This window comes from Triticum aestivum, chromosome 7D (assembly GCF_018294505.1).
Source record: "Triticum aestivum cultivar Chinese Spring chromosome 7D, IWGSC CS RefSeq v2.1, whole genome shotgun sequence".
Taxonomy (NCBI): domain Eukaryota; kingdom Viridiplantae; phylum Streptophyta; class Magnoliopsida; order Poales; family Poaceae; genus Triticum; species Triticum aestivum.
The window spans coordinates 169,479,139-169,623,317 of NC_057814.1; the positions used below are offsets into that span (position 1 = coordinate 169,479,139).

The following is a 144,179-nucleotide window of genomic DNA, read 5'->3' on the forward strand; positions in this document are numbered from 1 at the left end:
ATAAACATGTTAGGTAGCATTCCACATGAAAAATTCTGTTTTTATCATTTACCTACTCGAGGACAAGCAGGAATTAAGCTTGGGGATGCTTGATACGTCTCAAATGTATCTACAATTTTTGGTTGTTCCATGCTATTATATTATCGATCTTGGATGTTTTATATACATTAATATGCTATTTTATATCTTTTTTGGGACTAACCTATTAACCTAGTGCCCAGTGCCAGTTGCTATTTTTTTGTCTTTTACAGAAAATCAATACCAAACGGAACGAAACTTTTTGAGGATTTTTCTTGGACGACAAGATAAGCACGAAGCTTCGGGATGAGGCTAGAGGAGCCACGAGAGGGCCACAAGCCCTAGAGGCGCGCCCTAGGGGTTATCGCCCCTAGGCTTCTGGGCCCCTCGGGACTCCCCTAACCCTAACTCCAGCTCTATAAATACCCAAATATTCCCCGTACACTAAGGGGCACACCAAAAAATACTTTTCCTCCACTGCAAGCTTCTGTTCTCATGAGATCCCATCTTGGGGCCTTTTCCGGTACTCTGCCGGAGGGGGATTCGATCACGGAGGGCCTCTACACCAACCTTGTTGCCCTTCCGATGATGTGTGAGTAGTTTACCATGGACCTAGGATCCATAGCTAGTAGCTAGATGGCTTGTTCTCTCTCTTTGATCTTCAATACAATGTTCTCCTCGATGTTCTTGGAGATATATTTGATGTAATCTTCTTTTGCGGTGCGTTTGTTGAGATTCGATGACTTGTTGATTTATGATCAGATTATCTATGAATATTATTTGAGTCTTCTCTTAACTCCTTTATGCATGATTAAGATAACTTTGTATTTCTCTCCGATCTATTGATTTGGTTTGGCCAACTAGATTGATCTTTCTTGCAATGGGAGAGGTGCTTTGTGATGGGTTCAATCTTGCGGTGTCCTCACCCAGTGACAGAAGGGGTAGCGAGGCACGTATTTTGTTGTTGCCATTAAGGATAAAAAGATGGGTTTTTACCATATTGTTTGGATCTATCCATCTACATCATGTCATCTTGCTTAAAGCGTTACTCCGTTCTTGTTAACTTAATACACTAGATGCATGCTGGATAGTGGTCGATGTGTAGAGTAATAGTAGTAGATGCAGAATCATTTCAATCTACTTGTCACGGACGTGATACCTATATTCATGATCATTGCCTTAGATATCGTCATAACTATGCACTTTTCTATCAATTGCTCAACAATAATTTGTTTACCCACCGTATGTGTAGCGACCAGACCTCAAACAGTTTAGTCTCTGTGCATCAGTGTCATCCGATCGGTAATGCTGACACGCACAGTACTCGAGGATTTATAACAGAGTAGCAATCACACACTTATTACATCGAATGTCTCAAAAGAGAACTTATTACAATAAATATGGCTTAAGGCCATCTAACTAGGATAACAGCGGAAGGCTTGGAAGATAAAGTGAGTCCATCAACTCCAACGGCATACCGAGTGCATTACAAACGACCTAGCGCACCTTACTCTTTGTCTGAAAAGTTTGGAACATGATACGTTGCAGCACGAAACGGGTCAGCACATGGAATATGCTGGCAATATAACACAGTCGAGCAATGAACAGATAAATGCTATCACTACATGCATATATGGTTGGTGAAGGCTCTATGGTTATATAGTTTTTTGCAAAAAAGCCAAATTTTCCCTACAACAAAGGAATATGATTTATTTAACTATCATGGTGGTTGAAACATTGAGAAGGTTCCTCCAACTCAATCCCAATTAAATTAATAATTATCAACCCAACAAATTAACTTAGAGTGATGAGATCAAATCAATAATTCAAGTACCAGATACTCAAGTTGTCCATAACTGGGGACACGGCTAACCATGATTAGTTTGTACACTCTGCAGAGGTTTGCGCACTTTTCCCCACAAGACTCGACCTCCTCCGTTGGATTTCTCGCACTTCATGGTGTTTGAGAAATGGGTGACCGAGACACAGTCTTTCGGAAGCATTAACTCTAACCCTGGGTAGACAGTACCAACCTACATCCCCTACATCTGCTAGCCTACCACTGGAAGAGGTCATGCAACCTACTCAACTATGCTAGAGCCCATAATAGCTTGTGGCTGCACACAGAAGTTTCTAGCATGAATAATCTTATGATCCCTTTGAGCCTGGGTGGCGAGCCGTAGGATGATCACACGGGTCCTCCGGGATATCCTAGGACAACACTGGATTTTCCGGGTGCCCTGACAACCACTGGGTGCTCCAGGGTGCCTCTACCAATCCACCCAGATGTGTATTTAAGTAGCCACCTTATGTTAACCATTAATTAACAATCTCACATCTGTCATGGATACACTCAAACACAATCCACGTCTACGAGCATAGCATGGCATTATAAGCATAACGTAGAAGTAACTCCCAAGGGTTTGATAATAAAACAGGTAATAGGTTCTACCTCATCATCTACTTCCCAATACCCAGAAGTTAATCACATCCTAATCATGCAGTGTTTGAGGATTGCAACTAATGCATAAAAACTGGGTAATGAATGGATATGATTAAAGTGTTACTTGCCTTGCTGATGATCCGCAAAACATAGTGACTCGTACTAGCACGCTTCGCACTCCGGGAATTCTATCGCAAAAAAACAATAGCATACATAAGCACTCAACTAGAAGCATGGATAAAACTCAAATAAGAAGATCTAACCAGAAATTTCAACTGAAGAACTCCGGTTTGCAAAAAGAATCAAATCAAACGGAGCAACGAAACTCAAACTACGAAAGGAACAAAATCGGTTTACTAATCTGGACTAAAGTCAAATGTTACATTACCAAAATCTTGTTCAAGTTGCTTAAACAGAAAGAGGGCTTCGAGGCGAAGATCTAGGCGCATGTTTCACATGATTTGGATAAACGAGCGAAAAGATAAACTAAAACGAAGATCAGGGCAGAAATCGTGATCGAAAATAATTGCGGAAAAACCCTAGAAAATAAAACGAGACGAACAGGCTAACGAACGAACGTTCGCTGTCTGTGGCTAACTGACGAACAGCGTTCGTTAAAACGAACGTACGGACGAACGTCCGCTATTTAACTAAACCAAAAAAACTGAACCAAAACAAAAAAACTAGATCTAGGGTTTCGAAAAAAACTGACGGTTTTCCCGAGAAAACCGAGTCGGCGGCGGCTACCTCGGCAACAGCGGGATCGGTGGCGGCGGGCGGCGGGTCCGGCGGCGGCGGGGACTCCGGCGGCGGCGGGGACTCCGGCGGCGGCGGGGGGAGGGGGGCGGCGGCGTCGCGGCGGCGCTAGTGTTTGCGGGGCGGGGCGGCTGGGCTGGCGGGGCGAGGCCTCGGCCTTTAAAGAGACGGCCGGGGCGAGGTGTCCGGGACGGACACGGCCCGTTAGGTCGGTTCACTTTTTTTCTTAAATAATCCTCACACGGAAAAACGAATAAAAGAAATACTAAATGGAGTCCAAAAATCATGAAATAAATTTTCACGGTCCTCTAATAGTATTGCAGACAAAGTGAACATTTATTTGGGCCTCTAGTGCACTTTTGAAAAACGCATATTTTTCCTAATTCAAATAAATAGCAATAAAAGTCCTAATAAAATACTTATTTGATTTTAATATTTTTCCTCCAATATTTCTTTATTTGGAGAAGTCATTTTATCCCCTCTCTTTTATTTTTCATATTAGAAATATTTGAAGAGAAAATAATTAAAACCAAATGACCCTCTTTTCAAAATTTGAGAAAAACTCAAATATGAAAATAACGAAATTCCCAACTCTCTCCGTGGGTCCTTGAGTTGCTTAGAATTTCTAGGATCAACCAAAATGCAATAAAATATGATATGCAATGATCACCTATGTATAACATTCCAAATTGAAAATTTGGGATGTCACAAACATACCCCCCTTAAGATGAATCTCGTCCTCGAGATTCGGGTTGGCTAGAAAATAGGTGTGGGTGGTCCTTGCGTAGGTCTTTCTCTCGTTCCCAGGTGGCTTCATCCTCGGCATGGTGGCTCCACTAAACTTTGCAAAATTTGATAACCTTGCTGCGTGTAACTCGACTGGCAAACTCGAGAATCTTGACTGGTTTCTCCTCATAAGTCAGATCACTATCCAACTGAATTGCTTCCAGGGGCACTGTGTCTCTCAGAGGGATATTGTCCATATCTGCATGGCACTTCTTCAACTGGGAAACGTGAAACACATCATGAACTCCTGACAGTCCTTCGGGTAACTCCAACTTGTAGGCAACCTCTCCCATACGTTCCGAAACTCGGTATGGTCCTACAAATATCGGGGCTAACTTTCCCCTAACTCCAAAATGTTTGACCCCTCGCAGAGGTGATACTCGAAGATAGGCTCTGTCTCCGATTTCATAGACTACCTCCTTGCGTTTCGAATCTGCATAACTCTTCTGCCTGGACTAAGCTACCTTCAGTCTATCTCGGATCAGCTTAACCTTCTCTTCGGACTCCTTTATTAAATCTGGTCCAAACAACTGACGGTCTCCAACTTCGTCCCACATCAACGGTGTTCAGCATCTTCTTCCATACAATGCTTCAAAAGGTGCCATCTTCAAACTGGTCTGGTATCTGTTGTTGTATGAGAACTACGCGTAGGGCAAGTTATCATCCCAACTAGATCCATAATCTAGCGCACAAGCTCTCAACATGTCCTCCAGAATCTGATTGACTCTCTCGGTCTGTCCATCTATCTGCGGATGAAAAGCTGTACTGAATTCTAGCTTGGTACCCAAAGTCTGGTGCAGTTGGTGCCAAAACTTTGAAGTAAACTGTGTTCCTCTATCTGATACGATGGTCCTCGGAACTCCGTGCAGACATACGATCCTGGTCATATATATCTTGGCCAACTTCGCACTTGTATAGGTGGTCTTCACTGGGATAAAGTGAGCCACTTTAGTCAAACGATCGACTACTACCCAGATAGAATCATATCTCGATCGGGTTCTGGGTAAACCGGTGATAACATCCATGCCAAGCTTGTCCCACTTCCATTCGGGTATCGGCATAGGCTGCAGTAATCCTGCTGGCTTCTAATGTTTCGCCTTCACTCTCTGACATACATCACATACTGCTACATACTCGGCAATATCTTTCTTCATTCCAGTCCACTAGAAACATTCCTTCAAATCCAAATACATCTTGGTGTTTCCGGGGTGTATCGAGTATGGCGACTCATGAGCTTCCTGAAGTATCAACTTCCTGCTCTCCGCATTATTGGGCACATATACACGGTCCTCAAACCACAAGGTGTCATGCTCATCCTCATGAAAACCTTTGGCCTTTCCTTTGCTCTTTCTCTCTTTTATCTCGGCAATTTCTTTTTCATCCTTCAGAGCTTCTCGAATCTTTCCCAATAATGTTAAATGTACCTCCAATGATGCAACAAAACCTCTAGGAACTATCTCCAAACGAAGCTCCCTGAGATCTTCTGCTAACTCCTTTGGTAATCCTCCGCTCACGAGCGTATTGGCATAACCCTTCCGGCTCAAAGCATCTGCTACGACATTGGCCTTGCCTGGATGATAGTGCAACTTCATATCATAATCCTTTATGAGCTCCAACCATCTCCTTTGCCTGAGATTCAGCTCCTTCTGTGTGAAAATGTACTTCAAACTCTTATGATCCGTGTTCACATCACAACGGTTTCCAATGAGAAAATGTCTCCAGGTCTTGAGTGCATGAACTACAGCTGCTAACTCCAAATCATGCGTAGCATAATTCAACTCATGCGGTCGAAGCTGACGTGAGGCATATGAAACAACTCTTCCGTCTTGCATAAGCACTCCTCCAAGTCCTGAGCGAGATGCGTCACAATACACTTGGAAATCCTTGCGTATATCTGGCAAAATCAGCACTGGGGCTGTAGTTAAACGTTTCTTCAACTCCTGGAAACTGGCCTCACATTTTTCGTCCATTTGAACTTAGTGTCCTTCTTCAACAGCTCCGTCATGGGCTTTGCAATCTTAGAGAAATTCTCGATAAACCTCCGATAATATCCCGCGAGTCCAAAAAAATCGCGGATCTCTCCAACTGAGGTGGGTGCCAACCACTCAATAACTGACTTAACCTTGGCGGGGTCTATGGCAATACCTTCTCCTGATATAACATGTCCAAGGAATCCAACTTCCTTCAACCAAAATTCACATTTGCTAAACTTAGCATATAACTGATGTTCCCTGAGCTTCTCAAGAACCAAACGCAAATGCTCCTTATGTTCCTCTTCATTCTTCGAGTATACCAAAATATCATCAATGAACACCACAACAAACTTATCCAAGAACTCCATAAACACCTTATTCATCATACTCATGAAATAGGCAGGGGCATTAGTCAATCCAAATGACATAACCGTGTACTCATATAGCCCGTACCTTGTGGTGAAAGCCGTCTTAGGTATATCCTGTTCTCGAATCTTTAGCTGGTGGTATCCTGATCGCAGATCGATCTTGGAAAATACTTTAGCTCCTTGCAACTGATCAAACAAATCATTGATCATAGGTAGTGGGTACTTGTTCTTGATCGTCACTTCATTCAATGCGCGATAATTAACAACCATCCTCAACGATCCATCCTTCTTCTCAACCAAGAGCACTGGGGCTCCCCATGGTGATGAACTTCGTCGAATGTAACCTTTCTCCAATAACTCCTTGATCTGCTTCTTAATCTCCTCCAGATCATTCGCATGCATCTGGTATGTTCCCTTCAATATCGGTCCGGTGCCTGGCAACAGCTCTATCAAAAACTCAATATCACGATCTGGCGGCATGCCTGGTAATTCCTCTGGAAATACATCCGGGTAATCCTTCACTACAGGCACTTCCTCCTGAACAACTCCCGTGAGAGAATTTACTTGGGCCCTCCTTGGCGCATGCCTAGAAACATACTTGATCCTTTTTCACTCCGGGGTGGTGAGTAAAATGGACCTACTAGCACAGTCAATGTTTCCTCCATACTTCGATAACCAATCCAATCCTAGTATCACATCCAATCCTTGTGACTCCAGAATTATTAGGTCTGAGGGGAAAACATGGCTACCAATGGTTAAGGTTAACCCATCGCACCATCGGCTGGCCATATACTCTACACCGGGTGAGCTCACTAGCAAAGGTGTCCTAAGGGCTAGGGTGGGTAATTTAAACTTGTCCACAAATCCCCTTGAAATGTATGAATGCGATGCACCAGTATCAAAAAGAACGAGAGCGGTAAATGACTTAACCAAAAACTTACTGATGACTGCATCTGGCTGCTCTTCAACCTCCTCCATGTTCACGTGGTTCACTTGTCCCCTGTTGAAAGGGTTGGGCTTCTTCCCAGAGCTTCCGTTTCCATTACCATTATTTGCTTCAGAACATTCAGTGGCGTATTGTCCAGTCTTCCCGCACTTGAAACAAGTAATGTGACTTAGATCCTTCTTGGTGGGCGTTGCTGGGTTAGAGCGGTTCTGATTGCTGCCTGCTCCATTCTCGTTTCCATTCTTGGAGCCACTGTGGTTATGCGAACTTCCTCCATTGTGGGTATGGCCTCCATGGTTATGGGTAAATCCTCCTGAGTTCGGGATGAAACGAGACTTCTGCTGAGCTCCTGAGTTGTACTTCCCCTGTCCATACTTCCTCTTGCGGCTCTCAATCTGCTGCTGCTTCCCTTCAATCATAAGAGCCCTGTCTACCAACTCCTGATAGTTAGCGAATGTCGCTACCATCAACTGCATACTCATCTCATCATTCAGCCCTTCCATAAACTTCTCCTGCTTCGCGGCATCGGTGGCCACATCATCCGGGGCATAGCGGGCTAACTTACTGAACTCATCCACGTACTGCCCCACAGTACGATTTCCTTGGCGCAAGTTGCGAAACTCACGCTTCTTCATGCTCATAGCCCTAGTTGAGACATGTGCAGTGCGAAAAGCTTGTTGAAACTGATCCCAAGTGATATTGGCTATAGGGAAGGTGGTTGTATAATTCTCCCACCATGCGGCTGCGGGTCCATCCAATTGATGTGCGGCAAAACGCACCTTCTCAGCATCTGTGCAACCTGCAGTGGTCAACTCCCTTCCAATCCTGCATAGCCAGTCATCAGCAACTATTGGCTCGGTGCTACTAGAAAACACCGGCGGCGTCAACCTCAAAAAACGGGCTAAGTTGTCAAGTGGAGGAGGTGGCGGTGGGTTTTTGTTGTTGTTGTTGCCTTGGTTCTGGACTAGTTGCTGTATCAAGGCATTCTGCTGCTGGATCAACTGAGTGATCTCCGGTGGGAAGACAAATCCGGTGTCACGTCTCGGAGGCATCTGATGGGTTTAGAGGGGAGAGATTAGAATAGAGTGAGGTCTATCGAGAAAGCACTACCCATATGCACATGAGACAAACACAATCATATCACACCAAATCAATTCAAGCAAGGGCATACAATCGGTCTAGAACTATCGTTACAAAAGTGCTCGGACTACTACTATATACAGGGGGAATACTACTAATAATATGGTGGTCTACTAGAAATTTTGATCGGTGGAAGACTCCATGATATCCGCTCCAGCTTCGTCTTCGTAATCATCATCACTATCGTCGGGGTCGGAGTCGGTGTTGTCGATGATGATGTAGTCTTCGAAACGAATCTCCTTGGGTTCGTCGTCTTCTCCTCCTGGCGTGGGGTCTCCTATGAATACTCCTAGCTTCCTTGTCAGGTCGTCATTCTTCTCCACTAGTATTGCAATTCCCGCCTCGTATCCGTCGCGTGTAGACTTGAGTTCCTCTTCTAGCTCCATGTTCCTGGTTAACGCCTTCTTCAAATCTATCATGCTTGCGCACATCTGATTCTCCTGTCGACGAATGTGCTGGTTTAGCTCCTGGATGAAAGCTGCAATGGACCTGTCCCTCCTGGTGCTGACTATCTCCCATTGCTCATCTCGGCGCCCACATATCTAATAGATGGCGTCCTTAAGCTCCTTGTGGTAAACTTTGCCAATGCGTCCCATGGCGATGTGGGATGCCATGCTCTTTCCTAGACTCCAGGTTGGTGCATCAAAGGAAAACTCTATGGGCTCAGTGACTGGCATGAATGTCCTTCCTGGAACTTGAACTCGAATCAACCATCGCTCCTCTTCTAGTAAAGTGGCAGTGTAGGTCTCGGTGAAGTTTGGTATTCCGATATTCAGGTACCTAGTGACTTCCTTCAAGTGTCGACCAAAAGGCGTGTCTTCATCCGGTTGTGCAAACTTGTTTCTTGAGTCCGCCATCCTAAAGAGTAGAAAATGGAGAGGAGTCAGAAATGAGTAGAGAAGAGTGACCTATGGCTCATCTTAGTGGTCGTGTCCTACATTCAGCGTGTGCTCTGATACCATCTTGTAGCGACCATGTTGGAAATATGCCCTAGAGGCAATAATAAATTGGTTATTATTATATTTCCTTGTTCATGATAATCGTTTATTATCCATGCTAGAATTGTATTGATAGGAAACTCAGATACATGTGTGGATACATAGACAACACCATGTCCCTAGTAAGCCTCTAGTTGACTAGCTCGTTGATCAATAGATGGTTACGGTTTCCTGACCATGGACATTGGATGTCCTTGATAACGGGATCACATCATTAGGAGAATGATGTGATGGACAAGACCCAATCCTAAGCCTAGCACAAGATCGTGTAGTTCGTTTGCTAAGAGCTTTTGTAATGTCAAGTATCATTTCCTTAGACCATGAGATTGTGCAACTCCCGGATACCGTAGGAATGCTTTGGGTGTACCAAACGTCACAACGTAACTGGGTGGCTATAAAGGTCCACTACAGGTATCTCCGAAAGCGTCTGTTGGGTTGGCACGAATCGAGACTGGGATTTGTCACTCCGTGTAAACGGAGAGGTATCTCTGGGCCCACTCGGTAGGACATCATCATAATGTGCACAATGTGACCAAGGAGTTGATCACGGGATGATGTGTTACGGAACGAGTAAAGAGACTTGCCGGTAACGAGATTGAACAAGGTATCGGGATACCGACGATCGAATCTCGGGCAAGTAACATACCGATAGACAAAGGGAATTGTATACGGGATTGATTGAATCCCCGACATCGTGGTTCATCCGATGAGATCATCATGGAACATGTGGGAGCCAGCATGGGTATCCAGATCCCGCTATTGGTTATTGGCCGGAGAACGTCTCGGTCATGTCTGCATGGTTCCCGAACCCGTAGGGTCTACACACTTAAGGTTCGATGACGCTAGGGTTATAGGGAATAGATATACGTGGTTACCGAATGTTGTTCGGAGTCCCGGATGAGATCCCGGACGTCACGAGGAGTTCCGGAATGGTCCGGAGGTAAAGATTTATATATGGGAAGTCCTGTTTTGGTCACCGGAAAAGTTTCGGGTGCTATCGGTAACGTACCGGGACCACCGGGAAGGTCCCGGGGGTCCACCAGGTGGGGCCACCGGCCCCAGTGGGCTGCGTGGGCTAAGTGTGGGAAGGGACCAGCCCCTAGGTGGGCTGGTGTGTCTCCCACAAGGGGCCCAGGGCGTACGGAAGGGGGAAGGGGGGAAACCCTAGGCTCAGATGGGCCTAAGGCCCACCTAGTGGTGCGCCCCCCTCTCTCCCCCCTCTGGCCGCCCCCCTAGATGGATCTAGGGCTGGCCGCACCCCTTGGGGGGGAAACCCTAGATGGCGGCGCAGCCCCTCCCCCTCCCCTATATATAGTGGGGGTTTTGGGGTTGCCATGGACACGAGAACATCTCTCTCTTGGCGCAGCCCTACCCCTCTCCCTCCTCGTCTCTCGTAGTGCTTGGCGAAGCCCTGCTGGAGTACCGCGCTCCTCCACCACCACCACGCTGTCGTGCTGCTGCTGGACGGAGTCTTCCCCAACCTCTCCCTCTCTCCTTGCTGGATCAAGGCGTGGGAGACGTCACCGGGCTGCACGTGTGTTGAACGCGGAGGCGCCGTGGTTCGACGCTTAGATCGGAATCAACCGCGATCTGAATCTCTACGAGTACGACTCCTTCATCCGCGTTCATGCAACGCTTCCGCATCGCGATTTACAAGGGTATGTAGATGCACTCCCCTTCCCCTCGTTGCTAGATTACTCCATAGATTGATCTTGGTGATGCGTAGAAAATTTTGAATTTCTGCTATGTTCCCCAACAGTGGCATCATGAACCAGGTTTATGCGTAGTTTCTATGCACGAGTAGAACACAAAGTAGTTGTGGGCGTCGATTTTGTCAATTTACTTTCCGTTACTAGTCTTATCTTGATTCGGCAGCATCATGGGATGAAGCGGCCCGGACCGACCTTACACGTACACTTACGTGAGACAGGTTCCACCGACTGACATGCACTAGTTGCATAAGGTGGCTAGCGGGTGTCTGTCTCTCCCACTTTAGTCGGATCGGATTCGATGAAAAGGGTCCTTATGAAGGGTAAATAGAAATTGGCATATCACGTTGTGGTTTTTGCGTAGGTAAGAAACGTTCTTGCTAGAAACCTATAGCAGCCACGTAAAACATGCAACAACAATTAGAGGACGTCTAACTTGTTTTTGCAGGGTATGCTATGTGATGTGATATGGCCAAAAGGATGTGATGAATGATATATGTGATGTATATGATTGATCATGTTCTTGTAATAGGAATCACGACTTGCATGTCGATGAGTATGACAACCGGCGGGAGCCATAGGAGTTGTCTTATTTTATTGTATGACCTGCGTGTCAATGAAAACGCCATGTAATTACTTTACTTTATTGCTAACCGTTAGCCATAGTAGTAGAAGTAATAGTTGGCGAGACAACTTCATGAAGACACGATGATGGAGATCATGATGACGGAGATCATGGTGTCATGCCGGTGACGAAGGTGATCATGCCGTGCCTCGAAGATGGAGATCAAAAGGCGCAAGATGACATTGGCCATATCACGTCACTTTATGATTTGCATGTGATGTTTATCATGTTTACATCTTATTTGCTTAGAACGACGGTAGCATAAATAAGATGATCCCTCACTAAAATTTCAAGAGACGTGTTCCCCCTAACTATGCACCGTTGCGAAGGTTCGTTGTTTCGAAGCACCACGTGATGATCGGGTGTGATAGATTCTAACGTTCGAATACAACGGGTGTTGACGAGCCTAGCATGTACAGACATGGCTTCGGAACACATGCAAAACACTTAGGTTGACTTGACGAGCCTAGCATGTACAGACATGGCCTCGGAACATAAGAGACCGAAAGGTCGAACATGAGTCGTATAGTAGATACGATCAACATGGAGATGTTCACCGATGATGACTAGTCCGTCTCACGTGATGATCGGACACGGCCTAGTTTGACTCGGATCATGTATCACTTAGATCACTAGAGGGATGTCCATCTGAGTGGGAGTTCATTAAATAGATGAACTTAATTATCATGAACATAGTCAAAAGGTCTTTGCAAATTATGTCATAGCTTACGCTTTAGTTCTACTGTTTAAGATATGTTCCTAGAGAAAATTTAGTTGAAAGTTGGTAGTAGCAATTATGCGGACTGGGTCCGTGAACTGAGGATTGTCCTCATTGCTGCACAGAAGGCTTATGTCCTTAATGCACCGCTCGGTGTGCTGAACCTCAGCGTCGTCTGTAGATGTTGCGAAACATCTGACATACACGTTTTGATGACTACGTGATAGTTCAGTGCGTAATGCTAACGGTTTAGAATTGTGGCACCAAAGACGTTTTGAAACGTCGCAGAACATATGAGATGTTCCGAAGACTGAAATTGGGATTTCAGACTAGTGCCCACATCAAGAGGTATGAGACCTCTGACAAGTTTCTTAAGCCTGCAGACTAAGGGAAAAAACTCAATCGTTGAGCATGTGCTCAGATTGTCTGAGTGCCACAATCGCTTGAATCGAGTGGGAGTTAATCTTCCAGATGAGATAGTGATGGTTCTCCATAGTCACTGCCACCAAGCTATTAGAGCTTCGTGATGAACTATAACATATCAGGGATAGATACGATGATCCTTGAGCTATTCGCGATGTTTGACACCGCGAAAGTAGAAATCAAATAGGAGCATCAATTGTTGATGGTTAATAAAACCACTAGTTTCAAGAAGGGCAAGGGCAAAAGGGATACTTCATGAAACAGCAAATCATTTGCTGCTCTAGTGAAGAATCCCAAGGTTAAACCCAAACCCGAGACTAAGTGCTCTTGTAATGAGGGGAACGGTCACTGAAGCAGAACTACCCTAGATGCTTGGTAGATGAGAAGGCAGGCAAGGTCGACAGAAGTATATTGGATATACATTATATGAATGTGTACTTTACTAGTACTCCTAGCAGCACCAGGGTATTAGATACCGGTTCGGTTGCTAAGTGTTAGTAACTCGAAATAAAAGCTGCGGAATAAACGGACACTAGCTAAAGGTGAGATGACGATATGTGTTGGAAGTGTTTCCAAGGTTGATGTGATCAAGCGTCGCATGCTCCCTCTACCATCGAGATTGGTGTTAAACCTAAATAATTGTTATTTGGTGTTTGCGTTGAGCATAAACATGATTGGATTATGTTTATCGCAATACGGTTATTCATTTAAGGAGAATAATGGTTACTCTATTTATTTGAATAATATCTTCAATGGTCTTGCACCTAAAATGAATCTCGATCGCAGTGATACACATGTTCGTGCCAAAAGATATAAAATAGTAATGATAGTACCACATACTTGTGGCACTGCCATTTGAGTCATATTGGTATAGAACGCATGAAGAAGCTCCATGTAGATGGATCTTTGGACTCACTCGTTTTTGAAAAGATTGAGACATGCGAACCATGTCTATTGGTATGAAGAAACTCCATGCAGATGGATCGTTTGGACTCACTTGATTTTGAATCACTTGAGACATGCAAATCATACCACATGGGCAAGATGACTGAAAGGCCTCATTTTCAGTAAGATGGAACAAGAGAGCAACTTGTTGGAAGTAATACATTTTGATGTATGCAGTCCAATGAGTGCTGAGGCATGCAGTGGATATCGTTATGTTCTTACTTCACAGATGATTTGAGTAGATGCTGAGTGTATTTACTTGATGAAACACAAGTCTGAATTATTGAAAGGTTCAAGTAATTTCAGAGTGAAGTTGAAGATCGTCGTGACAAGAGGATAAAATGTCTGTGATATGATCATAGAGATGAGTATCTGAGTTACGAGTTTGGCACACAATTAAGACATTGTGGAAAGTGTTTCACAATTAATGCCGCCTGGAACACCATAGTGTGATGGTGTGTCCGAACATCATAACTGCACCCTATTGGATATGGTGCATACCATGATGTCTCTTATAAAATTACCACTATCGTTTATGGGTTAGGCATTAGAGATAACCGCATTCACTTTAAAACGGGCACCACGCAATTCCGTTGAGACGACACCGTTTAGAGAAACCTAAGTTGTTGTTTCTTAAAAGTTTGGGGCTGCGATGCTTATGTGAAAAAGTTTCAGGCTGATAAGCTCGAACCCAAAGCGGATAAATGCATCTTCATAGAATACCCAAAACAGTTGGGTATACCTCCTATTTCAGATCTGGAAGCAAAAGTAATTGCTTCTAGAAACGAGTCCTTTCTCGAGGAAAAGTTTCTCTCGAAAGAATTGAGTGGGAGGATGGTGGAGACTTGATAAGGTTATTGAACCGTCACTTCAACTAGTGTGTAGCAGGGCACAGGAAGTTATTCCTGTGGCACCTACACCAATTGAAGTGGATGCTTATGATAGTGATCATGAAACTTCCGATCAAGTCACTACCAAACCTCGTAGGACGACGAGGCTGCGTGCTACTTCAGAGTGGTACGCGATCCTGTCTTAGATATCATGTTGTTAGACAATACTGAACCTACGAGCTATGGAGAAGCGATGGTGGGCCCATATTCCGACAAATGGTTAGAAGCCATGAAATCCGAGATAGGATCCATGTATCAGAACAAAGCATGGACTTTGGTGAACTTGCCCGATGATCGGCAAGCCATTGAGATAAATGGATCTTTAAGAAGAAGACGGACATGGACGGTAATGTTACCGTCTATGAAGCTCGACTTGTGGCAAAGAGTATTTTCACAAGTTCAAGGAGTTGACTACGATGAGATTTTCTCATCCGTAGCGATGCTTAAGTCCGTCGGAATCATGTTAGCATTAGCTATATTTATGAAATCTGGCAGATGGATGTCAAAACAAGTTTCCTTACCAGTTTTCGTAAGGAAAGGTTGTATGTGATACAGTCAGAAAGGTTTTGTCGATCCTAAGGATGCTAAAAGGTATGCTAGCTCCAGCGATCCTTCCATGGACTAGAGCAAGCATCTCGGAGTCAGAATATACGCTTTGATGGAGTGATCAAAGTTTTTGGGTTTATACAAAGTTTGTTAAAAACTTGTATTTACAATAAAGTGAGTGGGAGCGCTACAACATTTCTGATAAGTATATGTGAATGACATATTGTTGATCCGAATTGATGTAAAATTTCTGGAAAGCATAAAGGGTTGTTTGAAAGGAGTTTTTCAAAGGAAGACCTGGATAAAGCTGCTTACATATTGGGCATCAAGATCTATAGAGATAGATCAAGACGCCTGATGATACTTTCAACGCACACCTTGACATGATTTTGAAAGAGTTCAAAATAGATCAGCAAAGAAGGAGTTCTTGGCTGTGTTACAAGGTGTGAGTATTGAGTAAGCTGGATAAAGCTGCTCACTGGCCCAACCGGCCCCGCACACCTGCTTAACCCCCCCATCGTGGTAAACCCTAGATCGATCCCCACCTCTCCCCTCGTCTCGCTCAACCGCCACCACCACACAACACACACACACACACGCACACAGGAGAGGAGCTCCTCGCCCTGATCCCCACGGCCGCCGACGACCACCTCGGGCCTCCGCGCCCCTGGCCCTGTTCTTCGACTCTCGCTCGGCTCCAACGCCTCGCACGCGACCCCGCACACGTGCTCGACCCCGGTCGCCGGTCGTCACCACCACCACGTCGCCGGACCACTTCGCCGGACCGCCTCCGTCACTCGTCCCCGACCTCCTCCCCACTGGACCACATCGAGCCTCGCCGCCCCGCTCCTCTTCAAACGCCGGTGAGGGCATCGCCCTCCCCCTTCCCTGCCTCCGCTCCGTGCCCGCCACGTCGTTCCCCATGTAGCTCTCGGCGCGCGCCCCAGGCCCTCCCCTGCTCGCCCGCCGCACCGCACGCGCACCCTCTGACCCGATTCGGCCGTGCCCTGGCCGCGCTTGCGCGTGCCCCCGCGCCGGCCCGCGCCCTCTTGGCCTCGCCTCTGCCTCGCCGCGCGAGCACGCGCCGCCCGCGCCAAGCTGCGCCCTGCTGCCGCTCGCCGCGGTCGCCTTGCTCCGCTGCCTGCACGCCGCCCGGCGCCCAGCACCGTCGCCTCTCACTCCCTGCGCCCGGTTCGCGCACCGGCCTCCTCCTGCACATCACTGGCCACGCCCCGACGCCTCCCGTGCTCTCCTGCCATGGCCGCATCTTGGCAGCCCCCTGCCGCCGCTCTCCCTCCGCTGTGTAGCCCCGCTACTGCTACTCCGCTACCGGTGCCGCTCGCCGCGCGTCCGCGTCGTGCCGCCACCGCATCACCGTGCGGCCCCGCACCGGCCCGGCCGCGCCACCACCTCCAGCCTACGCCGCCCCGCTCAGATCCGTCGTGGTGGCCGACGCCCCACTGGGTGGCCACGGGCGCACGCCCGGGCGCCCACTGCCCGCTAGTACCCGCGCCCGATAGGCCCCTCTGGGCCACTGCCAAACGGGGCCCACACCCAGAATGTTAAAAAAAGAATGAAATGAATGAAAAAAAAGAATATAAATAATAAAAATAATTAATTAATTAATTAATTAATTTTGATTAATTAAACTAATTAAACATTAGTTACCTAATTAACCTAATTAGCTAATTAAGTAGTCAATGACAGTGGGGCCCACCCCTAATTAATCCTGATTAGGTTAATTAATAAGTTTAATTAAAATGTGTCACTGACCAGTGGGACCCACTGTTCAGGTTGACCAGTCAACCCCTATTGACTGCTGACGTCAGCATGACATCATGCTGATGTCATAAATCCAGTTTCGAATTAAATTAATTCTGTTAATTCTAAAAATGATTTTAAACTTTGAAAATTAATATAAAATAAACCGTACCTCGGATGAAAAAACTTTGTACATGAAAGTTGCTCAGAACGACGAGACGAATCCGGATACGCAGCCCGTTCGTCCACCACACATCCCTAACCTATCGAACTCGCAACTTTCCCCCTCCGTTTCATCTGTCCGAAAATGCGAAACATCGGGAATACTTTCCCATATGTTCCCCCCCTTCACCGGTACCACCTACTGCCGCGTTAGGACACACCTAGCACCGCTCATTGTCATGTCACGCATCGTCATGCTTATGTTTGTATTGTATTTACTGTTTCTTCCCCCCTCTTCTCTCCGGTAGACTACGAGACCGACACTGCTGCTGCCCAGTTCGACTACGGAGTTGACGACCCCTCCTACTTGCCAGAGCAACCAGGCAAGCCCCCCCCCCCTTGATCACCAGATATCGCCTACTCTACTCTCTATACTCTTCGCCTCCCACTCCCCTCTCGCCCAAATACTATCTCCCAGACCTCCACCTACGCCATGGCGTAGAAGCATCATCTCCCGCTAGTCTTCTGGTTTGGTGAAGTCGACTCTGAGCCAGAGGAGATAGAGAATAAGGAGGAATGGGGCCTCATGGACATGACCATGAACGAGCTGGCCGCGGTGGATGCTACCCCCGCGCCCGCGCCAGCGACCATCGCCGTGGCATTGACGGGCTGGTCGTCGAGCACCATCGCAACACTAGAGGCCGCGAGCGACAGCGAGGTCCCAATGGACCCACGCGAGCTTGTGTACGTGCCAGCGCAAACGCCCCCTGTGCTCGTGCGCGCCATTGCACCAACCGCGGCGTCGGTCCCTGTGCGCTTGCCTGCACCTTTTGCACTCATGCCCATGTGTGTGCCTGCACCCGCTGCCCCCCGTCAGCGTCATGGGACACTGTCGTAGACCACTACCTCGCAGCACCGCGAGTCGTCGTCCCCTGCGCCCGCCCGTTGATCGCGCGATGAATGGCTCTTGGATTTGCAAGTCCAGAACATTTTGGGTTGGCTTGAAGACTTGAACAACGGCATCCCGGAGGACGACAACACTAACTCAGCACGTTGCTGCCATCGCAATTAGTTTTTTTGTTTAATATTGTATCTCGATCGTATGAATGTAAAATCAGAGTGTGACTGAATGAAATCTATGGTTTTGATCAACTAGGCAAATTTTCTCCGAATGTACAGACTTATCAAAGTAAATAAATAAATAAATAAATAACAATAATGTTTTTCTCTGAATAAAACACTCATCGCATTGAACACCCATATGCGAAGCAAGAGCTAGGTTCCTTCGACGCTAAGCCAAGGGAAAATGTGGCGCGCACATTTTGTGCATCTCTTCATCACAAACGATTTTGCATGATGACCCGTGTGCAATCACGTACAAAAAATTTGGTAAGATTTGTATCTGTCATATTGGGTATATTGCCATTTGTCAAATTGGAAAATTTGACATTTGTCAAGCTAGTAACATTGCCATTTGTCAACCTTGTAACACTGCAATTTGTGATCCTAAAAAGACACTGCCATTTGTCAAATTTTGCAGCTAAAAGTCGATAGTACTGTCTATTTTCTGCAAATGAAATTCAGTAAGCATATATTTCACTCATATATTAATTATTTGTTCTTTGTACAAACAATTAACCTCGACAGCTGAACCGAACAAACTTTTCACCAATTCTTGCCAACCACGTACTGAAATAGCTAGTTCAACTATATATACTAGCTAATTTTAAGTACGTAGTACAGTTCAACCATATCTACAGTCAAATAAACTGAACAAAATAGCCCCTAAATACTACTACTATGGAGGGGCTTTGTACTACTTTCAGCAACCTCTCCTCTGCCGAACGCGCTCAGTAAGAGGCAGATGAGGAGGACGAGCCTACCGACGAGCTAGAGAAGTGGAATCCAACGCCTGCCGCTACTGCACCTTTAGTGACTCCCAACTCGAACTCCCTCTGCCGCTATAGACAATCCCTCTCGAAGCGGCGGGACTCCTGTAGATCTCCACATTCCACGCCACTGCGGTAGCTTTTGCAGCGGCCATGGTGGCGGTAAGACTCTTTGCGTGCTCGATTGAAACCTCTTCCGAAATAGTGGAATCATTAATAAATAAAGTCATGACCTCTCCAAATCCACTTTTATCATTATAATAAGATTCAACACCCTCCAAAATAGTGGGATAATTATTATCAAAAGTCGACACTCTTCCAAACCCACTTTCATAAATATTGCAATCATCATAAATAGGAGGCATGCAATCATCATAGCAAATTTGCTCATCCAAAGTAGAGGTACTAAAAAGATCATCTTCATCAAGCATAGCATCCCCAAGCTTGGGACAAACATTAATTGTAGGAAATAAATTCTCAAACATGTCATTCTCATCAAACATAGCATCCCCAAGCTTGTGGCTTTGCATATCCTAAGCATAATCACTCTCATCATTAATAGTATGAATTGTTATCACAATTTTCTATGTTGGTGCCAAAGAGATTTTCAAGATTATAAGAAGTATCATTATTTTCCCAATCATAATCATCACAATGAGTAAAAGGCATAACAAAATCATCCTCAATAGTTTCTTCAGACATTGTGCCATAAGACAAAGAATCAATATCATCACCAAGTATATCATCTTCCACAATTATTTTTGATTCATTCTCATGAGGCATAACAATAATAGGAGCAACATCATTTGGGAGGGATACCATTTTACCTTTGCTTCTCCGTCTTTCGTTTTTCTTCTCCACATCATGTGTGGGTTTAATCAACTTTTTGGAGCTCCCTATTGATGAGATTGGTTGCATAGGAAGCTCATTATCGTAACCTGTTTCATCACGAGAGACAATAGGAGGGAAAGTGGAGAGCTTTACCCTTTCATTAGTATTTCTTTTATATTCTATTGGTTTTCCCATCTTTCTATAGTTGGCAATATAAGCATTCTCATTACAATTTACCACACCAAACATATAGATTTCTTTAAGAGTAGTTTCAGCATGGTCGGTGAATATGAATGCTTCAAACCAACTATTTTTATGTCACAATTCTTCACACCCAAAAAATAAACAAAGTTCATTATAAAGTTCAAGGGTGATCAAGTCATTGCAATATATGGCCACGATTCGATCATGAAAAAGTTTGCATTGGAAATTAAGATGACCAACTATATTGCAAAGTTCACAAGTAATGGGATGAAGAGAGCATAATTTTGTAGCAAATTTATCTATCACCTTAAGCCACCTATTGGTTTCATCATGTTTATGCTTCTTACAAAATCTATCGTCACTATAAGGCATCTTCACAAACTCTATGCATTCCACAAAAGTTGACATGCTTATAAGAAACATCTTTATCATGAATAGGCAATCATCATTAGTATCATGAATATTCATAGCAAGCACACTAACAACATTGCAACCATCTTTATCATTCAAAGATTTAGAGCCAAACATTTTATTGACTTCTTCTTCTAACACTTGAGCACAATTTTCCTTCCATCATTTTCACGAAAGGCATTAAAAAGATGAAGCATATGAGGCAACCTCAATTCCATTTTTTGCGTAGTTTTCTTTTATAGACTAAACTAGTGTAAAACAAGAAACTAATAGATTCGATAGCAAGATCTAAAGATATACCTTCAAGCACTCACCTCCCCGACAACGGCGCCAGAAAAGAGCTTGATGTCTACTATGCAACCTTCTTATTGTAGACTCGTGTTGGGCCTCCAAGCGCGGAGTTTTGTAGGACAGTAGCAAATTTCCCTCAAGTGGATGACCTAAGGTTTACCAATCCGTGGGATGCGTAGGATGAAGATGGTCTCTCTCAAACAACCCTGCAACCAAATAACAACGAGTCTCTTGTGTCCCCAACACACCCAATACAATGGTAAATTGTATAGGTGCACTAGTTCGGCGAAGAGATGGTGATACAAGTGTAATATGGATAGTAGATATAGGTTTTTGTAATCTTAAAATATAAAAACAGCAAGGTAGCAAGTAGTAAAAGTGAGCAAAAATGGTATTGCAATGCTTGAAAACAAGGCCTAGGGTTCATACTTTCACTAGTGCAAAGTCTCTCAACAATGATAACATAACTGGATCATATAACAATCCCTCAACGTGCAACAAAGAATCACTCCAAAGTTTCTATCGGAGAACGTAGTACGAAAACGTGCATCAACCCCTATGCATAGATTACCCCAATGTCACCTTAGGAATCCGCGAGTTGAGTGCCAAAACATATATCAAGTGAATCAATAGAACATCCCATTGTCACCACAGATATCCCATCGCAAGACATACATCAAGTGTTCTCAAATCCAATACTCAATCCAACATAAGGAAACCTCAAAGAGAAAGACTCAATTCATCACAAGAAGGTAGAGGGGGAGAAACACCATATGATCCAACTATAGTAACAAACCTCACGGTACATCAAGATCGTGCCGAATCAAGAACACGGGAGAGAGAGATCAAACACATAGCTACTGGTACATACCCTCAGCCCCGAGGGTGAACTACTCCCTCCTTGTTATGGAGACTGTCGGGATGATGAAGATGGCCTCCGGTGATGGTTTCCCCCTCTGGCAGGGTGCCGGAACGGGCTCTCAATTAATTTTTCGTGGCTACAGAGGCTTACAGCGGTGGAACTCCCGATCTAGGGTTCTTTTGGGGGGTTTCTATATTTATAAGAATTTTTGGCATTGGAAACAAGTCAAGGAGGTACCCGTGGGGCCCGCAAGCCCATAGGGCGTGCCCAGGGGGTAGGGCACGCCCCTGGCTTGTGGACTCCTCGGGACTCTTTTGGTCCAGATCTAGTGCTTCGGGGGTCTCTTTTGGTCCATAAAAAATCACCGTAAATTTTTAGCTCGTTTGGACTCCGTTTGATATTCATTTTCTGTAAAACTCAAAAACAAGGAAAAACAAAAACTGGCACTGGGCTCTAGGTTAATAGGTTAGTCCAAAAAATAATATAAAATAGAATATAAATGCATATAAAACATCCAAGATAGATGATATAATAGCATGGAACAATAAAAAATTATAGATACATTGGAGACGTTTCAGCTGCAAACAAAGCAAGTAGAAGGTTAGGTAGGAGACGTCAGTCAGAAACATCTTTCTAAAATAACCATTAATTTTTTGCCTTCGGGTGTTTTTGAGGGCGTTGGCTATCCTTGGATGAGCTCGAGTCAATCGTCCACACAGGTGCTAAAGTCTGGCCCACCAAAACAGAATGAGCCCTCCTCGGATGCTTAAACGTTCGGGGAGGGACGATCTTTGCTACATCCTCGGACACTGTTCTCTTCCCATCCTTTGAAAAGTGTGCCTCGCTCTCCTCCTCCTTGGTGTTTAACTTGTAGGAGGAGCTTTTCCCACTCTCGGTGGAAGTGACCGAGGTCCCTTCATGGATGGACAAGCCCTTGGCTCTGTCCTTCTCTCCCCCTTTCTTCTTCTTGACCGGGACCTCGAAGGGGTCCTCGGTCAAGAGCTTTCAAGCTCATGTGTCCGGGGGTCTTTGGGGAAAGAAGGAAGGGACTTCATCTTCCTGACCCGCGCGTGCCATTCCTATGCATGAAGCATAAATTCAATTGCACGGTTAGTAACAAGCAGCAAGGAGTTAAGACACAAAAGTAATGAACAAAGCAATTACCTTAGGGCAGGATGGGCATCACTATGTCCCATATCATTGGCTTGGGATGTGATGTCGTCCTTTTTTGTCTTAAAAAGGAGCTTCCACATCCCGTTGAGGCTTGTTCCTTGGTAGAGCCTGGTGAGTGCCGCCTCCTCCTCCGACTTGTATCCCCACATTGGAGTAGCTCGAATTCGGAGAGGAAGAACATGATGGAGGAGCATCACATGGACCACATCCGTCAAAGTGATGCCTGAATCCACCATGGCCTTGAGCCGACCCTGGACCACCATCACCTCCTTTTCTTTAACCCCGGCAAAATTCTTGTCAGTCCATGGGAACAGTCTCTTCGATGGTTCAGCAGAGAAGACCGGGCCATAATTTTTGTTGGCCACGTAGAACCACTCCTGCTACCAGAGCTTCACGATTTCGATAAATGTCCCCTTCGGCCAGGTGACCTTGGGGATCTTGATTATCATGGGCCCACTGCAGTCAGTACACTTGGAGCCACTGTTGTGCGGCTTGATGCCGGACACCTTGAGCCACAGCCCAAAGTGAGGCTCCACGCGAAGGAAGGCTTTGCAGATCGTGATGAAAGAGGCAATATGGAGAATGGAGTTCGGGCCAAGGTGGTGGAAGTCCAGCCCGTAGAAGAATAAGAGACCCTTGACAAAGGGATGGAGAGGAAATCCTAGACCTCGGTCGAGGTGGTAGATGAAGACCACCCTCTCCCCCTAACGAGGAGTAGGGATGGCGTAGGCCGAATGGACCTCATTCGCAAGAAGGGAGACCGGCACTTCGCCGTGCTGGGGAGATACCCGTCTGCCGGGAGCTCGATGATGATGCGAACAGTGACATTGGATGGCAGCCACTGCCCTCTCTTGTTGGCAGCCTCAAGCGCCGGAGCAGCCGCGTCTTTCCCCTCTCCAGCCACCTTTTACGTTGAGGAAGGAGGCCGGAAGAAGACTGGATCAAGAATTAGATCTCGGAGCGCTGGAGCTTTGGGGAGGCTTGGAGGCAATGAAGCTAGGGAATGGAAGCATAAATGAAATTGGTTTACCCCCTTTCCTTTTTATAGGTTAGTAAAAGACCAAAGGTTACCCCGCCTCGCAGTAAAAATCACCAATTCCCGATACATCATGCAGTATATGCGCGCGAGGATTGAGGCGTTCTTGTTGATGATGTCACTGAGAATCTGGGGCACGATCTCTTTATTGATGAGATGTGCCAATAGAAACCGCCTTGGGCCATGATATACTCAGTAATAATTGTGGATGAGATGGCTCGGCTTGTCCGCCAGTGGAGACACTTCAGTTCTCGGCTGAAAAAGCTGTCAGGGTTTGACCTAGTGAAGCCTCCCGTAGCAGGCTTTCACAGCTAAGATAAAAAGAAATATCTTGGCCCTGCTGATTGGTAGAGTACGCCGAGGAGGGGATCTTGTTAAAAGGTATCTCTCATTATCTGATTGTCATGTCGAACGCATGGTCGCGATCGGGAAAGCCAGGAAGACATCGGAGTCGAGCATATCCTCGGAACTGGGAGCCGACATGGACGATGGAGCTCACCTACGAAGCCAGATATTGGAAATTATAACATTAATCTGAAGAAGATGCCCGGTGTCCTTGGCTTGAAGACTAGTTCAAGGACTACTATTGGTGTCCTGGACTAATGGGTGGGTGCTTACCACGACAGCCCGCTAGTTATGCGCCGGGCCAAGGACCCACTAATGACTAATGAGTGGGCCATGCATGCCTTGGCCCTCGGCATAATCAAGGTGACGATCTCCGAAGGCTTGGCATACACTTCAAGGCATATTTGAATGATCGACATGCTTATCTCTAGATTGTAACTGGCCATGTGTAAACCCTAGATGCCCTCGGTGCCTATATAAGCCGTGGGGTCCATAGAGGCACGATTACAAGGTTGTAGAGCTCAGAACTCCTTCATACAATCTCGAGGTAGATCGTACTGTACTTTGTACCATCTCATAATCAATATATGAAAAGTAGGACGTAGTGTTTTACCTCCTCGAGAGGGCCTGAACCTGGGGAAACACGGTGTCCCTACTTTCTCATGTTACCATCTAGCTCAGATCACCAAGCTTGGGACCCCCTACCTGAGATCTTCTGGTTTTAGCACCGACTCCAGTCCCCATGCCTAAAGTGTGGGTGAAAACCCTAATTCTTTTTGGGCGTCGGCGATGCTTCGGCGTCGTTCCACTCCCTGAAGACGCTGCCCATGGACCACTAGGGATGTTAAGTTGAGGTGACCCTGACGGCTGTTGGTAGTGCCTCTGTGGATTTTTGGATTGTCTTTCCACTGTGGTGAAGCCGGTGAGCCATCTTGATGTTTGATATCTTCTACTACCTTATTTGCAAGACGATCGTCATCTTTGAGCCTAGTGCTACTTGTGAGCTGCGTTGGGATTTCCTCGAAGAGGAGAGGATGATGCAGAGATAAGTATTTCCCTCAGTTAAGAACCAAGGTTATCAATCCAGTAGGAGAACCACGCAAGACCTCGTGAACAGCACCTACACACAAAACAACAAATACTTGCACCCAACACAAACAAGGGGTTGTCAATCCCTTAGCGGTTAATTGCAAGGATCAAATCTCGTAGTGATAGATAGATAAACAAAACCACAAAATAAAATAATGATAAATAAATTGCAGCAAGGTATTTTTTGGGTTTTAATATATCATAAAGATAGACCCGGGGCCATATTTTTCACTAGAGGCTTCTCTCTTGAACATAGCATATGGTGGGTAAACAAATTATTGTTGGGCAATTGATAGAAAAGTGCATAGTTATGACGACAATGATCATGTATATAGGCATCACGTCCGAGACAAGTAGACCGACTCCTGCCTGCATCTACTACTATTACTCCACACATCGACCGCTATTTAGCATGCATCTAGAGTATTAAGTTCATAAAGAACGGAGTAATGCCGTAAGTAAGATGACATGATGTAGACAAAGTAAACGCAACCAATATGAATAAACCCCATCTTTTTATCCTTAATGACAATGATACAAATACGTGTCATGTCCCTTTCCGCCACTTGGATTGAGCACCGCAAGATCAAACCCATCACAAAGCACCTCTCTCATTGCAAGATAAATTAATCTAGTTGGCCAAACCAAACGGAGAGATCGGGGAGAAATACAAAGCTGTAACAATCATGCATATAAGAATTTAGAGGAGACTCAAATAATATTCATGAATAATCTGATCATAAAACCCACATTTCATCGAATCTCAACAAACACACCGCAAATAGGATTACATCGAATAGATCTCTAAGAACATCGAGGAGAACATTGTATTGAAGATCTAAGAGAGAGAAGAAGCCATCTAGCTACTAGCTATGGACCCGTAGGTCGATGGTAAACTACTGACACATCATCGGAAGGGCAGCAAGGTTGATGTAGAGGTCCTCCGTGATCGGTTCCCCCTCTGGCGGAGTACCGGAAAAGGTCTCCAGATGGGATCTCTGAAGAACAGTAACTTGCGGCGGCGGAAAAAGTATTTTGGGTGGCTCTCTGGTGTATTGGGAATTTACAGAGTTGTAATTAGGTCAAGAGATGCCATGAGGAGCCGACACCACCCCCCCCCCCCGGGGCGTGCCTGGCAGGCTTGTCGCTCCCTCCTGGCTCTTCAGGTCTTCTCCCGAAGCTTCTAGGGTCTCTTCTGGTCCAGAAGAAATTGTCAAAAAGTTTCGTAATGTTTGGACTCCGTTTGGTACTGATTTTCGGAAAAGCCAAAAACAAGCAAAAAACAGCAACTGGCCCTGGGCACTAGGTTAATAGGTTAGTCCAAAAAATGATATATAATTGCATAATAAACATCCAAGATTGATACTATAATAGCATGGAACAATAAAAAAATTATAGATACCTTGGAGACGTATCACCTAGGTGAGAGGAGATAGGGCTCCCCTCTATGGCTACAGTAGTGCAATCATGTTGCTATACGGCGTGTTTGCCGTCCTCTCTTTGTCGTGTCTCCTCTGCTTTGTGTATTTTTCGACAACTTGCTTCAGCTAGGTGGTGACTCCTTTGGCGAGTGCTTGGTCTAGTATGGAGCTCGATTTGTGTAGTGGACGGTCCGTTTGCCTCCTCCCCAGAACCCTGCCCGCTCATCTGGATTCTAGGGTGAACTTCTGTCATTGTCGGTGGTGCAGCATCCTTCGAGTTAGGACAAGGGCAGGGGTCCTCTTCGGCGACAGAAATAGATGAAATGTAGCCCAGGTGTTCCTTCTGGAGTGAACATGATCTCATCCCAAAGGCAACCGAGCCTCGCCCGAGCTGGCGTGGTCTCTTGGTGCTGCCGTTCTGGTGGATGTATGCTTCGACGGTGCTAGCGTTGTTTCATTTCTTCAATAGAGTGCTAGTTATGTCGTGGCTTGTTAGCTGTCTTGGAAGCACTGTGGATCTGTCGTTTTATTTTTTCTTGTTTGTGGTTGGTCGTTGGTCGCAGTACTCCTGGTCGATTAAAGGCTTTGTTAATTCAAAGCCGGCCTCTTCTAGATCCTTCCTTCTAAAAAAGATGACCTCGTGGAGGAGTCGTGGGCGTCCCATGGCTGTCATGCACAGTAGTTTCTTCACATTTGTTGGGTGAGAGTATGCATGCTTTACGTTGACAATGCACTATGATTTTACTCCTATGTTTGAACTGGGATTTGATTTAAACTTTGAAATTCATATGTTTGCAAATGTCTGGTGCTTTAAAAAAGAATATTTGAATCATTAGATGATGAACTTAGAGATTATTTGGATTACATACGAATAGTTGGAATAAAGGTAGAAGCTAAGTTATGAAATATAGGTCTAAGCAGTTTTAGGTAATCAATGAGGAGAGAAATAAAGGCTCGCTAAATCTTCTCTCTCATACACCTAAAAAGCCATTTTAGATTATTAAAATTTATGCTAGCCATTTTAGATGCTCTTAGGACGGTGTATGTGGCGTGGTGGCGACCAACAACTGAGACCCACTTGGTATGGTGTGACTCATAAGTTATCTCGAAATTGTTGTTCGGGGGGGAAATGGTGGTTCTCGCTATGACTTTAAATTCTACTTGATTAGAAAAGGTTAACATGTAGTATATCACTTTTCTATAGAACATGCACGACTAAGAAGTTTCAACCCAAAGCAACAAGGAAGTAGTATAACACAGGAAGAGGATTGTGGCACACAGGTGCGGGCACCGAGTCCCTCGGTGCTTTTTCTTCTGACTTTTGATTTTTGAACTTTCATATCTTTTGAATAAAAAGTCCAAATTAAGTTATGTTTTCATATTCATGTTTCTCGTGTCGAAGGTTTTCAAATAAGATCCATTTTAAATATATTTTGTTAAATTGTAAAAATAAATGTTAAGTCTCAACTCTTGTAACTTAGTATGAGCAACGGATAAAATCATGATTATTTTTTGCCTATGACCAACAAAAAAATGCTTTATAATTTATCTATGAAGCTTGGTAAGAGTGAGCGAGAGAATTGTAAGTTTCAGGTAAAAAAATTGTAAGTTTCTTACTATGCCTTCGTGCGGCATTCAACTATTTCATGAATTACTAGGCAATTGGGTGGGCTTGATCGGTGCGTGTCCCCGCACCCGTGTGCCCCTGGGACAAAGGTGTCATCCCCTTTACGAAAATTAGGACTAAAATTTCATGGTCATTACAAGATTGAAGATTGTACGGTACATATCCAAGCTCAGCAGCCCAAGACCATGACTGGTACCGGCAAGGCACTTGCACTAATCCAAAGAATATGGCAAACTCCGAACACGGTTAGACATCAGAAGTGTTCGCGCTCTGCATAGACAAAAAACAGAAACACCCGATCGAGAGAGCGAGATGAGACCCCAGCAGGAAAAGAAACAAGGATCCTTTCTAACCATCGATCACACTCACCCATCCTTCCCCCGGAAAATCAACTAGGATGCTCTGGTTACCTGCATCATTTTTTGCTTACAGGCAAAAAAACTATCATCTGCATGTTGATTGGTTGCCTGCATTTTTTCTTCCTACATCGTAGCAACGCCTCTACACATTGTGTTTGATTGCTTGCATTGGTTGTGCTCATACTAGTGCATGTTGTTTGGTTACATACAGTGGACATGCTTAAGAGTTAACAACTACACATAACACACAGTGTTACACTAGAGTGCCTTGGCGATAGCGGTGGGCAGTGGTCGCGGTGCCGCGTCTGACATGACGAGCACGGAGTCGCGGGCGAGCGATCCCATCGGCGGCGCGGTGAACTACTTGTTAGCGCCGTCACCGCGGAGATAGCCTGTGTGGAGTAACGAATAGGAGGGCATTGAGGCAGAGGATGGTGAAGAAAAAATTGCACTGTGCGCGCCATGGCGGTGTTAGTGATTAGGACGCGGAGGAGGAGGCCGAAAAGAACAATGATGGCGCCGGCGCCAGTGTAGTAGGACACGAGCAAGGAGGCTGAGAGGAACGATGCCGGCGATGGCTTCAGTGTACGAGGACATGGGAGAGGAGACCGAGAGGAACGATGACCGTGCAAGTATAGTAGGACATGGGAGAGGAGGTTGAGAAGAACGACGCCGGCAGTGGAGCTAATGCAACAACACGCGGGAGAGAACGGCGATGGTGAGGGCGCCAGTGTAGTAAGACGCGAGCGAAGAGACCGAGAGGAATGACGCCGGCGATGGCTTCAGTGTAGCAGCACATGGGAGAGAATGCAGAGAGGAACGACGACCGCACGAGTGTAGTAGGACATGGGAGAGGAGGTTGAGAGGAACGACACCGGTGGTGGCGCAGTGCAACAACACGCGGAAGAGGAGGCCGGGAGGAGCGATGTCGGCGGTGACGCCGGTGTAGCTGGACATGGGAAAGGAGACCAAGATTAAGGAGTGTCAGTAACACAAATCACACATATGCATATATACTTTTCACGAGAAAGAAATTAGATCTACTCGTCTACGATCATCGAAACAGAAAATGTGCGAACAAAAGTCGTGTGAAACTGTCAGATGAGACTACCGGTCAATTTTTTTTAAATGGTCAACCTTGCGCGACAAATTTGATAAAATTCATTCAAAATAAATCCAAATATGAACACGAAATTGAATATTTACGACCGACGAAACTATGAACCGACCGTAAAAATGGAACCATAACATCGCTATGCATCGTTTTCATGTAGAGCTTATCTCGATTTGATACATCGTTGTGTAGATTAGAAGGGATTAATAAGTCGATAAGGTTAAGAGTTAAACCAGCAAACCCGTGCAAACTCAAGTACACATGTGCATGAGAAGAAGGAGGCTTTCGAGCCACCCACGTGCGCTATCTTGCAAGGTGCTTTAAAGTTCTTGCTATGCAGGCCAACGATAAATTCGGGCAGCCAAACGAATCAAATCTTTTCACGCGAGCCTGGCCGGGTATATGCATGCTACCAAACGCATCTCTGAAAATCCCAGCCCAGCCTTGCCCTTTCTTTTGACGGGGAGGATCCGGGCCTAGATCCCGCATTATCCACCACACGTACAAGCACAAGCTCGATCGATCAGCCGGCTGCCTGCCTTGTGAGCCGTCTTGTCACCATCCGTTTGACATCTCCTTGGAGCTGAACATTCCATGCCCCTCTCTCTCGGCCCAGAACTCGCATTCCTGCCTCTTCCTTTCATTCTCCAAAAGCAAAAGGACGCCCTCCCTTGTTTGGATCCGGAGACGAGACGAGCATGTGACTATGCAAGATGTGAGCGAGCAAGGGGTGCAAAAGATAAGTATACGTGCACGTTCCCCCCTCTTCTCCAACAGTAGGATGCATGATCGGTCCATCACTCACTGCCTGCCTCCCCCTGTCGAACGGCATCTCTTGCCTTTGTCACTTGTTCTTTGACACCCACAGGATTCGGCCAGTCAGGGCCACACCCCAAAATTATATCACGCCAAAAGAAAAATCTTGGGTTCTTTTACTCTTTTAGCCACTGTTGACACCAGATTTTAGTACGGTCAAGAACTTATTTAAGATGGCCTCAAATGAAGAAGTGATCTACATGAAAGAGTTCCGTATTGTTGATATGAACATCTTTAAAGTTTGGGTCATCGCCATCCGATTTCATCTCGAAGGCTGAAACTATGCTCAAAGTACTAAGATCTTATATTCAGGGTACAGTTTGGCCGATTAAGCCCCCAAGACGACCTCAAATGGAAAAATGATCTACACGGGTTGTCTTCGTCTCGTCAAAACGATCAATTCTGATATAAAAATCGTCCAAATCCGGGTTCGTATGCAAAAGTTAGAGTAATCGGAGTGCAGCCCTGCCACGAGGCGAGATGTGGCGCGCCCCACCAGACACATGTCTGATGGGTAGCACGAGGGAACAGCCTGTTTTGCGCGACCGATTTGACCCTCAAGATGACCTCTGATCAAAAAACGTTCAACATGAAAGTTGTTCGTATCGTCGAAACGGTCAAGATTTTGTTTGGGCTAGTTTCCATCCGAGATCGTTTACCACCACAAAAAAGACCCGCAAGGTGCAGCCAGTTTAAACCGAACAGTTTTGGAAAGTTCGGACAAAACCAATCCAAATTTGACTAGGGTTTTGGACATGAATCCAAGCCTTTTCCTTGCACGGGAAGTCCAGCCGCCTCTTATATATCTAAGAGGTGACGGCCGATTGAACAACACACAATCGATCAAATCATCTACCAGTTTTTATCTTTTATCTTTTCTCCTTAACCCTAGTTCTTCTTGTTCCTCGTTCTTCGTCTGTTCTTCTTGTTGCAGGGCGGCGAACCTCGAGGCCCTAGGGGCGATCAGGTCGACCTAGGGCAGCCCATAGCCGCCGTGCGCCCTGACGGGGTCCCTCCCGGGCGTGTGGGGTTTCGAATCAACAAAAGCGCCCGCCGGATTGCCTGCGTACCGCGCTTCCGGACGGGTCTCCTTCGACGTGAGCTGCGGTGCATCACCCCCGGCGTCGAGGGTACACGGTGACGTGTTCGTGTATGAACACACTTTTTGGCGACTCCGCTGGGGACGAAGCTTCGAACAGTCTCCGGCCCGTTCTTGCTACGAAGAAATCGTCGTCTAGGGTTTGCAATCTACAAAGGTAATACGAATACCCAATTCCCTACTGTAGATGCAAATAATTCATATGGTGTTACTAGATCGTTCAATGAGTATACTCTATCGGCCAACCCTAGTTTTTTCAATCATGCATCTAACTACGTGCAAGGGCCCATTCAAAGTAATTTACATGCTTCAACTTTTTATGATACTAGTAACATGAGACATATGTATTTCAGCTCACATGCATCGGCAACCCAGCAAATTCATATGCCGATGAGCAACATGATGAGTTCGATTAATCAATTTGAAACACCCCAAGTTAGAACTTCTAATAGCATGCAACAAAGTATTTCACCTTCTTATTCATCGGCAACGAACTTGCAATATGTCAATCCAAACTTGCCGATGGATGGGAGAATTGGCCATGCTAGTACTAGCTATTTGGCCAGGTACTCTCAACCATCAAATGCTATACCTCATGTTAGTAATTTTTCGGCACCATACACAACTGTAGATGCTCATAATTCGGCTTCACACCTTCCTGGTTATAGCCGAATAAATGTAAATTCTAAAGGAGCGGTTGTGCCCAATATTGTAGAAGATGAGGTAGTGGTGGCTGCATTGAAGAGTTTAGCCCAAAATAAGAGGATTAGTACTTTTTGCCTTGAACAACATGAAAAGGGGCTGTTTCCTGATTATGCCGCAATAAAAGCTAGAGTTTTGCAAGAAGATGAATCTTTGCCAATTAATAAAATTGGCGAGCAAAAATATGGTTTTACAACAATGCATATGCCTTCACCTAGTACTACATCATATTATACACCCCCTACACAATTGCAAAATTTCGGCAACACCCGTGTGTCATTGTCGAAAGAATCTAAAAGCATTGGGAGGCAATCATATCCGGAGTGGGCTGAAATTGAGAAAAAGCTTAAAGCCTATTTTGCCGCTCGCCGCCAGAAACAAATAAAAAAGAATTGACTCAGATAAAAGAAGCATTGCCAATTGGTAGTATCAATGAAAAGAAGGATGATTTGAAACATGAAAGTGCTTCGGTTGAAAAAGCCGAATCAAATAGTATATATTCCGAATCCATCAAATCCAAAGAGGCAAGCATTATTGAGAAAGGGCATGGCAAGCATAGCAAAACAACCATGCTTGATTTTTCTGAAGTTAATGAAACCTACTTCCTGCCCTATGAGTTCCGTGTCGTAGAAATTGACAAGACTCAAGGACAAAAGCAAGTAGCTGAACAAAGTTCGGCTGATAAGGATCTTCAAAGTAATGATGCACGGAATAAAGAAAAAGATGATGACAAGGCGTTGGAGAGTCATGCAAAGACGAAGCAAGATATTGTTCAAGTCACACCACCATCATGCTCTCCCAACGTATTTGAAGAGGTATGCATAGCGAGTAATTTACCTATTTTCAGACTTGCTCGCGACTTCATTATTGGCGCATCTATTAGAAAAATCCTCATAAGTAATTTTGAAAGACCAATGAAGAAGGGTAATTTACTTGGTAGCAATAAAATTGTTATAGAACATATCGGTCAACCCATTGAGCCATTCATAAAGAACGATAATGACTTATTGTTGCAGCCAAAGCTTTCCTCATTGCTTTATCTAAAGTTCATATCTAATTGGGTAGCTTTGCTTATTTCTTACTTGGCTTACATTTGGTCTCAATTGAGACATGTATGTTCTAACTATTTTCGTTTCAGAAATTTAAAGCCAAGAGTAAATTCTGTTGAGAAAACCGATGCTATTATGATATCTTATCGAAAGCCATCGGATATAGAGTGCAAAACACATTGCATAGCCGAATGAGGAGATTCCAAATCTGAACCATTCGTTTGCTTACCTCCAAAGCCGTTCTCACACCAAGACCGGCTAAAAAATAAAAAGTTTACCTTCAACTCAAGCATGTGTGATCAAATATTTAATTTGTTGTTGACAAATAATTATATTAGAATTCTTGATCGCCATGTTGAGCCATCTATCCAAGGACGAATGTATTGTAAGTTGCATGATTCGTTCAAGCATAATTTTGAGGATTGCAACATGTTTCGTCAAATAGTTAAATCGGCCATTGAAAAAGGACGGTTGAAGTTTGCTGAAACACCAAGAGATGACCAGTCTATTCCGATTGGTCCCGATGGCAAAAAGTTTTTGCATCGGCTGCTTCAAGCCGATCCATTTAAAGAGAAGGTAAAAACTGCAGGTGATGGTATCAAGCTTTCAAGTAAAGAAGCTGTTGAAGAGCATAATGAACATAATCTTGAGGGCAAGAATTCCATCAAAGCTATAATGGAGACACCAAGGACTGGGGGGCAGCAAGCAAATCCAATGATCGATGAAAGCAAACCAAAAGAAAACAATGGCCGAAATAAGCGCAAGTGTAAGAGATCAAAAATCACCTTCGCTGAACTATGGGAAAAATATCAAAAGAAGAGTGAAGAGAAGAATGCTTATCGGCCAAATCATGCAAAGAATCCAAAATCACCCCCAAGGCGCAAATATGAGGATCAGTATTGGCAAAGTGAGAATTTTAATGCAACATATTCATATCCTTATTTTGGTCCGCCAATGCCAATGCCGTGGATGCCTCCCTATGCTCATATAGATCCATATCCATCATGGGACAGGTATGATACAAGGGCACATTCTCCATCTTATTTTAGACCATCTCACCAATATTATGCAGCTCCGAGAAGATCAACATTTGAACAATCACATGTTAAAGACCGTTTCAATCATAAGGAATCGGTCCAGACCCCATGGACGAAGAAAGAGGTGGTCAAGCAAGTATACCGGGTAAAGAAAGATGGTCGTAAGTGTGCTACTTCAGATTTGATCTCAAATAACAAAGAGCCAATTAAAGTGTTGACATTGGCTACAAAAGGCAAAAAATTGGAGCAATCAATTGTTAAAAATAAAAGTGTCAAATCTGAAGAAAAGAAGTTGAGGGTGCACAAGGCCAAAAAAGAATTGACATTGGTCAAAACTGAATCATAGCCGAAATGCCCACTCGGCTTATCATATTGGCAAAAGAAGAAATTACAAAAATTTAGTGCACAAGAACTTGAAGAAAGGAACATGGCATGGGTTCCCAAAGAAAGTACTCAAAATAAGAATTATGTGCAAGCTTCCATTACAAGAAGTGCGGCAAAGGTGAAGAACGAAAAGATTGAAAACTATGAAGGACCAAGCCGAAGGTTTCAGAAAGTTCGGTCTACACATTGTCCATATTCTTCAACTATGCCATTAACGCCTATGCCATGAAATTCGTCATCAGGTATGATTGGTGACCCTCAATGGGCTTATTTTAATCCGTGAATGCAATTACCAAGTCACTATACATTTGATTAGCTACAAGTTTGTTGCTGATCCAAAGGACCGAAATACTTGATTTGTCATTTCATTTGTTTATTTCGGCTATATGTGCTTTGAATGAAGTTTACATGGTAATGGCCGATATTTATCTATCGTCCTAAGATTATGTCAACGCATGGCCGGTGTAGTACTCTAACATCGTCCTTAGTTTGATTGGAGAGCGAGATAAGGTACGTGCTCATGGAAATTTATATGTATGCCTATATTATTGATTGAATGGAGTTGAGACATCATGACCGATGTCATTGAATATATGTTGCATAGACCAATTCATAGTTGCAGAATTGGCTAGTGGGCTTATACTTTGTTTGGATATGATTTGGCTTATGCATCTTTGAGATCTATAAGAGGCCAAATCATAGCTGATTTTATTACTGAACATTGGATTAATGACATGCATAATGTTGATATTACCCTTGTCTTTCTAATAATATGGAGATTATATATTGATGGTTAAATTTGTAGCAATGGCCAAGATGTTGGTGTTGTTTATATATCTCCTCATGGTGCTGTTTTTTGAAAGCCTCGTGCCGTTTAGAGTATTTCTGCACAATAACCAGGCCGAATGTGAAGCATTGTTATTCGGTTTAGAGATGTTGTTTGCCATAGGTGATACACATATTGAGGCTTTTGGTGATTCGTTATTAGTAGTGCAACTAATATCCAATGTTTTTCAATGTTTTGACGAATCACTTCATGTTATCTTGATAAATGTCTAGATATAATTTCTACTTTGGATTATTTTAGCATTGCTCATATATCTAGACATGATAATTGGAGATAGTTGGCTTAGTAAGCATCCGGCTACCACGTCGGTCATGGTGTATTGCACATCTATCAATAGCCGATGCTTATTCTTGCCAACATAGGTAAGGCCGAATTGGAGCTCACCACCTCGGCCACTAATGAAACTTTTATGCAGACAAAGTAAGGATTCGAGAAAGTTCATTGTTAATTATCTGCAAGATCCTAGCAGAAGGGTGGACAATATGGTTGATGGATGGTCTTGACATGCATACCTTTGGAACTTTATAGTCGGATTAATGAAGTTGGGAAAGTCACCCAAGCTTGCATCAAAATATTCACACAAGCAATGGCCGATATAAACTTATCGTCCTAAGCATATGCAAAATGTCCGATGGAGTGTTGACATCGTCCTTAGAGAAAGCTATGTGCAAGTTATTTTTCGGCACACAAGTTTTGCCGAAAAACAGGGGGGCATGTGTTGACACCAGATTTTCGCACGGTCAAGAACTTATTTAAGATGGCCTCAAATGGAGAAGTGATCTACATGACATAGTTCCGTATTGTTGATATGAACATCTTTGAAGTTTGGGTCATCGCCGTCTGATTCCATCTCGAAGGCCGAAACTATGCTCAAAGTACTAAGATCTTATATTCAGAGTACAGTTTGGCCGATTAAGCCCCCAAGACGACCTCAAATGGAAAAATGATCTACACGGGTTGTCTTCGTCTCGTCGAAACGATCAATTTTGATATAAAAATCGTCCAAATTCGAGTTTGTATACAAAATTTAGAGCAACCGGAGTGCAGCCCTGTCACGAGGCGAGATGTGGGGCACCCCACCAGACACATGTCTATGGGTAGCGCGAGGGAATAGCCTGTTTTGCGCGACCGATTTGACCCTCAAGATGACCTCTGATCAAAAAACGTTCAACATGAAAGTTGTTCGTCTCGTCGAAACGGTCAAGATTGCTTTTGGGCTAGTTTCCATCCAAGATTTTTTCCCACCACAAAAAAGACCCGCAATGTGCAGCCAGTTTAAATCGAACAGTTTTGGAAAGTTCGGACAAAACCAATCCGAATTTGACTAGTGTTTTGGACGTGAATCCAAGCCTTTTCCTTGCACGGAAAGTCCAGCCACCTCTTATATATCTAAGGGGTGACGGCCGATTGAACAACACACAATCGATCAAATCATCTATCACTTTTTATCTTTTATCTTTTCTCCTTAACCCTAGTTCTTCTTCTTCCTTGTTCTTCGTCTGTTCTTCTTGTTGCAGGGCGGTGAACCTCGAGGCCCTAGGGGCGATCAGGTCGACCTAGGGCACCCCATAGCCGCCGTGCGCCCTGATGGGGTCCCTCCCGGGCGTGTGGAGTTTCGGGTCAACAAAAGCGCCCGCCGGATTGCCTGCGTACCACGCTTCCGGACGGGTCTCCTTTGACGTGAGCTGCGGTGCATCACCCCAAGCGTCGAGGGTACACGGTGACGTGTTCGTGTGCGAACAGCCACATTGTGTGACTATTTCTTGATATGAAATCTTCAATTAGATTTCATGAACAACCGTCTCTGGAGCATCATTTCAATGATATACTAGCCAACCCACTAAGTCTTTCTTGTGTCATTGTCAAACGTAGATATGACTTAAGTAGTTTTAATTTAGAAAAACTTGTGTCGGCTGATGCAAGCGAATAGTTACTAAAATTATGTACACGATATATAGTTGCATTAGAAAAGCAATCTAGGCGTTTAAGAAATTTCAATATATCAGTATGCCCCATGCTATCCATTGGGATGAAATTTCTAAGTAGCTCAACTCAACATATAACACACTACATGCATCAATATCAAAGTGTTCGCCACTCTTTAGTGCAGCCTCAAGACAACTACAAGATTAATTTGAGCTCATACTCTATTCGTTCCAAAATTTAAGAGTATTAGTTTTTTTAAGCCAGCTTCCTTAGCTTTGATGAAGTTTATAGAGAAAAATATCAGTATTTACAATATGAAACCAGTATCATTATATTCATCATAGAATAGTTTTTCTATTTTATTTAATTGGATTGTAGATGTTAATACTTTTTATAAAAACTTGGCCAAACATAGAAAGGTTTGACTTTTGGAAAAAAATAATACACCTTATAGTTTAGTGCACCAGAAGCAAGAAAAAGTTCTTTTGATATGTTTATATTGTTCAAATCTCCTTTGATTGGAGCGGTAGCCCGATCATCATATCATCTGGGTTTTCCATCAAACTGTTTCTTTCTTAACTTTACTGCAAGTTCTGGCCATAGCATAAAGTGTCAAATTAAGACTATGACAACCACGTGATGCATAAAAAGCTCAAGGATTTATATTCAAAAGTATTTTTTGAACCCCTTGATTGATACGTTTTATATTCAAACTATTATCCCCTCACATCATCAATGTCCATATCAAGATTCTTGAGTACTTCAAAACATCAAAAGGCCCTTGCCTGTATCATTTACGTTCAAAAGTCCTAAATAGGATTATTCGATAGAAACAAAAGTGAAAGATGCATTAACAAAACATATAACCAAAGCCATTTCCTCTTGGTGGATCGCGTCAGGGGTACAATTTTTCAGAACAGCGTCAGGGTACAGTCAAGTATCATGGACAGCAGTTTTAACATGGTCCCTCTTACCCCCTCTTTTCACATGAGAGGTAGAAGTATAGATTTGAGTCGTTGATTTCATTAAGTAATGGGTCTAAGTAGTACTCTTGCCTTTTTAGCTTTCATGTGAAAAGAGAAGGTAAGAGGGACCATGTTAAAATTAGCCATGGAGAAATACTTTTTTTTTATCTCAGACTTAATTGCAGAAGCAAGCAAATGTATTAACTCATTTTGAATCTCATGGCCAAGGTCATGAACACTAGTTTCACCGTCTGCCGTGCATCGAACATGCTCGTTAATAATCGATTCAAATCCAGCCAACATTTCAACCAAGCATAAGCAATTTCCATCAATCGACACAATGCTGAGTTAGCGCCACGAAATGCTAGATTGCGTCTCACAAGAAATTTTCGATAAGTTGCCTGAAAATATATTTTGGGTAAGTCGATTTTCTCAACCATTAGATTAAAGATCCAACGTCCGACCTTCTTTCTTCCTTCAACCGTTCCACTTCCCTCAAAACCGACTTACCCAAATTGCAAATTCAATCAACTTACATACATCTATTGTGCAAAAGAATTCTCAACAGATATTCTATCCAATGGCCCTTTCATTTCTCAAGTTGTCCCTCATCTGCACAATCAACAGCTTGGTGCTTTTGCAGCTTTAGACGCAAATCATACCAAGTTGTATTCAAAACAAAACTTTCGGTCCTGTCACTTCTCCTTTCACCAAGGTCGGTCACTCACGCACTGCACGCGTAGCTGCAGGAATACAAACAAAACTTAGACTGGGCCAAGTTAGGTTGAGTTGCCCACGTCCGTTTCGTAGGCACTGTAACGTGTACGTCGATTGGTCCCAGCACATACTAGCCAGAGTAGAGTAGCTAGGCAGCTCTCGTGAGGGGACACTACCGTGCGGTCGGCAGCGCATGCGCTCTACTGATAAGTAGGCAAGAAGATGGTCGCCCACGAGACCACCGGAGATATGGACCGGATAAATGCATGGTTGGTCCAAGCACGCTTCAATCATGATTGGGTGAGAAGACGCTAATGCGGTCGTGGCTAGCTTGCTAGCTCAATCATATGATTTGTGGGCGGCAGAATCACCGGTTCAGATCAGGTTATCTGCTGCTGTCGTGGTCTCTTGGGGAAGTTTCACCGGTCATACTGAAATGAACACCACTTACACTTAGCCAGAAGCTGGCTTCAGCATCCGCCAAGCGCCACATTGCATGATTGGGGCGTTCGTAGATCCGCGAGGATCTGCTTTTGCAGTCACGCTATACCTTTAGCTGATTCGCCTTTTTTCTATCCTGTTGTTGGTAGCATATGGATCGTGATACGGTTGTGTTCCTGCCTAGGGATGAGCGCAGTTAATAGAGCATGTTTCCTCACGGTTTTTTGCTGCGTGCCACACGTTCCGATCGACGTACGTTCCTCGACCAACCACGCATCCACCGCAATCACATTTTGTTGTTGGTGCTGTTGAAGAGTCTCTTCTTCTCAGGGACAACGGCGATCCCATATCTCGCGCCTGCACTTGGCAGACAACCCATCGTATGAACCGTTTAATCGGGCGGTCAAAAACGTGCAATCTGCTCATCCTGTTGATAACTCGCCTAGCAGGATCTGTCGATGCTGGCCGGAGGTCTCGTTCAAACAGGATTCTCATACACCACCGGGCGACGCAAGCGACAACGGAAAGGGGCTCACTTCTGCGTCATCTCCGCTTGTATGCGTACCGTAGGCATTATCTACAGGCGACGGTGATTCACCGCCGGCTGGCCATAGCTTTCAGATAGCAATGTACCGACGCTCTCTTCCATGGAAAGTCCTGAGCACGAGCACTTTCGGGGCCGGAAAAACCTTGAGCACACACGTACGAACGAACGCACTGGCCCCTGTTTCGCCGAATTCTGTTCACAAGCGTTCATAAACTTCATACCGGCCGGGCGACATGGTATCCACTATCCAGCCATTAGTTGCTCTCCGGAAGTGAAAGGGGAAGCAAATGGCGCAATGCGTGGCCGAATAGATATGTAGTACGATCTGGTTATGTCCAGTTGTCCGTGGCTCTATAGCCTTGTCCTTTACGTAGCACGCAGTAGTTTTCACCAGCAGTACATACGCTCTTTGAAAGATAAAGAAAATACATCACCGAAGCTAGACTGTCGTTGTTGATCGCGCATGGGATGTCATCAAGGCCACGATTCTATCAAACCAGCGTCCTGGAGAAGTCGTCGAAGTTGTCACCAACGGAAGATCCACGAACATATGGTCCCAACCTCCAAAAAGCTCACAAGCCTCACGCCGGCACCGGCACCAACATGACGGTGAGGAGGCCGGTGGACCAAACCACAAAGGAGGGCCACAATCATCGCCACGACGATAAACCTTGCAACCCTAACCTTACCGTCCGGAATGGCCGGCATGGATCTACACCAACGAGCCTTCGACGACGCCGCAACTGACACGGTCGGGTTAAGGAACCTCGAGGAAACATTACTTGCTAGTTCAATGCCGCCACAATCATCATCGACACTCCACCACGCAACTTTATAAAAGCCCTAATGTAGCGGAAACTACAACTCCATCTAAAAGATCGTCACCTCCCTGCAGTCCCACACCAGTGGAGCGGCGGAGGAGGAGAGGCGGTGACCTACCAATGAAAAAGGGGTGGCATGATGGAGCACCAAAAATGTAGCATCAACACTGTTTCATGGTTTTTTGGTCGTAGTACGTTGTAGCTTTGCACATGCTTTCCTGAGTGTAACACTATTTAATCCACAATTAACAGGTCGACTAGAAGTTATACTCCACCCTTCACCAAATACAATACATGTAGAAAAGCTCTCCATAGTTCCATAAATGGAGCAAAAAGAAGGGAGAGTAAAATACCTCAACAATCTATATATGTATAAGATCTACATTTATATTTTTAATTTAAGGAAAAGACTTTGTAATTAGGTGGCGAGAAATTTTCTATATAATTCTACTTAGAAGAACAAACCTCATAGATCATTTTGTTCCTTCTAAAGTTGAATAAAGTTCAGTTCGGGCGAACCATAGGTGTACAATCCTACCATCCAAAGGCTTGGGGCCTCTTTGTATAGATTTTCAAAGACAATTTTAGAGGATTCAAATCATTAGGAATCTTTCCATTATAGTTTGATTCATAGGATTGGATCCTTATAGGATTTCTTGCTAAAGATTCCTTTGCACTATATTTCATAGGAAATTCAACGTCCACTCAAATCTCTTCAAAGAATCCTTGGTTTTCCCTGTGACGCAATTAAAGAAACCAAAGTCCTATAAGATTTGTATGTGCATGACATACCAATCCCACATTCTTCCTATTCTCGCATTTTTAGAATACTAGGAATCAAATAGGCCCTCAAATTGCCTTAAACTTGAAATCTCAAAATTAGTTGTCAGTTTCTTCTTAAGAAAATAATTTACTTTTGGCACCTCGATGATTCCTCGAATTTATATTCTTTCCTTATAAACTCATAAGCTAGACAAATTTGACCCTTCAAAATTGCATATAGTTTGTTCTCTCAGACCATTGCAGGCTACGTTTGGATGACATGGTAGTGGTTTTGCATATTGGACAACACCATTCTCTAATACTCCATCCATCCGGAATTAGTTGTCGCTCAAATGGATGTATCTACCACTATAGGGAGTAGGAAACAAAACTTCTTGTTTCTGGATCGTTTTTCTCCCCACCCTCTAATAGGAGCATGGTGTCATCTGCATATTGCATATTGATGGTCCCATGTTCCTACTAATTGGAGGTCACACCTTTGATAGCTCAATTTTCATGAGCTTGTTGAACTAAATATGACAATGGTAAGCAGAAGGGGGTGCTAATGGGTCATCTTACCTCACTCCTTTATATGTAGTGAAATATGATCCCATAGCATTATTTACCTTAACACACACCCTCTCTCAACTATTATTCTCGTGATCAATTCAACCACCTGATCTAAAACCCCCTTGAGTTTTACAATTTTATATAGAAATGTCCAATCAATATTGTCACGCATGCTCCACTTTTTTATGCCTATCATGCAATACCTAATGCAATATCAGCACCCCTTCCATAAAATGTGTGCCCTATTCGAAAGTTTGTTTGGAGTGGTGAATAATGTGACACTCACACATCCTATTATAGCAGAGATCTCATTATAGTATTATCAGTCTCGTTAGTCAATAATTTGAGGCTAGCATTGAGTAAACAAATTAGCCTAAATTATTGTATTATGTCGGCTCCAGAGACTCTTTGGGACTAAAGTGATGGTACTATAATTAAGCCTTTTTGCATCGAGGTTCTCTATTATAGAAATCGTCAAAGAAATGCTTAAGAGTAAATTTAATGAGAAAACCATCTAGATCATGAGTTTTATTGATTATGATGAACAGCGAACAAGTTTTTTTTAAGTACCATCTAGAGAATCCTCAGCCAGGAACATCTCATTAATATAATCTGAGGATCAGCGACATGATCGAAATGGAAATTAGCATAAATAGATGCAACCCTGAGACTAACCAAGCAAATCCATGTAAAAACTAGTAAGATGAGTCATCAAACTTTCGCATCCCTCAATGACATTATTTCCATCTTTCAAGGACAATATTTAGATTGCGCCTCATTCTTCCGCTAGGTTTACTCATGTAATATTTAGAATTTGCAGTCCTCAAACTCCTTTTTCTTTAGCCCTCTTGCATCCACTCGATATCATCCATTTCTTTAGCCCTTTCCCTCCAATGAATAACTAGCTCCCCCACTCCTCCTTGGTTATTTCTTTCTTATTCTTATCTTAATGCTCCTGTTCCAGTCCATCTCAGCTAGCACTGGTCCTGCCACTGCCTAGCTATTTGCCAAGATCTGGTTGTGATGTAGACACATCACACATGTGAAGCCCTAGTCCCTAGTCCCTAGTTCGGAAATGTGAAAAGGGATCCAGAAGAAAGGGGACTTGCAAGTAGCCGTCTATTCCATGTGGGCAAGATATCACTTAAATAGTGCGAATTAACCTCAGATTATTGTCCCGCAGTTTTTTCCTGTTTCGTGTAAATTAGCCTCGGAGCTCGTAGTAGAATAGTAGTACAGTCTAGTGGCATGGCACTGGCAGTGGCCGCTGGCTTAGCTATAAATATGTGAAGCCAAGCTGCTGCTGTTACCACGAGTTCACGATGCAGCGAGGAGTGGCTGCATCTGCATGTAGTACAACTGAGTGCACCACCACACCGCTACCACCACAGGCGCAACCAATGGCGGCTGAGGCGGCCATGGATGGGAAGAAGGGCAAGAAGAAGGGCGGCCTCAGAACAATGCCCTTCATCTTTGGTGAGCAGATTTTATATAGTCACTTGCAAATTAATTCGAATTCGACTGCTTGCTTGAGGTGTGTGTTGGCTCGCGCGCTGCAGCCAACGAGGTGGCAGAGAAGCTGGCCGTGGTGGGCTTCTCGACGAACATGCTGACCTACCTCACCCAGCAGATGCACATGCCGCTGGCCAAGGCGGCCACCACCCTCACCAACTTCGGCGGCACCTCCGCCATGACCCCGCTCATCGGCGCCTACCTCGCCGACGCCTGCATCGGCCGCTTCTGGACCATCGCCGGCGCCTCCGTCGTCTACCAATTCGTGCGTACACGCCACACACATACACTTGTTTCGCACGTAGACGACGACGATACCCATATGAAGCAGAGCTGAACTGTACGTGACGCTGGTGCTTTCTTCTTGCATGACAGGGGATGGCCCTCCTGACGGTGTCGGCTGCGCTGCCGCAGTTCCGGCCGGCGCCGTGCAAGGCCGCGGAGGCGGCGGGGGGCGGCAGCGGCGCGTGCGAGCAGGCGCTGCCGTGGCAGCTCGCCGTGCTCTACGTGTCGCTGTTCCTGAACGCGGTGGGCGCCGGCGGGTACCGGCCGTGCATCGTGGCGTTCGGGGCGGACCAGTTCGACGAGTCGCAGACGGCGGAGCGCGCGCGGACGTGGGGCTTCTTCAACTGGTACTACTTCTGCAACGGCGCGTCGCAGCTGGTGGCCGTGACGGCGGTGGTGTACGTGCAGGACAACGTGGGGTGGGGCTGGGGCCTCGGCGTGCCGGCCTTCTGCATGGGCGTCTCCGTCGTCGCCTTCGTCGGCGGGTACCCGATGTACCGCCGGCTGGACCCGTCGGGCAGCCCGTTCACGCGGCTGGCGCAGGTGGCCGTCGCGGCCGTCCGGAAGCGCCGCGTCCCCAGGGCGGACGACCCCGGGAGGCTGTACGAGAACGACGAGATGGACGCCCCCATCTCCATGTACGGCAAGCTCGTGCACACACCCCAGCTCAGGTACGTGCGTGCCCTCTCCTTACTAAAATACTGCCTCCCCCAATTACTTGTCTCACATTTGCCGTATCTAGACACGTTTTTAGGACATAGGTAACACTCCCTCTGTAAACAAATATAAAAACGTTTAAATCACTAAAGTAGTGATGTAAACGCTCTTATATTTCTTTACCGAGGGAGTACTTACTAGAGAAACCACCTCCAGCACAGTAAGCTTTATAAAGTTCAGCCTTCCATCGAAAAGGAATAAAATCCGCATCGTATGATCACAAATCAGAGTGTGTAATCCCCGTGAGGCCGTGAACATTACAACTTTACAAGTCAGCAACGACGATAAGATACTTCGAGTACTAGAGGCTACCAGCGTACCAGCTATATATGTATGTAGCCAGCCAATTTAGATGGGCCAAGATCATTTATGAACAAGAGGACGTAGGAGATTAGAAGGCGATGTCAGCAAATGAGGCCAAAAACGAGCATACTCCTCCTGAGCTGGAGCGCTCTAGCTGTGCTGAAGATGGAACGATAGCCGCCGCTGGACTGGATCTCAGCGCCGCGGTTCCGGTTTCAGCTCTGTTCTAGTTCTAGCTCAAAACAAGTTGTGTTCGACTCATGTTTCCCACGCCTGTACCGAAAACCCACCCTACTACTTTGAGCTGGATTTCGGCAAAGCACAAAATATATCTGATTACTAACCAAGATGAGCAGATAACTAATGACTCGTTCACCACACGCTCGAAATAGTACAGTTTATAGATTAACAGCAGCAATTTGTTTCCGATTAGTACACTTCTTCTTTTCAGTGGCCTGCCCATGAAATGCGACACGCATACCTCTCTACTAATCTTAGCTAACTTTACCTCCGGTTAACACTGTACAACGTCCAGTGTTTCAATCTTCAAGTCCCTCGATGACCTGTCTGATAAAAGCTTTGATACCCGCTTCGTCGATGATCCCAACGTCACCCACACTATATTCACCAACTGCAGCCAGCAATTCTTTGCTTCTCCTTTCAGATCATCATTAGGAGCTGTTGAAAACCAAAATTGTGGCAGTAAACCAAGCTTTGTTCCCAAAAAATCGAGTGGTTCCAGTGGTGCCAAGCCCGCTAAAAAGATGGGAACAGCAACAATTATTGTTGTTCTCATGAACTCATGAGATGAAGAAAAGAGTGATGCTCAAAACTAATCGACCTGTTTCTCTGCTCCACCGTGCAGCTTCTTTGATCGAGCCGCCATTATCACTGACGGCGACCTGCCCACGACGGACGCCTCTTCCAGCAAGCAACCGCTGAACCTGTGGCGGCTGAGCACGGTGCACCGCGTGGAGGAGCTCAAGTCGGTGGTGCGCATGGGCCCAATCTGGGCGGCGGGCATCCTGGTGATCACGGCGTCGTCGCAGCAGCACACCTTCTCCCTGCAGCAGGCGAGTACCATGGACCGCCGCATCGCTCCGCACTCGTCCTTCAAGATCCCCGCGGGCTCCATGACCGTCTTCACCATGCTCGCCATGCTGGTCACCCTCTTCGTCTATGACCGTGCGCTCGTCCCGCTGGCCCGCCGCCGCACGGGCCTGGACCGTGGCATCTCCTTCCTCCACCGCATGGGCGTCGGGTTCACCATCTCCGTGGCGGCCTCTCTCGTCGCGGGCTTCATCGAGCGCCACCGCAGGGAGGCCGCCGTGGCCGGGGGAACCACCGACGCTGGGACGGCCCCGCTGTCCGTGTACTGGCTGGTGCCACAGTACGCACTTCATGGGGTGGCCGAAGCGTTCAACTCGGTGGGGCACCTGGAGTTCATGTATGACCAGGCGCCAGAGAGCATGCGCAGCACGGCGACCGCGCTCTTCTGGCTGTCCATCTCCCTGGGCAGCTACGTCAGCACGCTGCTCATCACCATCGTGCACCGGTGGAGCGCTGGCCCAGACGGGTCCAACTGGCTCCCGGACAACATCAACCGCGGCAAGCTGGACTACTTCTACTGGGTCGTGACACTTCTGCAGGTCATGAACCTGGTGTACTACCTGATATGTGCTAGGCAGTACACGTACAAGCCCGTGCAGCACTACAAGGAAGAGGAGGGGGAGGACAAGTCCATGGTGGAGCTGCAACAGAAGGTTTGAGCGAGTAACACTATGCAATGTAGTGTGATGGATATCAGTATATGCAGGTACTGGCCTAGCTAGCTAGGTAGACAGATCTGTGAAGATGGTGGTGAATGTATATGTCATTCAGGGTTTGTATGGAGATCAGGAACAGAGAAATGTATCTAGTTCACTAGCAAGTTGCCAAGTTGAGCGAGTAACACTATGCAATGTAGTGTGATGTATATCAGTATATGGCTATATGCAGGCACTGGCCTAGCTAGCTAGAAGAAGGTAGACAGATCTGCAAAGATGGAGGTGAATGTATTAAGTCATTCAAGGTTCGTATGGAGATCAGGAACAGAGAAATGTATCTAGTTCACTAGCAAGTTGCCAAGTTGAGCGAGTAACACTATGCAATTTAGTGTGATGTATATCAGTATGTGGCTATATGCAGGCACTGGCCTAGCTAGCTAGAAGAAGGTAGACAGATCTGCGAAGATGGAGGTGAATGTATATGCCATTCAAAGGTTTATATGGAGATCAGGAACAGAGAAATGTATCTAGTTCACTAGTAAGTTGAGCTAATATCAGGTTTCTACGAATGTGTAACTCTGCTCGTTATGTTCGTAGCTGATCGCGGTTATTGGAAGTGTTTGATGGTAAATTTATGTCGTGAATTTGTCAATGACCGAAACAATTTGATCTTGGTACCATAGTTCTAAATCAAAATTCAGCAGTGCTATATTATTCAAGAACTATACCGAGTACAATACATAGCAACACAGTCTTGGACATGACCTTTGATCCTAATTGCCACCATGTGGACTGATCGAATAAAGCCATTGTTGTGCGCATTGACCACAATAGTTCTCTTATAACAGTTTGCCTAAGAAATGCAGTAGTGCAGATGCTGCAGAACAAGAGGTCAGATATGGAATTAGGTTGGTGGCACTAACCATCGGCAGTTGAGCACAAGCCGTGCAGAACCCGCTGGCTGTGGTCGATCGAACGCCGGGGTCACCCGATCAGACGGTGAGCTTGATTTCGAAGCCGAGGGAGGGGTGGATGTGGTCGGCTGGGGATGTGACGACGGCGGTGACGGCGGCGGCAGGAGGGCCGACGGGGAGGCGGCGGATGACCATCTCGTCGACCTTGGCAGGGTCGCCGGAGAGGAGGGCCTCCACGGTGCCGTCGCGGCGGTTGTTGCGGACCCAGCCGGCGAGGCCGAGGGACTCCGCCGTCTCGGCCGTCCAGTCGCGGAAGCCCACGCCCTGGACCCGGCCCTTGACCACCACGTGGACCGCCTTGTTCGCGGGAGGTTGGTCGGAGGAAGGAGACGAGGCGGCGGCAGCGGCGGAGGTGGCCATGGCGTCAGCGGGGAAGGGCGAGGCAGCGGTAGGCGGCGATAGAGACGTGACAGGTGGGACAACTGGGGGCGGAGGAATCTTGTGTTCGTCGGGCCTCTAAAGTCGAAGTAGCTTTTCGCCCAAAAGCTTTGGGAAAAGGGTTCCAACTTTTGACATTTGATCGGAAGCAGCTAACCAAGTGATATCTCTTAGATCACCCTAAAGAACTTTTTTAATGGCTCCTTTTTAAAACTACACAAATAATTTTTTACATTGTATTTTTTTTCAAATGTCACGAACATTTTGGGAATGCCTGAACATTTTTCAAAATGTCACGTACATTTTATGAATGGTACGAAACATTATTTTGATCATGTAAACAATTTTAGGACATGTAATAACATTACTTGAATATACACTTACTTTTTCAGCACACATTGTAGCATTTTTAGTATACATGAAGCATTTATTTATACATGTTGAATATTTTTAAATACATGATTAACAAATTTTAAAATTACATGTTTTGAATATACTGCATTTATCTTAGTGTCAAAAAAGTCTTACATTTTGAGACGGATGGAGTATTTCTTAATATGTGCTAAACATTTTTCAGATACACCAATTTTTGGATGATATAATCATTTTTTTAACTGCACAATCATTTTTTTTACATTTGTGTCAACATTTTATAAAAGTAGTACGAACATATTTTTGAAGCGCATGTGTATTTTTTAACTGCAACCTACGTTTTTCAATGATTTGAAACATTTTATTTGAAATATACGGACATTTTTTAAATTGCATAGATTTTTTTTAAAAAAATTCACATACTCTTTTTAAGCATGTGAACATTTTTTATATGTCACATTTTTTTAATGCAAACAACACTTTTCTATACTACGCTAACATGTTTTTCAATTCACCATTTTATAGAAATGTAAGTATATTATTTTTTTGGAATACATGTATTTAAAACATTTTTGAAAATACAAACAAAAGAAAAAAGAAAATGTAAAGAATGAAAAATGAAAAAACAGAGAGAAAAAAAACTGCGTGCAGGAAGCTACTTGGCCGACCCAGTAATAGCAACGAGAGGACAGTGCTTGAGACCAGAGCTCCTTCGGGGTCTCTGTAAGCGACACATATCCTCACCTTTTTTTTAGCATCAGTACAGACACAAGCGCTCATACATACGCGCATACACTCATCCCTATGAACGCACACACGTACACCCTACCCCTATGAGCACCTCCGAGAGACTGAGCCGGCATATCATCTTGAGATTTACGAAGCCACCATAGGCGCCTCGTCGTCGACGGGAACGTCTCCTCCCATTGAAAGCGCATCGCCGGAAAATCCTGAAATAAATCCAGGAATAATGCGAGCATCAGGATTTGAACTCTGGTGGGTTGGGAATACCACTGTCCACCTAACCATCTCAACGACAGGTTGATTCGCACATATCCTCACCCTTGATTGCTCGGCCAAAGAAATTCTTTTTATCATGCCTAAAGCTATGCCCAGTGAAGATATGCATTTGTTTCCCCATTTTTTGTTTTGTCGCCAAAAAAAGAAAGCAAAAATCCGTTTGTCTGGTGTCTTCTGTATCTAAATAGCTAACTTCCACTAATCCATTTCTCTCAACATGCAAGCATGTCACCTCAGCATGCAATATACATGAGCAAAGGTCCATCCCAACATGCAACTATGCATAAAGAAAAAAAAACACATCAACATGTGAACGTGCATGGTAATTTATACTCTATTAATAAATATTTTTTAACTATACAATTATCAAACACGATAAATAATATGTATTTTCAGCTTTTGTTCTCATATTACTTCTTCAAATATCCATGTTCCATACTATCAAATATCATTAAAATATGTTACAAATTATTCCTGCAACAACGTGTAGGGTATCATCTAATATGTTTCCAATGTCGTCACGCAATCAAGAGCATTGCTTTTACTGCGGGCCTTACAAGGGAGGGAATCAGAGAAATCATCGGGCTATTTTTCTAGAAACATAGTATGAATAGACGCAGACGTTCATGTACACACACGCACACTCAACCATGTAAAGCACCTTCAGGAGACGGAGTTGACGCATCTTGAGATTGACAAAATCATCAGAAACGCCTCGTAGTTGAGGGGCACGCCATACCACTAAAAGAGTAATGTCGGTAGGCCTGGAATAAACCCTGAAAAATGTGACAACTCTGTGCCAAATCTATGACTCAAACCTGGTTGCGTTAGTCCCACGACAAAAAGGATTCTAGCCATCTGAGCTATGCTCGGTTCGCTCACTGCGCTATATTGCGTACACAATATAGTTTCCACAGAGTGTGTTAACATTTTTGTCGAGTTAACCAACCCAACTGAGCTTATAACGCATCGAATCAAGCTGAGGTTTTTGCTCGCTGGAATTATCAAGCTTAGCAAGTTACAAGGTAGTGAGTTCAATCTAAACGATTCAAGTTGGCTCGTTACAGTCATGGATGCAAATGTTTCATAAATCTTGAACAAGTTTTTTTGTTCACATGGATGCTTGTGAAGAATATGCTAGTGCGATAAATGAATTAGATTAGACACGAGTATTGCGATTTGTAGAAACATGATACAACTTTTTGTCATCCCATTTGTTTAAGAGAGTATGACTAGCATTTCTTGAACGTAGCCAAGTTACAAAGAAATTACAGTATGGAAAAGAGTATCATAGGCATTCCTCAAGCACGAACGGTCTATAAAAAGACCAAATCACAAACCATATCACATTATGAACCTTTCTGGCATCTCTTATCTTATTACAAAATGCCCGGGTTGTGATGACATAAGCCATGTCACCGGGAAGATGTATATGATAGACTTTCTAAATCGTCTGTGATGGCACATTCTTAAGTAGTGGCATATCCTTTGTGGCAGTCCTCAAGCATCAGTGAAGAGGATGATCTGCACTAGAGACAAGAGTAAATAACCTCATCTTGCATCGTACTATAATGTAAGAGCGCAATTAATTGTTGATATTTGTTTTTCTTATTACGTTGGTTTGTTTGAGAGATGTTTAAGCTGATGATATGAAATTGGATTCTAATTTTTTGCGTATGAATAAAATTATTTTGTAAATGTGAGCAACTATTGGTTAAACAGTTGGTAGTTGAATAAAAAAATGGAGAATACATATTCAATGTACATAAGAACATTTCAACAAAATACCACACAACAAATGAATGACACCTACAAACTAAGTTTTCAGATGCTTAAGAAAGCCATGCTGCAGAAGCTAGCCCATCCAATTTATCTTACACATCTTGCTTAATGATAACAAAAAAATAGAATAAAACAATCCAAAAAACTATCGATGGTCGAGTGGGGCACTCAGCAGAATGTTTTTTAGCAATGGATGGTTTCAATTTTGTACATTTGTTGCCTGTGATCTTCTTCATGAAAGCATAGACAAGTTAACTTTATTTCTGCACATCTAGCGGGTATCGATGGATGCACCTAGCCCATGGCCCATGGTCACCGTGAGATGTATGGATGCACACCCACACCGCGGAGTTGCATTCATACCCAGCTCCGAAACCAATCATCCAGACCTTATTACCTTTTAGCATTCGACCCTTAGCTTCTATGTATCCCAACTCATACCACACAGATGCACTTGACTGATTTTCGAATTGATGCAATGTCATCCATGAAGGCTCAACATGCTCATATGATAGATTAAGTCCACGTTGTACCGAGCTGATCACCGCTGGTCCACCGACGTGGATGCAGAAGTGCTCGAACGCTGTATGGAAATTGGGAATGTAAGGCCTTATCCTCCTCCCAAGGAGCACCTTCCTCGCCAAGGAGACAAGAAGAAACTTGATCAGCTCTGATGTAGGCAAGACAAGTGGCCCCATGGCCGTGATGTTGGCCTTGAGAGCGTCTCCAGCAATAGCCATGAGGTTCTTTGACAGATTGGCGCCCTTGATTCCCTCGTCATCTTCCTCCTGGTACACGCAGCGGTAGGCATTGTCGTCACTAGCAGTGATCGTCCGCACAACCTGTGTTAGGCGGAACCTGGCTTTGGACCTAGAACTCGATAACAGCATGGCCGTGAAGGGTAACGCAGCAGAAAACAAAAAAATTCTGACCTACGCACCAGCCCAGGACCACTATGGAGACTGCATACAAGGTTTGATCTTTTTCGTTACCGACTCGTAGCGCAGCGGGAAGTAGAGTCGATGACGATCGGCGGTGCAGATCGCCGCAGCTAGGATTTACAACCTCCCAACCGCGAGGATGTATACCCTCATCTGCTCCTCAGACAGCCCTCCGGTAGGCGGTCGAACAGTCCCCCGGACGGTGTCGCGGACAGCCCTTCGGGAGGACCTTCGAAACTCGAACGGTCAATCGGACAGCCCTTCGGGAGGACCTTCGAAACTCGAACGGTCAATCGGACAGCCCTTCGGGAGGACCTTCGAAACTCGGACGGTCACACGGACAGCCCTTCGGGAGGCACTCACGAACTAAGACTGAAACTACGATCTCTCTACAGAGTTGCACACATACGGTGTCATCTATCCGGCAGGGCTTCGCCGTCCAGAACTAGTTCCCACCGGATCCCAGACAGCCTTTCGGCTCTACGAAACTATTTCGCTGGGAGGGAGAGAGAAGCCAGATCATGCATGGCACTTGTATGTGAGAAGGGATGATCCTTTAGGCAGCCCCCTCCACCCCTATTTATAGGCCAAGCCCAAGGGTGGCTTCTCCAAGAAGCCAAGGGGGGAAATACCAAAAAGGCACTCAAGGTGGCTTCTCCAAGAAGCCAAGCAAAAAGCACTTTCACTATTCATGACGACATTTTTCAGCGTCCGTTCGAACTGAAAATATTTATGTGGGCTCAGAACATTTCCAGTACCCACTAAAATAATTTTCAACGCATTCCGAAACAATTTCGGTTTAGTGATTTTCATCCGCGAAAAGCAAACAAGAATGCGTTTTCACTATTCATGAAGACAATTTTTCGCGTCCACTAAATCCGAAAATATTTCTGTGGGTCTTAGAATAATTTCAGTACCCACTAAAATGATTTTGGATTCGTTCTGAAACAATTTCAGATTAGTGAATTTCATCTGCGAAAAACAGCCAAAGCGGTACCGGCAGCTCCGAAACATTTTCGGTTTTTATTTCTGAAAATTCCAAAAAGTTTCCAGAATGATTCTGGCACCCTCCAAGAATTATCAGGCATGTGCCGAAACCATTTTGACTTAATGGCATACCCCGAAACAACTTTTTCGGTTTCACCGAAACTCATCCGGTGACCTCTCTCTGCGGTACGATTCCGCTGTCCGAAACTTTTCGGTGTCCGAAACTTTTTCGGTGATTTTCTCTCAGACTCCCTGTCTAGTATTCAGCAGATAGATGACCCTTAAGCGTGTGACCCTATAGGTTCGGTGAAGTATAGACATGACCCGGAACCCCTTCCGATCAATGATCAACATCGGAGCCGTGGACACCCATATTGACCCCTATACCCACACGAATAAATATTCGAGTGAACCTCCAGTTGCCGTGTGCTATTCCTGTTGCTTCGCGATATGTTACAAATACCCGAGGTGAGACATGTTGGCATTCCCGTGGATCAACAACTTGTCCACTATGCTAGTTACCTCGTTACCGGTTTTGTTCTCTTTTCTCGTTTCGTGTTCCGGCATCCCCGTGATCAAATCACAAAGTGTCTGGCCAGACGATGATGGACACCGTAACACCGAGAGGGCCCGAGTATATCTCTCCATCGTCGGAGGAGCAAATCCCAATCTCGAGCTATCAAGTTACTTTAACATACTTTCCCATGAACCCGTAAGCCGCCGTAATAGCCATCCAGTTACGGATGACATTTAACAAACCCCAAAGTTCATGAAGCAAGCATGAAGAAACTCGATACTCTCATGGTCTAAGGAATTATGCAAACATTAACTATCTCTGTGTTATAAATCATTAACTTGTGACGAATGTATCTCATAGCATAACATCAATTCGGGTCGATTCAACACAAATGTCCTTCCTGACATTGTGCCCTCAAAGTTGCTTGGCATAGACATGCCCATGATTGGGAAAACATAATCATCATGCAACACTTGAGCTAGTCTTAGAGGCACGACTAGGAATACATTTTACCGTTTATTATTCCACACGTGCATATGGGTTCTCCCCAGAGCCTTTATGGATATACGGGCTCGGGAACCACAGCAGTTATAGCATGGAACATAAACATAATTATGAACAGGGAGATAATCAATAATATTTATTATTGCCTCTAGGGCATATCTCCCACAGACTCCCACTTGCACTAGAGACAATAATCTAGCTTATGCTAATGCACTTCACACCTGTGGCACACCGGTGTAAATATGCTTCGCTTGTGGTATAGCCTGATGTCCAATGGATCTGACGACTTCAGCTCCGTGTGTATCTATGCATGTCCTCGCGTTTTCACGTTTTCACAAAATTCATATTTTGTATGGACTTGGCTTTGTATGTATGTGAATCACAGGTCGAACCTGGATTCCTCAGACTGAGTTATGGAGCAACTATCTACAGTAGTGTCCCATTGTCAAAAGCCATCTTGGAACCATACTAAGTTCATGAATGAACTATATGATTCAACATCTTCTTTGTCGCTTCTAAAGCGTCAACATACTTAGCCCTTGTTATAGAATTCGCCACAGTAACTAGTTTGAACAAATTCCAACTAACTGTGCCACCACATTGTGTGTTACACAAAACCCTTAATTTAAATCGAAAATCGCATGGAGAAAAGATGAAGACTGTATCGATGTAACATTTCACAACGAACTCTTCATGATCTCTACTTGCGAGAAAACCATGTCATCAGTACTTACTCTAGTACTCTGTGACATCTTTCACTGTTGTCCCATGATCAGTAATTTGATCACTTTGGTATCCATACTCGCAACACCTTGGGAGTATCGGACATATCTGGTTGTTTTACATACCATGGAATACATGATTAATCCAAACACAAGAGTGTGTGGAATCTCCATCATGTATTTTACTCATCAGTGTTTTGGGACACCGTGTCTTGCAAAAACTCTTTCCATGTGACTTCGGCAAGAATCACTCCTTGGCGTTTTAAATGCTAAAAGGTTTTAGCATCTTGTCAATATGTATTCATTGCTTAGCCCCATTAGGTAAATCTATCTCCATAGATCATCATGCCTAATATTGAGGCTATTTAGCCTAAGCACTTCATCGAAAAACTATTTTCAAATGAAGTCCTAATTCGTGTCAAGAAATTTATTTCCAATTACCAATGTGCCAAGCACATAAGGTTTTTAGAAATATTATTACGCTCCCACTTATTTTCTTGAATTACAAGCATCTTCGTTACCCATTGATGAAGTCAAAACCCCTTTGACCATTTCATCAAAACACGAAGATTCCAACTCCATTTTGCTCTCTTCTGTCCATTGCTGGAACTCTGAAGTTTTGCATACCTACTAGCATCCTCTGGATCGACAAATTACTTTGGACTGTATCATATACAAGTCCTAGCTTTCATTTTCATCAGATGGAAATCCTTTTATCATCCATGTTTCATATCTCATGATTGAAATATGTATTAATTGCTAGTTCAACCCGAACCGACTTTAAGCATCGCTACGATGAAAACAACCTCATCGTAGTCAACTCTTGAACTTGTTATTTGAACAAGTCGAGCTTTATGGATAAAACATTTTTATCCGTATCAGTTTTAAGTTCCATAAATATTCGTTAGACTCTAAGTCTTCCGAAAGGTGTATCAAGGTTTAAATCTTGAATCACTTATATGGAAACTAACTCGGGTTGTATTGGCATTTAGCCAATTCTGGAGTCAAGGCCCGTCAACGCTTCCTTGTGTATCGTAGGTATAATGTTGTCTAACAACAATATCTCGTTTGCGCACCTGAGAGGTTTGCACGAGCCTTGCCTACGTGGTTCAGCTGCAAGTTCGGCCGAAGTTCATACATTTTATTGTAGAGACTTCCGTATCAGTCGCAGTAGGAAACTCTGAAATTACTTCCAAGGTCTCTTTCCTTTGATCCGATGATGTAGATACTGTTTATCTCGTCGAGTTGCACTATTCTCCCACTCACCTTTTTGAAAGAACCATTCTCTTTAAAAGCACACCGTTTCGCGGCAAAACTATTTGCCTCGGTATAGTGAGGGAGGAATACCCAACATTTTGGTATAACCTACAAAGTAGCACTTGTCTGATTTGGAATAGGTTTGTAACCTTTTACACAAGCCCCATGTTCCAAATGTTAAGAAAAGATATAACATGGTTGGGCGTACCATACCATGGCTTCATTTCAACTGACCCGATGTAGCTCTTTTCAGTGTAAAAGCCGCAGTCTCTAAAGCATCACTTTAAAAAGGATAATGGCAAATTTATTTATGTCATCTTTGACCTTACCATGTCATAAATGGTTTGATTACATCTCCACAGACTTTCCACTTGCAGTGGTGTTCCGGGAGGTGCAAGTTATGAAATCCCTTTCACAACTCATCGGACATTCGCTAAACATGTAACTCAAATATTCCTTTGTGCAATCAAATTGCAGAAACATAATTTTCTTGTTACAATAACTTCTACTTCATTTTTGAGAACCTTTCAAATGATTTCAAAAGATCCAGACTTACGTCTTATCAAGTAAATATCCATATATCTACTTGAGTCATTTCTGAAGATAAATAAATCCACCACTAACAACACTTATCGGACTACACACATCAAATGTATGATCACTAATAAGTTTGTTGTTCGTTCCTTATGGCCTGTGAACGGTATTTTAGTCACTTCACTTTTCGGAGGAAAGTTGCAAGTGTCAGATGATTCAAAATCAAAAAGACTTCAAAATCCATCATAATGGAATTTTCCATGCGGGTTTCTCCAATGTGACCAAATGTAGTGCCACACTTGTGTGGTATTCTTTTAGTCTTGCGACATTTAGCGTCAGTGTTATGGATGTATCATATTACCATCAATATTCATAACATACGTCCCATCGATGATGGAAGTATGGCCCTTATGTTATTCATAATACTTAACAACAATTGTTGTTTTTATGAACAACTCTTTTGCAACAAACATTGTGCAATGGGCTAGAGTGTATGAAACTCTAAAATGAATTATGAAAGTAAACCCAGAGGTATTGTATTATTATCAATATTCATAACATACATCTCATTCATAATGAAAGTATGGCCCTTGTGTTATTCATAACATCGAACATAAAAAGTTCTCTTATGAACAACCTTCTTGCAAGATACCTTATGCAATGGGCTAGAGTTTGTAAAACTCTAAATGAATTATGAAAATAAATACAGACGGCAATACACCGATGGAAGGTATAGTAACATTTACTATGTTCCCTGTGTATACCTTAACCTCATTTCTAGCTAGTCTTTCAGGCCATAGTAGTTCTTACATCGAGTTGCACCAGAATGCAATCGAGCGGGCATTTTTGTGATGAACTCACAATACCCAAGAATTAGTGATTAACATGTTTAACCATAATTCGCAAGAACTATATCTTTGACCAGCCTTCTATACATCAAAAACTTGTATGACATTCATACATGAGCTGGATATTCCAGTCTTCTTTCCTTTTGCCTTTATACTTCTAACAGTTTAACTTTTAGTATTTCTCCTACTCTCAGAAGAAGCACCCAACTTAAGAGTGACATTAGCCCCAGACTTCCTAGGCGTGTAAGTCATACTAACACCCTTTGGACACTTCCTTTCTCTTTAAGTTGTTGTTTTATTCACCTTTCATTATATGACAGGCGTTCTTCTGGATCCCTTTCCCAACAGTCAAATGCATAGTAAACACTTTTACTAATACTTGCAAACAAACATTGCTTTGTTTGTATCTGAAAACAATTTTCAGTTCCATGAATATCATATAACTATCCCAACATTTGAAGTTTGGGTTTCATGGAAGCAAACATATTCCACTTGACCATAACAGAATTCTAGCTTTTGGATCGAAGGACGAGAGTCGCATGATCCATAGCATTAGTGGGATAATACGAAAGCATGCGATAGGACAAAGTCCTTCTCGGCACTCTTGAGGAGGATCCTCACATTACGTTACCAACCGTAAAGTTTTAACCAGATATTTAACAGCTATTCAATTTTAATAGGGAAGGTGGAAAGCGAGCCATTATTCTATAACTATTATGCAAACCACACTTAGACAGTGTTCATAATTAATTGCATTGAGAATTAAACATGTTAATTCAACAGTGCGCTCCCACTCAAATCAATATCTCTCAAAATTGATTGTGAGTGATACAAGACCCACATTTCAATTGTTCGCCATTGGTGTAACACCACTGATGACGAAAAATCTCAACCGGTAGGCCAACTTGCCAATCACATCTCTATGTGACTCTTGTTCATCTTTCGATGCGTGTGTTCTGAGCTCATGACGGTCATGCCTGAACGTCAAGACAACCAAGTGATCTCGCTGCGAGGTCTCAACTCACCCGCCTCACACTTCTCTAATCGTTCGTACCCGTGTGACACGGCGCACCCCGAAAAGATAGGTGCCGTGACGGTGCTACACTTGGGAGAACACTAACTACTTGGTATTTTAAGTGAGAGATCACCCTAATAAAAGCGACTACCGCGCAATCAAGAAGGGTACATCATAAGGGATAAACATCTCAGGCAATTCATAATAGCATGATATGGTATAGCCCTTTCTGACGGAGAAGTCTTTCATTTCTTCGTCTTCGGCATTCGCGTCGGTGTTCACCTTCGCGAAGATTGCCACCACCTTGTCGATGCACCAGATAATATTGCTATCTTCATAGCGTATAAAATTAATGCATTACTTAAGGTTGGCACACAGGTCATTAAAGTGCAATCATATGGCTCCAGCCATCATGCCGAATCATGACACGCAGGTCATGTTAATCAAACTACATCATATAGTCATCTCATACATAATCGAATTAGTATGAGCACTGCTATACCACATCACATGCACATCCTGCAAAACCAAGTTAGACGCCTCTAATCGGTTTATGCAAAATTTATTTTACGTGGCTTCTAAGGTTTTGACTTAAACCGCAGCGACCAACGTTTTATCATCAAGTATGATTATTCAAGTTGTTAGATTAACATCTCGGGGTGTATGAAACACGAGATAATTAAATCTCGAGCCCCATACTAAACTTCGTCATACGCATGACCCCCGTGCAGATAATATCTGCAATGCCCTTTCATCTGCGAATTTCATCTTTCTTTTGACTACGGCAGAACCCAAAGAACTGATAGCACTTCCATGATCAATCAGGATCACGGATTGCCAGAACTTTGTCAAATTCCACCATGCTGTCTCGAGATTGAGCAAACGCAAATTCTAGGGAAGCAACAAGAACGTCGGGTAACAAATTTCATCTGTCACCCGCATAAATAATTTTCAGCAATAGATCTCATCTACTACCTAATTATATTATACAATACCCATACATCTCCATGTATTCTAGATCGAAACATGCATCTACGCATAGCACGGCTCTTGATGCCATTGAAGGGTAACGCAGCAGAAAACAAAAAAATTCTGACCTACGCACCAGCCCAGGACCACTATGGAGACTGCATACAAGGTTTGATCTTTTTCGTTACCGACTCGTAGCGCAGCGGGAAGTAGAGTCGATGACGATCGGCGGTGCAGATCCCCGCAGCTAGGATTTACAACCTCCCAACCGCGAGGATGTATACCCTCATCCGCTCCTCAGACAGCCCTCCGGGAGGCGGTCGAACAGTCCCCCGGACGGTGTCGCGGACAGCCCTTCGGGAGGACCTTCGAAACTCGAACTGTCAATCGGACAGCCCTTCGGGAGGACCTTCGAAACTCGAACGGTCAATCGGACAGCCCTTCGGGAGGACCTTCGAAACTCGGACGGTCACACGGACAGCCCTTCGGGAGGCACTCACGAACTAAGACCGAAACTACGATCTCTCTACAGAGTTGCACACATACGGTGTCATCTATCCGGCAGGGCTTCGCCGTCCAGAACTAGTTCCCACCGGAACCCAGACAGCCTTTCGGCTCTACGAAACTATTTCGCTGGGAGGGAGAGAAGCCAAATCATGCATGGCACTTGTATGTGAGAAGGGATGATCCTTTAGGCAGCCCCCTCCACCCCTATTTATAGGCCAAGCCCAAGGGTGGCTTCTCCAAGAAGCCAAGGGGGAAATACCAAAAAGGCACTCAAGGTGGCTTCTCCAAGAAGCCAAGCAAAAAGCACTTTCACTATTCATGACGACATTTTTCAGCGTCCGTTCGAACTGGAAATATTTATGTGGGCTCAGAACATTTCCAGTACCCACTAAAATAATTTTCAACGCATTCCGAAACAATTTCGGTTTAGTGATTTTCATCCGCGAAAAGCAAACAAGAATGCGTTTTCACTATTCATGAAGACAATTTTTCGCGTCCACTAAATCCGAAAATATTTCTGTGGGTCTTAGAATAATTCCAGTACCCACTAAAATGATTTTGGATTCGTTCTGAAACAATTTCAGATTAGTGAATTTCATCTGCGAAAAACAGCCAAAGCGGTACCGGCAGCTCCGAAACATTTTCGGTTTTTATTTCTGAAAATTCCAAAAAGTTTTCAGAATGATTCTGGCACCCTCCAAGAATTATCAGGCATGTGCCGAAACCATTTTGACTTAATGGCATACCCCGAAACAACTTTTTCGGTTTCACCGAAACTCATCCGGTGACCTCTCTCTGCGGTACGATTCCGCTGTCCGAAACTTTTCGGTGTCCGAAACTTTTTCGGTGATTTTCTCTCAGACTCCCTGTCTAGTATTCAGCAGATAGATGACCCTTAAGCGTGTGACCCTATAGGTTCGGTGAAGTATAGACATGACCCGGAACCCCTTCCGATCAATGATCAACATCGGAGCCGTGGACACCCATATTGACCCCTATACCCACACGAATAAATATTCGAGTGAACCTCCAGTTGCCGTGTGCTATTCCTGTTGCTTCGCGATATGTTACAAATACCCGAGGTGAGACATGTTGGCATTCCCGTGGATCAACAACTTGTCCACTATGCTAGTTACCTCGTTACCGGTTTTGTTCTCTTTTCTCGTTTCGTGTTCCGGCATCCCCGTGATCAAATCACAAAGTGTCTGGCCAGACGATGATGGACACCGTAACACCGAGAGGGCCCGAGTATATCTCTCCATCGTCGGAGGAGCAAATCCCAATCTCGAGCTATCAAGTTACTTTAACATACTTTCCCATGAACCCGTAAGCCGCCGTAATAGCCATCCAGTTACGGATGACATTTAACAAACCCCAAAGTTCATGAAGCAAGCATGAAGAAACTCGATACTCTCATGGTCTAAGGAATTATGCAAACATTAACTATCTCTGTGTTATAAATCATTAACTTGTGACGAATGTATCTCATAGCATAACATCAATTCGGGTCGATTCAACACAAATGTCCTTCCTGACATTGTGCCCTCAAAGTTGCTTGGCATAGACATGCCCATGATTGGGAAAACATAATCATCATGCAACACTTGAGCTAGTCTTAGAGGCACGACTAGAAATACATTTTACCGTTTATTATTCCACACGTGCATATGGGTTCTCCCCAGAGCCTTTATGGATATACGGGCTCGGGAACCACAGCAGTTATAGCATGGAACATAAACATAATTATGAACAGGGAGATAATCGATAATATTTATTATTGCCTCTAAGGCATATCTCCTACAGGCCGCACCGCCCATGCGGAACAAGATATTAACCAACTGCATGGAGCGGTTGTTACCCGCATAGTGGTTGGGTCCTATGGTCTCCGTTGCCACCACTAGCGCTTGCGATCCAAAAGGCATGACCTCCAAGATGTTCCTTGCAAGCCCAACTGCAATTACTATTGCACTGCAACCCATCCCCGAGAGGTTGATAACGCGGAGGTCACCTCGCAGCTTGTACCTATTTACAATCATGTCAGCGATTGACAGGACCGGTGAAAAGACACTGCAATTGGTGACTAAAATGTCAATCGCATCAAGGTCGATCCTCGTCTTGGCCACTAGGTCATCAATCACTGAGAAGACGACCAGTTCTACCTCGGCGCAAGCTTCATCCATACTACACTCAATGTAAGAGAGTGCTGGTGAAACACAAGTCTCCTCACTAAGGCCGGAGTGCTCAAGAACTCGTGCTATGAAGTTAATGGTAGAATCGGCAAGGAAGGTCGACATGCCTGCATGCTCGAGTAAGGCCGCCTTTGGGAATCAATGGTTGGGGCTAGGCCGGAAGCAAGCATAGTCAACAAGGTATGTGGGTCTAGGGCGATGTGCGAGATAGACGACAGCCGCAACGGTTGGAAGAACAATGGGCGTGAGTAGGTGGATTGGCTAGAGGGAACGAAGTGGCTCGCCTGCACAGGCAAGCCATTGTGCAAATGTTAGGAGGCAGGGCACAGCAAGTGTCATGGCGATGGCAAGATGGAGGAGGATGTTAGCAGCTAAATGATATAGCAATTTGAGAAGAGTGATGTGAGATCATGAAGCAGGTTGTGTGATGGTGTGGTGTATATAGGAGTGTTAGAGGAGGAAACTTGTGGGAGATCGTTATATAGGGGATCATGGTGATGCTATAGTAGGTTAATGTTATATTCTTGCTCGAAAAGATTTGCAAAAAACTCTCCTAGAGCTATCAAATCAACCATAGTACAACTGTTTAACTGTCATGGCCTCTTGGGACCCTATCTTTCAACGTTTATTGCACTACATCGTAGCACATCGAAACAAACACAATGGGAGTCATGAGACCATGCATGCCGACTTCTCAACCATCATATACCGTACGCACCATGTTATTCATGCTGAGCCTAGTAGCCATGTTTTTCACATGGCACAACAGGAGCACTCTTATTCAGATTATTAAGATGCCAACATTGTGAAGGTACCAACCAACTACTCCCTCTGTCCCAAAATATAAGATTATGGGACGGAGGGAGTAATTTGGTCCATCTTTTCAGGGTACGTCTGAGAGAGCCAAAATTACCACAGAAATTTTAGTCCATAGTTTTGCTTTTCCTAAATAATAACTGTCACACGTGTAACACAATGCACTCCAGCCCTGACATTTTTTACAAGTTGTCATCCAAAAAGAAAACACAAACCCTAGAAAAACTGAAACTTGCCATAAGAAAAGAAGTTGACATGCTTGACAACTAAAGTTGCCGTCTTCGCGTCACTAAACTTGCAATAAAAACATTCAAAGTTGCCATGTGTTTGTGCCACACACGTGGCACTAGGTGTCCTTGTTTTGGGGGTTTCTCCTTCAGAACGGTATTCCCAGTTTGGGGATTGTACCACGGGCATCATTTTGAGAGCAGCAATCAGTTTGTATTGATAAGCAATAGTGGCGCAATAAACCGGTGAAAATGAAATAAATTAACACATATTGCTTCAATTGGTATTGCTAGAGAGGATCTACTGGAGCAATATTTATTCAAACAAAATAACTGTCAACTGATACTAGGAATAGAAGGGAAATTGCAAAATAAAACAAAATATATAGCCACATGTCCTTAAGATTAACATACTACCCGATGATTTAGCAGATCCGTGGTCTTGGTCTCCAGCCACCTTTGCATCCTCACTTTTTTCCGTGCCTCTAGAGAAACAAAAGGACAATATAAAATCTACACAAGCTGGACTAACTTTGAAGGTTTTAAAGAACCACAATGGCCGATCCCAAGAAGCGAGAACATGAATTTACCAAATCAGGGGCACCCACCTTTCAAAATAGGTTGTGAACCACTGCTGCATCGACAGATAACCAGGAAAGAAGGCCGAGATCAGGAAAATACAAACACATGGAAACCACACTCCATAACAAAAGCTAGATAGCACCAAATGCCTTTTTTAAGCATAAGCACCAACTGCCAAGACAAGACCTGATGCTAGATGACAATCCACTAGATTGAGGGCCGTCGACCCATGAGCAAACACCATGGCCTCCCTAGCGGGCACACCGACACCAGGACAGTTATATCCAAAATATATCATACTCCTTGAATTTACTGGTGTCTTTTCATGATGATGATTATGGTTCTAATTATTTTTGCAAACATATCCTTTCTGTCATTTATTTTGTGTGTACGGATGAAACAACCCGAGAAAAGGGAAAAAATCTCACAGATTCCAGGTATTGCTCTCGACGAGGAGTGGGTGTCAAGAAAGGATGTGGCCAACGCTAGCACTTATACAAGTACTATTCCCTTCGTCCCAAAATAAGTGTCTTGAGCTTAGTACAAAGGGAGTACCTCTGTAAACTGATATAAGACATTTTAGATCACTAAAGTAGTGATCTAAAACGTCTTATATTAGTTTAGTACTCCCTCCGTAAAGAAATATAAGAGCGTTTAGATCACTATTTTAGTGATCTAAACGCTCTTATATTTCTTTACGGAGGGAGTACTAAACTGATATAAGACATTTTAGATCACCACGGGAGTATAAGTTAAGAGATGAGACGAAGAACAGAGAAGAATGGAGCGCGAGCAAAACCCTGTCTGATGCAATTCCCACCATAGATCACCGTCTTCATTGCTCTCTACACCCCGTAGCCTATCGAAAACTAACTCTGCTGCAGGTCATGCACATGGAGTACTACGTTATGTGTGCCACGCGCTCCACGTTCGACTCCGTGAAGCTCCACGAGATAGGGGAGGGCAACAACAGGCCCATGGTCGAGCTGCAAAAGAATGACTGAATAAAGACAAGAATGCGCCTATATGGCGGTACAGGTTCAGCAAAGCTAGAAGCAGGTAAATAGATGTTTGGACACTGAGGTGATATGGAAATCAGTCACATGCAGAAACGTATCGAGTTCACTAGCTTGGTGAGCTATTTTCTACTCGCTCATGGCTGATGACCTGTGACGCGGATTGTTCAGTACAGTACACTATTCTTTGAAAGTGTTCCATGGCAAATCGAGTGATACAACTGCAAATCCCGAAGACGTTTTCATCCAGCACAACACAAGCTGTATCCATGGCAAATTGTGCGACACACACACACAGTCTTGGGCGGTTCAGCAGCAGTCGTCCAAAAACTTTGGTAGGGTTTTGATCAAGCTCGAAGCTGCTCATAGTCATAGTGGGCTCCAAGATAATGAACAAACCACAGTTCAACACTGTAATGAACACCAGTGATTAAACCATTGGGATTTGGGGAAGGATCCTTCATGCCACGGATGCTTGGAGAGAACGAGGCGATGTTGGAGCAGTGGACATCAATGATCATCAACCATTAAGGGAGGAGATGCGTCAGGAATGGAGGTCATAGAGACCTTGCTTCCTTGTTGGTGACAGTTGGAGGTCGTTGAACTGAGTCTGGGGCGCTGGGGTGACCGGACAGAGGAGAGGCCATTGAGTAGTAGTCGACCGGTACATCTGCAGGATAGACGGCAACGAGTGGTAATGTTGATGAAATCTGGCCATTTGTTTCTTACCAAGAGAAGCAATGTACACATTTATTTTCCGTGGCCTGAATTGTATGAACTATTCGACAGATTGAGTGATAAGAGATTCGCTTGGTAATCTATATCAGGGGCGAAGTTATTTTGGTAGATCATCAGGCATACGAATGGCAGAGAATGGAAGAACACATTCGGTATACAATTTTACGATTTTGTTTGGTTGTTTCTAGGCTGTGTTTGATAGTAAAGTATTAAAAAAATCAAAGTATTGAAAACTACAACATTTTAGCATGTAGGTGTAAGATACCACAGTTTTGACATACCACAGTATTTTGAAGTATTGGGAATACTTTGAGCTGTTTGGTAGTGTTGTATATATTGACGCACCTAATAACTAGCTAGCCGTTTTCTACTTGCTTACCCTGTTACCCAAACCCAACGGCCATGCAAAAGGCCACCCATATGCACAAAGTCCGCAGCCAAACTGTCAACGACCATGCCCAAAGCTCGTCCTGCAGCTTACAAAGATGAGAAAAACCGTGAAGTGCGCTAGTCATCAACTCCTTCCTCTCAGTTACGGCGAGATGACTCTGACGTGCCGTCGGCTGGCCGGCACCGTAGCAGACACACGAAGAGAAGTAGGAGGAGCGGTGATGCAATCTTCATGAGGCAGCAGGAGGTTTCTTCCTCAGAAACCAAGGCATGCCAGCTTCATGCCACGGGCCTCCTTGAGAAGGGAACAGATGATTAAGCGTACTAGCCGTTTTTCATGGTCATCTCTTTATCTATCCACGGCAAACTGAGGGAGGGACGATCTTCTCGAGCGACGAGCGAGCGGCGGTGGCCTGGGAACGAACGAGGACGAAGAAACGTGTTCGTTTTTTCGCCTGCTCTGTTTTTTATAAAAAAGAGGTCCAGGGTTCTTTTTATTAGACAGAGAAAATACTGCATTTTGAGGAATACTGTAGTATTAATACTACAGTTTTTTGTGGAGACCAAACAGCTCAAAGTAATTAAAACCATAGTATTTAGAAAAACTATAGTATTCACAAAATACTTAGAAAATGCAGAGAATAAAATTTCTAGCCCCCCTCTTTGATATGGGCTTACACACAAACAAAGTGTGTATTGAATCTAACTGAATGGAAACAAACTCGACAACTCGCAGTCCTACCGTTGGGGAGGGGGGGGCATTGATTCAATAAACACCACACTCGTGATCCTGTCACTAGGAATTCCGATTCCAATAGTTCGATTCAATAAGCTGACATCTCGCTCGATAACATGCTAAAAATCATTGAATGCGAAATATACAGAGGTTTTATTACCATGTCACTGACAAGAACCAGTGGTCATCAGGCGGTGGGCTTGCGGTGGAAGCCCTCGGAGGGGTCGAGCGGATCGGCGGGGGAAGGCAGCACCGCGGTGACGGCGGCGGCGGGAGGCCCGACGGGAAGGCGCCGGGAGACCATCTCGTCGACCCTGGCGGGTTCGCCGGAGAGGAGGGCCTCCACGGTGCCGTCGCGGCGGTTGCGGACCCAGCCGGCGAGCCCGAGCGCGCGGGCCGTCTCCACCGTCCAGTCGCGGAAGAAGACGCCCTGCACGCGGCCCTTCACCACGACCCGCACCGCCTTGGAGGGCGATTGCTGCGGGGGCGGCGGGTTGGCGGAGGCGGCAGTGGCCATGGCGCGGCGAGAGGCGGCGGGGACGAGGAGGCGGGAGGCCGTGGCCGTGGTAGAAGGGAACATTCTGGAGGAGTAGGTGTTCGGATTTCAGAGATGGTTCTCTTTCGAGTTCGAGAAGGGTTGCATCTGCAATAGCAAGAGGAATTTTGATCAAAAAATAAAGGAAAATGTTATCTGGCGACCGTTCGCCACTGGGCTAACCCCAGCGAACGTTCTCCCTGCCGTTGCAAGAGTCCCGGCGCAGAGGCGACACCACGTAGGATCAGGATCACTGGTGTGGTTTTTGTTTTTTTAGCGTAATAACATTATTCCTCAAATAACAGCAAGATCGTTTACATAATGGTGAAGAATAAAATCAGGGACGATGCTCTCCCACTCATTTACTAATGCTGAAACAGTGCTTTGCTAAACCATCAGCTATCAAGTTTGCCTCTCTACTACAATAATCAAAACTGATAGAAGCATAATCCATTGACATGAGGGAGCATTCTGCTATGATTGGGACGTCCACTCCCATGTAGGCATTAGGATCACTGGTGTGGTTTGTTGTTCAGATGCTTTCGGTGGACGCGTGGTTTTTCTTTTTCAAAAATTCGTGAGGCGAGGGGATCGAACCGAGCATCACTGGGCTGAGAGGGCCTTTTGTGAATCTGGTGTGTTTAAGATGGCATATATATTTTTCAACCCCAAAATCCTGATTTTTTTTTATTTTCTCAAATGACAGTTTTATTTTTTATAGCATGGTATTTTTATTATTGAGAGATGGACATTTTTTATTTTTAATGGCATGGCAATTTTATTAACAATATGATGGAATCTTATCAACAATATAATGCTATTTTTATTATTGAGAGATGGCATTTTTATTTTTATGGCGTGATTAAGTGCATGTAATTTTTATTAACAATAGCTTGCATTTTTTATCAATAATAGGATGTCATTTTAGTTATTGAGAGAGTGGCATTTTTTCTGATAAATAGGATGACATTTTTTAATGTTTGAGAGGGTGGAATTTTTTTATTTTTTAATGGTAGGACAGTTTTACTTTTTAGGCTTGTCCAGATAAAAAATTAACTAGAGGATGGTAGTTTTATAAAGTAGCACGGTAATTTTTTTCAAAGCATGGCATTTTCTCAATTTTATAATTTTGTGCTTATTATTTGTTCATGGCATTTTTATCCCGAGGATACCAGTTTAAAAGTTGTAGGATGGCAACTTTTTTATAATTTTGTTTATTTTTTGTTTATGCCATTTTTTCCCCGAGGGTGGCATTTTTTTATCTAGACTAGAGGATTTCACCTTTTAAGTTTAGCATGGCAAAAAGAAATCTAGATCACTCAACTTTTTTGGTTTAAAAGTTATAACATGGTAATTTTAAACAAAAAAACACTTTTGTTGGGCCTTTTGGGTTGGGGGATCGCGCTGGGCTTGCCTGCTGTCAAACGAGCGAAAACGGTCGCCGGGAGCTGCCCCCCCCCCCCCCCCCCCCCCGGAATGATTCGTTTGATAGGGGCAGCTCCCTCTCGAAGCTAGATATTAGGGTCCAAAATAAAATGCAAGAGGAATCAGATGGTATATTTGAGGTCGCCAAACATTAATTTGTAACTGGATACTTATAAAGGTGGCTTTTGGATTTACCAGAAAGCAAGTCGTGGGTCATAGATTGATCAAGATGTGATTTCTCCATCTGAAGATGGGGATATATTTTTCTGGACCCTCTCTAGTGTTTGGTTTCATAAAACACATTGCAATGCCTATGATTAAGGTGTTAATGATATTTCAACGAATTCCAGAACATGGTCAAAAGAATGGGATAGAGCTGGAAACTAGGGTGACCTTTGCCTTGAGCACGACATATATCTTGAGGAAAGGGATCACATGACATGTACAAGATTCATTCAAATGGTCTTCGTATATGTGCGGGAGCAATGGCGACGCCAGGCCCAGGCAGCCTAGGTACTGCCCTGAGGCGTGAGCCTCTTGTGCTTTCGTTGACTGTAGCATGCACTGTAGCTATTGTGCTACAGTGCGAGAAGGCTGCATGGGTCATGGGATGATCCTGCCGCTGTTACTGTGTGGGATTCGGTATGAGTAGCTAGACCCGACTATCGACTATTGACTGAGAAGGTGTTCTCGGGCAATGACTACATCCACGCATATATGAATATGTAGGGGCGCACACTTGATGGAATAAGAATTAAATACGGAAAAGCTAGAGCGGGGAAAGGACCAGAACGAGTTTTGGAGCCAACCACCCATCCCCCAGCCACATGGGTCTAAGGGCCATTAGTGCAAAAGTGGGTTGGCCGCACCAAACCCTAAGGAGGCAAGGGGGCTACATCATCCAATGTGGTTGTTGCCCCTCTGCCTTCACCTTTCTCATGTTCCCTATTGCTGCCGAGGGTTGCTAGCACCGTTCTGCGCTAGATCCCCATTCATGTATGTGGGATACCTTCAAGGCATGGCCGTAGTCATTGTTCTTGGATTGAAACCACTATCCTGGATGACATCGACTACTTCGACTAGAACTGCTTGCACTAGGTTGTCAAGTAGCACACTCATGACCTGCACCTGCATACCGTTCCTTGGTGACATGGTAGGATTTTTGATTCGTGGTTGTCGTAGCCTACACGTTTCCCCAACACTATTGGGTGATGCAAGTCCGACCCTCGTGTGTGGCGAGTGCTGCAAAGCTGGCGAGTGCAACAACCGACTACTGCGAGCGGTGAGGCCCATGTTGTGAGCCTGGACAGGCCTGCTACGAGCGATGATGAACAACGCCTCGATTTTGTTCCTTTAGGGGAGGGGTGGGGACCTCAGATTTGTGTTGCAGCGCTGGAGTTAGGTCTCTTAGGATTAGAGTTCTGCTACTTGGGGGCGTATGGTAGTGATTGAGGCACCCCGCAAATCAAGAATAAGTTCCCCTCCACTCCTGGCCCACCTCGCCGGTAGCGGTCTTGTCGATGGAGTAGAGGAGGGCGAGGAATTGTCTGGTCGCTGCTCTTTTGGAGTGGTAGATCTTGTTGTTTCTCGGTGTTATGTAGGTGGTCCTCAAAGGCGTCTTCCGAGATAGTGCACGTGTTGTTTCGTGTCTTGGTGATCTAGCTCCTTTTCCGGCAGGCGACATTCAGCCAACTTCGATGTAGTTGGGGGGTTTGTAAGGTTACGTCTCCCCGGATCTATTTGGCAGGTGGTCTTCCAGCCTGCTTGTCGCCTTCCTATCCGAGATGACAAATATTTGCTAGATCATTGTCATCGGTGTATTCTAGCTCCAACGGCGACTCCACACCCGCTGCTCAACAACGTTTCCCTGGCTCCGATGATGTTTCAAAGGTCCGGAGGAGACATCAAGCTTTGCTCAGGGCGCGCTGCGGGTGAGTGCAGGAGAAATACAACGTCGATTTCCCTAAGTACATGTGTGTAGTTTTATTTTATTTTTTTGTAAGTATGGCCTTGTAGGGGGTGGTCAGCTGTATATGACTTTTGGTCTTTTTGGAAACAAGAGGTTTGCTTACGTCATGATGAAAGCCTAATTGTCATGAACGGGAAACATTATGTTTAATTAGTTTTTGCGTGTTGATGGGAACTATAGAAAACCTATAAAAGGGATGACTACACACATCACATTATAAAACACCGAGGAGTCGGTGAGCTTAATAGCACCTAACAACACTAGCACCAAGGAAGCGTCATCCTCATTACATTAAGCAACACCGAAAGATGATGAAGTGGGATGACAATCATCGATATCCAAAGTGACTACAAATGAAAATATCCATATTTAATGTAGATTTGGGTTTACCTCCAAGAGAGAATTCCTTATTTGGCCCTTTCTTAAAATTTGATTCCCTATTTGGCCCAAAATAAAAAAAGTTCCCTATCTGACATCTAAAGTAAATTTTGTTCCTTATTTGACACTTTCGTCCATTTTAGACACTAAATGGTTTAAGTGTGAAGTGAAAAGACCATTTTGCCCTTAGTCCATTGTGTAACTATCCTCGATGTAGTAAAAAAAGCAACCAGTTCACCCATATTTTAGGGATGTTTAATGAATGCTGCGCATATATGTGTATGCTCTAATATTTTGTTCATTAAGTAAGTCTGTGCGTGTAAAAGCATAGAAATACACTCGCAGAAAAGTACAGTACCATATACCATATTTTGGTTAGTCTCGCCGGCCGATTAGCCCACGGCGCTGAGGAGGTCTCGGCCTTGCGTCCACGCACATGGCGCCGTGACGTGCGGGTTGAGGGGAGCCTCGGCGTGGAGCCTGGCGGCGCGTGTGCGTGCGTCTCCTCCGAGCCGAGCCTGGCGGTCTGCGTGCGTGTCTTCTCTCACGGTTGCACGGGACGGGAGGCTTTATCGATCGCTGATAGCTAACGTGGGCCTTGGCTTGTTGAGTCACCGTTGGGTGCAAATACGGAGTATACATGAGTGCATGCATGCAAGCCAATTACAAATTTGGATAGTTTTGCATGCACGTATTTATCTCTTTTAGCAATTATTTCTCTTGGATCAAAGTGTAAAACTTTAATCTTTTTGCAGCACTCTATTCTACATGATGAACTCTACAAATAAAGTCCAATATTGAATATATTCTCTCACTCGTAAAAAAATTCATCAACACTAATCAAAATATGGACTGTACAAATTATACGGATATTTTGTACAGCTTTTACGAGTGAGAGAATATATTGAAGCATACATATACATATGCATCATCCATTGAACATCCCAAAAACATGGGTGAACTTATTACTTTTTTACTACATCCAAAATAGTTACAAAATGCACTAGGGGCAAAATGGTCTTTTCACCTCATACTTAACACCGTTAGTGTCTAAAATGGACAGAAGTGTCATATAAGGAACAAAATTTACTTTAGGTGTCAAATAGGGAAGAAATTTTTATTTTGGGTCAAATAGGAAAGCAAATTTTAAGAAAGGGCCAAATAAGGAATTCTCTCTGCAACTACAAATATCAGGCAATTGCAATTATGGGGTATAAACTGTTGCTGCTAAATGCATATTGTAACTTCAACATTTTATTTTGGTATAATGATCATTGTAGAGCTTTACTAAATTAAACTAAGATAACTCATTAGTTTCAACCCCGCATTATCATGTAATATCAAATTAAAACATGTTATTTGCATGTAAACCTCATAAGTCGATTAAGAGATCATGATTTACACCTTTCTATATTTATTTATTAATACCAAATAAATATACTAAAATAGGTGTGCATCAGCTTTGAGTCACTTATCCTCTACAATACAATACGAGTTTCATTTTATATTCATATAAAGTCAATTCGAAGGATCACGTTTCCCATATGAACACATTGATATATAAAACAATAGAAGACTTCCAGAAACTGATACAATTTCACTATTGTCACCGCACACCAACCAAAGCGCATTTCTTTTTTCATACAGATATGTATGTAACGCACAAATGCAGTGGATGGTACTCTAAGCAAGTAGGTGTTCTTCCATTACATGGACAGACAAAAGAGCCATCGAAAACGTTCCAGAGAACTTGAGTTTATTCTGTTCCGGCAATCTTCTTCTTCAAGCTTTCGATGTCGGTGGCCAACTCTTTCCTGCTTTCCTGTGAGAAGTAAGAAACACCAAAGCATCCATGTAAATAAATAATCTTACGCAAAATTGGCCAATTCAATTCAAACATTGGTATACCTTGAAGAGGAGGTAGCGGTACACGAACCACCCGGTGTAGCCGAGCCCAACCAGCTCCAGGAGCTTGGGGAGCTGCACAAAGCAGACCACAGAACATCATAAATTCATCATCCACCACAGTTCAGAGCTTGGGGATTAGCTGCGTAAAAAGAAGAGGCAGTTAATTTGGTCAGCGTGCACGTACCAACGGCACGGAGTTGATGGCGCCGACGACGACGGTGGTGAGCCAGAGCGCGACGACGGCGCCGCCGCTGTAGAGGAGGAAGGTCGGCTTGTCCTCAATCGCCTCCCACTGCCACACACACAGGAGAAGAGAAACTGGTGACGATAGGCACATTGTGCAGGAACTGATATGCCCATACGTTTACGCAGGCAGGTAGCTCGTACGAACCTTCCCCTTGAGGTCCTCGATGATCTCGTCGCCGCTCGCCGACGTGTCGTCGGAGGCGGCCTTCACGCGGAGCAGGGACGGCCTGGGCGCATCTGCAAGCTCGGCGAGGTCGTCAGAGCCAAAAGAATTCTCCGAAAAAACTCGGCTGATAGATACTAGTACTAACATGCATGTGCACCTTGGAGGCGGAGCGGGTGGAGGTTGCGCCGCGGGAGGAAGGCGGAGGAGCGGGGGGCGGCGTTGCCGGTGGCGGCGGGGAGGCGCGCTCCGCCGAGGAGGGCCACGGAGTACGCCGTGGCAGCCATTGATCTGTCAGTGCCTTATCGCTAGAGCTATCGCTTCCTCGGCCTCTCGCTCTGTGTATCACCAAACAACAAAAGCTGGAACGGTTGTTGTGTAGGAGGGGCTCTTGTGCGGCCGCGCTCGCCTGCGTCTTTGGTCCCTCGGGGCGGTGACGTGGCGGCGCGCTTGGCTGTGATTGGCTGCCTCCCTATCTTCACATCCATGGATGGCCTCCCTGCCCTCCCATACCAGGCATTCCTTTGGTTGGTGCCTGATGAGTGGGGACTGGGAATTTGACGGTTGGGGACAATGCAAAGGTCGATCTGCATTTTGCTAGTACCACTCAGCTTCTGCATCTGTATGTTTCGCTATTGCAGCAATTTTTAGTTTTTTTTTTCTTTTATGAAAAAGACTTGGCCTCATACGAAAGTCCATCAAAAGTATAAAACAGAACACACATAATAAAAATTACTCCATCTATAGATTAATAGATCATCAAATGACCACTATCCCATCAGAACGAGCCGCCGACACCTAGCTCCCTTGCTAAAGCCGGTCTGACCTCATCAATGGCAGCAAATCCTAATATATTAGGGGATATGTGCATGTTTGGTTAGTCTCCTACTTCTATAGCTGTCTAAATGCAAGATCCTCAAATAATAGTGCCAACGAGCGAGTATATAGCCCATAGTACAGACTGCCCAGATTGGCTGGAACTGGTCTAGCTGAGACTTAAGAGCATCTCCAGCCGTTGGCCCCCCAGGGGGCGCTTAAAACCGCTGCCTGGGAGCGAGCCGGCGCTAAAATCGGCGTGGGGGCGAGCAGGTCCCAACCTGCTCGCCCCAGGGTCGCCCCCAGACGCGGTTTCTTTTTAAGAAAAACGGAATTCGGCAAATTGGATAAAACGCTCGGCTAAAGTTCGACAAACTTGACATATATTCGACATGTTCGACGTTCCATAAGATATTTAAAAAACCCAACTAAGGGGCGAAGAAGTCGTTGAGAGCTGGAAGTACGCCGCCCACGACGCGTGGTTGTCGGCGGCGTACTGGGGGAGGGCGCGCTGCTCCTCCGTCAAGGACGCCCGCACACGGTCGACCTCGGCGGCGAAGATGCCGGGGCGAGCGTCGACGTCGGGCACCGGGGGGATGGGGACGCCCCCCGTTGCTGAGCCTCCACCCCGTCGGCCCGGCGCGCATGTCTGGCGGCGCCGGGATGTTGGCCTCGAAGAGGAGGTGCGCCTCCTACTCGTGGAGCGAGCGGCGGCCGAAGCCGTTGGCCGCCGCCGCGTCGCCGGGGAAGCGTTCGGCCATCGCTGAGAGGGAAGGGAAGGGGAGGAAAGGGGAGATAGGCAGAGCTCGGCGGCGGACGGGAGAGAAACAGAGCTCGGCGGCTGGTTTGGGCTCGGGCTGGTGTGGCCAGCGGCGAGGGGGAGCCGCTGTTTTTATAGGCCCGCGCCGTGTGTACACGTGGCGGGAGAGGAGGCGTCGCCGCGCCGTCCGTGATACGCCGCACGTGAGGAATCAATGGCAAGGCTGACCGGCGGCAGCCTTGCCATTGATTCCCCGCGGGAAACCGAGGCGTTCTGGGAGAAGACAAGGCGCGCGTCGCTGACTCGGCGGGCCCGCGGCTCTTTCGCGCCAAAACCGCTCGCCCCGGCGCCCCCGGCGCCCCAGCGCGCCGGGTTCGGCCTGGGTCCGTCGGCGCCAGTTTCGGCCCAAACCGGCGAAAAACGGGCTCCTGGGACGCGACTAGGCTGATTTTTAGGCGCCGGCGTGAAAAAAAGCCTGGGGAGGGTCTGTTGGGGACACGGCTGGAGATGCTCTAACTATGCTCTAATTCACCTCAGCTGATGTCGTCCTAGCTGTACTTCGTTAGTTTTTCTTTTTGGGCTGGCCTAATGCGTTTTCTTGTTTTTTCTTAGCCTAGTAATTTCTGGTGTTGTGCGGCTAGAGGCTTGAGCAGAACTACTAGTCGTAGCGACGATGAAGCTAGGTGGAAACTTGTAGGGAAAAGTGTTTTAGGAACAATTAACACGACAAACTAATTAACCATGACATTTTGTTGATTATTATATTGGCAAAAATGGTGCCGCAAGTATAATGATAGAGTTATGTCAATTTCCTGTCGCTCCATTTCCACATAAACCATGTGTTTTTTCCTTTTGAAAATTGTTTGCCAATTTTAAAATGTCCGCTTACTTGAAAAATATTCATCGAATACGAAAAATGTTCATGAAAAACATGCAGTTGCAATCCCGCCTTGAAAACATGCAGTTGCGACCCGCCTTGAAAACATGCAGTTGCGGCCCCTCTTGAAAACATGCAGTTGTGATCCGCCTTAAAAACATGCAATTGTGACCTACCTTGGAAACATGCAGTTGCGGTCCCTCTTAAAAATATGCAGTTGCGACCCGCCTTAAAATCATGCAGTTGCGGCCCCTTTTGAAACATGTAGTTGCGACTCCGCCTTAGAAACATGCAGTTATGACCCACCTTGAAAACATGCACTTTGCGGCCCCTTTTGAAAACATGCAGTTGCAATCAGGTTATAACACGTGCAGTCTAGTGGTGGACATGCATGTGGCCCTGACAACTCCCCCTCTCGACCACAGTTGCGACCCTTTTTTTTAATCTCAACTTCATTATTGTGTTGACACGGTGAATTAAAAAAAATTACAAAAGACAAATTTTGTAAAGCTAGAACCTAAGCAAACAATTTGAAAGCTTCAGTAACAAATGAATATTAAGCTAAAAAAATTAATATACTAAATTTAAGAAAAGAGAAAATTGTGAAACAATGTTCTAATATATATAGTGAAATAAGAAAAAAATCAGAAAGAAAAATAAAGAAATCAATAATCATGAGAAAAAGGTAAAATAAGTCATTATAAAGAGTTTACCCCTCAGCCGCCAAAAAAAAGAGCTTACCCCTAGAAGCTATTGTGAACAAATAACAAAACGAGAAAGCTATTTTCCTGCCGACTGTCTGTTTGCAACAGATCCGCACGCATCCAGTGCCATCGATTTCAGATCGGACGGACGTATTTTTTCCGCTCGAAACAGTGCAACCGAGAAAAAAGACACGAGGTCTTATCTTAGAGCCACAACCATCCCACCACACCATTCTTTATGTTAGACATAGGAAGGTTACCTTTTTGACCCGCTTTGATTATTGCATTAGTACAGGCTTTTTTCAGTTTTTTGGGCTTGTTTTTTGTGCAACTTTAGTCCTATACCTCACATTTATATACATGTTCATCAATTTTGCTCCCGCATGCAAATTCTCACTATTTTTTTTCATCGACTTCTTGTGTCAACAACTTTTTTCACCAAAGGAAAATAATGCAGAACATCATGGTAATATACGCACCACAAACACGATAAGTTACGCACAAACTCTATGATAACTTTTTTGACCTGAGAAAAAAAGTTGTTAAAAACATATCCCGACAAATCTATCGTTCAAACCACCTCAATATTGCAACAAGTCTGAACGCCCTGATCGTCATGAATCTCCTTCCGAATGGCTAGGTAGGCCGTCAAATAGTCTGAATGCCCTTGCCCATGCTCTCCCGGCCCGTCGGTGTGCACGGCGGCCAGCTCCTCCACCAAGGAGGAGATCGTCCTCTCCTCTAGTGATGAGGAGGACCGGGCACCGCCGAACAGCCACCACAATAGCCTTCCCGACTCCTCAAGGAGGCCGCTCTCACGAACGAAGATTTCATCCGTGAGATCGAGATAATGATGGAGCGGTCGCTCCATTACATGGGCCTGTCGCCACCATCACCAGCGCGCGTGAAGGAGGATCCGCTGTCCCCGCCGCGCCACCGCGTGAAGCACGAGCCGACGTTCCCGCTCCGTCCTATGAAGGAGGAGCCGGCCTCGCCCCGGCACAACCGCGGCGTCTAGATCGGACACCACATGAAGGAGGAGCCGGCCTCGCCCCCGCACCACCGCGGCGTCTAGATTGGACGCCGGGTCAAGGAGGGGTCGACGTTCCTGCCACGCAGCCAGTACGGCCGCATGCACGTGCCACCGTCTCGCCGTCGAGGAGTCGCCGCCGCGATCAAGAAGGCGCGGGGCCGCTCCCTCGGAGGAGGCCGGGGGGGGAGGGGGTTAATGAAATAGACTCCCAGTGCATAGCATGGTAACTTACACACCACAGACCTGATAACTTATGTACCCCGGTCCTGATTACTTTGGCACATGGGGGTGTGGGGGGAGGGGTGGTTGATGAAATATCCCCCTGATAACTTTTATGTGAATAGCATGGTAACTCACACATTGCAGACCTGATAACTTATGTACTCGGTCTTTGATAACTTTTTGGCATGGGGGGAGGGGTTGATGAAATATCCTCAGGTAACTTTTGCGTGAATAGCATGGTAACTCACACATTTGAGGACCAGTGCCTCGGTGATATCCTATGTGCCTCGGTGCTGATAACTTTGGCGAGGGGGTGATAAAATGCACCCACGACAACTTTAATGTTAATAGCACGGTAACTCAGTCACCGCAAACCTGATAACTTATGTACCCCGGTCCTGGTAACTTTGCCGCCAGTGGGGGGGAGGGGTGGTTGATGAAATATCCCTTGGTAACTTTTACGCGAATAGCATGGTAACCCACCCATCGTGGACCTGGTAACTTAAGTGTCACGGTCCTGATAACTTTGGCGAGGGGGGTGATGAAATATCTCCCCGGTAACTTTTGTGTGAATAGCATGATAACTTACACATCGCAGACCTGATAAACTTATGTGCCTTAGTCCTGATAACTTTGGCGATGGGGTTGTTTGAAAACATACCCGAATAACATTTGTGTAAATAGCTTGGTAATATAGGCATTGTATACGTGATAACTCACGCACAAACATCGCGATAAATTTAACCTTAGCTGATAAGGAGGTTAGAGAAACCAGGTTTATGCCCCGGTAATATCCGTGTAAGCAACATGTCAACATATGTAGCACATGCGTGATAAATTACTTAGCCCATTAGTAGTAACTTTTGATATGAAATTAGTCGTTGTAACATATCAACATGGGATCTACTTTCGAGGCTCTCATCAGGACGAATTTTTATGTGAAAATGGTTTTTTGATCAGACTGATGGTTTGAACTACAAAACATTTTGAAGTTTTCAAATAGAGGAAAATCTAAGATGACATCAGCTTTTTTGTCCTCTAGTTCATTTACACATGGGGAGAAGGTAGAAGGATCATTTTTATGCCTCGGTATTTTCAACATAAACAAGATGTAACTTAGTTTATTTATTTTATTTTTGCGGGAAGATGTAACTTAGTTATCACATACGTGATAACTTACTTAGTCTCGGCCCGGTAACTTTTGATCCGAAAAATAGTCGTCGAAACATATCAATATGGGATCTAGTTTTGAAGGTCTCGTCGCAACACATCTTTTATGTGAAAATGGATTTTTAATATGACTGATGGTTTGAGCTACAAAATATTTTAAAATTTTGAAATAGGGGGAATCTAGGATGACATCACCTATTATTTTCCTCTGGTTCATTTGCACCTCGGGAGAAGGTTGGTTGACCATTTTTATGCCCCGGTAATTTCTATATAAACAAGATGGTAACTTATGAACTAGAGACGTGATAACTTACTTAGCCTGAGCCTGATAATTTTTGACCCCAAAAAATAAGTCGTCGAAACATATTAATAAGGGATCTTGTTTCGAAGATGTTCTCGCGACGAATCTTTTATATGAAAACGGTTTTTCAATCAGAGCGACGGTTTGAGCTACAAAATATTTTGAATTTTCGCATTGGAAAGAATCTTTGATGACATCATCAATTTTGTTTTTTCTGCATGTATATGATTATTAGCTGCTAATTAACTGCTAGTAGACAGTGGACACGCACAGAAAAAAGAAATAAGATGAAGTTAATACATGCATGCAAATTAGAAAAGGGGGAATTGTGCGGATCTGTTGCTTAACTTCCGACTGGGCGGAAGTTAGCAAAGTCCATAACAAAACATGCAAAAAGCTAGGAGCGTCGCATCCTTTCGATCCCCATCTTTCCTTCGTTTTTTTTGGGCAACCATCTTTCCTTTTTGGTCGGGTAGAAAAGAAGAAGAAAGCCCGCATAGCTCAACTCGTGCAAATAAGCAAAAGTAACTCGTCGCTTGTCTGTGGGCTCGTAGAAAAGTGACGGTAAGACTCAGACACATGGGCTGCCCCTGGTACAGATGAGCCGTGCACCAATCGCTCCCGCGATAACCAACAGAAGCCATCACGAATCTTAGCATGACAATCGGAGGGCTAGAAAAGTGACTGAGACCATAGTTAAAACTCAGCAAAACCGTAATAAAAGTTACAAGAGATTAATAGATAATCAAAAAACCACTATCACCACCAAAACGAGCCGCCGACACCGACACACAACTCCCCTACTAAAGCCAACCTGGCCTCATCAATGACAACAATTCCTAATATAATTTATTACAGGATATATGCAACGTTTGGTTAGTCTCCTACTCCTATATAGCAGTCTAAACACAGGATCACCAAGCAATAGTGCCAACGAGCGAGTATATAGCGTATAGACAGAACGAGTACACTACAGTCGTCATGTACAGACTGCACGTTATAAATAATAACGATAGCGTGTCAATATTCTGCGCAAAATAGGAGAATAGTTACACTGAGTACCAAATGCTAAACTGCCAAATATTATTTTTCTTTCCTTGTCCTTGACCTACTTGTTTTGTATACCTTGCGGACAACACTCGAGCGTTTGGCCATAACCTTGGCATTGGAGACATCATCTCCACACACCTGATCTGATCCGTATCAGCAGGACTGGAATCCACTACAGGTTCTGGCAAAACACCTTGCACATTCACTCACAGCGTGTTTGGCAAGGATATGACATGAGCCTTACGATAGATAAGATAATTTCTGCATCTGAATCCTGACTGGTATGGTCACCGCCGCGCATACTTTGATGTGCTGTGCGCTGTGCCCTCCGAGTCAGTTATCCTAAACCTTTCCTACCAATTGAATAACTAACTTGCATCAGCCTAACTATCACTGTCTGAGAAATATATGTGTTTTGATGTGCTTGCTTCTCGTGCAGATTCGTCTTGGTCGGATTCATCTTCTTGCTCGGATGCATCTCTGATCTGTTCCGAGAAGATGAATTCAGCAACAATGGGCAGATGATCACTGCCCATCTCCTGATAAATTTTCAGCATGACATCATTGTAAGCAGTTAAATATGAACATTATGTATAACAGGAAATTTACGGCCAAAACTAGAACATGACATGACCAAAGTTTAAACCATATAGTCCTTTTTCACATAAAGATTTGTCTAACTATTATGATGTACTAAATGAGGAAGTACCCTGGTTGGAAGACCCCTCGTTCTCCTCAAAGCATCCACAGGTAGTGTGTCCAAAACTCTGGAGCATTCTAGCCCAGGAGTATACCTTAAACAAAGAGGCTCAGCCACATTGTATATGTGTAGAAAAAGATACAGACATGATTAGAAGCGTACCACAAATAATCAACAGTCCCAAGAAACCTCTTGTGATATGACGTTGCCAGAGGTTCGCCATGATGACCCCTATTGCTCGAATTCCCCTAAAATAAATCGGCACTTCATTTCAACTATATGTTGAGTAGTCGAAGAGAGTGCTTCAGTTTCCACGAGAAAGTAAATACTACCTTTAACATGGCATAAGAGCTAGAGAGCTTCAACGGATGTCTCGCGACCATGACATTTGAGGACCCTGTCGCATTTCTCACTTCTTCGTCACTCCATTCGCAGTTCAGTAAACTATAAGGAAGGTAGATACAAGTCTTAAAACGAATAAATGTGCTAGGTCAACTAAGATCTGACAAGAAAGTAATCTGACCTACAATACAAACCAAATTCAGAGCTATCCAGTCCAGACAACTGCCTTCTATCATGCAAAGAAACATTCAGCTGGTGACACAAAAAAGAGCACATTGTATGCATGGTCAATCAATCAATCCTATAATAACCAGAGTTCACTATAACTTTCGGGATATGCAAGAAATATCTAATGCAATATTTCACCTTCATTGTTGACAAGAACTTGTAGATGGCACTCTGCTCCAAGGAAGAGAAAAAAGAGAAGTTAGAACAGATGAAAGAAAAATGTCAACTCTAAATCACAAGATACCACATTTCAATCAAAAAAATTAAAACCTATTTACAACTTAACACTCTAATTGTACCATCCTAGACCCGCAGACAATCTAAAGCACTATCACTCATGAGCGGTAACATGTCATCTCAGTTCCAGAAACCAAACACTTGTTACAAGTAATTATCTTTATGTGAGAATCTTAAGGCACATATATGCAAGGAAGCAACTAAAACGTACTTCGGGTGTGCTGTTAAAATCACCAGCAAGCACAATAGGAATTCCATCCCATTTTCCAGCAAGAGCATTCGCCCTCTCCAGTAGCATGCGGATCTGGAGGAAAGGAGAATCAGGAGTAAACAATAATTTGGGTAAATTTGGAAGGAGTAAATAGATATCTGCCAAATTTGAAGTGATCAACAGTCATTTCTAACTATGCATTACATTCATATCAGATACGCATCAAACAAATGATGCTGATTTAACTGAACTGACATACCTGTCCCATTTTTATATCTCCACGCTTTGGATTAAACAAAACATGGATATTCCCGAGTACAAATTTTTGGGTTCCGTTAAGCTGAAAAGGAAACATGTAAGAAAAAAAATTAATACAACCATTTTCTGCCAACATTAAAACATTGGTTACTTAGCAGAGACCTGAATAAGAAGAAAAAATATACAAAAGATGGGTAGCAGGCAAGCTATTTAGAAAATGCACGATTGTTGTACATCATTTGGTTCATTTACACAATGTAAAGGAAGCTAAAATTATAATAATACATGGTGCATGTTTCCAGATAGAGCTATTCAGCTCGCAAAGAAAAGATAGAACTATCACAGAAAAAAGGATATCCAGTCTCCCCTCCTCTATTTCCTGCTAGTCAGGCCCATATCAAATAGGGAAAGGATTACTAGCAGAAGAAGCCAAGCGATTATCTGCTAACTCTTACCAGATGAATGAGAAACTACTCCTTAATTTAGTTAATGAACTGAACCAACTAGTGCTTTATGTAAATCCAAGTACCTCAAAAACTAATACTTGAGCAACATTATTTCGTAGACTGAATTCACTAAAGTCAATACTATCTTCCTCAAGCAGACGTAACCTACAGTTCAAACAAAGAAAAAGGATGAAATTGCTGCTTTATTCCAATCAATAAAGATAACAAGCGGAGAAGGGGTAGCATTAGTCATACCGTTCTGACTTCCAAAAGGTAGCACATCCATCTTTAGCATCCCCGGTGCGCCCCTGGGGATGGCACAGGACTCAGCTTAGGATTTGAAAGGCAGAAATTCAAAAGAGAAATGTCATAGTGCTATACCTTAAAGCTACATTCATAGCCTTTGTTCTTCATTTCTGCAGCGATTTCCCGGAATCTATCCACCTCCTATTTTCCAAACACAAAGTGTTACAGAGTACAGTGGAAGGATGACATCGCCAATTTGCAGGTCGAGTTCTTGCCTGAAGACACACTAAGTCAGAGTCCCAGTGCCTAATTTCATGGATAATAAGCCTTCTCCTCGAATCCCACCTCAAAGCATCCCAAGGGACGTCCAAGTAAAGGTCAGGATGGTTCCGTGCATTGTTATCCGCCAAGATGTTGTATGACATGATTGTGCATGCATCTACCAAAAGAAAGACAGAAATCATGAGTAAAAAACTAACAGTGCACAAATGCCTACATCTCAGCAACACAATTGCACCCAATCTGATATAACTTTGTAATAAGCAACACACTTCCAAGCCAACAAGCCAAACTGATCCAACATTGTCACGGAAGGACACACGAAGATCATGACTTTGTGGGAAATTGCACTAGCTGGGTAGAAGCTTTTGACTTTCACCGACCTTTTTTCCTTTCGAAAATTACTTCCACTAACTAATTGGTTGAACTAGCTCCTTATACTATACCTAATGCAAAGGGTCAATTTTATCAGACCTATACACAAACAAGTGGTGAGCAAAGGTAACCAATCTCCTCGACAGCAATATGCAGCTAACAGAATACCTGAGCCCGAGGTCGATACCTCGTCCGCGAATACCCACCGCCGGGAGGGCACCGGAGCATGTGGCGCGTGGTACCCCTGCCAGACGCGGCCAGACGCGCCTGCGGGGTCCTGCCAGCGGCGGCGGTGGTCGAAAGGAGAGACGTATGCGGACGCGCGCCACACCGCCGCGCCGGGAGCAGAGGGAGAGCGTCCGCGCTTCCTGGGGCGAGGGGCCGCGGGAGCTGGCGGCGAGAGGCGCGCGCGCGAAGGGTTGTACGCCATTGCGGCGACCTGTGGCGGTGGGCCGGCGAGGGGTGGGTGGGTCAGGTCGGGGTGAGAGGGGAACGGAATTGGACGGGTTCGGTACTCGTTTTGCGGGTTCCTATATATGAGGGGTTGAGTACTATAAGTGCCTCAAGATCTGGATCGGACGGTTCAGATGTGTTGTGATTCTAGGTTATTTTCTTAACCACCGTTCCACATATATAGTGTTAACTAGGACAATGCCTGCCCGTCAAAACAAAAAACCTAAATTCTAAAAAGTGCGTACGCACTAATTAGATGAAACGAGCTGCCGCTCTTACACAGGCATACATGTGGTTTTGTGGTCTAAATTTTGTCTTTATTCATGACGTGGCATGTACTACTAGAATGGTTACATGGGCAAGACACCGCATTATTTCATGAATGCGTATGTCCATTTATTCGGGTTCTCAATTTTTAAAAAGTCATATCTTTTAAACCGTGCTTCGGAATTTAGATCCGTTTTCACTGTTGGAATCCTCGCGACGAGATCTTTGAAACTAGATTCCGCATGGGTATGTTTTGACGAAAAATTTTTATGCCAACTTTGATGCTATATTGTGCAACTCTATTACTACATGGTGCAACTTTAGTACCGGATTGTACAACTTTTTTTGAAAACCAAGTTTGCAGCTACATGATCCAATTCTTATGATATTGCAACAAAGGAACCATGACAATCAACTTTCTATGACGTGCAACTAGTCTATTACCTCGGCCAACTACCTAGTAGTCGATGTGCAACCCTTCCCCACTTCCCCTATCAGTGGTATGTGCAATTTAGTATGTTGTTCATGCTAACTGCCTATTTAATCGATGTGCAACTCCTTCCCCTCCCTACTTGTGGATACATATAAGTTTTAGTTGGCGGGGGCAACAGACGGAGTTGCACATAGTCTGCTAGGCAGTTGGCCGGGGCAACACACGAAGTTGCACATCCACGAGTGATACAAGAGAAAGTTGCACATCATTGTTAGATAGTTGGCCATCGCAGCATATGAAGTTGCACACCTACTGCTAGGCAGTTGGCCGATGCAGTATATAGTGAAAGCACATCCACGGATAGGAAAAAAGTTGCACGTCAACTACTAGACAGTTGGCCTCGGCAAGAGACGAAGTTGCACATCTCACTCCAAGTGGGTACTTTTGGGGTGGAGGTGCCATCAGTAAAAACTGCACGTCCACATGGTAGGTGCGAAGTTGCACATCCACTGCGGTTAGTTGCACATTGACTGCTAGATGGTTGCACAAAACATGTACTAAAATTGCACAAAAAATATTTTATCGAAACATACCCATGCGGGATCTAATTTCGAAGAGCACGTCGCAAGGATTTCAAAGGTGGAAACGGATCTTAATTCGGATTCGTGGTTTAAAAGTTATGGATTTTCAAAAATTCATAAATCATGAATTAAATGCTAGAAAGTCATCCACCTCACGCCATGCATGAAAAAGCCAACAACCGAATGCATGCATGTGGATCATTTAATGCACTATTGATGGGTTGTTTCTGTTTAACCATTTGAGACAATAAAATTTTTCCTAATCAGATGGGGGAGACAAATACTTTCCAAAAAAGATCAAAGTTTTCCTATTTTCGCTGGCTGCTCCGGAACGCCAGGGGGCAGCCGACCGCTGTGTAGACGCATCCAACAAAAAATAGGACAATGCCTGTGTGTTGCCATGAGATATAAATCTTTTTTAGTATGTTACATTGTGATTTATCTGTTCATATTATTAATGTGATTGTGTAAATATATGTCATCAAATTTTGCCCATGATTAGTAAGTAAATTAAACTGAAATAGGCTCAGAAGGTAAGTAAATTATGATGATTTGACTAGCATATAGGGAAGTTTGAAAAAATAGTTGGTGGAAAGAAAAGTAAAGCATGAAACATCACATTCTTCTTAAGTAAAAAAAATCATAGAGATCGAGATTTTTTTTTTTTACAAATTGTTACGAAACTATTTTGCACGGTTATAACATCTTCATGAAAAAAATGTTGTGAAAAATTGTTTCATAACCACCGATTTGCTGCATTACTATTTTGAATTGTTGCGAAACTTATTTTGTATTTTTGGTAACATATTCTGGAAATACATTGCCAAGACTTGTTGCAACGATATTTTCTTTTGGCTATGGAGGTGAGATTTTGTCAAGAAACATGGACAATTAAGATCCGTCCAAATGGTTGAGGATTAGTATAATCTTAACGGTTAAATCAAATTGCGAAACGCAGTTTTGGTTGAGGATTAGTATAATCTTAACGGTTAAATCAAATTAAGTAGTCCTGATCGTGAGGCTGTAATTGGTCTGTGTTGTTATGTGTACACTGAACTGGGTGCACTTAGCGATGAATATGTTTGCTTGTTTAATAGTAGTATAGATTAACAACTTGTGGGATGCCTTCACATTGTCAGTCGCACTGTCCAACAAACACGCCTACATGCCTACCCGACTTTTGCTGCGTCGGGATCCAGACAACCGACGTGCTTTCAAATGTTTAGACGGCTTAACCGTGCTTAGTAGCCACCTCGAACGGCTAAGAACGACAACCTGTCTGATGAGGTAGTCGATTTCGACGGGCAAGGGCATTCACCGGGAGCCAAGGGATGTTGTCCCAACTAAAACAGTCGCAGTAGGCATGGGATTGGACGAATAACTTTTCTTTCTGCTCACTACATGTACTCAATGGACCCATGGCCATCACACATTCCAACTGGGTGACCAAATGCACCACCGACAAATAGGCAGGCTAGTCTTTCTTTTTCGATGACCCCGCGCCATTGTATTGATGAGGACGCTTATTGACGCCAACTGTAGGCCTCCTCGTCCTCATCATGGTCTTCCGGGTACTCGGAGGGAGGCCAGAGGGAAGCTCGGAGGGCTACCCCATCATCTATCTTAGGGTGGGGGGGTAGGGGCGTGGCAGCACAACGGTGATGCAAATTCGCCGGAGAAATTCTCCGTCGGCACCGGGGCTAGAGGGAGGGGGAGGGCAGCATGGCAGTGGGCTAGAGTTAGGGGAGGGTGGTGTGGCAAGGATGTGCGAGAACGCCGCCGCGAAAGTAGGCGGCTAGGCCGACGGTGATGAGGCGGTTTGAAGGAAGAAGAAGACCGGCGGGAGGAAGAAGAAAGAGATCCAACCCTTGATCTGGTATCCGACGGCTGAAAAAATTCAACTGACCTAAAACATTTTTTCAGGCAACCGACATATAGCCAGACCCTTTATTTATAGGGTGTAACTAGGGCACATCTAGATGTGACATAGCTATGTCATATCTAAAATGACATCATCAATTTTTTTTAGTCTATCAACAACTATTTGTTTGTGTTTGTTTGTTTCCTTACGATCGCTAAGTCGCTCATGCAGACGTAGCTAACATCCAGCCCAACTGTTTATTTCTCACGATCATTAGTCCAGCCCAACTGTTTGTTTCTCACGATACTAATGTCTGCTTGAAGAAAAACAACGATTGTGAAAAGCAACGATCGATTGTATCACACAAGAAAAAACACAGAAGTGTGTACGTCCCAAAAAAGCATCTACACGGGCACTAAATTTTTTTGTCATTTCAAAACGTGAAAGTGCATCTGGGGTAAAAGCTTATATTTTCAAGTAAATATTTTAATAAAAGTAAATGCATTTATGTATTATGTACTAATTTGATTTTTTTATTTTGCAAGTAAAAAAATTGTTCACGAGCTGAAAAATGTTCGCGATTTAAAAAATCAAGAATTTGAAATAATGTTCACGAACTCAAAAATATTTGTGATTCTAGAAAATTTCATGAGTTCAATTTTTTTGTGGATTCAAAAAATGGCAATTGAGGTGGACTTATAATTGAGGTGGCAACAAAAAACTTCAAAGCCTAGTTACAAGTCGATGGTGGACTTGCAGCTTGGGCAACAAAAATAAAATTCAAGCCCAGTTGCAAGTGAAGGGTGGAATTGCGACTAAGTGTATTAAAAAAAAGGGTGAGCCATGTTGCGAGTCCAGGACGGGCTTGCAATTGGGCGTGAATAAAAAAGGTCAGTCCCAATTGCGAACCAAGGGTTGGCTTGCAACCGAGGCAACAACAACTACATTCCTAGTTGCGAGTCGTGGTGGGCTTGAAACTAGGATGAGAACAACCTACATGCCCGGTTGCGAGTCGAGGGTGGAGTTGCAACTGTGCCCACTACAGAAAAGTACGACGCGTCCTAGTTGCGAGTCGATGGTTCACTTGCAATTGGGGCAACTACAAAAAACTACAAGGCATCCCTGTTGCAAGTCGATGACTGACTTGCAACTGGCCCCCTACAAACATACGCCCCCTCCCTAGTTGCGAGTCAGATGGTTGACATGCAACTGGGGCCACTACAAAAAAGTATGACGCGCAGTTGCGAGTCGATGGTTTACTTGCAAATTGCAATAGGGCCCCTACAAAGATACGTTCCCCCTAGTTGCGAGTCGATGGTTGACATGCAACTGGGGCCACTACAAAAAATTATGACGCTTCCTAGTTGCGAGTTGATGGTTAACTTGCAATTGGGCCGCTACAAACATATGTTTCCCCTAGTTGCGAGACGATGGTTGACTTGCAACTAGGTCCCGACAAACATACGTCCCCTCTAGTTGCGAGTCGATTGTTGACTTGCAACTGGGCCCCTACAAACATACGCCCCCCTAGTTGCGAGTCAATGGTTGACATGTAACTGGGGTCACTACAAAATAGTACGACGCGTTCTAGTTGCGCGTCGATGATTGACTTGCAACTGGCCCCCTACAAATATATGCCCCCTAGTTGCGAGTCGATGGTTGACATGCAACTAGGGCCACCACAAAAAATTATGACGCGTCCTAGTTTTGAGTTGATGGTTGACTTGCAACTGGGCCCCTACAAACATACATCCCCCGCCTAGTTGCGAGTCAATGATTGACTTACAACCGGGCCCCTACAAACATACGCCCCTAGTTGCGAGTCGATGATTGACTTGCAACCAGGCCCTTACAAACATATGTCCCCCTAGTTGCGAGTTCATGGTTGACATGCAACTGGGGCCACTACAAAAAAGTACGACGCGTACTAGTTGCATGTCGATGGTTTACTCGCAACTAGACCCCTACGAACATACACTCACCCTAGTTGTGAGTCGATGGTTGACTTGTAACTGGGCACCTACAAACATAGGCCCCCCTACTTGCAAGTCAATGGTTGACTTGCAACCGAGCCCCTACTAACATACGCCCCCCTAGCTGCGAGTCGATGGTTGACATGCAACTGGGGAAACTACAAAAAAGTACGACGTGTCCCAGTTGCGAGTCGATGATTGACTTGCAACTGAGCACCTACAAACATACGCCCCCTAATTGCGAGTCGATGGTTGACATGCAACTGGGGCCACTACGAAAAAGTACGATGCGTCCTAGTTGCGAGTCGATGGTTAACTTGCAATTGTGCCCCTACAACACATGTGCCCCCTAGTTGTGAGTCAATGGCTGACATGCAACTGGGGCCACTACAAAAAGGTACGATGCATCCTAGGTGCGGGTCGATGGTTGACTTGCAATCGGGCCCCTACAAACATAGGCCCCCCTAGTAGCGAGTCGATTGTTGACATGCAACGGGGGCACTACAAAAAAGTACGACGCGTTCTAGTTGCGGGTCGATGGTAGACATGCAAACGGGCCCCTACAAACACATGTCCCCCCTAGTTGCGAGTCGATGGTTGACATGTAATTGATCAACTACAAAAAAGTATGATGCGTCCTAATCGTTGGTTGACTTGCAACTGGGCCCCTACAAACATATGACCCCCTGGTTGCGAGTCGATGGTTGATTTGCAACTAGGATCCTACAAACATACGCCCCCTAGTTGCAAGTCGATGGAAGGCTCTCAACCCCCCCCCCCCCCAGTTGCGAGTCGATGGTTGACTTGCAACTGAGGCAACTAAAAAAAACTGATTTTTGAGATGACTACTTGCAAATGAGGCGACTACAAAAACTATAAATAGCTCTATTCCGGAGTCGAGGTGTTTACATACAAACTAAAATTGGAAAAAAAAATATTTCTATGAAAAACAACTAGGCAAACACTTGCATATGATGTATACAAAAAATTTAACATGGAAAAAAGAGTGCATGAAAAAATAGGGGGAAACAAAAAAAAACAACATGCCCTGCCATCTCTGAGCCATGGACCCGCCAGATCAGGTCGTCTCCTTCGGATTCGAAACAAAACAATAGAAATGGAAGACCAGGGGAGTGGCAACTTAAGGAGGGCTGCTGTATCGATGTAATATACTCTCTGCTAGACTTGTCGTATTCGGAAAAAAGAGCAACACAAACAAAGGCAACGCCGGCCCAACAAAAAAGGAAAAAAGGCAACAACAAAAAACCAGTCCCGCTCCGCTATAGGCCTCCCGGCCCAACAGACTACAACGCGGCGCGGATCGGTTACGACACAGGCTATCACTCGAGCACGAAAAATAAAGACGCAATAGATCGGATGGCTGGACATCTAGACATGAGATCACTAAATTTCATCTAGATGTGTTTTAGCAATCCCGCTCAAATAAATAAAAACACAAACACGGAAATGACCGAAAAACACATGGACAAGGATGCACAAATCACTCGTGCTGGGACAAACAACAACACATGAGCCGTGCTAAACACATATGAATATTGAAAATTGCATATATATATATATATATATATAGAGAGAGAGAGAGAGAGGGGAAAAAAAATAAACATCGCAGCCTAAAAACAAGAGGGAAAAGCCAAGACTAAAACACACAAGAGAGGGGGAAAACGCGATGCCAAAGAGCAAGAATACAGCAGGCCAACAGGGGCAACAACGGCGCCGTGCAACAGGAGCAGGCCGCCAGCACATAGAGCAGCACACACAGCAGCCCACACACGAACAAAATCACGGCGTGCAAAGACAACAAATGGCAAGAGAAAAACAAGTGCAGTACGAATCTTAGAGCCTTCAGATCATGTGGTGGAGAGGTTATATGTGACATAGTTAATTTTCATCTAGATGTGAGTTAGCCAATCCGTTTGCTGAAACTATTATGGTCGCAGTCACTTTTCTAGCCCTCCGACGGGTGCAACAGGTGTGCGGCTCATCTGTACCAGGGGCAGCCCATTTGCATGTTTTGTTATTTGTTCACGAGCTCGTTTGTTCACAATAGCTTCTAGGGGTAAGCTCTTTCTTTTTTCTTTTTTGTTTGGTGGGTGAAGGGTAAGCTCTTTGCAATGACTTATTTTACCTTTTCTCTCATGATTTATTGCTGTTTTTTTGCTTTCTATTTTTTTCTTACTTCACTATATATATTAGAACATTGCGTCACTATTTTCTCTTTTCTTAACTTTAATATATTAATTTTGTTTTAGCTTAATATTTGTTTGTTACTAGATATTCCAAATTGATTGCTTAGGTTTTAGTTTTACATAATTTGCCTCTTATAATTTAAAAAAAATCACGGTGTCAACAGAATAATGAAGTTGAGATTGAAAAAAAAGGGGTCACAACTGTGGGGGAGGGGGAGCCACATGCATGTCTGCCGCTAGACATGCAATTGCAAATGTTATAACCTAACTGCAACTGCATGTTTTCAAGAGAGGCCGCAACTGCATGTTTTCAAGGTGGGTCACAACTGCATGTTTTTACGGTGGCGACCGCAAACAACTTCCATGAAGCAAATAAAAAATCCTGAAAAAATCATAGTTAGAGATGGTTGAAACCCAATCCTAAATTCGTGAAAGTTAATGTGGATGTGGCCTTTTTATGAAAATGAGCGCACTGGGACAACGGCAGCAGTAACTCGAGATGACAAAGGTAATTTTTTGGCAGCCCAATGTAAATTTTTAACTCATGCAGCAGATGTGGTAACCTCTGAGGCTATAGCTATGAGGGATGGCCTTGCGTTTGCAAATTCTCTTGGGTTTCCTAGAGTGGAGGCCAAATAAGACTCGACAACGTTGATCGAATACTGTTCAGACCAAACCAGATGGTGGGACACTGCGACAGTCATCTTCGCGGAATGTGTGGACATTTCATCACTTATTGGGAAGGTTATTTTTAAGCATTGTGGTCGTTTTTCGAACCAAGCAGCTCATGTGCTAGCTAATCATAGTTATTGTAATAAGATTAATACAAGTTGGATTAACGAGCCCCAAGCTTGTGTTATTCCCAAACTCTTGGATGATGTAATTCTGGTTTAAGTTGCAATAAAGCTAGCCATGATGGTCTTCTCTCAAAAAAAGGTGGGTTGCAACTGCATGATGTTAAGGCAGGGTCGCAACTGCATGTTTTTAAGAGGGGCCACAACTGCATGTTTCCAAGGTAGGTCGCAACTGCATGTTTTTAAGGTGGATTGCAACACATGTTTTCAAGAGAGACCGCAACTACATGTTTTCAAGGCGGGTCACAACTGCATGTTTTTAAGAGGGGCCGCAACTGCATGTTTTCAAAGTGGGTCGCAACTGCATGCTTTTAAGATGGGGTCACAGTGTAGCTGTATGTTTTCAAGAGGAGACACAATTGCATGTTTTCAAGAGGGGTTGCAACTGCATGTTTTCAAGACGGGGTCGTAACTGCATGTTTCCAAGAGGGGGTCACAACTGCATGTTTTTAAGGCAGGTCGCAACGCATATTTAAGGCAGATCGAAATTGCATGTTTTTAAGGCGGGTCGCAACTGCATGTTTTCAAGAGGGGTCACAACTGAATGTCTTTAAGGCGGGTCGCAACTGCATGTTTTCAAGGCGAGATCACAACTGCATGTTTTTTAAAAGGAGTTGCAACGGTAGGTTTTTAAATGGGTGGGTAATTGCATGCTTTCAAGGCATGTCGCAACTTCATGCATTTCAAGGGGGTTGCAAGTGCATGCTTTCAAGGGGTGTTTTTTCTTGTGTGATACAACCGATCGTTGCTTTTCACAATCATTGTTTTTCTTCAAGCAGACATTAGTATCGTGAGAAACAAACAGTTGGGCTGGACTAATGATCGTGAGAAATAAACAGTTGGGCTGGATGTTAGCTACGTCTTCATGAGCGACTTAGCGATCGTACGGAAACAAACAAACACAAACAAATAGTTGTTGATAGACTAAAAAAAATTGATGATGTCATTTTAGATGTGACATAGTTATGTCACATCTAGATGTGCCATAGTTACACCCAAAATCTAAATAGTGACGCCGCACCGTAAGTGTTTACAAATATGACAATTTAATTATGCCAAGTTGCCATATTTACAAGCAATTACCGTAAATATGGCAATTAAGTTATTTTTTGTTAGGCAAGTAAGTGTTTACGAATATGACAAATGCAACAAATGTGACAAGTACGACCGGAAGAAAGTTGTCGAAACATGTCCGACATGACAACTAGTTTTGAAGATCTTGTCGGGACAAAGTCAACGGTGAAAATAGATCATCGATTGAATTAACGGTTTTAGAGATAATTTTTTAAAATTTTCAAAGATTTTAGAGGAATCTTTAATGACATCATTGCATGCATACATGGTGGAGAGAGGGGATTGGCCGCAGCCACGGTAACGCTTTTTGAAGTAACTAATTACTACCTTCATCCGGGTTTATTGATCCCCTTCGTATTTTGTGTCCAACTTTGACGGTAAATTTGGTTAACAAATTATGAGTTGTATGTCACAAAAATTATATTTTCGGTTTCATATTTGAAAGAGGTTTTCAATGGTACTATTTTACGATATATAACTTATTTTTGATAGTTAAATTAATGGTTAAAGTTTGACTCAAACTATAAAAAAAGACTAATAAATCAGGAAGAAGGTGATTAGCTGGGCGTTGCACGAAGACGCAGGTGCGGCGCCGCTGGATGGGACGATTGATCATATACAAAATTTAATTTTTCCTCTGTCGTTTTTAGGGACTCACACCAGCAAGCAGGAGATAATACATGTAAACAAATCAAGACGATTGTTAAAATACAAACCATATTTTATAGTATATATGTTGTAATAATGGATCTGTCTACGGCACATTTAGTGCTTGTTCGGTTTCTCTCCGCTCCCGCGACTCAGCTCCCAGAGTGGAGCAGGCTGCTGCAGCTTTTTACGAAGCAGCTCAAACCAAGCACCGCGGAGTGGAGAGATTCCAAACAGGGCCCTAGTTATTGCACATTTCTTTGAAAATGCATAGGAGCTCTCGGGTGCTACGCTCTCCTATATTCAAAAATAATTTAGTAATTCAAAAAAGTCAAAAAATCCTGGACCTTTTTTATGGAATCAAACATGACCAAGTATTGCACTCGTATAAAAAGATTAAATAGGAAACTAATTTTATTGTATCCGGGGTCAAAGATTTTCCAAAAAATGCTAGATACAAGTACTATTCATACTATATTGTAGTCATTTTTTTTTGCCCTGAAGTCAACGAGAATCATTCTTTGGCCAAACTTTTTATATGCGTACAATACCTAGTCATATTTGATTCAAAAATATATCCAAGATTTTTTGACTTTTTTTGAATTATTAAATTATTTTTGAATATAGGGGAATCCACTTCCTTGTCCTTCTTTTTAGGTTAGTTATTGCGCATCTGAGACATGCAATTCCGCTAAAAAAAAACTGAGACGTGCAATTGTGGACGCCGGAAAGTGCGCATGATTACCGTGTCCCCGGCGATAAATCCGCGCATGCCGCATCGGCACGTTCGATCCGCAGCCTCCCTCGGCCCCCCGCACGCACGGCCGGCACTAGCTGCGCGCCGTAGCTCCACCGTCTGCCCCGATCCCATGTGTCTCTGTTGGGGCGGGGCAGAAATCACATATTTGATCTGAGAACGAAATCAAATCACTATCTGACCTGGTCTTAAAAAAATTCACATAACAGACCGTTTTGTGTGGCGCCCGACAGCCGGGCGCTGCATTAAACTATGCAGCGCCGTTGTCTTAGGCGTCGCATGCCCGACCAGCGTGGCAGCCCGGGCCCAGGGGCGGCCCCACAGCCAGCCGTGCAGCGCCCAACGCATAGGCGCCACACTTGCTATGTGCAGCGCCTAGCGCTTAGGCGCTGCACAGTGACTTAAGCGCATCGGCCCGGCCCGACCAGGCAGTTCTTCCCCCTCTCCAGGAAGTTGCTCTCTGGACAGAGAGCAGCGGCGGCGCCCCATCGAATCCCCCCCCCCCCCCCCACATCTCTCTCAGATCTGAAAATTTGATCCGTGGATTCGATCTCCAATCCCTCCTACTAGGTAAACTCCTCTGTTCCCTTTCTTTTCCTCCGTAAATTTGTTGCCATTTTAGATATTTGTCCAAGATTTGGTGGAACCCTTGATTTGCTTGATTTAGGATGTGTAGTCATAGTGGTACTACTGTACTGTTATTCATTAGTTCACAATATATGATTCTTGTTAGTGAAACCATAGATTGTTTAGTTTTTTTAGATATATATGAGATGCCTATTTTTGTAGATAACTACTATGAGATGTTTATTTTTTTAGATATATATTAGATGTTGAGTTTATTTGAAATATGAGATGTTGAGCTTATTTGAGATATATATGAGAATTTACAATCATTTATTCATTGTGTGAGAAGAAGATGATTGTTGTAGTTGAACACATACGAGATGTTTAGTGTATACTGATATTTGAGATGAAGATGAACTCATATATGTTTATTGTTTGAACTTTGTAAGGATGGTTTGGCTTCTCGACGATGTCTACGACACAAAACACCGGGGCTTCATGATGCGCGAGAAGGAGATGGTAATAATGAGTAATCTAAATATTTTGCAAATTTGCCTTTAGTTGAAATTGACATGCCCTAAGATTTGTCATTACTTGTTTTTTGCAGAAGTTTGAACCTCTGAAGATTCGGTATCACGGGGTCTCTGGTCCTGCCATGCCCTACGATGAGCGGTACACATCCTACATCTAGCAGGCAGGACTCCTCCCGTGGATTCAGTTGGTCAGCCGGTCCACGCCGAACCTCAACGCTCCACTGGTGACCTCTCTTGCTGATCGGTGGAGGCCGAAGACGCACAGTTTCCATCTTCGGACTGCGGAGATGACCGTGACGCTCAAGGATGTCGCCTTCATCACCGGGCTTCCTATCGACGGGAGGCCTCTATGTATGAGCACCGATTCTGATGGGTGGCACGAGCAGATGATTGCTCTTATCGGTATGGCTCCTACCGAGGCTGAGGCTGATGTAGAGGAGGGAGAAGAGAAGAAGAAGAGGGAAAGGAAAGCAGCCGGAGCTGCTTTCACGTGGATTCAAAATAACTTTGCGACGTGCCCTGCGGATGCCCCACTGATGATGTGATCTAGACACATGCTTGTGTCTATATGTGGTACGTTGTCTCGAGGACTTTGTTTCCTAACTCCACGGGCAAGAACGCTCCATGAATGTGGCTGAAGGCATTGACCGTCTTCGATAGCGGATGGAGCTAGGGTTCAACGACTCTTGCCTACTTGTATCGATAGGTACTTGGTCTGTTTTGTTATCAAGTCATTTCTTCATTAGCAATGCAACCTTGCTGTCAAGTTAACATTGTTTTCTTTCATATGCAGCTGGACGATGCGTGTTGCAGGATCACAGATAGTGCAGGCATTGGTGGTAATATGCTTCTACTTTCTGTATGGAGCTGGGAGCGTCTGCCTGTTGGACACCCGAAGAGCGTCAAGTTTAATCCTTGGGATGAAGAAGAGGAATTACGACTCCCCACTTGGGCTTACGTGTTAGGGAGACTTTGAAAGCCCGACCTCCGTGTTGGTGGCCATCGTTTGAGGTTCCTCCAGGCTCTTTCACTTCATACTTCCGCTCGTTGTCGTCATATAGAACAGCTTCTTGGGAGTCTGCCTTTCGTGATTGAAATTCCAACCATTCTTCAACCTTTGGTGGGAAATTGTACTTGTGCTTTTCCTTGTTTTCATCAGCAATCTGCTTGTCGGTCTCCATTGAGTACTTTAAAAAGTATCCATTCATCTTGTCAAATGTGTATTGAACTATTGCCGTCACGGGTAATGCACGTACACCCTTGAGCACCTTATTGAAGCATTCTGCCATATTGCTTGTCATTTGACCGTACCTCCGGTCATCTTCATCGAAAGCACGTGCCCACATATTCCTTTCGACAATGTTCCTATTGAGAAATTCAAGACCACCGGGGTCAAGTTTCTTGTGTCTGAGCAATGCATTGAACAATGTGGCAAACCGCTTGTTGGAGAAAGCGAGACAACAATCTTGAAGATCATCGGCCAACTCCTTGATACCACATGCCCTATAGAAGTTTGCACAAAAGTGCCTCATGCATCATCGATGGTGCAACTTTGTATGTCCGGGAATGTCAACGACCACCGCATTTAGAATTCCTGGATGGCGATCCGATATGACACAAATTTCCCTTTCAGCCGGTAATACCCTTGTTCTCAATTGACGCAAGAACCACTCCCAGTTATCATTGTTCTCCACCTCAACCAAATCGAAAGCCAAAGGCAACACCCGGTTATTGGCATCACTTGCTATTGCAACCAATAAAGCGCCCTTGTATTGTCCGGTCAAGAACGTGCCATCAATGGCGATGACGGGCCGACAATGCTCAAAATCCCTCACGCATTGCTCAAAGGCCCAAAATGCATGGCCAAATACTCGGACGGCCCTCCCGTTGTGAATCAATGTTTGGTGCCCATGAGGCTCAACCACGTGAACCATGCCTAGGTTTGTGGCGGCCATAGCTAACAACAACCTAGGGAGTCGGCTGTATGCTTCCTCCCAATTGCCATACAATATCTTGAATGCGGCTTGCTTCGCCTTCCATGCCTTGCCATACTTCACCTTGTAATGAAAGATGGCTTTCACAAGGTCAATGACACTCTTGATGCTCATTGTTGGAAGTGTGGATATTTGGTTGGATAACCTGTAAGCAATGAACTCGGACGTGAGTTGTCTGTGTTGTTGGTACACAAGCTCGCCATCCGCATTCTTGTGTCGGCACATGTGACTTGATGTACAACTCACTATGCGCCAAGTGGGACCTCCTTTCCATGGCCTTACACGCACAATCCATGGACATCTTGGCACTTCACATTTAACCGTGTAACGCACATTGACGTCCGAGTTGGCCACTTAATGTGGACGATAATGCGTAACCGAGTAGTTGTCGAGGCACATCTTCAATTCCAAGAAGGATTGAAACTCACAACCGGGATATATCCCGTTCTTGCCGTCTTCCAAATCACGGTGAGAACTTGGCCTAGCTCCAAGAGATATACATTTGCCACCATCTACAACGGCTTCATCCGCGAGACAAAGATCCTTGAACAATGGTGTCTTGTGATCCCGCCCGAATACCTTCTTAAATGCTTGGGCCTCCTTGGACGTGAACCCCTCCTCATCAACTTCTTCATCGGGATCATTGTCATCGGAGTCCGATGCATATGCACGAGAAAAAGGGATGGATTGGTCCATTGTCCCTTGCACATGATATTGCTCGAGATCGCCCACATTGTTTTCATGGAGATCAACTTTGTTGTCATCCTCCTCGTACTCATAATTGTCCTCTTCAAAAGCTTCATTTTGGTTGTTTGAAACCGGGCTCAATGTTGGCCAAACTTGTTGCGTCAAATGAGGTTCACTAACTTGATCTTGGTTCATGGGTGGGGGGGGGGGGTACTAGCAACCAACGGGGAGGGGTTTCGGTTCAAATCGAAATGCAAACTAGACTCAACCTTCTTGGAGGCAAATAACTCAAGAGCCTTGTCTAGAGACTCCGCAACCGTCTCCTTGTATGCAACCCAACGTTGCTCCGAGTTCAGACGCATTGTCTTCCAACGGATGTGCGTTCCAAAACCAACATTATGCCTTCCCTCGAACTCAACAACGTCACTTGGGTCCATCCAATTCAAATCCTTCCTCACTTGTTCCAAGACATCCACATAGCTAGGACTACTCTCAAACACCATGTCAAGCTCATCCGGGCCCGGCTCAACATTGCCTTTTAAAAAGGCCTCTTTATCCACATGATGACCATAAACACATGTTCTTCCCATCCCTACAATAATCAAAAACACACATATATCAAGTAAGTACTTAACAAAATATTTGCACAAAATACATAAGCCCTAACATATATATATGAAACAATAACCCTAACCCCCACTTAACAATAACCGCAACCCTAACCATACCATAACACTAACCCTAACCCCAACATAAAAACACACATAACCCTAACCCTAGCATAGTATGAAGTAACCATACCAAATTAACAAAGAAACATAACATGATTCAACACAAATTTCCAAATCCAAGCCAAAACTAGGGTTTTCCCCAAACTAGCAAGATTTGAGCAAATGTGACAATTCCTATGGATGAAAACGAGGGGATCGGAGGAGATTACCTTAAGGGAAGGGTTGGCTTCGAAATCCACTGTCAAATACTTTGGATTTGCAAGATTTGAGAAAGATTTTAGAGGAGGGAGAGGGGAAGAGAGGAGGGCCGCAAGGCTAAGGGTTTGGGTGGGGGTGTGTGGGTGGGAGGGGAGAGAGGGTGGGGCCAGCCTAAGTGACACACAAGAAATGGGCGCTGCACATTACAAGTGTCACACCTAAACGCTAGGCGCCGCACATTACAAGTGTGGCGCCTATGCGTTGGGCGCTGCACGGCTGGCTGTGGGGCTGCCACGCTGGCCGGGCATGCGACCCTAAGACAATGGCGCTGCATAGTGCAATGCAGCGCCCAGCTGTCGAGTGCCACACAAAACGATCTGTTATGTGAAATTTTTATAAGACCAGGTCAGATCATGATTTGATTTCGTCCTCAGATCAAATATGTGATTTCTGCCACTGGGCGGGGCGGGCCATCGTCGGCCAGGAACGACGACGAGTTTATCATGGCCGGTGGCCCAGCGCGCGCATAGCGCTGGATGGCCTGCATGCATGCCGCCGCCGGCCGAGAAGCCGACGAGCTGAACACCACCACAGGTAAAACATTACGTACGTGCGGCCAAAAAGAAAAAGTTGCACAGGTCAACACGAGCAGCCCGATCCAGGGGGCTGCAGACCGTAGATTGGAAGCAGAGTGTTCTTTCTACACCGACGTCTTTCCAATCAAGACTCCGGCCGGATGGATTAAGTTAGATAAACATTCCGCTACACTGCTAGTTGTCCGCTACTACTCGGCAGCAGCCATCCACAACGTCGCGTGTTACATATACTAGCTAGTTGTACGTACTCAAAATCTCGGAAGAATCCAATTCGCAGCTCAGCGAGCGGGCGTCTCCCTCTCATGGCGGCCCAACACCAACAGCCAGCCGATCGAACGTCGTCGCCGACGCTAGTCCCTCGGCCGCGCGAGCCACAGGGAGCTCAGCGCCCGGAGCCGGGAGAAGTAGTCGCTGATGACGAGCAGCGCGCGGGCGGCCTGCCGGGTCGTCAGGATCCGGTGCATCTGCTGCAGGGTCTGCTGCCTCAGGAGGTCGCCCTGCCGGAGGAAGTTCTCCAGCGTGCTCAGCTTCCCCATGGCGATGGCCATCTGCCCCATGTAGTTGGTCACGTTGCCGGCGCCGGCCAGCGGCCCGGCCCCCGCCGCCGCCGCGAGCGTCTCGGACAGCGCCTGCTGCAGGGCCTCCATCCCCTGCGACAGCGCGTCCTCCGCCTGCTGCGACGACTGCTGCAGGTTGCAGATGCCCATCAGCTGCTGGTCCGTCAGCGGCTCAAGGTGGCTGGCGAGTACCTGACCACGTCATCATCCCAGATTATCCATGGATGTCATATCAAGGTCGCTCAAGGTGAAGCACAGTCCGGGTTGCCATGAAGAACCTACCTTGAGGATCTCCGACGAGCGGAACCCGCCGAGCCACATGAAGAACCGCTCGGCGGGGCTCATCCACATGCCCGACAGGACGTGGAACACGTCGGACTTGGTCGCCAGGTTCTTGAGCCTGAAGAACTCGTCGTAGTGCAGCAGCACGGACTCGACGAGGATGCGCAGCTCGTCGTCGCCCATGTCCGCGATCACGGCCACCCTGAGGTTGTTGATGTGGCGCTGGTGGTCGTCGAGCCACCGCGCATACTCCAAATCGAACGCCAGGGCGCCTGCAAGACCCCAATTTTCTTCAGTTCAGATGGAGAAGCATGTAAAATTTGAAGCAGATGTAACAACATTACAGAACTGCATCGGCTGCAGAATCACTAGTGCAGCAGCATTTTCGAACCAGCGGCATGTAGATTGCGTTGTTGAATAAAAATGTGAGCACGGGAAATAGTACTATCATTTACCTCCGCTTGAGCAGTCACCGGAGCCACCACCGGCGATGAAGATTCCCTGTGATAAATGCCCAGGTGCTCAATCAATGACTATTGACCACAGACCGGTGTTCAAAATGCATACTGGCGTTGAAGGATTTACCTGCTGCCTTGCCCTCTGAAGCTCTTGCTCAAGGTGCGTCAGCTTGGATCGGCTGTTTTCCAGCTGCGCAAGGTAAGCCTTCAAACCGGAAAAGAAGAGGCTTAAATCGTCACGTTCGTGCATATGACCACAAGAACAAATTACATGAAACGATGCAGAGTGTTGTACTCCATGTAGATCAACATAGCAAAACCAAGACTCCCTCTAACAGGAAATTTTACGAGGTTTATTATGCTACAAATAGGTAATCAATAAAGTCAAAGCACAAGGAAAACTGGGATGACTCTGATTTTTCCTCGCAAAAAGAAAATCTCACTGATACTATGAATACGAACGGGATGAGCAAATTCAGAATGTGATGCTAGCTTTCCAAGAAAGATGCTACTACTATGATAGTATTCTTGCATCCTTCAAGTAGAAATGGTGGTGCCCACATTGACCATAAGAATATACTAATTGGAGTAGCAGTACTAGTACTATATGCTTAGGGAAATCCCTTCAAAAAATGCTTAGAAATATACTCCCTCCTTTCCTAAATATAAATATAAGTCTTTATAGAGATTCCATCATGGACTACATACGGATGTATATAGATGCATTTTAAGTATAGATTCCCCCATTTTGTTCCGTATGTGGTCCATAGTGGAATCTCGTCAAAGACTTACATTTAGGAACGGTGGGAGTAGTTCATATGCCGGAAAAGGAAAACACATTGTGCATATAAACAAGCAGCCCTACTGCTTTGGTACAATGGCGTAAGGAACGAGTTCGATGTCATCTGCTAAAAATGTACTGTGAGTGGCAACCAAATCCACGGATCACTTGGCCGCCGTTCTCTATTCGACAGAAACAAATGAATCGGACTACATAATGGGAGGGATCAGCTCACCTTCTTCCTGATGCGGCTTTTCCGGGCCGCCTCGCGGTTCTGCGCAAGCCTCCGTGCGGTCTGCAAATCATAGTCGCCGCTCATACGTAAGAAATACAACCACATTATCGTTTGCTACGCACAAGATCATATTTCATTGAGCCTCTGATTCATATGCATGTATGGTACCTTCTCATCTCCTGTTCTTTCAGAGGAATCGGCACACCCCACCCGTCGCTGGGAATGCGCCCCTCCGCCGGCGCCGGCGCCGGCGCCACCACCGCCCTGTCAACAACAACAGTAAACCGCATTACATGACGAGCAGGACGAGTTAACTGACCAAGAGCGAGAGGATATGAAGGGAGCGGGCACCATGAGGGCGTGGTGCTTGTCGCCGCTGTCGTCGAGGTCCGTGGAGGTCTCGGTGAGCGGGCTGGTGACGACGATGCCGGAGAGGGAGTCGCCCCAGTTCTCGAGCTGCTGCGCGGCCGCCCTCGGCATGCAGAACCGGCCGGCCTCCGCCGCCGCAAATGCCATTCCCGGCGCCGCCATGCCCAACGACCCCACTACTCCATGCTGCCACAATAATAGTCAAACACAAGATTGAAGAATCTGGACACGTCGCCCCCAGAAATGCTTGCAAGAAACCCACTCACCGGACTGGCGAGCGACGGGAAGTTGGCGACGGTGACGTTGCTGGAGGACTTGGAGCTGGGGTTGGGGCCTTCACAGTCACAGGGCCAAGCAAACGCATTCATCAGAAGGCGCACGCATAGATCCAATCCAAGAACAGGTCGAGGAGCAGGGTGAATAGTTCTTGGAACGCAAGCGGCAGCGGCGCGGGCGCCCCTTTCCGAACGAAAATAAAGGAGCGGCGCTACTCACTGCGGGGGTGGTGGAGGAGCTCGGGTGGGAGCTGCGCGGCGCCATCTCCGATGTGGTGGTGGTATCCAGCCGTGACGCCACGCTCCGCCCTGCAAGCAGCACGAGGGACGCGGCCACGGACGCGCGCAAGGCAACAAAGGGTTAGCGGGCGGGACGGGCCGGTCCAAGGGAGAAGACAGAGCTCGCAGCACAAGAGAACAAAGGACGAGCCAAGGCAGCTGCGAGCTTGGGTGGCCACTGGCAATAGTATAACTGCGCTACCGGACATGGGCGATCGCTTTCCCCGCCACTGTAGCCGCGTGGGTCGGGTTACCTGAAGACGTGGAAAGGCCCAGGGTGGTGATGCATCGGGGGAGGAGGCAGGGTCGACGACGAGGACGAGGACCACCGTCACCGCCGCCGCCGCCGGGAGCAAGCTGGGAGATGGATGGGGACTCGGACTGTTGATGAACACCAGCAACTGTTGCGTGGGCGTGGCGTGTGGTCATGGTGTGTCATGCGCATTGCCACTTATAACGGCGGGACGAGGAGGAGGAGGCGGGATTGGAAAGCCGTGCGAGAATTGAAGGGGGATAGGATCGGATGGAAATGAAAAGATATGATGATGATCCGGACGTGTCCATCGGTGCATGTCAGAGGGATCCATCTGTCCATCCATCGGTCCATTCTTTGGGTTCCATCGGAGATCAGGCGTCAATCAGCCGAGATGGCTTGGCAGGCAGGCAGCGCTATGGTGTAAGCTTTTGTATTCGAGCGCGTTTGCGTGTGCAGGGGGCTCCCGGCCACATGCGTCCATGGATGGGGCAGTGTAAAGGCTGTGGCCATCTTGAACTGAGGTCGTCGTACGCCTGTAGCTATTACGCCTATGCGTTGATGGTGACGGTAGTCGTAGGGGCAGGATTATAATAGGTTTGTAGCCATTGTTGTTTGGTCCTAGGTAGGGCGTAGTACTGTTGTAACTTCAGTTCTTCTTTGACTAGAACACAGTACGGCAGTGAGCACGATAAAAAGTGGGAGGGGGCACTTCAGCTATTCTACTCACCAAGTCAGGTTAGCTGTAATGTAACGCGCACTCTGCGCATATACATTAGCTTTCTTTCAAAAACCGAACTTAGTAAACTTTGATTAAGTTTATAGAAATATATATTTATCTACAATTACGGTATCAATATACATTATTCGATGCATCGTAAGATATATATTTTTATTATAGGCATAGAGTTTCCTCTGTAAATTTGATCAAAGTTTATAAAGTTTGACTTTTATAAAGAATTATATGCAGCACATTAGAGCATCTACAGTCAGACTAGGCAAATTCAGGACCGTCTGCCTGCAGTGACCGGTTGGTCCTCAAATTTACTCATCTGCATCCGGATATTTCATACTAGAAATGTTAAATCCATACAAAAGCATGCAAAGTATAAAATCTACGTACTCCGTAGATCATACAAAAGCAAGCAAATGATAAAATCCATGCTCTATCTGGTACCGGCGCTTCAGCATGAGCATAGCGTACGTGGTTATCTTCTGCCGAACCACGATGAAGCCGGAGAGCGTGGGAAGAGCGGCGGAGCGGGAGAGATGAGGTGGATAGGCTCGGGCTGGCGGCGCGAAGAGGGAGGAGGTGGATGGGTTAGGGTTGGGGGAAGCCGGACGGCTTAAATAGCCGGATTTGTCCTCGGGCGGCGAGTCGGAGCAAGGCCACGCGGCGTTTACACCCCCACCGAAGAAGACGTTCGTCGGACCGCCGGGTTTCCGGACGATTTCGCGTGGAACCCCATCGCTAGTCCGACGTGACGGACGCCCCTGGAAGCCCTCATACTCACCCCATATTTAGACTGAATATAAAGGGTATCGATCAGCTCGGACGTTTGTGCTCCGTTTGAGACGCCGTCTGGGTCGATTTTTCGTAATCGAATAATAATCAGGCCATCCAGCCGGCCGTTGAGGCGGGTATGGGATGCACGGCTGTAGATGCTCTTAACACAAGGAGTAGTGTTTAGTGGAGTCGAAAATTGTTGCATGCATAGAGGGGGACTTCCTTGCTAGTCGTGGTGCAAACGGACCGCGTGGAATTTGTGAAGCTGATCATTGGTACGAGTGAGGACAAGTCGGCGCAGTTGGTGTTGGTGCAAGAGATTAAAACACTTCTCCAGGAAGGTAGAGAAATTTTGGTTAAGCATGTCAGGCGAGAGCAAAACTCTGTTAGTCATTTCTTGGCGAGCTTTCATGGAATAAATAAGCTCACTGCTATGTGGCTTCGCTTAGGACAGGATGTGGTTCCTGACGGTTGCAGTGCAGACACGTCCGCCACTTGATAATAAATTCTCTTTCAGTCTTTCTCCTTGATAAAAAGAGAAATTTTACATGTAAGGAAATAGTTTTTTTTCCTTTTGACAGGGAAATCATTTTACTGCTCAAACATACTCATGAGTAAGTCATTTACAAGCTTTTATTATAAAAAAATAACCCAAATGATAACGCCCACACGTGTGGCATATTTGCATATCGCCCACTCGCCTTGATTCACTTTGATTCTGTTTTGCACGAATCCTAAAGAAATCTGAGTGCCACGTAGGCATAGCATGCTGTGTGGGCGTTAGAGCGCTCGCCCACACGACCCGCAGTGCGCGGTTGCCAGCTGCGCCGTGTGAGCGAACCAATTCCCGCCCACACAGTCACCAACCAGTCCACGCGCGTGAACTGCTCTTCGCCCACACGACGCTCGTACGGTGATAGATGGCAACTGCAGTTGCGCGTATGCAGCAACTAGGTAAACACACATGGCAACTATGATTCGTTGGTAGATGGCAACTGCAGTTGCGCGTACGTGGCAACCAGGTAAACACACATGGCAACTATGATTAACCATACATGACAACTATGGTTGGACCACACGTGGCAACTAGGTGAACACACATGGCAACTATTTGTTTGACCACATGTGGCAAGTAGTTGATTACACACGGCAACTACCATAAATTAGATAAGGCAGCTAGAGTTAACCAAAACAGAGAGAGTTGCCATGCTTTTACAATTATATTTGCCATCCCGGATGGCAACTAAAGCGTCATCCCGCGGGTTACTAACGTAGCTACGCCAGGACGTATGGGCATTTTTGCTTCATGCCACACGCTCGGGGTGTGATGAGTAGTACTTGTTGGGCGTGTGACACGAAGTAGCTGCGCGCACACATGTGGGCAGTTCTAATGTTCGTCCACACATGGTCCGTGTGGCCTGCCTCCTGCTTACGCCACACACGATATGTGGACGGATGTCTAGTATGCCACACGTGTGGGCGTTATCAGCGTCCAAAATTAAACGTCAGGAGGCAATTTGCATGTCCAAACCCAAACTAGACCATGCACCTTCGGAAACAATTGACGTTGCAACACAAACTTAGTTATTATCGACGCTGAGAACCGTCAATCTTAGCGTCAAGTTTCTTGTGAAATTCCTGCTTTTCAAATTTTGTAAATTGATATTACATATTTTTATGTCACCCACACTTCCTTAGAGGCCGCTCGTGAAACGCATTAGCCACCTCCTCCCGCTTGTTGCCGCTGGAGGACTGGTAGCACTACGGTGTAGAATGCGGAGGTTTGGCTCTCGGGAATATATTATCCCTGATGGAAAGGAAATTGCAAAATCAGTTAATGACTTGTTAGAAGTGGATAGAGACTTAGAATTAATTCGGAATATCACGGCTGTGAAACCTATGAATGAATCAGATATTAATAATCTTGGGGTCACAGCGTTACACAACCTTTGTGAGGATCTTATTCTCACTTCGGAGCTAGAGAATGAGGAGGAGGATATGGTTTCAGAGGGATATATGGCCGCTTTGTAGCCAGAGGTTATTACTCAGACTGCCTCGAGTCATGAGGACATTGAGACGATGCAGGATAAACCAAAACGATCCTGGAAGAGGAAGGTTTACCCTACATTGGTAGTCCGTACAAGTGCGACAGTCAAACAAAAGAAAAAAAATCATGATGAAAAATGAAAGGGGTCTTTTGGAATAGCAGAGGTCTAGCGGACTTGGTTAAAAGAAGGTTCCTTGCGGAAGTATCGATAGAACGTAAACTAGATTTTATGGCTCTACTAGAGACGGTTAGAGATAACTTTACGCCACAATTCCTCAGTACCATTTCAGGGATGGTTGAGTTTGACTGGCAGTGCTTGCCCCCAAGGGGTCGATCCGGTGGAATACTGATTGGGGTTAAGTGTGAGTCGTTAGAAGTGGCAAATGTGGTGTATGGAGATTTTGCCGTCAAATTTCGGGTGAGGTCGAAAATTGATCATTTCCGATGGGTACCGGTGGTTGTATATGGTGCAGCTCAACCTGAATTTAAGCCTGGTTTTCTCGTTGATCTGGTGAGAATATGTGGTGATGAAAGGCTCCTATCCTTGGGGGGGGGGGGGACTTCAACATAATTAGAAGGCGAGAAGAGAAAAATAATGATAATTTCGATGAAAGATGGTCATTCATGTTTAACATGATTATTGAGAGTCTCGATTTGAGGGAGATTGACCTCACTAGGAGACAGTTCACGTGGGCAAACTCTTTGCCGATTCCAACATATGAGAAATTGGACAGGGTGCTCATGAGCGTAGACTGGGAGCAGAAGTTTCATTTATTTCTGATCATACACCGTTGCTGGTCGACTCAGGGGAAGCAACCCATGTGGGAAATATAAATAATTTCTCTTTCGAACTAGGATGGTTCAAGAGGGAAGGCTTCTGTGATCTTATTGCTACTGAATGGGCCAAGGAGTGTAGTGGTATCTCCAATGTTGATAGATGGCAAAATAATATTAGACACTTGCGCCAGTTCTTGAGGGGCTGGGCCAAGAATCATAGTGGATAGAAAGAGATACTTATAAAACTCATAAATGAGTCAGCTTGAGTCTAACCTTCTTAATGTGTCGGATCGGATTGTTAAGAGCGAGGCTGAGCAGAAATTGCGAGCTCTTCTTAGAGAAGAATAGATGAAATGGGCTCTCAGAGCCAAGGTGACAAAGGTCGTCCAAGGTGATGATAACACCCAGTTCTTCCACATGATAGCAAATAGGAAGGATAGAAAGAAGAAAATTATCCAACTAGAATAGGACGAGGGTACGATTGTAGGGCATGAGAACCTAAAGTTGTACATCTCCAACTTTTAGAAGAAGCTCTTTGGGGCCCCCGAAGATAGTTTTGTATCACCACGGCAGAAGATAGAGAGAGAATGAAAGTCATTCCCTATGCCTCAGCCATAGGTTCTATAAAGCATGCCATGCTGTGTACCAGACCTATTGTGTACCTTGCCATGAGTTTGGCAAAGGGGTACAATCAAGCTTCAAAATATCGGATATCGGGTCCGTATCGGTTTGGCTTTGACATATCGGATATCGGGTGATATATCGGACGATATGTAGATATATCGGTCTCTAGTTTTTTTCATTATTCTTGTTCAAAACATTTTTTAGTAAAAGAAAATGTATGATGTCAATGCTTTAACATAGCACTGTTAGATTCCTAGTTTATCGATTTGTTTATTAAGAAACTACTAAGGAAAGATTCACAAAATCCTTACTCTATGATTAAAAACAGTACAATATATATGCATTTGTATGGAACATTGTGAATGATTTTGATAATATATAATGAAGTTGTAAATGCACAATCTTATTTCACTGCTATTCAATAAATAATTGTTGTCATCTACGTATCGTTCTATATCGCTGGACATATCGGGCTAGATATCGGCCATATCACTCGATATTTCGGTCCATATCGGATGATATGTTGGAAAATGATATTTGCAAAATGATATGTTATGTTGATATCGGTGGAGCCCCAAAAGTGATATATCGGCCTATATATCGGTCGTATCGGCCTAGATTTAAAAGCTTGGGTACAATAGTGATCCAGGAGTAGATCACTGGACAAAGGTCAAAATTATCCTTAGGTACCTAAAAAGGACTAAGGAAAGTTTCTCGGTTATGGAGGTGACAAAGAGTTCATCGTAAAGGGTTACGTCGATGCAATCTTTGACACTAATCCGGATGACTCTGAGTCTCAATCTGGATACATATTGAAAGTGGGAGCAATTAGCTAGAGTAGCTCCGTGCAGAGCATTGTAGACGTAGAAATTTGCAAAATACATACGGATCTGAATGTGGCAGAACCGTTGACTAAACCTCTCTCACAAGAAAAACATGATCACACCTTAGTACTCTTTGGGTGTTAATCACATAGCGATGTGAACTAGATTATTGACTCTAGTAAACTCTTTGGGTATTGGTCACATGGCGATGTGAACTATGGGTGTTAATCACATAGCGATGTGAACTAGATTACTGACTCTAGTAAACTCTTTGGGTATTGGTCACATGGCGATGTGAACTATGGATGTTAATCACATGACGATGTGAACTAGATTATTGACTCTAGTGCAAGTGGAAGACTGAAGGAAATATGCCCTAGAGTCAATAATAAAGTTGTTATTTTATATTTCCGTATTCGTGATAAATTTTTATTATTCTTGCTAGAATTGTATTGATCGGAAACCTAAATACATGCGTGAATACATAGACAAACACGGTGTCCCTAGGGAGCCTCTACTTGACTAGCTCGTTGATCAAAGATGGTTAAGGTTTCCTAACCATGGACATGAGTTGTCATTTGATAACGGGATCACATCATTAGAAGAATGATGTGATGGACAAGACCCATCCATTAGCTTAGCATATTGATTGATCAGTTTTATTGTTATTGCTTTCTTCATGTCAAATACATATTCCTTCGACTATGAGATTATGCAACTCCCGGATACCGGAGGAATGACTTGTGTGCTATCAAACGTCACAACATAACTAGGTGATTATAAAGATACTCTACAGGTATCTCTGAAGGTGTCTGTTGAGTTGGCATAGATCGAGATTAAGATTTGTCACTCTGAGTATCAGAGAGGTATCTCTGGGCCCTCTCGGTAATACACATCATAAGCTTGCAAGCAAACGAGTAAGGAGTTAGTCATGAGGTGATGTATTATGGAACGAGTAAAGAGACTTGCCAGTAACGAGATTGAACTAGGTATGAAGATACCGACGATCGAATCTCGGGCAAGTAACATACCGATGGATAAAGGGAATTACGTATGTTGTCATAACGGTTCAACCGATAAAGATCTTCGTAGAATATGTAGGAGCCAATATGAGCATCCAGGTTCCGCTATTGGTTACTGATTGGAGAGGTGTCTCGGTCATGTCTACATAGTTCTCGAACCCGTAGGATCCGCACGCTTAACGTTCGATGACGATATTGTATTATATGAGTTATGTGATTTGCTGAGCGAATGTTGTTCGGAGTCTTGGATGAGATCACAGACATGACGAGGAGTCTCGAAATGGTCGAGAGGTAAATATTGATATATAGGACGATAGTATTCGGACACCGGAAGTGTTCCGGGTACTTATCGGGTCACCGAAAGGGGTTTCGGGCACCCCCGGCAAAAGATATGGGCCTTATGGGCCAAGAGGGGAACGCACCAGCCACAAGGGGCTGGTGCGCCCCACATATGGGCCGTCCAGGGATGGAGAAGGAAAGGGGAAGGGAAAAAGGCAAGTGTGGATTTGGATTCCCATTTCCTTCTCTCTCCCCGCCTCTTTCCTTCCCCCTCCGTCAAATATGGCAGGGGCGCAGGGCAAGGAAGCCCCAAGGGGGCCGGCGGCCAGCTCTTGGGCGCCTCCTGGCCTCTCCCTCCCTCTCCCACCTATATATATGGGAGGAGGGGGCGCCTAGAACACACAACATAAATTGTTAGCTGTGTGCGACGCCCCCCTCCACAGTTTACACCCCAGTCATATTTTCGCGGTGCTTAGGCGAAGCCCTGCGTGGATCACTTCACCATCACCATCACCACACCGTCGTGCTGACCGAACTCATCTACTTCCTCGACATCTTGCTGGATCAAGAGGACGAGGGACGCCATCGAGCTGAACGTGTGCAGAACTCGGAGGTGCCGTACGTTCGGTACTTTCGGAGCTAGAAGAAGTTTGACTACATCAACCGCGTTCTCAAACGCTTCTGCTTTCGGTCTACGAGGGTACGTAGACATAATCTTCCCATCGTTGCTATGCATCTCCATGGATAGATAGCGTAGAAATTTTTTTGTTTTCCATGCAACGTTTCTCAACAATGGCATCATGAGCCAGGTCTATGCGTAGATTATATGCACGAGTAGAACACAAAGAGTTGTGGGCGGTGATAGTCATACTGCTTACCACCAACGTCTTATTTTGATTCGGCGGTATTGTGGGATGAAGCGGCCCGGACCAACCTTATGTGTCCACGTACATGAGACCGGTTCCACCGACAGACATGCAACTAGTTTTGCATAAAGGTGGCTGGCGGGTGTCTGTTTCTCCTAGTTTAGTTGAATCGAATTTGACTACGGCCGGTCCTTGAAGAAGGTTAAAACAACAAAATTGATGAAACACCGTTGTGGTTTTATGTGTAGGTAAGATCGGTTCTTGCTAGAAGCCCGTAGCAGCCACGTAAAACATGCAACAACAAAGTATAGGACATCTAACTTGTTTTTGCAGGGTATGTTGTGATGTGATATGGTAAGACATGATGTGATATACGTTATTGTATGAGATGATCATGTTTTGTAAAAGTTATCGGCAACCGGCAGGAGCCTTATGGTTGTCTCTTTGTTGTATGAAATGCAAACACCATGTAACTGCTTTACCTTATCACTATGCGTTAGCGATAGTTGTCAAAGCAATAGTTGGCGAGACGACCACGACACAACGATGGAGATCAAGGTGTCGAGCCGGTGACGATGGAGATCATGACGATGCTTTGGAGATGGAGATCAAAAGCACAAGATGATGATGGCCATATCATGTCACATATTTTGCTTGCATGTGATGTTTATCTTTTATGCATCTTATTTTGCGTAGTACGGCGGTAGCATAATAAGATGACCCCTTAACTAAATTTCAAGGTATAAGTGTTCTCCCTGAGTATGCCCCGCTGCGATAGTTCGTCGTGTTGAGAAACCACATGATGATCGGGTGTGATAGACTCTACGTTCACATACAACGGGTGCAAGACAGTTTTGCGCATGCGGAATACATGGGTTAAACTTGACGAGCCTAGCATGTACAGACATGGCCTCGGAACACTGGAGACCGAAAGGTCGAACGTGAATCATATAGTAGATATGATCAACATAGAGGTATTCACCATTGATGACTACTCCATCTCATGTGATGATCGGACATCACTACAAAAAAAGACACATCTGTGACATTTTGGGCCGAACGAAATTTTTTTCTGTCATGCTTATGACACTTCTATGACGATAACTATGACAAAACTCGGTATCATCATAGATGTGGTGGGCTCCTACTTCTATGACAGAAAATGGGCTTTTCGTCCTGGGTGGGCCGGAGACGCAGCTGCATGACATTCTTTGGGCCGTCCATGACAGAAAAAACCGTGGTAGAAGCGAGGGCGCGGAAAATATCGGGAAGTTCCTGGTACGGTGGGTGGTCGGGGGCCGAGCGATGCACGTTTCTCTCGTACACATACGCGCGTGGGTGCGAGGCGTTGGGCTCTAACTGAACCCGAGCGAGGCGTTCGCCTACTGAACCCGAGCGATTGCACTGCAGGCTACGCGTTACTGAACCCGAGCGATCGATCGATGGCTGTTAACTGAACCCGATCGAGCGATTCCTTCGCTACTGCTGCTAACTGAAGCTGATCGAACACTGCTGCCTCCTTCCCTTGATGAACAGTGAGTGTTGTTGGGGGGTTTGGATGAACAGTTCCTGGTGGGGGGTTGGATGAACAGGACCCCGTGGTAGTAGAGGCCGTTGCCGCTTGATGAACAGGACCCCGTGGAGGGAAGGTTGAAGTAGCTGGTGGAGGGCTAGTTGAACAGTAGCCGGTGGAGGGCTGGATGAACAGTAGCCCGTGGAGGGGTGGTTGAACAGGACCCCGTGGAGAGGGTTGGTTGAACAGTAGCCGGTGGAGGAGTGGTGGAGGCTGGATGAATAGGAGCCCGTGGATGAACAGTCGCAGGTGGAGGCAGGAGGGGAGACGCCGTGGATGAACAGTCGCAGGTGGAGGCTACAGGAGGTCGACGGTGGATGAACAGTAGCCCGTGGAGGCAGTCGACGGTGGAGATGAACAGTATCCCGTGGAGTCCCGTTTTGCGGTACGCCACACCCCTCCCGATGAACAGGACCCCCATTTCGACCATAGCGCTCCAACGCAAGTCCGTTTCCTCCGTTTTGCGGTACGCCACACCCCTCCCGATCAACAGGACCCCGTTTCGACCGTAGGAGGTCTAAGAGAAGTCCGTTTCCTCCGTTTTGTGGTACGCCAGACCCCTCCCTATGAACAGGATCCCGTTTCGACCGTGGCCGGTCGAACACAAGGTCGTTTCCTCCGTTCTGCGGTACGCCAGGCCTCGTTTCCATCGGCTGTTCCGTCCAAGCCGGTTGGCTCCTGATGAACATGACGTATTCTGTTGCCTCCTGATGAACACGACGCATTTCGTTGCCTCCCGGTGAACACGACGACGCAGTTTCTCTGTTCCGACCCAGCCATGTACACGAGCCCTGGCCGTACGTATGCGCGAGTAGGCGTTCGAGACCCCGCCCGTATGTACGTACGTGGCCGTATTTACTTTCTTCACCCTGGTTGTACGTACGTGTACATGCTATGTGCGCGCCTCTACTACAACACGTGCGCGCCTATACTACGACACGTGCCCTTCCTTACACGGCCACGGTTCATCACTGCAGCCTGCAGACAGACCGATCGTATGTACATACACGTTCGCGACCAGAATGACAATGCTACGTACGCTTCGACCAGGTGGGTCCCGACTGTCAGGCACTTCCTTGCGTGCGAAGATGTAGCTGGTGGGTCCCAGCAGTCAGGGGGCGAATCATTTTTTTTTGCCTGTAATATGGACGCACTTCCTTGCGTGCGAAGATGTAGCTGGTGGGTCCCAGCAGTCAGGGGGGAAACTTTTTTTTGCGAAATACGGTGGCCCATCTGGTGGGTCCCAGCTGTCAGGTGGAGGAATAATAATTTTGCGCGTAATAAGGAGGCACTTCCTTGCTGCAGCCGTGGACCCAGCTGTCAGGCTCTCCACGTACAGTACTCTTCCGATGGAAGTCGTTCGTTGACCACATTGACCACGCCATGCCGAGAGCACCAGCGCGGTGGACGACGGCGAGGCCTAGGAAGGGGACGACGCGGAGCCAGAGAAGACACGACAGTGGATGCCCACGCGGAGGGGAGTACGTGGGTTGACTGCTTCGGCTGCAGTGTGAGGATGCCTTCGCCGGAGAATAACAGGAGGTGTGGGTGAGTATAGAGGGATGGCATGGCCAGCGGTGGCAGCACAGCCGGACACGGGAGGCAGGAGCAGGCGGCACGACCGACGCTTGTTTGGGCGGCTGGAGCAAGAAGACCAGAGGTTGAAGAAGCACTACGGCCGTTGGATGGACATCGTACGGTCACTAGAGCTAGAATCATTCATATTGACTAAGTTGACAAAGCCCTCCGCCCGTGTCAACTTAGTAGGCCCACAAGTCAGCCTCCCACTATGGTGGGTCCCAGCTAGCAGGGGGCGTATTCATTTTTTGTGCGTAATAAGGAGGCACTTCCTTGCGTGCGAAGATATAGCTGGTGGGTCCGAGCTGTCAGCGGTAGTATTCATTCTTTTTGGCGTAATAAGGAGGTACTTGCTTGCGTGCGGCCATGGACCATGTGGGTCCCAACTGTCAGCCTCTCCATGTACATCCCTCTTTCGATGTTGCCGTTTGTTGACCACGTTGACCACGCCGTGCCGAGAACACCAGCGCGATGGATGACGGCGAGACCCAGGAAGGGAATGACCCGAAGGCGGCGAAGCCACAACAGTGGAGGGATGTGGGTGAGTAGAGGGATGGCCTGGCCAGCGGTGGGAGTAGTAGGGGGCGGTGAGGCCTGCGCGACAGCACAGCCGACCACGGGGGGCGGGAGCAGGCGGTCCCGCCGGCGCTGGATTTGGCGGCTGGAGCAAGAAGATCAGAGATTGAAGAAACACGACGGCCGTTGGATTGACATCCAACGGTTACATCTGCTAGAATCGTTTGTTGTCGTATAATAAGTAAAAAAATCTTGCATACGCGTCAACTTAATAGGCCCACAAGTCAGACCATTCCCTTTTTTTTTTAATAATTTATATATAGCTCATTGCAACTTCTTATGCAATTTATTGCAGTCCGTTTTTTTGTTGGCCAGGGCCAGGATTAAAAATTTAAACGAAATTTCGCATATTTCTGTGGGTTCCAAACTATTTTTAATCCCGAAATGTCGAGCCAGATTTAAAGTACTTTGAAGATATATTTAAATTAGGTTAAAGCGCAGTGAAATTGGAATATGAAAATGTGAAAAAAACCAGAAATTATAAAGTAATTGCCAATCTGTCATCTGTTTTTATATTTACAGCCCATTTCATATTACTTTCAAGATTTGCAGGCGTCTTCAAAGAGTTGCAGCCCATCAGGGCGTAGAAAAATAAGTAGGCCTGGATTGGGTATTCTTCATAAAAAATAAACTGGGCTCATTTTCACAAAAAATAGCTGGGTTGGTCATGTGGTGAACATAAAATATACGCCTGGGCTAGATGGGCCACAACCCAGTTGAAACCCTGCTCCGTCTCAACAATAACAAAAAAAATACTGCTCGAGCAGCTATGTCCGAGGTGTCAGCCGATCTTGTGATGTTCTCTTGTCTATTGAGTATATACGCTGACAATGTCGTGTGTCCCAGATGTCAGGAAACCACTAGCAGGAAGCATTTTTCTTTTTCCATACGCTGACAATGGAGTATATATAACAAAAAAATGAAGAACTTCCTTGCGTCCGGCCATGGACATGGTGGGCCCCTACTGTCATCCTCTCCACGTACAGTCCTCTGCCGATTCCTCTTGTTTGTTGACCATGTTGACAACGCGAGAGGGCGGCGCCGCGGCGAGCGCAACAAATCGCGTGGAGGACGACGGCGAGGCCTCAGAGGTCGGCGGTAACGATTTAGGAGACGGTGGGGCGGTGATGCGTGCGCTGAGGCGCAACCAGCCGTGGGAGGCCGAAGTAGGTGGCCCCGCCGGCGGTTGTTTGGTTTTGGCAGCTGGAGGAAGACAGGACTGAAGAAACATGACAGACTGTAAAAGCAGCAGGAGTACTTAACAACCATAACTGAAACCAGCAGGGGCACTTAACAACCATAGCTGAAAGCAGTATGAGTACTTATACAGGTTCAACCATACAAAGCACGCCTTGAACAATGCTACTTTTTCTACAGTTAACCAAAGGGTGAGGCCACCAAGCCCCAGGACAAGGCCCAGGCGCCACCCCGGGCATCCACAACCTTATGAAAGCAGCTTCATCTCACAATGTGGTCAATAGACAGGATATTCACTTTAGAGCCATGGAAAAGCAGGAACATAATCTTCTGTCCTATTCTCCAAGATGGACGGGCCTTCATTATTTGAGACCACCCATGAATAAGTATCTTTTCACCTCCAAGGGGAATGGAGTAGGTCGACATAAACATCATGTTGTGACCAAGCACAAGTCTGACCCGACCATAGTTAGGCATCTGTATAGGAACAATAGAATTGGGCAGTTCCTGTTTCAAGAAGATCACAGCTGTAAACTGTGCATAAGCAAGAGTTTATGAACAACATATATAACAGAAAACAGCTCGTACCATAAGTTTCTCAACACAGTTGGACCTGTTCAACGAGTGCAGCAGTGGCACACATATCCCACGTGGCCTTCCACCATTGAAATGCCCCACAAGGACCTCAAGACGATCAATAAAGTGTAGGAACTTGTGGATGTCGTCCAAGTCAACTTCAGTGCCATGAGTAATAGCCGAGGTCTTATAGAATAACAGACGAGTAGCCTGCTTAACTCTGAAAAAACCTACACGTGCCACCAATTATAAGAAAATATTAGTTAGAAGTAGCATCTTCGTGAGAGATTCATTGCTACTTCAAAGTTAAATTGTGATTAGTTAGACAGAATAGGTGGATTAAGAAATAATCAAGGCAACAAGCAAGAACCAGATACAAAACTAACATGGATGAACAATTGGAACGACGTCGGGGTGGAAGATCGCAGTGAAGATGAGACCAGGTTCTGCTATTTCCATCAACATTCATGCATCAACTTTCAGTGCGTAACACTTGAGAAAGTTTATCCAAGTTCGGCCATGAAAAAGGCAGCGATCTTCTTGGTTCATGAACCCAAATCTGAACTTATATCCATGGCTTGTCTTCACTGTGACCATTAAACTGGTGTATTCAGTTATGGCAAGGCCGAGCATCTTGAGTACATGTGTTCTGGCAGAGCAAGGAATGTACTGCAGGAAAAATAATATGAGAACACAATGTACCCCTATATCCAAATCTAGAAATAATTTCCTCCTTCACGTCAGTGTTGACCATGGTACTAGTACCTTTTATCCAAATATAGAAATCCAAATTTCCAAATTAGTCGACAGCATGTTTGAAAAACCCCACCCTCCCGGATAGAAAAGAGGATTCTAGGAACATACAGTGCGCGTTTTAAAATCCTGTGTTAGGATGAGAAGGAACAAGTGTGGCTTCTCGCCGAGGGCGCAGAAACCTGTAGGGTCCTCGCACTTTGGGCACTGCAAATGAAACACACTAGATTCAGTAAGAAGAAAAATGCATCAACGGCGGCAGCTGCCATCCTAGGATTACCCGCGACCAAGGGACTTGGATTTATCGGGGATGGATGAAGAATTCATACCAGATTCTCCATGAGAAAACCCTATGCAATCACCGAGTGGGAGTATTCTCTGAACAAGCAGAGGAGGGAGAAGGGGATTCAAGCACAGTGAAATATTGCCGCTTCGTCCGTCCAGCTTACTGCTAAAGCTGGAAAGGTGGGGGTGAGGGAGTCCTAGACTAAGGGGTCCTCGGGCGTCCGGCCTGTTAGCCATCGGTCGGACTGATGGGCTGTGAAGATACGAAGACCGAAGACTGCACCCGTGTCCGGATAGGACTCACCTTGGCGTGGAAGGCAAGCTTTGCGATCAAACATGTAGATTCCCTTCTTTGTAACCGACCCTGTGTAACCCTAGATCCTCCCGGTGTCTATATAAACCGGAGGACTTAGTCCGGAGGAGATATATACATTACCATAGTCATACATGCTAGACTTCTAGGGTTTAGCCATTACGATCTCGTGGTAGATCAACTCTTGTAATACTCATATTCATCAAGATCAATCAAGCAGGAAGTAGGGTATTACCTCCATAGAGAGGGCCCGAACCTGGGTAAACATCGTGTCCCCTGTCTCCTGTTACAATCGACCTTAGACGCACAGTTCGGCACCCCCTACCCGAGATCCGCCGGTTTTGACACCTGACATTGGTGCTTTCATTGAGAGTTCCACTGTGCCATCCCCAAAAGGTTTGATGGCCCCTTCAATCATCAACGACAATGCTGTCCCAGGAGAAACTTTCCTCCCCGGACAGATCTTCGTGTTCGGCGGTGTCGCACTGCGGGCCAACTCGCTTGGCCATCTGGAGCAGATCGATAGCTACGCTCCTGGACATCATGTCAGATTCGGAAGCTTGAACTACGTCGCGGACATCCGTGGAGACTTGATCTTTGACAGATTTGAGACCGCGGCGACCGCCCCTTGTCGCCCCGATGAACATGACTTAGATCTGTCATCGAACCGCATCTAGGGGATGGCTTCCGTAACTGCTCTGGCTTTAGATCCGGAGCAGACCGCACCCTTCGAGGACGGGAGGCTCAACCCCGCCACGGAGGTCGCAGATTCCGCGACGTTGGAGCCGCACATAGTCTTAACATCACCCGACATCTGTGTCACCGTAATTCTGGACTCGTCTCCGGCTATAAGTTCTGAACCATGTGAGTCTGCGGACACCGAACTTGATCGATTACCGATCTTCGAATTCAGCGCCGCAGACATCTTCCAACATTCTCCCTTGGGTGATGTGCTAAATTCATTAAGAAATCTGTCCTTGGCGGGGGACTCACAGCCGAATTATGTCCGGTTTGAACTGGAGGCTGATGATGGGGGAGAATTTCGCTTCCCACCCGCCACCCACTTCATAGCCACTATCGAAGACTTAACCGACACGCTTGACTATGACTCTGAGGACATTGACGGTATGGACGACGATGCCAGAGACGAGGAGGCCCAAAACCCGCCGTTCACTGGACGACGGACGGCCACTTCCTCATATGATGTATACATGGTAGATACGCCGAAAAATAATAACGACGATGACAAGGAAAACCCAGCGAAGGAGGACCCTCCTAAGACACAACCAAAGCGCCGGTGTCAGCGGCGCCGCTCTAAATCGCGCCGCAACAGAGACAGCAACACCGGCACAGGAAACGACAACACTCCGGATGGTGCCGAAGACACAGAAGAACCCGATGAACAAACTGCCGAACACGACAATCGGGAAAATGGGCAAGTCAGCCCTGACGAACAGGCCATAGAAGAAGACTCGGAGGACGGTAGTTACCATCTGCTCTCCGAGGAGGAGGTGAGCCTCGGCAACGAGGACTTTATCATTCCTGAGGAACCTCTCGAGCAGGAGCGCTTTAAGCTTCAGCTAATAGCCACAACGAGGAGCCTGAAAAAGAAACAGCAGCAGCTTCAAGCTGATCAAGACATGCTCAATGACAGATGGACCGATGTCCTGGCAGCCGAGGAATACGACCTTAAACGCCAGCCAAAAGTTACCCGAAGCACAAATTGCTACCTCAGTTCGATGATGAGGCGCCAGAGCCCGCACCAGCATCACGCAATGCAGTTGATCGGCCACCGCGCGGTCGGGATAAAACAGCAACCCGAGCCGAAAACCAGACTGTCCCACCTCGTCGTAAAGGCAGGGATAAGACAGCTCGGGGCTATACATATGACCTTCGTCAAGACCTGGACAGTAGAGCAGGACATACAAGATCGATCTACGGATCGCGAGGACGTGCCTTGACACGCGAGGACGGCTATCTATTCGGACGTGACAAACCTAGTCACGCCCGGGCCGAAAACCGCAGACGGACTCCATCAGAGCTACGTCGCGATGCGGCCCGATATAGAGGCGCCGCACACCCTCTTTGCTTCACTGACGAAGTAATGGATCATGATTTCCCAGAAGGATTCAAACCCGTAAACATCGAATCATACGATGGAACAACCGATCCCGCGGTATGGATCGAGGATTTCATTCTCCACATCCACATGGCCCGCGGGGATGATCTTCCCGCCATCAAATACCTCCCACTAAAACTCAAAGGGCCAGCTCGACACTGGCTAAACAGTCTGCCTGAAAATTCCATTGGCAGCTGGGAGGACCTGGAAGAATCTTTCCTTGACAACTTCCAAGGTACTTATGTCCGGCCACCAGACGCCGATGACTTAAGTCACATAGTCCAGCAACCTGGAGAGTCAGCCAGGAAATCCTGGACTAGGTTCCTAACTAAAAAGAACCAGATCGTCGACTGTCTAGATGCCGAAGCCCTAGCGGCCTTTAAACATAGCATCCGTGATGAATGGCTCGCCCGCCACCTCGGCCAGGAAAAGCCAAAATCCATGGCAGCCCTCACAGCACTCATGACCCGCTTCTGTGCAGGAGAGGATAGTTGGCTGGCCCGTAGCAAAAATACAGCAAGCGACACGGGCACCTCTGAGTCCAAAAATAGCAACGGCAAGCTCCGACGCAGCAGACACAAACGTCGAAGTAATGGTGACAACACCGATGACACGACAGTCAATGCCAAATTCAGTGGTTCCAAGTCCGGTCAGCGGAAGAAGCCATATAAAAGAAACAATCAGGGACCATCAAGCTTGGATCGCATACTCGATCATCCGTGCCAAATCCATGGCACTCCTGATAAACCAGCCAATCATACCAACATAGATTGTTGGGTTTTTAAATAGGCCGGCAAGTTAAATGCCGAGAACAAAGAAAAGGGATCGCAAAGCGAGGACGATGACAAGGAGCCCTGGCAATCGAACACAGGGGGACAAAAGAAGTCCCCCCCAGGTCAAATCGGTGAACATGATATATGCTACACACATCCCCAAGAGGGAGCGCAAGCACGCGCTCAGGGACGTCTATGCGATAGAGCCAGTCGCCCCAAAATTTAATCCATGGTCGTCGTGCCCGATCACTTTTGATCGACGGGACCGTCCGACTAGTATCCGTCATGGCGGTTCAGCCGCATTGGTCCTTGACCCAATAATCGACGGATTCCACCTAACGCGAGTCCTTATGGACGGCGACAACAGCCTGTACCTGCTCTATCAGGACACACTGCGCAAAATGGGCATTAACCCATCACGGATCACGCCCACAAAGACCACCTTTAAAGGAGTCATACCAGGTGTAGAGGCTCGCTGTACGGGCTCAATTATGCTAGAGGTTGTCTTCGGATCCCCGGACAACTTCAGAAGCGATGAGTTAATCTTTGACATTGTCCCTTTTCGCAGCGGCTATCACACACTGCTCGGACGAACCGCATTTGCTCGATTCAATGCGGTGCCTCATTATGCCTACCTCAAGCTCAAGATGCCCGGGCCACGTGGCATCATAACAGTTAACGGAAACACGGAACGCTCCCTCCGTACAGAAGAGCACACCGCTGCCTTAGCAGCAGAAGTACAGAGCGGCCTTCTTAAGCAGAACCTTAATTCGGCAGCCAAGCTCCCGGACACTGTCAAAAGAGTTCGGACCATCCTGCAGCATGACAGCTCGGCTCGTCAGGAGCTTGATTAGCAATTCGGCCTCCGTCCCAGTCCCAATCAGGTGGCGGCACTAGTACCGCGCGTACATAACTACGCACTCAAAATACCATGGGCATAGACGGAGGCATAACTAGTCGGTGATCCACAATACGGCTCGGACACATATACTTTCATTGTTTCCTTTGCCCCTTTTCAGGTTTCTTTTTCGCAGACCTTCCCTGATGGCTAGATCACCGGTCCTCTCGAAGGACAAATACACCAAGATGGCAAGAAGCACACGCGTATTGGGGAATTTCAAGGTGGTTTCGTTAACAATCACTCTACCTGTTTTCAGGACCCACATGCAGCTCTTCCTTGGTTTTTGGCATGTTAAATAGCCTGTTGCTTAACGCACTATTTGTATCAATGCGCTTTGACGTATTAATAAAATTGCAATGAAAACAGTTCGCGGCCCAAATTCTGCGGCCCTAGCTCATTACCTTTGCTCCTTTTCTGTTTTCCTTTATTCTTTGTTAATAAACCTTATCAGATAGCACCCGTAACTCTGTACGTTTACATTTGCCAGGGGCTTTATAGCGCCCCGCAATACGACAACAAAGTCCGAACACTTTTTACAGTATAGTTCGGCACCCCGAATTTAGCATTATATGCATTGGCTCCGAATCATGTCTTTGGTCAATAGTTGGGTTGCCCGGCTCCTGTGCTTACTACCTTACGTTCCGCTATATCGGCTAGGGTAGTAAAGGGAGAACTACTGCGATTGTGCCCTGGTTCATCCGGATGAGCACCTCAGTAGAGAAAGCCGAAAAACTGACTGTCATGATGCGGCGAGAGCCGGTCAGCTCTTCGGAGGTTTCAAATCGCTAGAGGTTTTTTCCGCATTACGCGACGAATCAGTTTTTATCCGATCAGGTGTTTACAGAATCCCCCAGACCGGACTTACGAATACCAGGGGCTGCGCCTAAAACTTTATTATCGAACTCCTATGGCTAAGTGAGGGTGATAAAGCATTATAGTCCGATTGCCTTGTTCGTTGCGCTAAACACCTCCTTCAAGGACCAAATAATTGGATCAAGAGTGTTTAGATTCCATCCCGAACACCCCCATATTTCCTAAGTGGGGGCTGAGGCCGACGACTGGCCAACTCTCAGATTTAGTACAAACGGCCGCACAGGAGGTAAAAATCTAACACAAAGCATTATATTACATAAACTGTCTTTTCATAATGCAGGGTGAGACAAAATATGAATGTATTCATTCAAAGATCACGTCTTTCGCACACTGCTCCACAACAATGCGGGACCCCTCCAGGACGTCTCCAAAATATCGCTCGGGTGTGCGGTGCTCCTTGCCCTCGGGCGGCCCTTCGGTCGCTAGCTTGACGGCGTTCATCTTCACCCACCACACCTTGACATAGGAGAAGGCCAGGCGCGCGCCCTCGATGCAGACGGACCACTTGACGGCGTCCAGCCGAGGACATGCATCCACTAGCCGCTTCACGAGGCCGAAGTAACTGCTGGGTATAACTTCGGCTGGCCACAGCCGGATTATTAAATCCTTCATGGCCAGTTCGGCCACCCTGTGCAGCTCGACCAGCTGTTTTAGCTGATCGCTGAAGGGCACCGGATGTTCTGGCGCAAGATATTGCGACCAGAACAGCTTCTCCGTGGAGCTCCCATCTTCGGCTCGGAAGAACTCCGCGGTGTCGCACACACTACGTGGCAGATCAGCAAAAGCCCTTGGAGAACTCTGAATCCGGGTTAGTAAAAGATACTTCCTCCTTACATATTTGCTTTGCATACTGAATGCCTTACCCGCCGCGATCTTCCTTGCCTCCTGGATCTCCTAGAGGGCACCTTGGGCCTCATTCCGAGCCGTCTCCGCACTCTAACGAGCCTTGGCGAGTTCGGTCTCCTGAGCCGACGCATCACACTCCAAGGTCTCGCACTTCCTCACCGCGTCCTGGAGCTCCTGTTGGACCTCGTTGACCCGGGCCTTGAGCTTCTTACGGGTGGCCTGCTCCTTGACAGCCTTCCCCTCGGCTTCTGCCAGGGCCTTTGTCAGGGCCTCAACCTCAGTCGTCGCTTCTATACATATCATGACACTTCGGTCAATGCATATCATTTTACCTTTTTCGAACATATAACAGGTTATTACATACCTTGTTTTTCTTGGAGCTGCCTCCTCACCTGGCCGAGCTCCTCCTCGGCCTGCTCCAGTTTCTGCTTCAGTCCGGAGACTTCGTCAGTATGCGAGGCGGCGGCCAACAGCGACGCCTGCGTGTTCATTTTAGACAAATTTAGTTAGTTTCTTGCAATAGGGGATTGATCCTCTGTCTGGCTTTTTCTTTTCGAACACCGGACAGTGTCTCAGGGGCTACTATCTATATTGGCATTTTCTCTTTTCGTGTCGCTTACCTCAAAACCTGTCAGTAGGCTGCTGCAGGCTTCGGTTAGTCCGCTCTTGGCGGACTGAACCCTTTCAATTACCGTGCCCATAAGAACATGGTGCTCATCCACAATGGAAGCGCCTCGCAGCGCTTCCAGCAGATTATCCGGTGCCCCTGGTTGGACAGGGGTCACCGGCGGAATCGGCATGCCCCCTTCTTTCGAAGGAGGTTGCGCGCCAGATTCCAGAGCCGTATCGGTCTCCGGAATCGAATCCGGCTGAGGACCGAACTGAATACGACCCTCATCGCCAGTCTCCATGGGGATCGGGTCCCCCTGGTGTCCGGCAACGGAGGCTTCGCCTCCTGGCGCCTCCTGAGCCTCTCCCCGGCCTGGGAAAGTCCTTCGGGACAACACCTCTGCGTCGTCCTTGGCCTTGGGGGAGTGAGCGGTCGGCGGTGACTTGCTGGCCATCGCCTTTGAATCCAACGAACCTCGTGACGAGGATCGCTAGGAGCTGTCATGGGCCAGACTGCGATAGCATAACTAGTCATGTCAATACAACAAAGAGGAGAGGCTAGATTTATGGGCATATATGAGTCCTAGCACTTACGATGCAGCCGGAGGCTTAGTGCGGGAGCGTCGCTCCGGACTGCTGTCGACGTCCCACGCGGAGTTATCCGCGAGGGAGCCCTTCCCTTTCTTGGACGGCTCCGCCTCCTGGTTCGTGGAGGCCGCCCTTATCTTCTTTCCCTCATTAGGGGGAGGGTTGTTCTCCTCATCCTCCTTCTCGTCGTCGTCGTCCTCGGCGACGGAGGAAAGGGTCACTTCGTCTTCGGACATCACGTCCGAAGCACCCTTGCGACGGGGGCCACCTTTGCCCCCCTTGGCCTTCTTCTTGGCCTTCTTTTCCGGCGGCCTATAGGGAGCCGGAACCAACATCCTTGCCAGGAGCGGGATGACTGGCTCTTCGGGCAGCGGAGCCGAACTATGGATCTGCTTCACCCTCTCCGTCCACGCCTGAAAAATATACCGCTAGAGTTAGGCATCCTCCTTGAACAAACAAGTGGAAGGTACGCTTTAAAGAATTTACCTCATTGGCGGGACGGGTGTGATCATGCCCACAGTCCGAATCTATGACCGGCGGCTTTTCGTTGCCCTTGAAGAGCAACTTCCAGGCATCTTAGTGAGTAGTTCCGAAGAGCCCTCCCAGGGTCTGGTGCTTCTCCGGATCGAATTCCCATAAAGGGAAGCTTCGGCGTTGGCAGGGGAGAATCCGGCGAACCAGCATCACCTGGATCACGTCGACGAGCTTGATGTTTTTATCCACCATGCTCTGAATGCGCGTTTGCAGCGCTATCAGCTCATCTGACGCATACCAGTTGGGGCCCTTCTCCGTCCAGGAGGTGAGCCGCATTGGAGCTCCAGCCTTAAACTCGGGAGCCACCGCCCAAGTGGCACCGCGTGGCTCTGTGATGTAGAACCACTGCTTCTGCCACTCCTTGAAAGTCTCCACGAAAGTGCCTGTGGGCCAAGTGACGTTGGGCATCTTGCTCACCATGGCGCCTCCGCACTCCGCATGCTGACCATCCACCACCTTCGGCTTCACGTTGAAAACCTTGAGCCATAGGCCGAAGTGGGGATGGATGCGGAGGAAGTCCTCGCACACAACAATGAATGCCGAGATGTTGAGGAAGGAGTTCGGGGCTAGATCATGGAAATCTAGCCCGTAATAGTACATTAGTCCGCGGACAAAGGGGTGAAGTGGAAACCCCAATCCGTGGACGAAGTGAGGGAGGAAAACTACCCTCTCAGTAGGCTTCGGGGTGGGGATGACTTGCCCCTTGGTGGGCAGACGGTGGGCGATTCCTTTCGCTAGGTACCCACCGCCCGGAGCTGGGTGATGTCCTTCTCCTTAATGGAGGAGACCATCCACTTGCCTTGGCTTCCGGATCCGGACATGACTGAGTGCTTCCTAGATATGGAGAAGATGGGAACTTGGGCGCTGGAACTCAAGAATGGAAGGATAGAGAGGAAGAGAAGGCGTGGGTGAAGGAGGGGAATCCTTATCTCCTTATAAAGGCCGTGAATATTGAACGCCTCCCCACTCGCCTTAAAACTCGCCCATTCCCAAGGATTGTGTAAACAGCACGGTTGGGTTACCCACGCCCGTATTGATGAGAATCCCGCAATAAGGGGACACGATCTCTGCTTTGACAAGACGTGCCAATGGCAATCGTGTCTCGAAACGTGGAGCGGCAGACGAAAAACGGTTCAAAATTATGACCGGGCAGACGTGATGTCATGCTACAAAAAGTTGTCAGCGGATTGGACTCGTGGAAAGTTATATTCTCTCTACGGTGGTGTGTGGTGTGTGTGTTACAGGTCCGAACGCGTTGAATACGTCCGAAGACTATTTTGGAGTTCGGAAGGAGGAACCCGCCTTGCAATGCCGAAGACAGATCTACGCGTCGGATACCTTGTCATTGAAGCCAGGTTCAGGGGCTACTGAGGGAGTCCTGGACTAAGGGGTCCTCGGGCGTCCGGCCTGTTAGCCATGGGCCGGACTGATGGGCTGTGAAGATACGAAGACCAAAGACTGCACCCGTGTCCGGATGGGACTCTCCTTGGCGTGGAAGGCAAGCTTGGCGACCAAATATGTAGATTCCTTCTTTGTAACCGACCTTGTGTAACCCTAGATCCTCCCGGTGTCTATATAAACCGGAGGACTTAGTCCGGAGGGAGAAAAATCATTACCATAGTCATACAGGCTAGGCTTTTAGGGTTTAGCCATTACGATCTCGTGGTAGATCAACTCTTGTAATACTCATATTCATCAAGATCAATCAAGCAGGAAGTAGGGTATTACCTCCATAGAGAGGGCCCGAACCTGGGTAAACATCGTGTCCCCTGTCTCCTGTTACCATCGACCTTAGACGCACATTTCGGGACCCCCTACCCGAGATCCGCCGGTTTTGACACCGACATGTTTTTTTTTGTGATTTGACCGCTCATTGGGCATTACTGCGGCGCTACGACCGGGGTGTGTCTACCGTGCAGTTGTGCACTCTAATTTGGTGCATATGGCATGTGGACCCCGTTGCCGGATGTCCCACATATCAATGAAAGGAAGTAGAAAGACAGGAGTAACTAGTTACACATAAATATATTTTTAACAGAGATACTCCCTCTGTAAATAAATATAAAGATATTTTATATCACAACTTTATACATAAGAAAAATCAAGGGGAATATATATAACATATATAATTATAAAAAACAGAGTTTTTTTAACACGGTATAGACGAGTTGGTGATGATGGTGTGCCTGCCATCCTGCAATATAGGCTGTCCGATTTATATCTGACGGATAGGAAGGAAACTATGGCAATTTTGCAAAAAGGTACCCACACACCTCTCCACATTTGCAAATAAGGCCTTCCCTCGTTCATCCTTTTCTCTCACAAGATAAAATACTCATACAAATGCATCTTGAGCAGGTTCTTTGCAAATGTGGACAAATAGTCAGACTGGCTCACGGTTCTGGACTTTGGGCCACAGTCCGGTGGGCCTGCATGTTTGGGGGACCATGTGTTCTACCTCAGCGCTTTTCATATTGCAAGTGATCGGTACGACGCTGGTTTTAGATGCTGCCGCAAGGGGAATACACAAAATTGAATAAAGCACGGAAGCTGTTGGAATGAAATCGAACGATAGTTCCTAACCAACAATCAGAGTTGCAATTCTATCAACGATACTGTCGTACTACTTATACACACAGGACACTTGTTTCACCATGCGAGAGTATTACATCAAAATCTCTCGGAGGATAGATCAGTTCGGCAGTTGCGTGCTGCTACTGAAGAATTTCAAAGTTGATTTGGACCAGCTCTCCTTGCCGAGAAAGTTCGATTTTGACATCATCCCCTACCGCAAGATATGATTTAGATTTGAACCTTGACCATCCTTTAGCATCAATCATCATGCGGCCATCCTTTGTACTTACGGTATATTGAGCAGGTTCATTCACACCAAGGTTGCGCATGGTAAGAGAAACTTGGCCACGGTCGCCCGGATTGTTGAACGACTCCCTTGTTGCTCTAGGAATTCTCTGTTTGCAAACAAGAAGACATACACAAACAGTTAGATCAACACAGTGAATCATGTGAAACAACATGGAAAGAAAAAAGAACGAAGCACTTGGGCAGCCAATGCTTACCAAGAAGGTGGACATGTCAGTTTTTGTAAGGACTTTGGTATATGAAGTGCGAACTGTAGCCCAGTCTGTTGCCGGTGCAACTGCTGGTTCCATTGCCGCTGCACGGGCCAGAGTAGATGCAAGTGCAAGTGTTGGTGCAGGTGCCGAAGCCGTTGCTGGTGCCCGTGCCGGTGCGACTGGTAGTGCCGCCGCTGCTGCCGGAGATGGTGCTCCTTGTAGAGCTGGTGCCGGTGTCGGAGCAGGTGCCGGTGTCGGAGCAGGTGCCGGTGTTGATGCCCGATCCTCCGGTAGATCAGCCTGATCCGCTGGCACGGTCGATGCCCAATCCTCAGCTAGATCAGACTGAGCTACTACCGTTGTCAGTGCTAGAGCAACTGCCGCTGCTCGATCCATTGCTGAAGGTGGTACCGATGTGCGAGACAGCGGCGATATTGTCTGGTCTGCTATGATCAGCTTTCTAACTTGACTAGGCTCCGTGACCGTGATCCAGTCTTTTTCTTCATTTCTTTTAAATGCGAGAAGGACTAATTGTGGTGTGTTTGTTAAACCAAACTGCAGTTCATCATAGGGATTCAGCTTGTACTCAGACAATAGACTGATCCAATTTTTTCCAGTAATATAAGTGATGGACAGTGCCTTCATTACTGACACGACATAAGAAGTGAAACCTGCAAAAATATCCATCGTAGAGCAAACCAAACGGTTTATTCTATGATGAATGTCACATGGCAAAACCTGCATCGTAAAATTGCAGCAAAACAAAGAAAACATGACATTAAATCAATAAGATTTAGACAGTAAATCAATAAGATTTACTTGATGTGACATGAGTGAATCCTTACTAGGAAATCACTATGTTGAAGTACTAAAGAGAAGATTGATCGTCGAACTACGCGTGGCATGCAGGGCCCCCACCTACTCCCACAAGCAGGACAATCCAAAGGTCCTGACAAATCGTATGGACCGAACATCCAAGGGACTGGAAATCCTGGTGGGTGCGATAAACCCTGCAATGCATATAGATATCGGAGTGTAACCTTAATTGATAAATCGTCCTCACAAAGAAGATGATCTGGATACTTTGAAATATACAGACTAAATTGAGTGGACAGACATTAACATAGACTGTTCTCAGGACTCACCACACACCAAAAGCGGCAGTACTAAACAATACAGGGTTCACAAACACAAATCAAGTATTGTACTTACTACAGACAAGCAAAGTTGTACTAATTAAACTCTGCAGACTATTTCTTGCCACCGATCTACGGGATGAACCCCGCATAACTGACTAGGCCATGGACTTCGTGAGAGATGTCTACCGGCACCATCACCATCTCGTCAACCTTGGAGAACCTAACAGAGTGGTCTTTCAACTCATAAACATGACGATGAAGACAGGCCGCATCAGATTTGTCGGGAAGCTTTACAAGAACCACACCCTTCGTAATCGAAGGCACAACCAGGAAATTGTTGTGGTCAAGTACAACCTCGAGAACATGCCTGACAACAATGCTACAGGAAAACACTAGTTCAGGACACGTGGTGACAAGGACACAACAGCTGGATAGTTTAGCAGTAGAACTCATCCTCAGGTCTTCCAGTTCACACGGCATGACTTTGAGAACTTCATCTCCACCGCGGACCTGGTTCTAATTCCAACAGAAACCAAATATTTTATTACTACCTCCGCTCAGAAATATAAGATGATTTTTGATATTTTACTCCATATATGACTACATATACACACATAAATGAGTGAACAAAGACACTAGAACATGTCTTCAAAGGCATGAGAGCAGAGGGATTACTTGCAATATCCATAACACAAGTTACTGAGGCAAATATACCCTCTTCAAAGGTAGCATTGATGTTCATAAAGTAGTTGAAAGTAATCTATAAGAAATCAGTGTCAACCTCTCACATGTTTTGGTCAAAAGAAGAATTTAGAACCGTCATTTGGCACACAAAAATCACATGCAAGATCACCCAGAAAGTTGTACTACTAGTACTAAGACTGCGTGTTAGATGAAAAAACACGATCAAGATCGAGAAAAAGATCGTCAAGAAGAGATATTACCTGGACTTGCTTAATGAGGGATCCTGGAGAGGGGGGCTTGGACAGGGCGATGGCTTTGAGCTTGTCTGTGGTAGTCTCGGCGGGGTGCTTGCGCTTCTTCGTATCATGAGCCTCGACGGTTTTGGCCAGAGCCATAGACATCACTTCGGCCGGTGCTCCAGTGTCCATCAAGAAACTGTCAAATAGAAATAAAAGAAAAGAAACCATAATCACAAACCCAAAAGAAGAACAGAGAGGGAGTTATAGGATCAGTCTCGGGGTTACAAGACCGGGCCTTGGCCAGAATCAACACCATTGATGCGCTTACCTTTCCTTCTTTGGGAGAGAAGAACAATAGCAGAAGCAGGTCGGGGTTTTCTTGAAGAAATGAGGAACAAGATGAGGGATAAGCGAGTTGGGTAGAGAGGAAGCTGAGAGAGAAGAGTGAAATGATGGTTGCTTCGTCCGTCCAACTTACTACTGGAAAGGAGGGGGTATTGTGATTTGACGGCTCATTGGGCATTACTGCGGCGCTTCGATCGGGGTAGTCTACCATGCAGTTGGGAACTCTACTACGGAGTATTTTAGTGCATGGCTGGTGGATGGACCCCAATGCTGGCTGTCCCATACGTCGGCGAAAGTGAGTAGCAAGGTTCCCGACGACCGTCGAGGAGGATCTGCACGGTAGAGCGAGTCCACTTTTTTTCTGAAGAAAAAAAATGATTACAACAAGCGTTTCCACTCTTACGACGAAGGAGTGCGAAACATGGTAGCCACTTGAACATACACAGTGCTCCTACTACTAGGCATGTGCAGTGGTTCATACGTTAGTACTACATAATCTTGTTGCTAGTGTAGTAAGATATGACGATAACAAATGATGTTGTGCGCATGTCAACTATATGAACAGTAATGTAACATAGTACCGCTTTTTCGACTGTCCGGTCGAGAATGAATGGTGAGATCAATATTAACAGAACTAGGTCTACAACGCACGGAGAGTACGGTGCTACAGTACTCCATGAAAGATGAACCATATGACGCACGACTCAGTGTTAGGCAGGGTGTATGAAGGGTGCACGAGATGGGAGCAAAAGTTCCCTTCTCGACCCACTTTTGGGTGTTTGGCAGAGTGCATGAAGGGTGCATGAGTCCACACTAGTAGATTAACACAAATACACGAAGAGGGAACAACTATATTGAGATGGGAATGCAACCAAACACACCCACACGCTTTGTGCTACAGTGACTGATTTGCACTGAGTTTGATCCAACGGTCATGTTGCACCGAGACATGGACATTCCCATGCAGAGGACGCCTAAACACCACCGAAGTCCCTCTGCTTCTCCAGGCGCACGACGTTGGTGATGCAGGATGCAACGACCCGCAGAGCCCGCTCCCGGTCGACGGGAGCCAGCTCGTCAAAGACGGCGTCCAATGGCACGAATGGATTCCGGTGACGGAGCCCTGAGAGGATTCGCCCGGCAATGGCGACGGCAGCCCGCAACCCCTCCTTGTCCAGCTCCGCCCACACCATCGCGCGGAGACGACTCAGTTCCTCGGAGATATAGGTGAAGAAGGAGACTAGGTCAGGAAGCCGCAGCTCGTTGAAGTCGACGGGGTGGTCGAACGGGTTTAGCCCGACGGCCGGCATGGTCGCGCTGGCACGACGGTAGGCATCGCGCAACTACAACACATGCATGGCAACTTGGTCCACCAAGTGGCTGAGGCGATCCTGGACCTCGTCACGGTCGGTCCGCTTGCGCTCCAGCCGGCTCCCCTGACGGCCTATCATACCTCCCGCTTTCTGCAGCAACGCCGCCGACGCCTCGAGCATCTTTGTGGTGGACGCCTGCCGCTTTTGAAGCTCCGTGAACTCCCGCACATAACGGAGGAGCATGGCACTCCTCTCCTCCTTGAGCTCACGGAGCTCCACGTCCTTGGCCCTGAGCTCCGCATCCTTGGCCTGGAGCTCCTGTGTCAGGTGCCTCACCTCAGACTCCGTGATCTGCTGCGCCGCCATGGCACCAGGTAGAAGCAATGGGGAGAGGAAGCAAAGGGGGCGAAACGGCTGAAAGGCAATGCAATCTACGGGAACGCGGAGGGAGCCAGCCGAGGAGCGGGGAATCTTTTGGTTTTCACCATGGGAAAACACCAGTCGACGACTTCTCACATCGGGAGCAGTGGGTTTTACAGGTGGAGTCATCGTGACTAATTACTATCGCGCCTGCTCCCTGCAATCAAAAATTTAAAATCCTGCCGCGCCCAAAGACTAGAGCAACGCCGCGGTGGATATTTAAATTTACCTGCCGGCAAGGAGATAAAAAAGGGGTGAAAAACAAATGTGGCGGCAGCCTAGCTAATCGGTCACACTTGCCCAACTAGCTATCCACCGTGCTTCACTGATGTACTCGGCGGGAAAGGTGGACTTTCGTGATTTGACGGCTCATTTACTTGCTTCGGCGCTACGACCAAGGAGGACCCAGAAAATGCGTGGTAGGGCGTCCCACGTCTCGGCAAGGAAGAATATATGCGTGCACCACCCGGGAGGACCCCGAAACCGCGCTGTAGGGTGTGCCACGTCTCGGCACGGAGGAAAAATGTGCGCGTAAAAATATACTTTATTAGACGTAGTAGTACCTATGGTTCGACCTCGGGACCCAGCCAGTCGGTCGAAAACACCCCACTAGCCGCACAGCTTCATCTTGCTAATGTGGCATGGAGGATAGGTGTGGTTAGCTCCGTCTCGACCAGCCACAACGTCTCTTGTTCTAGGCGATTCTTCTATTTTCCAAGCTTTCTTTAGTTATAATAACACCACGGCAAGCTAGCGCCGCTCTTCGTGTGAGCCCGTGTGTCTAAAGGTTACACGATGGAGAGGAGAGAAAGATCGCAGACCTGGGACCCACCAGTAAGTGAGTCAACGGTCATGCACGTGTTGACGAGGCACTCCCTCTACTCTACTCAACGCAATACTGTATAAAATCAAGTTATGGGACAAAGCCAACAACCGTTGTTGTTTCAGGCTATCGACTTACGCTTTGTAGTCCAGGTTGCCAGTTCGAATCGTCTTTCAGATTTGTTAGTTTTAGGTCCAAATTTGATCAATGACAAGTGGGACCCCCGTGTGTTGTTACGATAGTGTAAGATGGTTTTTTGGACAAACACTTTGCGCGGTTAGACAAGTAACGGCACGAGTTACACATATTTTGCAAGTTTACGAACAAAAATGGCAGCGGCATAGAATATCACATCCACCCCGCAGCTTAGATGCTATGGTGATACGAGTTTTTACATCATTGGAACTGAGATCCAATGGCTTGGGGTAGTCTTTGTAATTATGCGCAATTTCCAAACTCTCCAATGTTTTTTTTCACAAATAAAACAACCAGGCATTGTGTGTGCCACTGCATCTTGGATCCAACGGCTCCCCGTTGCTCATATTAGGTGCTCCCCATAGCTTAATTAGCCGCTACGGTGATACGAGCATCTAGGTCGTATGATCTATGGTCAGATGCGACATGCGTAGTACTTGTACTTTCTGCGCAATTCCCAAACTCTCTCAGGCGTATATTGCAAAAACATTCAAACCTCCTACTGTGAGCCGTCAGATCTCCATGAACTCGTATCACCATACAATCTACGGTGCGGGAGCACCTCATATTCTCCCATGCGAGAAAACATCAGGTGCTCTCGCAGCTTGGATGGTACGGTGATATGAGCTTCAAGGTCTTTTGATCTGAGATCCAATGGCATCTGAGCAGTCTTTGTGCTTGTAAGCAGTGGCCGAACTCTTTGGGAGCTTTTCTGCAAAAAACATTCGAACCACCGAGGAGTTGTTGGGTCACAAATCCAACGGCTCCGAAGAGCTTGTATCACCAAAGCATCTAAGGTGTGGTAGCACATGATATTCTTACATACAGGAGAATATGATGTTCTCCTTCATCTTAGATGCTATGGTGATACGAGCTTCGAGGTCGTTGGATATGGGATCCAAGGGCATCTGAGTAGTTTTTGTACAAATTGTGTGCAATTCTCAAACTCATTAAGGTTTCCTGTAAAAATATTAAGACATCCTGTGAGCTGCTATATCTTAGATCAACAAGCTCCAAGCAACTCGTATCAGCATATAGTATCTAAGGTGTGGGGGCACATGATATTCTCCTGGGGAGGAGGGGGGGTGCATAACCAATCGGTGTTTGGGAGGGTGGGGACAAATATAATCTAAACAATCCTAAACAGAGCTTCACAATTTTATCTAGGGTCGAGGGGTTAACCCCCGACAATCTACATAGCTTCGCCTAAACACAACATTTGCATGTACTGTAGTACTAGACTTAATATTCATGTTTCAGTTTCCTGTTCATTTTAAATATTGAATTGAGGACCATGCATGTCTTACATTTTACTCCCTTCGTTCCTAAATATTAGTCCTTTTAGAGATTTCAAATGGACTGCCACATACGGATGTATATAGACATATTTTAGAGTGTAGATTCACTCATTTTGCTCCGTATGTAGTCACTTGTTGAAATCTCTAAAAGACTAATATTTAGGAACAGAAGGAGTATTTATGAATTCATGTCATACATGCATGGTTTGGAAAAATAGATGCACTATACTTATTGGATTGCTGTTGTGTTCGTGTGTGTGTGTGTGTGGTCGTATGCTTGATACATACAAAGTTTTCTCACCACCATACAGTTCATCTTTTAAACTTGAATTTGCAATGAAAAACTGTTGGTGTGGAATGACACCTATGGGATCACAAGAATCCCTACTACGGTTGCCGGGGCGCAGGGTTGCGAGAAGAGCAGGATTAGTAATCAGCACAAGGATCGTTTACCCAGGTTCGGGCCGCGAGGATGCGTAAAACCCTAGTCCTGCTTTGGTGGGTGTATTTCAGAGAGTTCTTGAGCTCTCGAACTAGCTATGGTGGGGTGTGTGTTCCCAAAGAGCCGAATCCTTCTCCAGTATGCCATGGGCCTCCTTTTATAGTCGAAAGGGGCTGCCACAGTGGCATACAGAAAGGCGTACAGTATTGCGAGCTTATCGCTCGTATTACAGGACAAGACGCATTTAATGCCCCGCTGAGGTGTCCCCTAGCTTTATCGGGGACGGGGGCGAGGCCCGTCCCGTCCGTCGCTCCTCCTCCTTGCTTCGAGACGCGTCCCGGCCAGTGATGCGTGTGGCACCATGTAGGCAGGCAGGCAGCTGAGGTGGCGCGGTGGTGGAGCCTCTACGAAGATTTGCATGCCGCCACGCAAGCGCTTGATGAGTTGGCCTGGGAGCTGCATGTTGCCACGCAGGTGCCTACCCAGCTGGTTGGGCTGGCAGCTGCATGCGAACGGCGGTGGAAACTTGGTTGGTGCGGGCCTGGCAGTGGCCCTGCTGGCGTCCTCGGTGAGGGCCTTGCCGGGTGGCCCGGCAAGGGTCTTGCCATGGCGCGCAGTCGTCCCCGGCAAGGACCTTGCCGGGGGTCTGGTGGCCTTCCTCGGCAAGGATCTTGCTGAGGATCGTCGTCTCCTAATCCTCATCTGATCTTGAGTGTTCCTTGTCTTCACAAAGATCTGCATGCCACCACAGAGGTGCCTCTCGAGCCCTGGCCCAACGTGGTTGATGGTGTTGGGGACGTGGGCTCAAGGGTGGCTCGCTCTGTTGGTGTTTGGGCGTGCTGCCCCGGCAAGGGTCTTGCCGGGGCTGCTGAGGCCGTCCCCAGCAAGGGTCTTGCTGGGGGAAACTGCTCCGCCCCTCTGCTTCTTTGCGTCCTTGGTCTTGGCGTTGCTCTGGTTGTCTTGGGCTTTGGTTTTACCTCGGTTCACCTCCCTTGTTCTGCTTGGTGTGACCGTGGGCGCGGCTCCGACTGCCCGTGCATAGGTAAAGGGGTACAAAGGTGCGCCCCTTCTTTTGTACACCGATAGGAGCCCCCAGGCCTGGGCCACACATAAGCGCGACACGTTGTTGCGCCAGGCCCAAAATGGTGCGCGAGCAGGCGGGGCGGTTTTTACCGCGGTAAAACTTTTCGCGCGCTGCGCTTCCCATGACCCGCGCGTGGCGTGGCGTGGCGTGGAGGGGTGCGCATGACGTGGGCGGCATGCGTGGGGCAGTTTTCGCATGCATGCGTCACATCGTGGTAAAGAGGCGGCTCGCGCCTTCCCCATAAAAAGAGAGAGGCGTGGTGGCGCGGCTCATTTACTGCGCGGGGCCGGGTCGCGGTCTTCAAGGCATCCACACCCCATGATCACGGGGTGGGGAGAGGTCGCTCCACCCATCCCCTTGATTCCGCACGTTCGCCACGCGTCCTCCATGCGCTTGGGGTGGCAAGCGGTGGAGGCGGGAAACCGGGCCGTCGCTGATTGGGGCAGCGGGTCGGTCTCTATTTCCTGCGCCTCTGGTGGCTGGATTGGCCGAGCAGGGCGGCCGAGCCCTGACCCCGCCCCTTTATAAGGAGGGGGAAGGGGGGATGGCACCCCGCACTCTTCTGTCATCTATCTCCTCCTGCTTCTGCTTCTTCCTTTCACTCGCCATGGAGAAAGGGAATCCCGGTCCCTCGACGGTGGCGGCGAGGGTCGCCGCTCGACAAAGCATCCCTCCTCCTCCTGAGCCTGCGGTGGTGGAGCCGGCCGTGAGGGGAAGGGGGAGGGGGCGAGGCCGTGGGCGAGGCCGGGGTAGAGGTCGTGGTGCTCGGGGAAGAGGAGGACGGGGCGGCGCGCCAGCTTCGCCCCCGCCAATGATGCCTTTTCCGATGGAAGGCCATGTTGGAGACCAGCCCCGCGAGTTCTTCATCAGGCTGCGCTGGCCCCCGCGTCGCCGTCTTCGTCTTCCCGCCCCGTTTGCTCGAGAGATGGAGCGTGACCCGCCCCAATCCCTCAGGTTGCACATGAGGGGCTGTGGGAATGGGGGCACGCGGGTCGACGTCGACTTCCCGGCTCCTCGGGTCATGTACCTCCGTCGTGGATGGAAGACGTTCACTCGCATCCACAGCCTGACGGCGGGGCTCGTACTCTACTTCAAATTAATGGAGGACGGCCTGCTCTCCATCAAGGTCTCCGGAGACTTCGGGACTCGCCTGAAGTGTTGCGTGGAGAGCTCCTCCAACGGAGATTCCGATGATGGAAGCTCTTCCTCAAGCGAAAGTGATGAGGAGGACAGCGGGGAGGATGACGGGGACGAGTCCGACTAGGCGTCGGACGCCCCGCGACTGGGCGGGTGCGGCAGCAGCAGCATCTGCACCTGGCCGCTTCTCCGGCAGAGTTTTGCCAGGGGAGGGGCCAGCTCCTTGAACTTCTCGGGGCCGTCTCCTTGGGCGGCTGGCGTCGGGAGGCTGCAGAAGAGGAAGAGGGCGGGCGGCAAGGCCGTCAACTCGCAGTACGCGGGCACCGACGGCTTTATTGCGTATTGCCGGTCCTGCCGCCTCGTCTTCCAGCTCCTTTCCCGGCACCATCATCACCGGCCCATCCTTGGGCGGCCACCGAGGTGTTCTCTTGGTGCTTTCTGCTGCTCGTAGCTCGCCTAGGCGCCCCTTTTTCCCTTTCGCCTCCTTGACCTGCCTCCTAAGGAGAGGGACAAGAAAGGGATTACGGGCATCTCACCTCTTTTTTAATCTATAAGCCTTCGGGCCTTGTTAAATTTAAAGCTTGTAATCCCCCTTGCTCATGTTTTTCATTTCGTATGAACTGTACCTGTATGGGATGTTTTTAATGAAAAAGGGGTGTTTGCCGGGGGTTTTCGTTCGTGGATGGAACCCACGACAAGGTGTGAATCCTTGTTACTATTTAAGATAAATGTTTCCCGGCCGGCAATAGGCCTTGCCGTCCCCCACTTCGCTTGACCATTCTCGCGCCCTTGGCGGAGGCAGGGATGAAGCGGGCTTAGGCTCCTCGTTCTATTTCCTTGCCGTCGCGACTACAACCAAATCCGGGCCCAGGAGATAATCTTTGGGTATAGAAAAGGGGAGCACGGTGGCCTAGAAATAAAACGAGGTTTCACATATCCCAGTTTCATAACGAAATGCATGATGGAGGATAAAAGACTTATCTGGATCTGCAGCCCCCGGCAACCTCATCTCGCCGCGGTTGGATCCTTGTACTCGCAGCCCCCGGCAACTTTGGTTTGCCGGGGTTAGGACGCCGGTCCGTGCCTTTTCTTCCAAGTAGCTCAGCAGAAGTGCTCATGTGCCCTGCGAACGAAAAGAGGAGAGAAAAGAACAGAGAGACGCGCACTCGACCTCTAGGCTAAGGGTTAGTCGCCGCTAAGCACTATCAACCCTAACCAAGGAAGAGACTCGACCTAGCATGCATGCTATAACTTAGGGCGCCAGCGCTTCATTTATTTATGCTCAGGGTCTGCGCCTGGCTTTGTACAAAGGGTTACATGCCTTGCCGGCAAAGCTTGTACAAAAGGTGGCTTGCCGGGAGGCCCGGCAAGCCACGCCTTATGGGTAAAACTTGCGAAGATGCTCGATGTTCCAGGAGTTGCTCACTGGGACAACATCTTCGGTCTCCAGGCGGACTGCGCCGGGCCTGGTGACTCGTATTACCCGATAAGGGCCTTCCCACTTTGGCGTCAACTTGTTGGAATTCTTGGCCGACTGAACGCGCCAAAGAACAAGGTCGCCTTCCTCAAAGCTTCGGGCATAAACCTTGCGGCTATGGTAGCGGCGCAAGGCTTGCTGGTAGCGTGCTGCTCTCACAGCCGCCCGAAGACGATCTTCCTCAAGGAGCGTCACGTCATCTTGGCGCAACTGCTCTTGCTCAAGCTCATCATCAGCGAGCACTCGAGGTGACCCGTATATGAGTTCCGTGGGGAGAACTGCTTCTGCCCCGTATACCAGGGCAAAAGGTGTCTGGCTGGTGGCTCGATTTGGCGTCGTCCAAATCGACCAAAGAACCGCCGGCAATTCATCAATGCAGCGCCTTCCGCTCTTGCGCAGCTTGTCAAAAGTCTTTGTTCTTAGGCCTCGCAACACTTCAGCATTTGCCCTCTCCGCTTGGCCGTTGCTCCGTGGGTGTGCCACGGAAGCAAAACAGACCTTGCTGCCGAGGTCTTGAATGTATTGCATGAAGGTGTGGCTTGTGACCTGCGTGCCATTGTCGGTGATGACTCTGTTTGGCACACCAAAACGGCAGACTAGTCCCTTGAAGAACTTGACAGCTGATTGAGCAGTCACCTTCCTCACTGCTTCCACTTCCGGCCACTTCGTGAACTTGTCGATTGCAGCATACAAGTACTCAAAGCCCCCGACAGCATGGGGGAAAGGGCCCAGTATATCGAGCCCCCAGACCGAGAATGGCCAGGAGAGATGGATTGTTTGAAGGGCTTGAGATGGTTGATGAAGCTTCTTTGAATGGAACTGACATGCTTCACACTTGGTTACTAGTGCCGTCGCATCCTGGAGGGCGGTGGGCCAGAAGAAACCTTGCCGGAACGCCTTTCCGGCAAGGGCCCTCGACCCTATGTGGGAGCCACATATGCCTCCATGTATCTCTGCCAACAGCTCCAGTCCTTGCTCCCGGGGGATGCACTTCAATTTCACGCCGTTCGGCCTTCTCCTGTACAGGACGTCGCCGGCAAACTGGTACAGGGCGGACCGGCGGGCTACTTTTTCTTCTTCTTCCTGCTCCTCAGGAAGTTCCCCTGTTTGGAGGAATCAGACAGTATGTTGTGCCCATGCCGGAGCCTGGGGCTCGATGGCAAGGACCAAAGGCATTTCCTCAGCCATGGGCGCGGTTGTCTCCATGGCCAGGGCTTGACGCCCTGCCGGAGCCAGTTGCCCTTTGGCAGGCTCAGCGTCTGCGGCAGCACCCTTGCCGGCAGCCCCAGGGGGCTCGGTAGGAAAGTACTTGCCGGGACCTGACTTCCTCCACTTGTTTTGACCCGTTGATGGTTCGTCGGATGGTTGAGTTAACCGGAGCAAAAAGGTACCTGGTTCCACAGGTAGCTTGAATGCAGCACGCTTCGACAGGTAATCGGCATTGTCGTTCTCCATTCAGGGGACGTGCTCCGCCTGGATACCGTCAAAGTGCTCCTCCAGCTTCCTCACCTCATCTACATAAGCCTCCATCAATGGGCTCTGGTAATCCTTGTTGACCTGTCTGACAACAAGCTGCGAGTCACCCCTGACGATGAGCTTCTTAACCCCGAGGTCTGCCGCGATCCTGAGACCAGCAAGCAGCCCTTCATACTCCACAGTGTTGTTGGTGGACATCTCCCTAGGAAAGTGCATCTGGACCACGTACTTGAGGTGCTCTCCGGTGGACGCGACGAGCAGCACGCTGGCGCCTTGCAGTGAGAAAGCCCAATCAAAGTACATGATCCAGTCGCGGTCTGCTTCCTTGCCGGGGAGAGCGGTCTCCTGGATTTCTTCGTCGGTCGTTGAGGTCCATTCTGCAATGAACTCCGCCAAGACTCTGCTATGGATTGTTGAGGTACTTTCAAACTTCAAACCAAAACTTGACAACTCCAAGGCCCATTCCACAATCCTTCCAGTTGCATCTGGGTTATGCAGTATCCGTTGCAATGGGAGGTGGGTGACGACAGTGATCTCGTGGGCTTGGAAGTAATGACGCAGCTTCCTCGAGGCCATAAGGAGGCCGAAGAGAAATTTTTGCACACCGGAGTACCTCGACCTAGCCCCCAGCAAGAGGGAGCTGACAAAGTAAACCGGGTGCTGCATCATCTTCTTCTTCTGCACCACCTCACCTGACTGCGCAAGCACTGCCTTGGTAGCATCAGATCCTGCCGGGGGCCCTGCCTTGCGGGCACCAGGCCCTGCCGGGGGGATCTTTGGCTTGCCATCCGCTGGTTCTGCCGCCGCCACTGCCTCTTCGTCGACCTCCCTCTGCGCCACCAGTGTGGCGCTGACCACTTGATTCGTCGCCGCTAGATACAGCAGCAACGGCTCTTGTGGTTTAGGCGCAACCAGTATTGGCGTGGAGGAAAGGTATTTCTTCAGATCCTGCAACACCGCCTCGGCTTCCGGGGTCCACTCCATTGGGCCTGCCTTCTTTAAGATTTTGAAGAAGGGAAGGTCACGCTCGGCGGACCTCATGGCGGCGACGCAACCAGTGAGCCGATGCACATCTTTGATCCGCTTGGGCGCCTCAATCTGCTCAATAGCTTTGATTTTGTCTGGGTTTGCCTCGATCCCGCACTGCGACACAAAGAACCGGAGAAGCTTGCCGGACGGAACGCCGAAGACACACTTCTCAGGGTTCAGCTTAAGGTTGATCTTGCGCAGGTTGGCAAATGTCTCTTCCAGATCTTGCACAAGAGTTGGCCCGTCCTTGGTTTTGACCACTATGTCATCCATGTATGCTTCCATATTTCTATGGAGCTGAGGTTCAAAACCAATTTGGACTGCTCTTGCAAACGTCGAGCCAGCACTCTTCAACCCGAAAGGCATCCGTAAAAAGCAATACGTACCACATGGGATGATGAATGCTGTCTTCTCTTCATCCTCTCTTGTCATGAAGATTTAGTGGCAGCCCGAGTAGGCGTCGAGGAATGATAACAGATCACACCCGGCCGTGGAGTCAACAATCTAGTCGATGCGCGGCAACGGGAAGGGGTCCTTAGGACAAGCCTTATTGATATCTGTGTAATCAATACACAGCCTCCACTTCCCATTCGCCTTGCACACCACTACCGGATTGGCCAACCACGTCGGGTGGAGCACTCCTGTTACCAAACCTTCCGCTTCCAACTTCCTGATCTCCTCTGTGATGAATTCCTGCCTCTCCAGAGCCTACTTTCTGACCTTCTACTTGACGGGCCGCGCATGAGGGCAGACAGCTAGGTGGTGCTCAATCACCTCCCTGGGAACACTGGGGATGTCGGATGCTTGCCATGCAAACACATCGACATTTGCCCGCAGGAAGGAGACGAGCGCGCCTTCCTATTTGCTGTCGAGGGTGGAGCCTATGGTGAAGGCCCCTCCCGTGCCATCCTCCCTGGTGGACCCCTTCTTGGTCTGCGGTGGCTCGGCTCTGGATTTCTTGCTCTTGCCGGTAGAGCTCTCTGGCACGTCCTCGACGGTAGCGCAGCACTCCGAAGAGGCGTGCTTGCCGGAGTGGGTGCGAGAGGTCTTGCCGGGCTTCTTCTTCCCTCCCGGGCCTTCAGCGGCAGGAGCAGGTGCCTTGACAGCAGCTGCTGCAACTGCTTCCCGGTAGAGTTGTTCAGCGCAGATCAGCGCGTCCTTCTTGTCGGAGGGGACGGCGATGATGGTCAACGGCCCGGGCATCTTTAGCATGTTGTAGGCATAGTGTGATGCCTCCATGAACTTGGCTAGTGCTGGGCGGCCGAGGATCCCGTTGTAGGGCAAGGGGATCTCGGCCACGTCGAAGATGATCCTCTCCGTCCTGTAGTTCAACTCTCCTCCAAACGTCACGGGCAGTGTGACCTTCCCCTTCGGCTGGCTCCTCCCCGGATTGACCCCTTGAAACGTGCCCATTTCCTCGAGGTCTCCATCAGGAATTTGCAGCCTTTTGATCACGACAGGCGAGATCAAGTTCAGGCCGGCCCCGCCGTCAACCAACATCTTGTTCACCTTGAGGTTGCGTACCGTTGGTGAGACCAACAATGGCAAACACCTGACCGCGGTTGTGTGGTCAGGGTGGTCCTCGGCGTCAAAGATGAGGGGTGTGCTGGACCACTTCAGCGGCTTCTGAGCGTCGAACGACGGCTCCGCTGCTGTAATCTCACGCGCCCACTGCTTGAGCTGGCGGTGAGAAGTATGCAGCGAGGCGCCACCATCGACGCACATGGCCTCCGTAGCCTTCTGGAACTCTTGCTCACCGGACTCGTCGTCCTCGTCGTGATCATCGTCTTCTTGTTTCCTGTCATGGCCCCGGGCGGGCCTCTCTTGCTGGTTGTCCTTGCCGCGACGGCCTCCTTGGCCGCCACGCTTCTTGCCGGATCCCTCGGCACCATCCTGGTCCTTCTCCTTGTCCCGCCTCTCGTACTCAGCTTTTTGCTTCTCAGCAAGCAGCTCGACTTGTCGGCAGTTCTGGAGGTCGTGGCCCTTGGTGCGGTGGATCTTGCAGTATTGCTTGCCGGAGCTTCCTGGCTTGTCGG

At 46.4% G+C, this 144,179-nt stretch overlaps 7 protein-coding genes across 12 annotated transcripts; 1 reads left to right on the plus strand and 6 right to left on the minus strand.

Annotated features, from left to right (window-relative positions):
- The first annotated feature begins 43,712 nt into the window (after nt 1–43,712).
- LOC123164860 (protein NRT1/ PTR FAMILY 3.1) lies at nt 43,713–47,315 on the plus strand. Its single transcript, XM_044582465.1, has 4 exons — nt 43,713–44,018; nt 44,102–44,319; nt 44,430–45,010; nt 46,225–47,315. The coding sequence occupies exons 1-4, from the start codon at nt 43,865–43,867 to the stop codon at nt 47,126–47,128; spliced, it is 1,857 nt and encodes a 618-aa protein (XP_044438400.1). The 5' UTR covers nt 43,713–43,864; the 3' UTR covers nt 47,129–47,315.
- Nucleotides 47,316–47,811: 496 nt separating this feature from the next.
- On the minus strand, nt 47,812–48,557 carry LOC123164861 (acylphosphatase-like). Its single transcript, XM_044582466.1, has one exon. The coding sequence runs from the start codon at nt 48,457–48,459 to the stop codon at nt 48,118–48,120; it is 342 nt and encodes a 113-aa protein (XP_044438401.1). The 5' UTR covers nt 48,460–48,557; the 3' UTR covers nt 47,812–48,117.
- Nucleotides 48,558–51,752: 3,195 nt separating this feature from the next.
- LOC123168394 (3-ketoacyl-CoA synthase 4-like) lies at nt 51,753–52,671 on the minus strand. The gene has a single exon (XM_044586264.1). It carries the CDS (start codon nt 52,539–52,541, stop codon nt 51,909–51,911), a length of 633 nt encoding a protein of 210 aa, XP_044442199.1. The 5' UTR covers nt 52,542–52,671; the 3' UTR covers nt 51,753–51,908.
- An 11,260-nt stretch (nt 52,672–63,931) lies between these two features.
- LOC123168395 (acylphosphatase) lies at nt 63,932–67,786 on the minus strand. 4 transcript variants are annotated; one of them, XR_006484306.1, is made up of 3 exons: nt 67,307–67,786; nt 64,293–64,318; nt 63,932–64,169 (listed from the first exon to the last, which is right to left on the minus strand). XR_006484306.1 is itself a non-coding variant. In XM_044586265.1 (2 exons), exon 1 carries the CDS (start codon nt 67,724–67,726, stop codon nt 67,334–67,336), a length of 393 nt encoding a protein of 130 aa, XP_044442200.1. In that variant the 5' UTR covers nt 67,727–67,786; the 3' UTR covers nt 63,932–64,169; nt 67,307–67,333. The 4 variants fall into 4 exon arrangements, 3 of the variants coding, with proteins under 3 accessions (XP_044442200.1, XP_044442202.1, XP_044442201.1); XM_044586265.1 differs by lacking the exon at nt 64,293–64,318; XM_044586267.1 differs by lacking the exons at nt 63,932–64,169; nt 64,293–64,318 and adding an exon at nt 64,992–65,252.
- Nucleotides 67,787–72,932: 5,146 nt separating this feature from the next.
- Nucleotides 72,933–74,237, minus strand: LOC123170283 (protein CURVATURE THYLAKOID 1A, chloroplastic). Of its 2 annotated transcripts, none has more exons than XM_044588115.1 (5): nt 73,931–74,237; nt 73,753–73,844; nt 73,546–73,653; nt 73,362–73,433; nt 72,933–73,275 (listed from the first exon to the last, which is right to left on the minus strand). In XM_044588115.1, the coding sequence occupies exons 1-5, from the start codon at nt 74,055–74,057 to the stop codon at nt 73,210–73,212; spliced, it is 465 nt and encodes a 154-aa protein (XP_044444050.1). In that variant the 5' UTR covers nt 74,058–74,237; the 3' UTR covers nt 72,933–73,209. The 2 variants fall into 2 exon arrangements, with proteins under 2 accessions (XP_044444050.1, XP_044444049.1); XM_044588114.1 differs by having other exon boundaries at nt 73,919–74,198.
- Nucleotides 74,238–80,712: 6,475 nt separating this feature from the next.
- Nucleotides 80,713–84,523, minus strand: LOC123170284 (carbon catabolite repressor protein 4 homolog 3). The gene is made up of 13 exons (XM_044588116.1): nt 84,194–84,523; nt 83,647–83,810; nt 83,507–83,572; nt 83,381–83,433; nt 83,209–83,290; nt 82,681–82,761; nt 82,422–82,514; nt 82,112–82,144; nt 81,927–81,997; nt 81,736–81,847; nt 81,566–81,651; nt 81,413–81,497; nt 80,713–81,242 (listed from the first exon to the last, which is right to left on the minus strand). The coding sequence occupies exons 1-13, from the start codon at nt 84,453–84,455 to the stop codon at nt 81,087–81,089; spliced, it is 1,344 nt and encodes a 447-aa protein (XP_044444051.1). The 5' UTR covers nt 84,456–84,523; the 3' UTR covers nt 80,713–81,086.
- Nucleotides 84,524–100,521: 15,998 nt separating this feature from the next.
- Nucleotides 100,522–104,149, minus strand: LOC123170285 (transcription factor TGAL3). 2 transcript variants are annotated; one of them, XM_044588118.1, is made up of 10 exons: nt 103,930–104,149; nt 103,617–103,705; nt 103,388–103,455; nt 103,104–103,307; nt 102,921–103,016; nt 102,753–102,812; nt 101,864–101,941; nt 101,734–101,779; nt 101,279–101,550; nt 100,522–101,188 (listed from the first exon to the last, which is right to left on the minus strand). In XM_044588118.1, exons 1-10 carry the CDS (start codon nt 103,962–103,964, stop codon nt 100,790–100,792), a joined length of 1,347 nt encoding a protein of 448 aa, XP_044444053.1. In that variant the 5' UTR covers nt 103,965–104,149; the 3' UTR covers nt 100,522–100,789. The 2 variants fall into 2 exon arrangements, with proteins under 2 accessions (XP_044444053.1, XP_044444052.1); XM_044588117.1 differs by lacking the exon at nt 103,930–104,149 and having other exon boundaries at nt 103,617–103,920.
- Between the last annotated feature and the right edge of the window lie 40,030 nt (nt 104,150–144,179).

What these genes read in the sequence shown, in the direction of transcription:
- LOC123164860 (XM_044582465.1), top strand. Translation starts at nt 43,865, where the DNA reads ATGCAGCGAGGAGTGGCTGCATCTGCATGTAGTACAACTGAGTGCACC. An exon ending in AACAATGCCCTTCATCTTTG is followed by an intron (nt 44,019 to 44,101) that starts GTGAGCAGATTT and finishes CGCGCGCTGCAG; the next exon opens with CCAACGAGGTGGCAGAGAAG. An exon ending in GTGCACACACCCCAGCTCAG is followed by an intron (nt 45,011 to 46,224) that starts GTACGTGCGTGC and finishes TCCACCGTGCAG; the next exon opens with CTTCTTTGATCGAGCCGCCA.
- LOC123164861 (XM_044582466.1), bottom strand. Translation starts at nt 48,459, where the DNA reads ATGGCCACCTCCGCCGCTGCCGCCGCCTCGTCTCCTTCCTCCGACCAA.
- LOC123168394 (XM_044586264.1), bottom strand. Translation starts at nt 52,541, where the DNA reads ATGCTGTTATCGAGTTCTAGGTCCAAAGCCAGGTTCCGCCTAACACAG.
- LOC123168395 (XM_044586265.1), bottom strand. Translation starts at nt 67,726, where the DNA reads ATGTTCCCTTCTACCACGGCCACGGCCTCCCGCCTCCTCGTCCCCGCC.
- LOC123170283 (XM_044588114.1), bottom strand. Translation starts at nt 74,057, where the DNA reads ATGGCTGCCACGGCGTACTCCGTGGCCCTCCTCGGCGGAGCGCGCCTC. An exon ending in CCATCAACTCCGTGCCGTTG is followed by an intron (nt 73,434 to 73,545) that starts GTACGTGCACGC and finishes TGCTTTGTGCAG; the next exon opens with CTCCCCAAGCTCCTGGAGCT. An exon ending in ACCGCTACCTCCTCTTCAAG is followed by an intron (nt 73,276 to 73,361) that starts GTATACCAATGT and finishes TACTTCTCACAG; the next exon opens with GAAAGCAGGAAAGAGTTGGC.
- LOC123170284 (XM_044588116.1), bottom strand. Translation starts at nt 84,455, where the DNA reads ATGGCGTACAACCCTTCGCGCGCGCGCCTCTCGCCGCCAGCTCCCGCG. An exon ending in AGTTCTTGTCAACAATGAAG is followed by an intron (nt 81,998 to 82,111) that starts GTGAAATATTGC and finishes TTGTGTCACCAG; the next exon opens with CTGAATGTTTCTTTGCATGA. An exon ending in GGGACTGTTGATTATTTGTG is followed by an intron (nt 81,498 to 81,565) that starts GTACGCTTCTAA and finishes TCTTTGTTTAAG; the next exon opens with GTATACTCCTGGGCTAGAAT.
- LOC123170285 (XM_044588117.1), bottom strand. Translation starts at nt 103,884, where the DNA reads ATGTCCGGTAGCGCAGTTATACTATTGCCAGTGGCCACCCAAGCTCGC. An exon ending in GCTCCTCCACCACCCCCGCA is followed by an intron (nt 103,456 to 103,616) that starts GTGAGTAGCGCC and finishes GTGACTGTGAAG; the next exon opens with GCCCCAACCCCAGCTCCAAG. An exon ending in TCCCGTCGCTCGCCAGTCCG is followed by an intron (nt 103,308 to 103,387) that starts GTGAGTGGGTTT and finishes TTATTGTGGCAG; the next exon opens with CATGGAGTAGTGGGGTCGTT.